At 37.6% G+C, this 144,179-nt stretch overlaps 2 protein-coding genes across 8 annotated transcripts in view; one reads left to right on the top strand and one right to left on the bottom strand.

Moving 5' to 3' along the window:
• The window catches only part of AGL (amylo-alpha-1, 6-glucosidase, 4-alpha-glucanotransferase), a 66,641-nt gene extending 41,372 nt beyond the window's left edge, over window positions 1-25,269 (bottom strand). Inside the window, exons 1-12 of one of the 4 annotated variants that reach the window (XM_044003655.1) lie at window positions 25,194-25,269; window positions 24,174-24,308; window positions 17,418-17,628; window positions 16,066-16,232; window positions 15,492-15,695; window positions 7,585-7,766; window positions 7,289-7,400; window positions 6,947-7,073; window positions 5,941-6,043; window positions 5,748-5,845; window positions 2,150-2,289; window positions 713-900 (exon numbers count right to left, since the gene is read on the bottom strand). In XM_044003655.1, the coding sequence (XP_043859590.1) occupies window positions 713-900; window positions 2,150-2,289; window positions 5,748-5,845; window positions 5,941-6,043; window positions 6,947-7,073; window positions 7,289-7,400; window positions 7,585-7,766; window positions 15,492-15,695; window positions 16,066-16,232; window positions 17,418-17,628; window positions 24,174-24,255 (1,614 nt within the window). In that variant the 5' untranslated portion in view covers window positions 24,256-24,308; window positions 25,194-25,269. The other 3 variants (XM_044003654.1, XM_044003657.1, XM_044003656.1) reach the window with 3 other exon arrangements.
• Window positions 25,270-35,885: 10,616 nt separating this feature from the next.
• LOC122755345 (ferric-chelate reductase 1-like) lies at window positions 35,886-143,931 on the top strand. 4 transcript variants are annotated; one of them, XM_044003659.1, is made up of 18 exons: window positions 35,886-35,922; window positions 49,904-50,048; window positions 52,168-52,415; window positions 104,434-104,629; window positions 107,374-107,510; window positions 109,366-109,460; window positions 110,815-110,962; window positions 114,645-114,827; window positions 119,858-119,956; window positions 122,023-122,167; window positions 126,345-126,458; window positions 129,882-129,997; window positions 132,479-132,565; window positions 135,723-135,820; window positions 136,864-136,922; window positions 138,839-138,982; window positions 143,480-143,541; window positions 143,622-143,931. In XM_044003659.1, the coding sequence occupies exons 4-18, from the start codon at window positions 104,434-104,436 to the stop codon at window positions 143,712-143,714; spliced, it is 1,776 nt and encodes a 591-aa protein (XP_043859594.1). In that variant the 5' UTR covers window positions 35,886-35,922; window positions 49,904-50,048; window positions 52,168-52,415; the 3' UTR covers window positions 143,715-143,931. The 4 variants fall into 4 exon arrangements, with proteins under 4 accessions (XP_043859594.1, XP_043859595.1, XP_043859597.1 ...); XM_044003660.1 differs by lacking the exon at window positions 35,886-35,922 and having other exon boundaries at window positions 49,859-50,048; window positions 52,168-52,251; XM_044003662.1 differs by lacking the exons at window positions 35,886-35,922; window positions 49,904-50,048; window positions 52,168-52,415 and adding an exon at window positions 75,210-75,239.
• Window positions 143,932-144,179: the final 248 nt, after the last annotated feature.

Genomic DNA, 144,179 nt, shown 5'->3' with positions numbered 1-144,179 from the left:
TGTAGTATGACATTAGGAAATTAGTAGTGTAAAGATGAATGGCCTTTATTTTTTTGTGTGGTGGCTATATTGACAAAATAAAAGGACCTTCAATTCTGTTTAAGCCTTTTATTTGTAATCTCAATTATAGTGTTTGCATATGTGTGTGTAAATACATGAAAACATTAAACTATATTTCAACATGTATATGTATTTGTATGTATATATATGTATATATATATACAGGATCCCATCAACATGGATATTTTCTTAATCAGTACGGATTGTGACTTTCTCATGTCTCTTCAATCACTATTCAAACAACAAAATAACTTTTATGGGTATTAAATCAGAAATTTCCCATTGGGAAAATCAGGTGGGGAATATATATGGCAATGTAGAATATGCTACACAGCTTTATAGTGTTAAGAAAATACTAAAAGCAACCTAGAAATAATCAACTAAAGCTCAAACATAAACTGTTAGTATTCCGCAAATTATCAACAAACTATATTGCTTAAGGATCTATTTCCCCACTATATAGAAGTCAAATCGAAAATATTAGTTTGTAAATATTTCATGAAGTAATAATGCTATCACAAAATTAATTAATAAACTAAGGTAGACAAACTATACAATCATTAAAAGTCATCATACTCTTTTTTGCTTTAAGTATTTTCCTTTAGCTTTCCTGAATTTATTTTGATAATAGCTATGTTTTAGTTTTCTGTACCTCAGCTACATGAAGAGGTGTTGAGTGGCAGTTATCAAGGCGTACTCCCTGGAAATAAGTGGCAGTTATTTCAGTATATTTTTTCATGTGAGCCCAAAGGTATGGACAGTCTTCTGGTTTATTTCCATAGCGTAATTTAACACTGTCACCCCAGCAAATGAGCTCTCTCCTCAGATAAACTTCTGAACCTGTAAAGAAGAGAACTTGCTTTCAATAGTGCAAAAATGCAAATCAATCAACAATCATTTATTTGATACTTACTAAGGGTTGGGCACTACGTTAAATATTGGTGATTGGGGAGGGGGGGAAACAAAGCAGGTCCCTGTCCTTAAGGACTTCATATTCTAATGAGGGAGACATTGTAAAATCACAGGTACATAAATAAGATACATACAACAATACAAGGTAATTCTTAGAGGAGAAGGCACAATGGAGACAGGCAGAGATCTCCTGAAAAAGATGGTGTTTAAACTGAGTCTTGAGGGAAGCCACAGATTCCAAGAGGCAGAGGTGGGGAAGGAGAACAGTTAGGGCAGAAAGATAACCAACAGAAAGTCATGGAGAGAAAAGATGGGGTATTGTATTTTAGAGACATTAAGAATGCCAGTTTGGCTGGCCTGTAAGGTATGTGGTAGGCAGTAATATGAAATAAAACTGGAAAGAGAATAACAAAGCCAGGTTGTGAAAAGTTTTAATGCCAGAGTTTATATTTGAACCTAGGAAGTAGTATAGAAGGACTGGAATTAATTGAAAGTACTGGGTAGGAGGGAGGGGGGATTATGTGTGTGTGATCTGGTTGGACTTGTTCTTTCACTTTGGCAGTCCTGGAGAGATTGACTAAAATGAGTAAAGACTCGAGGCATTAAGACTAAATAGGAGACTATTTCAATAGTACACAGGAGAGGTGATGAGGGGCACAACTAGGGTGGTGGCTAAACGTATAGCACCTTTTCTTTGAATGGTAAAAACATTTCATTGTCTAATAACTGAATAGTAGTGGAAAGAATTAGAGTTCCGATTAACAGATAGGAGAGACAACAAAAAGAACAAAATGACACAGGTAAGTAACAGGCACTGATTCAAAACTGGGAGCAACTGAATATGCATGAGCATGGTATATTTATGCTACTATATATACCATTTATCCTACTCTAACCCCTAAATATACATATAAGTTGAAGTTGTCAGAAATATAATATGGGTCAAATCTTATCTGGTTTCTAAGTTCTCCAGAGCTTATCATCATGCTCTAAACACAGGAAATTCTTAACACATATTTAATGTTGTCTTTATGAGGTTGGTAGGTAAATAAACAGCAGACTACCATGTAAGAAATGTAAAGTAATATAGTCAAAATCTTGAGTTTAATAGGAGATCCATTTTGGGGTTGCAATAATTGTTCTTGGTTCAAACCATACATCTATAAAAAAGATATACCTGGTTCAGCAAAGTTTCGAAGAGGATCATCTCCCATTACCCATCCATTATGTGCCATGAAGAAACAACTTTTATTTGGGTCATTAATAAATGTTTCTTCTTCGGCAAGTGTCATTTCTCCATATGGGAAAGTAAAGTATCTATGAAGATATAATTCAATATTAAGGCAGTGCAAAATGATCAATATGAAAATTAAACTTTTCAGCACTCAGAATGAAAACAATTAGTTTTCATATCAGTTACAAGAATTTCAATATAAACCACAGAGGAACTGTTTCGACATGTAGCACTTTGGAGTTGAGGGTAAAAAAGACTAGGAATAACTTTTCTTTTTTTGTTCTGGATTTGTGTTTTCATCAGCATAAGGAATTCTTAAACTGTGGACAATATCGAAATAGTAAATCTGAGACCTAGAGACTTGGAGAGTTGCCTGGGGCACAAAAAAGTGAAATGATTCCCCCACTGTCACAAGTTATTTTGTGTCTGAGGCAAAACTTGAATGTAAGGCTTCCTTAATGGAGGGGGGGGGCGGTAATGTGGGACAAAATGCATATAGATAAGCATTTACAAAATAAATATTAGGCAATTTTGTGAGAAGGCTCTAGAAGCTGAGGAAGAATCAGGAAAGGATACATGGAGAAGATGGCACTTGAGCTAAGCTTTGAGGATAACTAAGGATTCTATGGCAGCTAGGTAGCACAGTGAATGGAGTGCTGGAGTCAGTAAAACCTGAGTTTGAATTCTGCTTCAGACACTTACTAGGTATGTGATCCTGGGCAAGTCACTTAACCCTGTTTGCCTCAGTTTCCTCATATGTAAAATGAGCTAGAAAAAGAAATGGCAAACCATTCCATTGACTGCCAAGAAAATTCCACGAAGAGTGGGACATGACTGAAACAACTAAACAACAACCAAGAGATTATAAGAGGCAGAGATGAGGAGGGAGTGCACTACAGGCATGGAAGATACATATGAGAAGCAGCAAGATGACTAGTAGAGTTGGACTGTAAGGTACATCAAGGAGAATAATGTGTAAGGGTGGAAAAGTAGATTAGAACTAGGTTGTGAAGGGCTGACTTTAAGAGCTCAAAAAATGTAGTTTACATTTGCTCTTAGAGATAACAAGAGAGCCACTGAAGTTTAATGAGAATATGAATGACATGGCCAGTCTCATGCTTTAGGAATATGACCAACAACTATATCAAGGATAGATTGGAATGGGGAAAGAACTGAGACAGGGATACCAACCAGGAGACTATTTAATAATTCAGGTGAGAGAATAAGGCCATGAACTAAGGTGGTGGCAACAGTGTGAGCAGATTTGAGAGATGCTGTGGAGGTAGCATTGACAAGAATTGGCAAGTAACTGAATAAGAATGAGGAAAAGTGAAGAGTTGAAGGAAGTTGTGAGATTACAAAAATATGGGCGACTAGAAGCACATAGTAGCTATTTAACCAATGCTTATTAGATTATTAGGAAATAGAAAGAAACATGTTTCAGGCCTGAAGAACCATGAAACTTTCCATAACAGTTTTTTGTATTTAGGTAATGAGGAAGCTATGTTAATGGCTTTAACCTTAGTCCCCCAGATCAATTAAGTCTAAAGAATAGTTTCACTATTTTTTGAAGGAATGTATGGAATAGATGTTGCTTCTATGACATGAGTATTAGACCAGTAGATCAAAGAAGTGATATGGACATGATATATTTCTGTTTCAGTAAGAAATCTGACAGTTTCTCATGATATTCTTATGGATAAGAGGAAAAGACACAGACTACATGTTTGGATGGCACTGATAAGTTGATCGCTTGAAGGCAAGCCTGTAGTAGTTTATTCCTAGAGCTATTTTTGTACTATTTTCTTCAATATTTTTAATCCATGACTTAAATGAAGCTATTGATAGCATGTTTATCAAATTTGTCAATGGAAAAAGCTGGGAAGGATAACTAATGCAATGATGGAATTGGGGTCCAAAAAGATGAGCTGGTACAACTGGCTGAAGCCAACTAATTCTCTCCTAAGTAACTTATGCTTTGGGGTGATTGAGTTCTATTGTTTCTTGTTCTTTCCTGTCTAATCTGTTCCACTGATCTACTTCTCTATTTTTTAACAACCAATCCCAAATGGTTTTGATAACTACTGCTTTACAATACAGTTAGAAATCTGGAATTGCTATTCTCCATTCCTAACTTGTTTCCTTATTTCCTTTGATATTCTAGATCTTTTATTTCTCCAAATTAATTTCATCATTTTATTGAGTCCTGTAAAGTATCCCTATGATACTTTGATAGGTATAGCATTAAAATTGTGGATTAACTTTGATAGTACTGTCATTTTTAATATGGCCCAACCTAGCTATGAGTACTCAATATTCCTCCAGCAATTTAAGTTAGTCTTTATTTCTTTAACTTTGTAACTATATCAATACAAATCGTTTGTCTGCTTTGGTAGACTAATCCCCAGATACTTTATGTATTTTGTAATTATTTGGAAGAATTTATATAATTATAGTAACAATTTTGAAAGACTTTGAAAAATTCTGATCAATGCAATATGACCAACCAAGTCTCCAGACATCTCCTGACAAAGATGTAATGGATATAAGACACAGAAAGAGACATACTGGACACTGCCACTGTGTGGGTTCATTTTACTTGACTGTGCTCATTTTCAACAAGGGTTTTTCCTTTTCCTTTTCCTTTTTCTGTTTTTGAAGAGGGGAAGGACAGCAATAGCAATGCCGGAAAGGGTTACCAAAACTTTTTTAAAATGCACAGAAAACAGAAAAAAATTCAGAATGAGGGAGCACAGACAAGAAGGACAGTTTTGAAAGTAATGAGTAGAATTTATTTACTTTAAAAATTATGAAATGGGAATTCGTTGCTTCATAAAGCATCTTCTTTTTGTGTTCTTATGTGTATGGAATTTTTTTTGTGTGTGTTTAAGTTCAGAATAATAAGGGCAGCTGGGTGGTACAGTGGATAAAGCACCGGCCCTGGATTCAGGAGGACTTGAGTTCAAATCCAGCCTCAGACACTTGACACTTAGTAGCTGTGTAACCCTGGGCAAGTCACTTAACCCTCATTGCCCCACCAAAAAACCCCCCAAAAACAGAATAATGAAAAAAGAAAGATTGTAAATGACCTCTACAAACATCTAAAGTTCCTAATTTTTTATACCACTTTCACCATCACTAAGAGGCTAGCATAAGTTTCATGTGTGTGCATGCATGCACATATATTCACACACCCATAAAAACACACAAAACTGCATAGTAATAAAACCTGATGAATAGGAAAATGTAATTTTTAGCACTAACAACAATAGTTTCAGGATTATTCACTATTGGTAAGTATTAAAAATAATTCAGTAGTTTTAAAAAACCACAATATAAATAGTACTCATGAACTTGTTTCAACCAAGGAAGTATATAATGTAAAGTATCAAAATTGACAAACAGGCCAATATTAAATGTTTTCTAAATTACTTCCAGTTCAATTATTAAAGTTTACACTTCAATATTTAAATACGTTTGAAAAATAAATAGGAATATAACATTTTTAAGTGCAATTCAAAGAGACAAAAAAATGGAATACCTGGTAACTAAAGGATGTTTTCTAGTAACAGGACCTAGTTTAGGACCATTGCCAGCCAGTCGTTCATAAATCACATTTCCCAAAATACAATTAACTGCCTGAAAGTCATTAAAGTGTATGTTAATTCAGGAAAGAAAAGAAGCAGTAAAAACATTCAAAGAAAGAAACAAAGCAGCAGTATAATAAATGAAACCTGTTCTTGATGGTAGTTCATTTGACGAAGCTTCTCTGCATTTAATTCCTCAATTCTTTTACGGAACCAATTGCAGCACTCATCAATTGCAGCTGGTCCACTGCTAAATGAGATGCAAAAATATAATAATTATTACTTAATTAGTTTATGAAATAACTATATGATGAAACAATACTTCTTGTATGAATAATATATAGGTATAACCTGTGTCTCCTTTAGATTTGCATAACAGATCCTTGATGACTCACAGATAGCATATAGATGAGGTGCCATCCCTGAGAAGAGGGATGGACTCAAGGACCCTTAGGCATACAGCCTCAGAGAATGACAAACTGACACTGACAGCATGCTTTTGAGGGGAACACATACATGACAAGTTTCTCCTGGCAAAATGATGATTTAGCTAAATGGATAGGGATTACATTTTAATTAGGAGGCTTAGATAAAACCTACTTTACTTGTCAGTTAACTTTTAGAATACTCTGAATTCTTGTGCACATTTTAAGCTTAATGATTTCCCTTGTAATAATCAAACCCTTACTAAAGAGTTTAACTAAATATTTGACTATAAAGTTTAAGTCTAAAAAGACAAGGTGCAATGAAGTGCCCAGAGTTATAGGAAATTCAAGGTGGAAGCAAAAACATAGGTAAAATGAGGATATGAAAGGCAATCAAAGTAGGGTGTTTAGCAAAGCACTAGGACCCCAGAATGGGTTTAACTAGGAGATGAATCCCCCCAGAGGTATGACATCAATAAAATCCCATGAAATTGATTACCCAACTAATTTAAAAATCTGAAAATTCAAAACTATTACTAAGATAGGGGGCGGCTAGGTGGCGCAGTAGATACAGCACTGGCCCTGGAGTCAGGAGGACCTGAGTTCAAATCTGGCCTCAGACACTTGACACTAGCTGTGTGACCAAGGGCAAGTCACTTAACCCCAATTGCCTCACCTAAAAACTATTACTAAGATAGTTATTTCACAGGAAAAATAGAGCTACATACTTATGTGGTATGAAAGTAGCTAAAGCAATGTTCATATCAATAGTACAACCAAGTCGTTTGTATTCTGGATCCTGAATAATCTTAAGAAGCTGCTTTGGGTCAGATTTTGTTACTGTTTTCCTGTATTCTGAAAGAACAAGACAATAACATATTTAAAAGGTTAAAATCCACAACTACATAAATAATACATATATTATTTCTGTCAAAGTCTTCATTTCACAATTCTCAGTTGCAAAATACAAATCTAGGTTTTCAAATCTCTCTGAAATTATATGGATTGAAAGTCTTATAGAGAGGTATAGTTATGAAATTTCTTTAAGTTTATGACTATATATCTTTTACCTTGGGTAAGAAGGGTTCTAAATTGTTGCACTGCTTTGTTAACATCCACTTGAAAAAATTCCCATAATTGGATCTTTGGATAAATATCCTCCCAAACGATTTTTCGAATACACTAAAAAAGTACAAAGAAAAAGACTTTAGAAATCTTTTTGGGGGGCATTAAAGAAGAAAAAAAAAGCAAACATGCATCATATGCAGTACCAATTCCAAACTACTTTATAACAAATAATTTACTTTGTTCTGTCATAAATTGTGTTACTATGTTTTCAGTTAGATGTATCTTTAGACATACTAACATTCATTTGCTGGTCATTTTCTATCAAAGCAGGTAGTCCTTTTTCTTTGTATTTTCCTTCTGAAATATCACATGTTAAGTGCCAAAGTGCCCGGTCCAGGACCCAGGCTGGCTTCAGGTGTGGAGAATTCACTAGATTATATGCACATTCTGGATGCTCCTGGATCCATTTACTGTTGGTAGCTTATTAGAAAAGGGAAACAAAAAAGAGAGAAGCCTATAACAAAATTAGCTTTTATCAGTTTCTACCCATTATCTTTTAGAGTTGTATGAACCAGGGCTTCTTAAACTTTTCCCACTCATGACCCCTTTTTGCCCGAGAAATTTTTATGCAGCCCTGGTTATATAGGTATGTAAATCAAACATTTACTGCCATTTTTTGCCACCCCCACATTCAGTTATGTGACCCCATAAGGGCTGGAGACCCACAGTTTAAGAAGCTAGGGTATAGACTACTACTGTTTGGCAGCTAGATGACACAATGGATAGAGCTCAGGACCAGCAGTCAGGAAGCCCTGAGTTAAAATTCGAACTCACACATTTATTAGCTGTGTGACTTTTAGCAAGTCATTTAACCCTGTTTGCCTCCGTTTCCTTATCTGTAAAATGAGCTGGAGAAGGAAATCGTTAATCACTTCAGTATCTTTGCCAAGAAAACCCCAAATGGTGTCATGAAAAGCTGGACATGACCGAACAACAACAAACTACGATTATCCTTATGTATGTTGGGGGCAGCTAGGTGATGCAGTGGATAAAGCACAGGCCCTGGATTCAGGAGGACCTGAGTTCAAATCTGGCCTCAGACACTTGACATTTACTAGCTGTGTGACCCTGGGCAAGTCACTTAACCCTCATTGCCCCGCAAAAAATAAAATAAAATATTACATGTTGAATTTTCTATAGGTAACCCAAAGCAGAAAACCTAATATCTAAGCAGGTATTGCCCATTAAATCATCTACTATTTTATACAAGCCTGCCTAAATGATCCTCATGGTAAACAGGTTTTTGTAACAATAATCTAATTTGCATATTTAATGCAATAGCACATAATTTCACTACCTAATAGTAAAAAGGTGTTTGTTTTTTTTTTTTTAGTAAGAAGGGCAACAATGAAACTGGTGAAGTGCTAGTTAAAAGAAATAAGACCAAAGAAGAATAAGAATGAAAACAATATTTCATGAACCATTCATCATGATAAAATACTAACTTTAAAGTGAGCAAAGAAACATTTTCAACACATCTCATTACTACAATGATTTTTATATAAAATCATATTGTATATCCTAAAACATAACCAAATATGGTTAAAAGCAAAGTAATTTTTTGACACTCAACAATGTTATAAAGTGATGACATACTATATTGCCACAATCAATCTTAATTGGTTTCCCTACTTCCAATCTCTCTTTTCTTCAAGTAACCCATCACATGGCTTCCAAAACAACTTTGTTAAGGCATAAGTCTGACCAAGGAACTCTTCCACTAAAAATCCTTCAGTAATTTTCTCCCCAAATCTGGTTCTAATGCAACTTTCTAACCTTCTATCACATTATTTCCCTTCATGGCCCATAGCCATTTTCCAACTAAACTAGAATATGGTTTCCTCAAATCTATATTCCATCTCTTTGGTCCATGAATACACCGAAGCCATTTCCCAAATTTAGATTACACTATCTCCAGGCAAAATCAAACCTTCATTGTCGTAAGGGACCTCAAAGGTTATCAAGTCAAACCTGTTTCAGAGAAAGTATCCCCTGGGGCCACAACACACACAAAGAGTGTATTCAAGCAGCCCTTGAATGAAGATACTAAGTGAAAGGGAATCCACTAGCTCCTAAAGCAGCCCAATCCATTTAGGAAAAGCTCTAATTGTTAAGAAGACATTCCTTTTTACCAAGTCTAAATCTTCCTTTGAATTTGAATCCAATTTGAAGTCTAGCAGACAGTTTGCAGACTGTTTTCTCCTTCTCTTTAGAAAAATCAGAAAATTTACCCTTCTCCAGTTCTGTGGTACCTATTTCTCTATGATCTTTCAAAGATCATGGCAATGACTTAATCACTTCTGCCAATTCTTTAAGCAAAACAAGCTTAATCACTCTTCCCGAGATAAGTCTTCAAACATTCTCAGAATTAAAAATGACTAGTTCTGGGGCAGCTAGGTGTTGCAGTGGATAAAGCACTGGTCCTGGAGTCAGGAGGACCTGAGTTCAAATCTGGCCTCAAGTTCAAATACTTGACACTTACTAGCTGTGTGACCTTGGGCAATTGCCTCATTCCCCCTCCCCCCCCCCCAAGAAAAAAGACTAGTTCCTATTCTCAACTTCACATGACATAACCCTTAAAGATCTTTCACCCTTATCAACCAATGGATGCTCTCCACTTTATAAATGTCCTTTCTAAAACATGGCATCCATAAATGAACGAGCTACCCCAGATATAACTAAAGTACAGTGGGACAATCACTTCCTTAGCCAGGGACACTGCCTTCTTCAGTGAATCCCAAGATCATATTAACTTTTTGGCTGCCATGCTACCTAGCCAAGTGTCTCCAATAATGCATGTGAGTTGATTTTCCCCCCTCAAATGCAAAAGATCACATTTACCTCATTAAAATATAACTTATTAGATTTAACCTAATAGTCTAGGCAAAATTTTTTTTGGATCCTTACTATATAAACCAATGTGTAGGCTACCCCTTCCAGTTTTACATTAAGCTGCCAATTATACCTTTATTGAAATTATTGACAAAACTATTAATCAATACAAGGCCAAGCGAAGATCCCCAAGACACTAAAATGGAGATAATCTCCCCAGTAAATAGCAAACTATTTTTTTTTTCAGGGCAATGGGGGTTAAGTGACTTGCCCAGCATCACAGAGCTAGTAAATGTCAAGGGTCTGAGGCTGGATTTGAACTCAGGTTCTCCTGACTCCAGGGCTGGTGCTTTATCCACTGTGCCACCTAGCTGCCCCAATAGCAAACTATTAATGACTCCTTAGGCTTGTCTATAATCAGTTCTGAATTTATTGAAACTGTACTGTCATTTAGCCCATATCCCTTTATTCCTCTGACAAGAATATCATTAGAGATTCTTTCAAACGCTTTGATAAAATCTAGGTAAACTACATGTTAATTATTCTCAGTCTAGCAGTCTGGTAACAATTCCATTTCATCCAAGCAGCATTAAGCACCTACTACAGGCAGGGAACTATGGTAAGTATTGGGGATACAAAGACAAAAATAGTTCTTTTTAGTTTACATTGTCAAAAAAGGAAAACAAGGTTGGTCTAACAACTTTTTCTTGATGAAGTCAGAGCTTTGTGATTCCCCCTTTCCTTCTGTTTCCCTTCATTAACCACATTTTTGCTATACTCTAGAATTCTGCTAGAAATTGAAGTCAAGGGGCAGCTAGGTGGTGCAATGGATAAAGTACCAACCCTGGATTCAGGAGGACCTGAGTTCAAATCCAGCCTCAGACACTTAACACTTACTAGCTGTGTGACCCTAGGCAAGTCACTTAACCCCAAATGCCACACACACACACACACACACACACACACACACACACGAAAAGAAAAGAAAAGAAAAAGAAATTGAAGTCAAGCTCACTAGCTGATAGTTTGCATACTATGTTTTCTCCTTCTTTTTGGAAAATCAGAAAATTTACCCTTCTCCAGTTCTGTGGTCCCTATTCTCTTCTCTATGATCTTTCAAAGATCATGGCAATGACCTAATCTCTTCCACCAATTCTTTTATTTGATTTTTTAAAACTATTTTTTCAAGAATTTTAGTTGTACTTGTTGCTTACGCTGTTTCCTTTGTGGTTTTGATGTGGAAGTTTTGGATTCAATCTCTTGTTCTGGGTTTATTTCTTGAGCGTCCCTGTCTCCATATTAGCCCTTTATGGTGGGAGTCTTTTTAAACTGGCTCATTTTTCCAACCTAGTCTCTGGCTTCAGACTTTTCATATTATAAGCAAGTTCTATGCACTTTCTGGAAGGGAAGTCTGAGGATGTCGTTTTGCTGCTTTCTTGGTAGTATTGAGTATTGGGTTATTTTAGGATGTAAGCGACAGTTCATGCTGGGGACTTGGAAGCTTTAAATGTTTATAAAGTATTTTGATCCAAGGCAAAGTCTCCTAGATGCCACTTTGGTATAAGCTCTGTAAACTCCTGACTCAGATTTAGTTGTGAGCAACAGTACATTCTTACTGGACTCTGACAATATCAGTTAGCTGGGACGCTCTACTGGTTCAGTGATAGCAAACTTCCCTTTGGTTATTCTCCTGTAGGTTTTAGACTGGGCTAGAGGCTGGAACTGAGACCCCGTTCTGCTTTTGTGGTCCAGGCACACCAATGCTGCTTGCTTTTAAACTTGCTCTTTTTCTCTGTACACTGCCTAGGGCTTACAATCTCAATCTCTTGGTTCTGAAACACCAACGTGGGTGCTGTCCCCTCAAACCACCCTGAAACTGTGACATGAAACTGGGTAATAAGTGACAAAATTGCTAGGCACCCATTCCCACATCCTGCATGTGATGCTCCATTGCTATAGATCAGAACCTCCTTTTGCTTGATGTTTAACTTCTATCTGCACTAGTACCCTACACAGTCACAGCCTTGGCCAGACTCAATCTTTAGTGTCCAAAAACCTCTTTATGCCAGCCTGGGCTGGAAAAATGACTCATTGTGACTCTCCCACCCTGGATTTCTCCATCAGGATTTGGTCTGGTACATTTTTTGGGAGGTGGGGCAATGAGGGTTAAGTGACTTGCCCAGGGTCACAGAGCTAGTAAGTGTCAAGTGTCTGATGCCAGATTTGAACTCAGGTCCTCCTGAATGCAGGGCCTGTGCTTTATCCACTGCGACACTGTTCTGGTACATTTTTAAAGATCTGTTTGGAGCTGGGGGAGGGGAGTTCGCTTCACTTCTGGCTACTGCATCATCTTGGCTCAGGCCTCTGCCCATTCTTTTAGTAACATACTAAAACTTATGGGAGGCAGCCAAAGCAGTTCCTAGGGGAAATTTTATATCTCTAAATGCTTACATGAATAAAAAAGAGAAAGGGGACATCAATGAATTTGGGCATGCAACTAAAAAAGGTAGAAAAAGAGCAAAATAAAAATCCCCAATTAAATACTAAATTAGAAATCCTGAAAATCAAAGGAGAAATTAATAAAATTGAATGTAAGAAAACTATAGAATTAATCAATAAAACTAAGAGGTGGTTTTATGAAAAAATCAACAAAACAGATAAACCTTTGGTTAATTTGTTGTTGTTGTTTTTTTGGTGGGGCAATGGAGGCTAAGTGAGTTGCCCAGGGTCACACAGCTAGTAAGTGTCAAGTGTCTGAGGTTGGATTTGAACTCAGGTCCTCCTGAATCCAGGGCAGGTGCTTTATCCACTGCACCACCTAGCTGCCCCTGGTTAATTTGATTTTTTTTTTTTTTTTAGTGAGGCAATTGGGGTTAAGTGACTTGCCTAGGGTCACACAGCTAGTAAGTGTTAAGTGTCTGAGGCCGGATTTGAACTCAGGTACTCCTGACTCCAGGACCGGTGCTCTATCCACTGTGCCATCTAGCTGCCCCCTTAATTTGATTTTAAAAAAGAAAGAAGAAAACCAAATTACCAGTATCAAAAATGAAAGGGGTGAATTCGTCACCAATGAAATGGAAATTAAAGCAATAATTAGGAGTTATTTTGCCCAACTGTATGCCAATAAATTTGACAATCTAAATGAAATGGATAAATATTTACAAAAATACCAATTGTCCAGGTTAACTGAAGAGGAAATAAAATCCTTAAGTAAGTCCATTTTAGAAAAAGAAATTGAACAAGCCATCAATAACCTCCCTAAGAAAAAATCTCCAGGGCCAGATGGGTTTATAAGTGAATTCTACCAAACATTTAAAGAACAATTAATTCCAATACTACACAAATTATTTGGAAAAATAGGTGAAGGAGTTCTACCAAATTCCTTTTATGACACAAATATGGTGTTGATACCTAAACCAGGCAGAGCCAAAACAGAGAAAGAAAATTACAGACCAATTTCCCTAATGAATATCGATGTAAAAATCTTAATAAAATATTAGCAAGGATATTACAGAAATTCATCACCAGCATAATACACTATGACCAGGTGGGATTTCTACCAGGAATGCAAGGCTGGTTCAATGTTATGAAAACTATTAACATAATGAACCACAACAATAACAAAACTAACCAAAATAATGATTTTCTCAATAGATGCAGAGAAAGTGTTTGACAAAATATAACTCATTCCTATTAAAAACACTAGAGAGCATAGGAATAGGTGGAGCTTTCCATAAAATAATAAGTAGTATGTACCTAAAACCATCAGCAAACATTATATGTAATGAGAATAAGTTAGAGGCATTCCCAATAAGATCAGGGATGAAACTGTGACTGTGAAAGGAAAGAGACCGAAGGGCTTGAGGCTAAAAACTCAAGTCAAGCTACCAGGAAACTCAACCAAAACCCAAGAATTCCTCCAGGATGAAGGGCCCAGTGTTAGCCACTGTATCCTGGACCAAGTAGGGCCTGCTTATATCAGCCAAGAATATGAGAAGAAGCAGAGTATATATATATATATATATATATATATATATATATATATATATATATATATATATATATATATATATATATATATATATATATATATATATATATATATATATATATATATATATATATATATATATATATATATATATATATATATATATATATATCCCAAACACAAGAACCCAATTTCAGATATGAGGCAAATATATCAAATAAAAATTTTAAAGCAGTATGGACTGAGTGTAACCCAAGAGAAAAGGTCAAAAGAAGAAAAAAATAACACCAAAAGTTCAAGTAAAGGTTCAGAAGAAAAAAATGACCTAGCCACAAGGTCTATAAGAGTAGCTGGAAGAAATGAAGTATGAGATATAAGGAAAGAAAGAGTAAAAATCTGTGAAGGGGTAGGGGAAAGGGAATAGATGAAAGGCAGTGGAAAAGAAATAGAGTGATTAAATAACAGATCACTAGTATTAATTACACTCCTCTTTCACCTTCTTCTTTGTAAAGAAGGGAGTATAGGGTAATGAGAGGAAAAAATAAGAGAACAGGAGAGAGGAAAATACACAATTAGTCATACTCATGAATGGGAATGGGAACTCACTCATAAAATGGAAGAAGATAGAATAAATTAAAGGCAGACTCCAATATGTTGTTTAAATAAAATACATTTGAAATAAAAATTTACACAGTTAAAATAAGGAGCAAAAGCAAAATCTACTATGTTTTGAGTGAACAAAAAGCAGAAGTAGCAATCATGACCTCAGGCAAGGTGTCAGCAAAAATTGGCACAACTTAAAGAGATAAACAAGGAAATTATATTATACTTAAAGATAGTGAAATCACATAGCAAAAATCACCTTGGTTTATAGGTGAGCAAACATTTTCTGGGAGGTCAAATGACTGCACCTCCATGTCAAATATCTTAATTTGTAGACAAAATTGATATTCTTTGCTTTAAGTAATGCACATTCATTTATGTAAAGATCAAAATAATACTTTTTTATGACAAATGAAAACTAACCATGCTGAAAAGTACCATGTTTCATACTGAAACAATGTACCAATGTGTCCTTACTATTATTACCTCTTCCAGCTTCAACAAAGTTCTTTAAATAGTTTCATTACTTTATCATATTTTGTATAGACTGCAATCACCACCAGTAGTGTCATCTTTGAAGATGAAAGGCAATATATTGGATAACTGATAACTATTCTGGAAAAAAGCATTCTCTCAAGAGCTATGTTCTCTCACAATAATAAAATTAATGTTTAAAGTTTTTGTAAAAATTAAAAAAGCCAATTTAATGAAGTTCATACCAGTATGGTTATAGACAACATCAGTAATACAAAGAATGTTCCATTCCCTTTTCATTTTTTCTACTAGTTGTCCAACATCGCTCCAGGTATACTGCTTATTAGGTGTAGAAAAGTCAGGATTAAGTTCCAACTGATCAGCCAATGAATAACACGATCTAGAGAGCCCCAAAGTCTGAAGTGGGGTAAAATGAATCATGTTGTAACCTGCAAAATATTTTTTTAAATTTTAAGAAAAAAATGTAAGAAGCTGATAATAAAAATGAAAACTTACATGTCTAAACTATATACTATAGAAATTACAAAGTACATACATGAATGTATTTTATTTATAAAATCTTATTTTAAAAATGAGAACTAAAATATTTATCCAATAGGATCTCATTTATCAGGTGGATGCTAATTTTTTTATGTTTTAAAGTAAATTCTTAGGAACTGACAATGACATACTTTAATTACTTGTTACCATTTGATATTTATGGCATGAGGCCTGAACAAGTATCCAAAACTATGAAATTTATAGGAGATAACAATAATGTGTGGTTTTAATGACATTTTAAGAAAATTTTACTATTACCTGATTCTTTTGCAACTCTGAGTCTGCTTTCCCATTCATCAAAAGGTCCTAAACACTTGGCTAGAAATGTCTGGAGAGTAACACAGTCCAAGTGTAATACTTGATTATGACTTCCAATGTGCAGAACAGGGTCCACAACTATATAACCTCCACCACTCTTCTCATTTCTTGAAATGAAAAGAAAAAGACTTAATGAGAATATAATTGACATTATTATTATTTTTATAAAGGATTTACACTTTTTTTGTAAAAGCCTACATTTATAGTTTATAATTGTAAGTATATCAAAAAATGAACTGTTTTTTATTTCCTAATCTCTGCAACTATTATAGCTTATGATATTTAACTGTTTCTTTTTAAAAAAATTTACTGACATCAGAATTTAAGTTTTAGTAACAGAGGAAAAACTATTGTTCTCACTTTTTACTGGGTCAGGCCTTACAATTTTAGAAGCACTTAATTAAAAACTATTGTGAATAACAGTTTTTGTGGTATAATTGGCTTAATAGTGATGAGTAAGAGTTCTTTTAAAAATACATGACTGAGGGCAGCTAGGTGGCACAGTGGATAGAGCACCGACCCTGGAGTCAGGAGTACCTGAGTTCAAATCCGGCCTCAGACACTTAACACTTACTAGTTGTGTGACCCTGGGCAAGTCACTTAACCCCAATTGCCTCACTAAAAAAAAAAAATACATGATTGAAAAAACTATGTAATACTATTAAAGGTATAAATTTCCTCATGGATATGCACACAGATATGTTCTATTAAATGAAGTTCAGAAGGCCTATGAAATGTTTACAAAGTTTCATTAATCAGAATTTATAGCTGAATAAAAAAATTAAAACTATATTGTAGCAATGCTAAAAAGATGTTATTAGAACAACTTTCCAAATATCTATTTCCACATAATATTTTTTTGATCAATGTACATTATCAAGTGGTAGTACTTTAATTATCTTGTATAACTTTTCTTTTTTTGGGGGGGGGGCAGGGCAATGGGGGTTGAGTGACTTGCCCAGGGTCACACAGCTAGTAAATCTCAAGTGTCTGAGGCCGGATTTGAATTCAGGTCTTCCTGAATCCAGGGCCGTTGCTTTATCCACTGCGCCACCTAGCTGCCCCTTGTATAACATTTAATAAACATTTGTTGAACAAATGGCTATGTAATATTTTATGCTATGCAGAAAGTACTCTATTGCTTATTAGAAATTAGATGATATGACCTTTATCAGATGGCTGGGTAGTATAAGAAAAAAATTTCATTGCCATTATCCAGACTTTATTTTTTGGCAACTTAAGGGCACAAAATTTTAAATCCACATTTTCCATATATAGAAATCTTTACTTACTCCTGATTGAAATAATATTGAAATGATCCAGCTTTTTCAAGATTAAGTTTACAGTATTTGTCAGAATCATCTTCCCTTTCTGTTGGATTTTCCCAAGCAAGGGGTCGGAATTTTTGTCGACTAAATTCTTCTCCAGGAGGTGGATAATTTGTATAGACAGTAACTGTCTTCCCTTGTAAAGTTGGACCTAATCGGAACTGTAGTTCAAAACCTGAAAAAGTTAGTTGTTAATAAAGGCATTGTAATTTTTAGCAATCATATAAAATTTGTGTATTTAAATGAGCATGCAAATAATTTTAATTAATACAATTATTTCTGTCAGGCTTAGGTCCATAATGCATAGGTTTTTTTGTTTTGTATTGTTTTTTTTAAAACAAGGTTTAGAGTAGGGAAATGCCTAATCTAAATCCAGACTTACAGAAAACCTCAGAATTTATTATGGATTGTCCAAATGAATTTATACACTTCTGGAATTGTTCATTGAAATAGATAATTTTATTTTACATATAGAGATATACCTAATGTGAGCAGGTCACTGGACTTTAGCAATATCACTCAATATGATGGAAATATGCATAATTTTCCAAAGAAGAAAAATCTGACCACATATGGTTAATAATCAACTAGTTAGAAATCTAAGGGCCACATCACATATTTTACTTTTTATAATATATCCAAAGATTTGAGTTTAAAGACCAGCACAGGTCTGTACTTATCTTAGGTAATCTTGGAAAAGTAATTTAACTTCTCTGGACCTATGTCCTCATTATATAAAATAAAGTGGTAAGATAAAATGACCTCTATGGTCCTTTCCCAGCTCTAAATCTATGATCTGTTAACTTCCAAAGGAATAAATTCATGTAAGATGATAAAGGATAAAAGGTGATATAATTTACTGGAATAATTTTTTTAATTGAAAAATAATTTTTTTACAACCATGTAAAGTGACAAGGAGAATTATAAAACTTTCCTATCAATACAAGAATTATTTTCTCACTGGAGAAAATGGTGTTATTTTGAACAAATACAAGTATCAGAGTTCAGTTGCCTAAGCATATTTAAATAACCTGTCCCCTATTTAGTTTATACAAATAATGCTTCCAGGATCATCCATGAATTCAAAGAAGTTATAGTACAAAGGTTAATAGCCATTCAAATAGTTTATCATTGAAAACCACTATATCTAGTTGCACGTGCTTTATATATAGTAAATGAAACTATTAAACAGTAAATGAGTTTACCTACATCAACTTTCACAGTTAAGTCATTTTGCTAAAATTAGCTGAGGTCACAGTAGTACATAATACTATCTTATTCTTCATCATTATACTAGGAATATTTTTTCTCAAATTAGTTATGTTTTCTCCCAGGCAACAAAAAATAAGATATTTCAAAGCTATCATTTCCCAAACTTATTCAAATGTTCTCTTCTTAAAACTACATTGGTTTAAGCTCTGAAAAAGTGAACCTTTAATGTTTCATAAGAGTAATAGTAAACATAATTCTAGACAGATGTTTAAGATAGGTGAAAGAACTTCAAGTGTTAATAATCACATATTTAATATTCTATTTTCTATCAACAGGAATTTTCTAAATCAAAGTACCATGAAATCTGATTTTTAACCAGGTTTGACATGTGATAATTTTCTTTTCCTTTCACTACTAAATAGTATGTCATAGAATCACAGAATTTGAGAGATCTAATTACTAACATAGTCCAATCTATATACAAAAGGAATTTCCACTATAACAAATTCTACAAATGGTCTTCTTAACCTCTATCTTTTCTTTTCTTTTTTTTTTGGTGAGGCAATTGGGGTTAAGTGACTTGCCCAGGGTCACACAGCTAGTACATGTTAAGTGTCTGAGGTCAGATTTGAACTCAGGTCCTCCTGAATCCAGGGTTGGTGCTTTATCCACTGGCACCACCTAGCTGCCCCTTAACCTCTATCTTAAGAGCTCTAAAAATGAGAAATCAAGGCAGCTTATTCATTTTTGGACAACTCGATGTTTTAGGAATGTTTCCTTATATCAATCCTAAATTGATGTTAGGTCTGTCTATTGCTCCTGATTCTGCCTTTTGGGGACAGTCAAGTCTGAGCTCTCCTTTACATGGCAACTCTTCAAATATTTGAAGACAGCTATCACATCTCTCCTGAATTTTCTCTGCTCCATGTTAAACATACCCAATATTTTCAACTCTTTATCATACAGTATGGATTTAAGCTCTTTCATTCTGGCTGCCCTCCTCTAGACCCTTCCTAGCTTACTAATGTCCTTCTTTAAACTGTGGAGCTCAGAACTGAATACAAATTTCCAGATGACTGTGAGTACTATCAAGTATACCAGCACTCTCCCAGTCACACAGGCTGGTAACCTTAGTGCCACATTCTTGACACCTCACTCTTGTTCAACTCCTTTATCCAATCAGTTGCTCTCTTGTTGCGACCTCTGTAACATCTCTCAAATATGCCCCCTTCTCTCCTCAGACACTGCTACCCCTTTGGTGCAGGTCCTTATCACCTCATGTCTGGATTACTGCAATAATCTGCTTCAAGTCTCTCCCCATTCAGAAGGCAAAAGGATCTTCCTAAAGTGGAGATCTTTCCATTCTTACCCACGCCTTTCTACTTCCTATCAATCAACTCCAGTGGCTCCCTATTCCCTCTAGGAGCAAATATAAAATTCTCTGCTTGCCTTTCAGAGCCCTTCATAACCTGCCTCCTTCATACCTTTCCAGTCTTCTTATAACTTAGTCTCCCTCAACATACTCTGACTCAGTGACACTAGCCTCCATGCTATTCCTGGAACAAAACACTCCATCTCCTAACTGAACTTACTGCCCCCATGCCTGAAAAGCTCTCCCTCTTTACCTTTACTTCCTGGCTTCCTTAGAAATCCAATCTGAGCTAAAATCCTATTTCTGCAAAAACAAAAACAAAAGCAAAAACAAAACAAAATCCTTTCCCAATGCCCCTTGATGCTAGTACCTTTCTATTTCTATTTCGTTTGCATGTTCTCTCCCTCATTACACTTTTTTCTTTTTTTGCAAGGCAATCAGGGTTAAGTGACTTTCCCAGGGTCATACAGCTATTAAGTCCCTTATTACATTTCAAGTTCTTTAAGGGTAGGGATTGTTTTTTTTTCCCCTTTCTTTGTATGCTTAGTGTTAAGAATAGTCCTTGACACAGAATAGGTGCTTAATAAATGCTCGTTGGCTGTACTGTACATAGAGAGTAGTAACATGGAAGAGTACTAGAAAGTAGAGATGAATTACACTATAAGCAACTTTAAACAGCAGAGGAATTTACATTTGATCCTAAAAGTAAGAGTCACTAGAGTTTAAAGAGGGGAATGCAAATCTTGTGTTTTTGGAAAATTCCTTTGACAGCTGGAGAATCAACTGGAATAGGGAGAAATTTGAGGCAGGGAGACCAATTAGGTGATCAAGGTGAGAGATGATGAAGGCCTGAACTAGGGTGGGGACTGTGAATGAAGAGAAGTTTATGAGAGACATTTTACAGAGAGAAATCACAACACCTGAAAACTAACTGGATATATTAAGTGAGAGAAGAATCCAGAAAGACACCAAAGATAAGAATCTAGTTGACTTGTGAGCACAGTGATACACTTACAAATAATAGGGAAGTTTAAAAGAAGGGAAGATTTTGGGGAAAAGATAATTAGCTCTGTTTGGCTATACTGACTTTGAAATGCCAATGAAATCAATCAATCTACTTATCTACCTATCTATCCATCAATCAATCAATCTGTCTTCTATCTATCTATCTATCTATCTATCTATCTATCTATCTATCTATCTATCTATCTATCTATCTATCTATCTAGTTCAAAATGTGCCATAGGTAGTTAATGATATAGAACTGGAGCTCAGGACTGAAAGTAGAACCATTAAAAAATATCTACTCTGAGTCTGGCCATTCAACCACTTTTGAATTATTTATGTAATTGCATTATTTAGTCCATATCTTTCTGTCTCTGTCACAGTTATAGCAGGAGATAGTTTATAAAAACATTAGCTAAAATTTAGGTAAATTATATTTGTTACATGCATTTCTTTTATCCATTAGTTCAGCAATTCTTTTTAAAAAGGAACTCAGGTCCTCCTGAATCCAGGGCCTGTGCTTTATCCACTGAGCCCCATTCACAAAGGTTTTGTGAGGATCTAGTGAGATGATGTCTGTAAAGTGCTTTGTAAGCCTTAATTGAACAAAATAAATACTATGTAGAATGTAATAGCTAAAAAAAGGTCCTAGAGGTCAGCTCTTTTTTATCTTTGAGAAATCTAACAACTAGCGAGATTGTATCCCAAGTCACATAGCTAGTCAGTAACAAAGTTGAGACTAGAATCCTCCTGAATCCAGGGCCTGAGTTCAAATCCAACCTCAGACATTTGACACTTACTAGCTGTGTGACCCTGGGCAAGTCACTTAACCCTCATTGCCCTGCAACCCCCCCCCAAAAAAACTCCCCCAAAACCCCAAACCAAAAAAACCTTTGTGAAATGGGTGTTATCTTCATTTGGTAACCGAGGAAACAGAAACCCAGAAAGGCTAAGTAGGTTGTCCATGGTCACACAGCTAAGAACTGTCAGAAGAGGAATATGAATCCAGCTTCTTTCTTTTCCAGCACTTTCTACTATGCCATAATTATATTAAACACTATTATTCATGTGACACTACATGGAGCAGCCTAGCACAAAGTAAAATTGTTGTTGTTTGTTCTTCACTCTCAAAGAGGACCATGACACTGGGATGATGTCATGACTTGCAGTGAACTGGATTTAAGTGAGGGAGGGCTGTGTAAGGTGATCAACCTCATTCTCTCCTCCAGAGCCATCTGGGTACAGTGTGAATATATACATCAGGACGACTAGAGATGGCAATGGATGGTTTTTTTGGGGGGGAGAGGGGCAATGGGGGTTAAGTTACTTGCCCAGGGTCACACAGTTAGTAAGTGTCAAGTATCTGAGGCCAGATTTGAACTCAGGTAATCCTGAATCCAGGGCCAGTGCTTTATCCACTGCGCCACCTAGCTGCCCTGGCCCTGGATGTTTTTAAGGCAATTGTGACTTGCCCAGAGTCACACAGCTAATAAGTGTCTGAGGTAAGATTTAAACTCAGGTCCTCCCAACCTCAGTGCCAGTGCTTTATCCACTGTACCACCTAGATGTCTGTACAAAGTAAAACAGACCCAAAGGAATGTGGAAAGTCACACAGCTAGTAAGGGGCAAAGATAGTCATTACTTGAACCCTGGTCCCTGTGACATCAAAGCAAGTGCCTTTTCTAATGAATTATACCGCCAGGTCTCATAGGGGTTATTAAGTATAGCTCACATTTATATGGTGCTTTAAGGTTAGCGAGGTGCTTTGTGTTTATTCTTTTTTTTTTTTGGTGAGGCAATTGGGGTTAAGTGACTTGCCCAAGGTCACATAGCTAGTAAGTGTTAGTTGTCTGAGGCCTCAGACAAAATAACTAAAATATAAACTGATATATAAATGTATAAGAGGTACAAAGTAATGAGTGTGGTCCTAGGAAGGAAATAATTTATGACTACAGGAAATAAGGGAAGACTTGGAGAAAGAGATAGCATTGGAGTTGGATCTTAGAAACCAGGAAAGGCAGGAACAAGAGAAGAGAAGGGCTTACAGAAGGGACCAGAGAACAGCAGAGGACAGGTAGAAGAAACACCAAATAGATCAGTTTGGCTATAGCATAAGGTCTAGAGAAGGAAATTATATGAGATAATGCTGGAAAGTAGAATAGTACCAAATTGCAGGGGGTTCTTAAATTCTTCTGCCAAACTAAAGCAGTTGGACTAGGTAATTATGCGCTGCTGAAGGGCTTTAAGCAAAAAAAAAAAAAAAGAAAAGAAAAAGAAAAGTCCACTTAAAAATGGCCACTGGGTGTTCACATATTCAATAACATTGATTTAACAGCTTAAGTCCTTTCAAACAATTTCAAAAAATATCCCTAACTCATAACTAGTTGGTGCATTACTGAAGAGACATGGATTTATTTTTCTTAATCTAAATGTAAATTTTAGAAGTTAAACTGGCAAAGAGTATCAAAGGATTGTAAAACTTTAGAAAAACCCATTATTTTGAAAATATTTTAAATGATCTTAAGTCCAGATAATAAAAGAATGAATCTATATAGTTATTCATAGAGAAATATAATTTGACTTTTAAAAATCATACTTCAAGCATTACTTTCAATATGATTTGAAAAGGAATTTCATTTAACTAAAAGAGTAACTATATTTAGAGATTACATTTTTTTTTTTTGCAAGGCTATGAGGGTTAAGTGACTTGCCCAGGTCACACAGCTAGTAAATGCCAAGTGTCTGAGGGCGAATTTGAACTCGGGTCTTCCTGAATCCAGGGCTGGTGTTTTATCCATTGCACCACCTAGCTGCCCCAGAGTAACTATATTTAACTTTATCCTTAACTAGCTTTCAGAGGCTTTCAAGGGCCTTATGAGTTTGATCTCTTCTTTTACTATTATCAATTTTAGGGATAAAAGTGAGGAACTGGAAGAAAAATTAAAATAATAATTTTACTAGTAATTTTAGAACATTCAGCAGCAATCATTTATCACAAAGAAAGCCATGCAGTGACGTAGTCTTTCCTTTCTCTGATAAACTCAGGATAACTATTTTAGAAGTCTATTCTTTTTCATTCATAACTATAAAATTAAGATAACAGAAAGTTAAGCAAATAATTTCCTACCCACCTTGCTCAAGCCTGAAGAGAGTCTTTTCTAGTTTTTCCATGTCGTTTAAAAGTAAAATGCGAACTTGCTTACTGTGACCCATTTTGGCTCCCGAAGGATTTGAAGAGAATTACTTCAGAAATGAATAAATTGTCCCTGCAAAACAAATAAGAAATTAAAACAGGGAGGAAAAAGAAAATACTTCTGCTACCTTAATCTCTGCAGAGTTGACTTACATGTTCTCAAAAACCCTAGCAGACACACAGAGGTTAAAGGGAACAATTCCTGCAAACAGGACCCGCGGATCCTGGTAAAAACTATAGTCCGAGGGGATGAGCAATAAACCGTCCACGGATTTTTATTAATGTCGACTTCAGAATTTGCACGGAAACGCAATCTGCTTCAGAGGAGACCCGGGCTGGGGGACAAATAATCCGGTCGCCTCTGAATGACACCTGTGCCCGCGGCTCTCTATCAGTCTACCCAGAGATGCCAGGTGGGAGATGGCCCCTCTGACTCCAAATTCGGGCAGGAGGCCGCCAAAGGGGAGGGGCGTGGGGGCAGGGGAAACAGCTGCAGCCCCCGGAATGCTTTCCATAGATAGAGAATGTACAGAGAAAGAGAGATATAGATAGAAAGGCATTATATCCCCGAGAGGTCAGCACTTACGGGGAGCCAGGGGTACGTGCAGCTACCGGCACACCGTGGTTTGGAAGCAGGGGTAGGCGGGGCCTCGCCGGCTGGGGTGGGGGGCGGATCCGGAGGACCGCGAGAGGGGGGAGGGGTGCAGAGGACACCGAAGGAGGCCGGCAAGGGCACAAGAAGAGCTGGCCAGGCCCGCCCGGGGCGCTGAGGAAAGAGGCGGCGGCAGCGCCGGCTGAGACAGCTCCTCTCCCTCCCCGACCCCCAGTCCAAGCCCGCTTGGTCCAGGGCCCCTGACCGGCGCGCTGACACACGCACGCACAACACTCCGATACTGACACACACACGCACACCGACACCGACACCGACACCGACACTGACACACGCACGCACACACACCGGGGGAACAGGCGGCCGCCGTCGCTGGCAGAGACAGAGGGGAGGGGGGGCGGGCGCTGAGGCTGGGGCCACCCTCTTCAAGCCGAACGATCTCTTGTCTTACGGTCGATATCCGGGAGGGACTAGATAGACCCATTCGCTGGGGCTGCAGAGTCTCGCGAGAGTGGGGCACTTTGCCTCTCCCCTTCTGGTCTCTGTCTTGCTGAGGCACTAGCCGGGTCCAAGGTTGGGCCGGACCATACTAGGCCGGGGTGAGGGGGAGGTTGGAGAACATACTAGCCACTGTCCGCGAGAAAAAACAAACAAGGAACCGCCTGAGGGAGAAGAGTCTTCGACTTCTTGTGACGCCCCTCTCCTTGTCTTTGGGAAATTAAAGTCCTGAGGCGGTGGGATTAATAAACCCACCGTACAGCCTTTAGAGCTTCGTTTCCATCTCTCCACCCCTCACTTTGAGGCCAAGCTAAGTCTTCTGACCCACTCCGAAAAGGCTGAGGATGTGAATAAAAAAGGCTTGCTGAGAGCTACCTGCCTGAGGGCTGCTCCTGCGGGTCTTTAATTTTTATTATTATTTCTGCCAAGGCTAGTTAAATGAGAGGCTGGGTAGGTTGTGGAGTTAAAAATATCTGCAACCTGACACTAGTTGTGGGACTTGGTTTTAGGGAGACTGACCCAAACCCTCCTATGGTACCTGATGACACTAGCTAGGAGCAACTAGATGGTGCAGTGGTTCGAGTACTGTACCTGTATGTCAGGAAGACCTGGGTTTAGATTTGATCCGAGAAACAATTATCTGTGTGGCCCTGCGCAAATCATTTAATTTTTTTGTCTCAATTTCCTTATCTATAAATAGGGGTAACAATAATACCTACCTCTCAGGAATTGTTGTAGGAATCAAATTAGATATTTGTAAAGGGCTTGATTCTGTGTCTGGCACATAGTAGTCCCTATATAAATGTAACCGATGAAGAGAAAGAAGATTTATAGATGAGGAAACTGGAACAAACATGGTTAATTGACTTGCCCAGGGTCACACTGCTAGTAAGTGTCTGAATGGGATTTGAACTCAGCTCCTTCTGACTCCAGGGCTGGCACCTTGTCTACTTGGCTACCTACCTTGCCTGACATAGTAAATGCTTAATAAATACTTGTTGATTGATTACTAGCTATTTGATCACTGGGCAAATCACCTCTCTGAGCCTGTTTACTCATCTGGGGATAACATCTGAAGTATAGGTACCTCACAGAGGGTTTGTTGGGAGGCACAAAGGAGATAATATATGTAAAATGCTTTGCAAGTGCTAATATAAAGTATCATATATGGTTCTTATTCTTCCTATCATGTAATTTTCCCCATTGTGCCTGATGCTCTTAAACCTTTTTTTGTGTCTTGGGCCTCTTTGGCAGTTTAAGTCTATGGACCCCTTCTCAGAATAATATTTTTTAAATGCATAAAATAAAATACACCAGATTACAAAGGAATTAAATTTTATTCAAATAGAGTAATCAAAAAAAATTTTTTTTTAATTTTCCAGATGACCTGAAATCTTTCCACCAACCTCAGTTAAGATTCCCTTCAGTAGAAGACAGGCCATGATAAAAGGTCTGTGTTTTCTGAAACTAATACCATTTTTTTTTTCCCAATTGAAGTTGGAACATAGGGCATGGAATTCTCCTAGGTGTTGGGGAAAGGGAGACATCTTTCAGGACATAAATGTCAACATGGGAAAACCACTAACAATTTATGCCCGCTGATAGAGAAGGTCCTAAATTTACTTAGTATCACTGTACTTCCTAGGGGAGGAATAATCTGATTTTTAAAAATGCATACAAAATTTTTCTTAAAAGTTTGCAAAGCTGGGGGTGGCTAGGTGGCAACAGTGGATAAAGCACCGGCCCTGGATTCAGGAGTACCTGAGTTCAAATGTGGCCTCAGACACTTGACACTTACTACCTGTGTGACCCTGGGCAAGGCACTTAACCCCCATTGCCCTGCAAAACAAAACAAAACAAAAAGTTTGCAAAGCTTGTCTGTTGGGAATAGACTTGAACTACATGTGAGGAAACTTTTTAGTCCTAATGATAATGTTATCTCACAGCTTTTTCCATCATTCCTCAATTGATGGACAATCCCTTGATTCTCAATTCTTAGTCTCCACCAAGAGTTGCTATAAATATTTTTTGTACAATTTTTCCCCCTTTTCTCTTTTTCATGATTACTATTGTTAACTGCTTCCCTTCCATCCTATTCCCTTCCCCATGATATTTATTCTATTATCTCTCTTCTTTCATCCTATCACTCTTCAAAAGGGATTTGCTTCTGTCTGTCCCCTGCCCCATTCTGCCCTACCTTCTTTTGCCCCCTCTCTCTTTATCCCCTTCCCCTCCTATTTTCCTGCAGGGTTAGAGAGATTACTCCACCCAATTGAGTGTGTACATTATTCCCTCCTTGAGCCAATTCTAATGAGATTGATGTCTTTGAGCCAATTTTGATGAGTATTAGGCTCTTTTACTGCCCAGATTAAATAGATTACTCCACCCAGTTGGGTGTGTCTGTTAGTCCCTCCTTGAGGCACCTCCGATGAGTTTAAGATCTTTGAGCCTTTTCTGATGAGTGTAAAATTCATTTACTGCCCTGCTCCTCTCCCATCTCTTCCCCCACTCCATAAGCCTTTTCCTGTTACTTTTATGTAGGATTTCACTTCTGCCCTTCCCCTTCCCGCAATGAATTCCCTTCACCCCTCAATTTAACCCTAAAGATGTTATCATCTAGCTAAGTCACACAGTGGACAAATCATCACCCCTGGATCCAGGGGGACCCCAGCCAAAACCCGGCCTCAGACACAAGACAGTCGCCCACTGTATGACCCCAGGTATGTCCCCCAGCTCCAATTTTTCTTTTATGGTTCTCTAGGGTCTTGTATTTGAAAGTCAAATTTCCCATTCAGTTCATGTCTTTTCATCACAAATATCTGAAAGTCTTCTTTTTTATTAAAGTCCCATGTTTTCCGCTGAAAGATAATGCTGAGTTTTGCTGGGTAGGTGATTCTTGGTTGTAATCCCATTTCCTTTGCCCTTTGGAATATCATATTCCATGCCCTCCGGTCCTTTAATGTAGAAGCTGCTAGATCTTGTGCTATCCTAACTGGGGCTCCACAGTACTTGAATTCTTTCTTTTTGGCAGCTTGCAATATTTTTGGCTATAATATTCCTAGGAGTTTTCTTTTTGGGATATCTTTCTGGAGGTGATCTTTCAATTTCTATTTTAGCTTCTTCTTCTAGAATTTCAGGGCAATTTTCCCTGAGAATATCTTGGAAGATGGTGTCTAAGCTCTTTCCTTGATCATGGTTTTTAGGTAGACCAATAATTTTCAAATTATCTCTCCTGGACCTATTTTCCAGGTCGGCAGTTTTTCCCAGAAGATATTTCACATTGCCCTCTATTTTTTTATTCATTTGGATTTTCTATATTGTGTCTTGGTTTCTCATAAAGTTACTGGCTTCCATTTGTTCAATCTTAATTCTTAGGCAATTATTTTCATCAGAGAGCTTTTGTACCTCCTTTTCCATTTGACTTTTCAAGCTGTTGACTTTTTTCTCATATCTTTCCTGCATCACCCTCATTTCTCTTTCCATTTTTTCCTCTACCTCTCTAACTTTGTCTTCAAAGTCCTTTCTGAGTACCTCTGTGGCCTGAGACCAATTCATATTTTTCTTGGAAGCTTTAGATATAGGGGCCTTGATGTTGACATCTTCCTCTGAGGGTGCCCCTTGGTCTTCCTTGTTACTGAAGAAACTTTCTATGGTCCTCACCTTTTTCTGTCAGCTCATCTTGCCTTTCTTTTACTAGACTTTTAGCTCCTCAAAGTGGGGCACTGTTTCCAGGCTGCAGTATCCCAAGCTTAAGAAGTCCCAGGTGGTATGATTTAAGGAGAATCAGGTTCTTCACTTGCCTGGCCTGTTCCCTGGTTCCAACTTGCTAATCAACCAGCTTTGTGTGTTGTGGTTGTTAGCTTAGAGGATCCTGTGCCCCTCCCCCACTTGGGCCACTGCTACTCCTGGTTCTCAGCAGGGGTGTAAAATCCAAGTTTTGCCTTAGCTCCAGCATAGACCCCTGTAGTCTCCCCCCTGCCCAGGGCTCAGCCCTCTCACCAGACTGTCAGCTTAGTTCCAGACAACACTGGCGCTTCAGCTGATTCAGAGGCTCTGGGGGGGGGGGGTCTGCTTTTCTGGTGAGGCCTTCCTTGGACTAGATCTGTGTCAGGGTGACTGTGGGGTTGGGCTCCACTCCTGTCTCAGCACAGCAGCTCCCTCCTTCTGACCTTCCAAGCCATTCTTGGTTAGAAGATGATTTCAGCACATTCTTCTGTGAGTTTTGCTGCTCTGGGCATTTTCCTATGACCTTATTTGGATGTTTTTTGGAGCAATTGTGTCATGAGTTCGGGAGCTCACTGCCTTTCCTCCGCCATCTTGGCTCCGCCCCGGAAGTCACATAACTTGTTTATAGCTAGTTTGTGTGATATTTCTCTTATTCGATGGTAACCTCTTTTTATCCCCAGTGCTTAACAAAGTGCATGATATACAATAGATGGTTAATTAATGATTATTGACTGATAAAGAAAGATCTAAAGTGACTTGCAAGGCCACATGGTTAAGAAAAGTGCAGATTTAGAACCCCAGTCTCCTGACTCCTAATCCAATGTTCTTTCCATTATACCTTGGTTCTGGCAGGGAGAATCACAGAAGTGCCAGGTTGGAAGGGATCTCAGAAGTCAATAAAACCAACGCCTAGACCAGTGGTTATTAAACTTTTAAACTTTTATCTTTTGGGGCAGCTAGGTGGCGCAGTGGATAGAGCACCAGCCCTGGAGTCAGGAGGACTTGAGTTCAAATGTGGCCTCAGACACTTAACACTTATTAGCTGTGTGACCCTGGGCAAGTCACTTAACCCCAATTGTCTCACTAAAAAAACCACAAAAAAACAACTTTTATCTTTTTATCAAACTCAGGATCCCTTTACACTCATAATAATTATTGAAAACTTCAAGAGCTTTTGTTTATGTGGCTTATGTCTATTGATATTTACCATGTTAGAAATTTAAAGTGATAAAATCTCAAAATTTTTGTTGATTAATTTATTTAAAACAAGCAATAGCATTCATTCATTCCATAATTCATTTAAAGTAACAATAACTATGTGTTAATATGTTGTTAACAGATAACATTTGTGACATGTATTAATATCACATTAACATGTTAATAAATATGTTATAAATAAATACATGTTAATATAAGATTCTTAGGAGAAATAACATTTTCCAAAACAAAAACTTAGTGAGAACAATGGCATTGTTTCTACTTATTTTTGCAACTCTCTTTAATATCTGGCTTCATGGAAGATAGCTGGATTCTCATAGCTGCTTCTGCATCCAATCTATTGAGATATGTTGGTTCAGTTGAAGTACATGAAGAAAATCCAGCTTCACACAGGTATGCAATCGGAAAAGGGAGTAGAGTAAGACAAAAAATTGTCTTAGTATCAATATGAAAATAGTTTTGATCTCTTGGACCCTGTGAAAGGCTCTTTGGGGTCCCCAGGAATGCTTAGGCAACACTTTGAAAGCTGTTGCTCTACATAAAACATGAATCTTGTTTATATCTCCAACAGTGGTCATTCAGCCTCTGCTTAAAGACCTTACGTTACCTAAATTTCACTTTTCTCCAAAGCAGCCCATCCTATTTTTATATATCTTGAATTGTTACTTTTTTCTTATGTTGCCCTCACAATTTCTTCCCCCCAAACTCACATGTGTCTAGTGTTCAAAGGTTTGCAAAACACTTTCCTCACAACTCTGTGAAGCAGGGTTCCATTTCAGTTGAATACCCACTTTACCATATTGGCTCTTAACATAGGAAGAGTACAAGCCTTAATTTTTTTTTTTAAGTGAGGCAATTGGGGTTAAGTGACTTGCCCAAGGTCACACAGCTAGTAAGTGTTAAGTGTCTGAGGCCGAATTTGAACTCAGGTACTCCTGGCTCCAGGGCTGGTTCTCTATCCACTGCGCCCCTCAGGCCTTAATTTCTAATGTGATATACTCAATGTAAGTTGTAGATCTGGAAGGTTACCTAGAATCATAGATCAAGAGGGAATTGGAAGGGACTTCAGAGGACATCCAGGCCACCCGCAGTCATTTTACTGATGAGGAAACTTTAAGGCTTGGGGAGTGAAAGTATTTTGGCCTAGACTTCTTGAGCAATAAGCATCAAAGGTAAGACATGAAACCCAAATCCTCTGGTTCCGGATCCATGCTCTTTCCTTTCTACCAGCTGATCCTAGATAGCATGTTCAAGTAGGGTACAGATTGGTTTGGTATACTTTTTTTTTTTTTGCGGGGCAATGGGGGTTAAGTGACTTGCCCAGGGTCACACAGCTAGTAAGTGTTAAGTGTCTGAGGCCAGATTTGAACTCAGGTACTCCTGAATCCAGGGCCGGTGCTTTATCCACGGCACCACCTAGCTGCCCCCGGTTTGGTATACTTTTGCTTTTCTTTCTGTGTATACTCTAACTTCCATATAGCTCTTCTTCTGTTCTTATACCTATAATGTTGATATTTTAAAGCTCACATACATTGCGTGCATTATAAAAAGTGGTGTTTGGTTTTAACCAGTCCTATGATTTCTTTGGTGTAGGAAACTCCCACTGAGGAAATTCTGGCTCAGAGTGCTACCCTTTGGCTTCCCAAAGCGTACTACACAAACTTCCTTCCTACTGAAGCTCTCTTTTGTTATTGCATGTTACTAAAATCGCCCTCCTCAACTACCCTTGACCCATTAAAACTGTGATCCTTTCAGTACCCCAATGCCAATAATCTCAGCCAGATATTAGGAGGAAAACAGACCAGATGATGCACGATGTTGCAGTGAAAAGTACATTCAAACCTGTAGTCAAAGGAGGAGGGTCACTGCCCCAGTAATGCTGCCTACTGATTGTGTGACTTTTGCAAGAACTGAATAGAAAAAAGTAGGTGAAAGGGCTTTGTCAATAGTAGGGAGTACAGATCTAAGGCCATTCAACCAATTCACTGGAAGTACTGAATAGCCCAGTTTCCTAAGATCAGAGGGCCATTTCCACTTTCAAGGAGGAATTGTAACCCAGAGTAGTCAGTCCCTTAATTTGGGGGATTTGAGGCAGCAAGAAAAGTCAAGTAAAGTGGGAATTTCAAGGGAGGAGGATTTTTCTAAAGGGAAAGGAAAGTAGTCAGAAAAGTGCTTAACAGATTTCTTAAATTGAACCACCCTAGGGACTACCAATTTCCTTTTGCTCCAAAAACCCAAAATGGAACAAAAAAACTCCCAGCCCTGATCAGATCAGGTGTTTCCATATAAAATACTAGGACTGCCTCCACAGTCATGCACAAAACTTGTAATCACAGTAACAACTGCGAACCTCTTATAATGTAAGGTGAAGCCTTAGAATGGAAGATACAATTATATGGGACTGCAGTGGAGCTATGTGCACCTCTCAGAGGATTGGACTGTGGCATGATCCCAGTGACTGTGTGACTAAACAACCAGAGGGTGGGGTGGGGGTGGGTGGGAAGATGGATCTCATGTCACTCTTCTGGAGAAAGTCAATTATGGGGCTTGTCTCTCACACATCTATGTCCCCCTTCATTGTCAATGAACACTATTTCAATCTGCCCCCTCTCCATGTCTGGCATTGGCTTAGAAGGTCAATTATAATCAAATGACCCAAGAATACTATAATTATGCAGGAAAGATGTCTTTTTCATCCCCCACCTCATCTCATAGCTTCTAAATTCTTTTTATTTAAATTTTTTTAAAGTAATAAATATTTTTATTTATAGTTTTCAGTTCCAATTTTTATCCCTCCTTCTTTCCCTCCCCTACTCCCTCCCTGAGGCGGTTAGCAATCAGATATGGGTTATACATGTGCAATTATGTAAAATATTACCATATTAGTAATTTTGTACCAAAAAAACTTGAATAAAAGAACAAAATTGAAGAAAGTGAAAAATAGCATGCTTCAGTCTGTGTTCCATCAATATTAGTTCTTTCTTTGGAGGTGGATAGTATGTTTCATCAATTCCCCTTTGGATTGTCTTGGATGATTGTATTATTGAGAATAGTTAAGTCATTCACAGTTCTTCACCAAATATTATTGCTCTCTCTGTGCACAGCATTCTCTTGGTTCTGCTCATTTCACTATACATCAGTTCATACAAGTCATTCCAGGCCTTTCTGAAATGATCCTGCTTGTCATTTCTTATGGCACAACAATATTCCATTACTATCATATACCACAGCTTGTTGAGCCATTCCCCAATTGATGGGTATTCCTTTGAAATTTCTCATAGCTTCTGAAAGAACAAGTTCTGAGATCCATAATGTGCAACAGTGATTAAGAACTCTTCCCAACCCTTCATTTTTTGTTTTGTTCTATTTCTGGGACAGAGTGAGTAACCTAGCATGATGAGTAAAGTTATCTATTGATATCAATCTGCAGCTAGTGATTGTGTGAATAGAGAGAAGGGGATAGATACAAGAGATGTTATGGAGATAGGAAAGATTATATTTGGCATTTGATTGAATAAGTGGAATAAGGGAAAGTTAAGAATCTTGGATGACACCAAAGTTTTGAACCTGGTTTGATGGGAAGAATGGTGGTACCTTAGACAGTAATAAAGAAGTTCCGAAGAGGGATGCATTTTGGGGGAAAGATAATGTAATAAGATCTGCAATACAGATTGAAACTCATGCTCTCATGATTCCTCTGTGACTCTTTCCTCTGTGTCTTCAAACCCTGAGTCTAGGTCTTGTTCTTTTCCACTGGTTATTTCTTATCAGACCTTCTGACTCCAGACTCTGGATGGACCTTCAGAGTGCTCTACTTACAAAAAGATCTCTTTTGGGGCAGCTAGGTGGCTCAGTGGATAGAGCACTGGCCCTGGAGTCAGGAGTACCTGAGTTCAAATCTGGCCTCAGACACTTAACACTTACTAGCTGTGTGACCCTGGGCAAGTCACTTAACCCCAATTGCCTCACTAAAAAAAAAAAAAAAGATCTCTTTCATTTGATCTGCCAATTGTGGTAAAAAATATGAAAGTTTTTTTAACAGTCAGTTAGGATAACTGAAAGACTCCAGTTTTTGAAGGACCACCCTTTTGGGGAGGAGACCAACAGCATGAGCTACACACGCCAGTCCGCCTGCTGCGCATGTCAGACTGCCTGCTATGCACTCGACTTCTGGGGTGTGAGCTTAAAAGGCAAGGAGAGACCGGAAGTGGGGGCTTTTTCCTGCTCTGCTGGTCTCCTGACTGCGCTGCACAGACGGTCTCTCTCTCTCCAAAGGTGGCCTTCGGTTTTGGTGAGTTTTTATAAAGAATATAGACTAAGCTTAGACTTAAGACGATTTGTATTGTGTTTCTACTTTCCTATCCTTCTAATCGACATCACCTTGTGACTACCATAACAATAAAAGGTCTATCTAGAAAACCAAAAGCTTCTTCCATTTACTAGTCTGGGAGATAAATTAAGGGAAAGGTTAAGTAGGGTAGATTTATGATCTAATATCCAATTTTAAATCTCACACAATATCCTTCAAGCTGTTTTCACTGGTTATCAGCAGCTCTATGATGTTGGCTCAGGTGCTTAACTTTTCTTTAGTTCAGATTTTTTCTCCAAGATGTATCTATAAATGGAAGGGACTGAAAAATTATTGTAAATTTAAAAAAATTTCAGTGAACTGGCTATCAGTTTCAGTTATTCTGTTTTAGATAACAGTGAACATATCTGTATTTAATCCTTAATGTCAAGTATGTCTTCGTGGAGCTATTCCCTTCTGGGAAAAAAACCCATGGAAGAAGGAGAGAGGAGGATATGACTAGTTACCTTGGGTTTATATTAAACTATACAATTGATGACCAAGGATGACATAGACCTCTTAATTGACTGAGGTTTTGTTTTTTCTTTAAAACTCTAACAGTTAAATTAGCATTTTGGGTCAGGTTTAATTTGGACCAGTCTGGTAGTTTAGGTTCAAAATTAGAATTCAGTGAGACATTTATGGTCCTTAAAATTTCAACAAAGACAGGGCAACTAGGTTGCAGCCCTGGATTCAGGAGGACCTGAGTTCAAATCTGACCTCAGACACTTAACACTTACTAGCTGTTTGACCCTGGGCAAGTCACTTAACCCCCATTGCCCCACAAAAAAAAATGTTAAAAAAATTTAAACAAAGATAAGTATTAACAAAGATACTAAATAATAAAAAGGATTGATAAAGATACAACATTGATTCTGGTAGATGAGGTTCCCTTCTACTACTGCATCTGTCTTGGCAGCAATACCTAGTCAGAAAGGTATGTTGTTTTGTAGCAGTAATTTTGTCAAGGAGCACTGAGTCAACATGCAGAGTGCCCCAGGCCTGGCTAGAAACCCAGGTTACACAAAGAATGAATGAATGGGATTATTTACCAATTATATAATCACAACTCTAAACCATGTTTCCCACCATTATCCCCTATGCTGCTGCTTAGGAACTTTGGAATTTGCCTTAGAAATCTCCCTGGGCTCCAATAGGTGACCTTTCCCTTTATCTCCCCTGGAATTCCATCTCATTTCCACGTGATCAGTTCCAAACCTTGCCACTCATATAACCTGCCTCCTAATTTCCAGTTCCCCTTTAAATTTTGTCTTTCTCCATTAGAAGGTAAGATCCTTGTGGGCAGACTGTCTTGCTTTATTTTTTCATATTCCCAGCAATCTGCATTGCCTGGTACATAATAAATATTTTAAAAATGCTTTCTCCCTGTCTTTGTTTCTCTTCTTTGAGAGGAGAGACCTCTCCCTTACATGTATAATAGAATTATAGATTATGTGTGTGTATATATATGTTTACACATATGTATATATACACACATTTATGTGGTAATAGATTTCAACTAATTTAGTTGAACCAGGATGGTCTAATTCTAGACTGGGAATCAGAAAAAGTTAAGTTTCAATTCTAGTTTGGTTATTAACCACATTATAGATTCTAACAGCACAGCAATATTTAATTCAACTCGTGTACCAAAATTTGTTTAACTGTTCACCCAATCAATTGACTTCCACTTTGCTTTCAGTTCTTTGCTACTACAGAAAGTGCTGCTATAAATATTTTGTTGTACATGAAGCCCTTTTTGCTATTGACCTCCTTGGAGTATTATTCAGGGTTATACTGGAGCCAGTGCATTGGTAAATTTGTGAACGTTTATAGCTTAGAAGAAAAGCAAATGCAATAAAGCTGGGCTTGATTTATCACTTTGTTTATTGTTTAGATTTAAGAAAATGATAAGAGGAAATGTTAGGAATATAGATAAAATATATAATATATGTTGAGCATATTTTTTATTCAAAAGCCTGTTGTTAAACACGGGCACACCTATATGCCAATCAGTAAAATCTCTGGGTTAGAATATACAGACATTTTAGTCACTTACTTCAAGTAATTACAAATTGCTTTCCAGAATTGTCATGCCAAGTCAAAGCTATAACAACATTACTGTGCCTGGCTTTCCTCAACAACACTTATATTTAATAATTACATTTTGGGGTAATCCTTGCCAATTTAGTGGGTGTGAGATAAACATCTAATATTGCTTTATTTTAAAATATCTTTTATTCTTAGTGATCTGGAGTGTTTTTTTATGTGGTCATTAATAGTTTGCCATTCTTTTTTTGAGGACAATTCCGATCCTTTGACTACATATCTATTGGGGAATGGCTTTTGATCTTTTATACTTCTATTAGTTGTCTTGTATGTTGGATATCAGATCCATATCAAATATTAGATACAGATATTTTAGAGGGATAGTAGGACTTTGATAGAAATTAGGGGCAGAGGGAGAATAGAGAATATTGCAGATTGACAAAATGGGTCTTAATAGAATTCAATTAAGCAATTATTTAGTGCCTGCTATGTTACAGACATTGTGAGGAGCTTGTAATACAAAGATTAAAAAAAATTAGGGCGGCTAGGTGGTGCAGTGGATAAAGCACTGGTCCTGGATTCAGGAGTACCTGAGTTCAAATCTGGCCTCAGACACTTAACACTTACTAGCTGTGTGACCCTGGGCAAGTCACTTAACCTCAATTGTCTCACCAAAAAAAATAAAAATAAAAATAAAAAAAATTAGTCTGTGTCCTCCAGGGCTTAGTTTCATCATCGAAAAAATAGAGATAATATAGTACTTATGTCACAAGGTTGTTCTGAGGTCTAAATAAGATTATGCATGTAAAACACTATACCAATATCAGTTATGGTTTACTTGTTTTATGCCTATTTCTTATTTTTAACCTAGTGTGATATAGGGTTTAACTAAGGATGTGAAAATGCTATGAAATTTAAACTGTGCCTTGTAAACACAAGGTACTATTTTTTGAATAGCTCTGTTAGAAGCATGGAGTTCTAGAACTGAAAGGCACAGCTGTCTGACTGTGACATCTAACATAAGTGCTGGCTGAGAGAATTATTTCAGTTATGTGGTCAGTGGCTGTGCCAGGCAGGCTCTAAGAGATACTCTTTTTTCAGATATTGCTGACATGATTAACACAGGGCTGTGAACAGCAACACTGAACCATAGGATCAGATTTGAAAGGTTAGAAAGGGCCTCAGAGGTCAAGTCCAACCCCAACCTAAAGCATGAATCCCATCTATGACATCCCCACAAAAGGTCAACCAACCTCTGCCTGAAGACCTCCAGTGACATGAAACTCACTACCTTCCAGTGTAGCCAATTATATTTTTGAACAACTCAAATAGAATTTTTTTCTGTTATATTGAGCTGGATTCTGATTCCCAGTAATTTCAACCCACTGCTTCTAGTTCTGCTCTCAGGATCAGAGCAGAACAAATCCAATCCCTTTTCTCTATGTCAGCCCTTTAAATACTTCAAGATAGCTTTTCATGCTCTTCCTTTGCTCCATATTCATTTAACCTAGTCTTTAATAGCTTAAAATGACACTAAGACTTTTGGTACACCCTGTATGCTTAGATCCTATTTCATGGATTCACTTTCTTTTATCATCCTGGCCCCCCTCCTCTAGACATGAGCCGTCTTATCCATGGCTTTTCTAAAATGTGCTGTCCAGAACTGAATACCATATCCCAGATGTGGCCTCACCAGTTCAAGTGTGTAGCAGATCTGTACCCTTACTTATTCTGGATGCTGAATTTCCGTGGGTGCAGCCAGAGATTACACTAGTGTTTCTGGCTGTTGGAACATCATATTTCTAACTCACCCTGAACTTGCAGTACATTATAAACCCTAGATTGTTTTTTCACATAAACTGCTTTTTTGTTTCTCTCTTTTTTTTTTTTGGCCACTCTCCATCCTGTACTTATATAGTTGATTTTTTTGAACTTGAATGAAGAATATTAACATCTATTAAATTTCATCCTTTTAGCTTTAGACCATAGTTCTAGGCTGTCAAAATACTTTTTTTTGGATCATGATTCTGCCATTTAATATAAGCATGCCTCTGTGTCTTCATTCAAATCATTTATGAGCACATTGAAGTCTGAGCATTTACTGCCTTTCCTCTGCCATCTTGGCTCTGCCCTGAGGTCAGATTTGAACTCAGGTCCTCCTGACTCCAGGGCTAGTGCTCTACCCACTGTATCACCTACCTGCCACTTAACACATTAACTACAATTAGATTGAGGACATTCCTGTGGCATCTCACTAGAGATACCTTAACACCATCATGTTGGGTCTGTCGGTTAATCTTCACTCTTTTGGTCTTGTTGATAAACTGGTTCTCAACCTACCTTATTCTATTGGTATAAAATTAGCATCTTGTTCATGAGGCTAATATTAAGAGTTTTAAAAATACTTTGCTACAGTCTGTAATACCATGTTTATCATATTTCTTTGATCTACCATTATATAAGCCTTGTCAAAAAAAAAGAGATTAGGTTAGTTTGGCATGACTTACTCTTTTTTTTTAATTTTTTTTTTTTAGTGAGGCAATTGGGGTTAAATGACTTGCCCAGGGTCACACAGCTAGTAAGTGTTAAGTGCTGAGGCCAGGTTTGAACTCAGGTACTCCTGACTCCAGGGCTGGTGCTCTATCCATGATTTTAATGTAGCTGTCTTGTGTTAGCCAGTGATCATCTGTATACTCATATTTAGGGAAGTGGTGACACAAAGGTGGAGTATTTAAAAAGGAAGAACTCTGATATTGGGGAAAAGTAAGGATTGATGAGAGTAGGAAATGGGGAATGGTGATTGAGTGAGAGCCAGTCTGCTCTTCCTACTCATACTGTTTACTTTTGGAGGGATTCTAATAGCTAAGAGATTTCCCTGTAAAGAAACCCAACCAACTTTGTTCTAATACTGAAAGGCCTGGATTTGCTCTCAAGTGAAGGAGAAAATCAGTGTAGAGTTGGAGGGAGATGAAAACTGAGATAAAGGAAAGGGAAGCAAAATCAAGTCCTAATGGTTCCTTGCTTGTAGCAAGTGTGTCTATCTATCAATCAACAAACATTTATTAAGTACTTACTGTAGGCCAAGCACTATACTAATTGCTGCAAATAAAAAGAAAAAAATCAAAATAATTCCTCAAGGAGCTTACATTCTCATAGAGGAGACAAAGAAACCTTAAGCACACAACAGATTTTTGAATTCATTAAAACAGACTGAACAGTTACGTAATTCGTGAATGAAAAATTATTTTTTCAACTCCTAGTGAACTGAGAAATAATTTTGTTGTTGTTGTTTTTTGTAAATTTTTTACAGATTTTTGTAAATTTTTTGCTCTTATGTTTCTTGCAATAGTTGGTGTAGGACTAAGTGGAGATAGCAATCTGGGATATGTGTTTTGGATTAGGATTTTATCTGAACATGCTTGTGTTTATTTTGCTACTGATTAAATATGTTTCTAAAGTTAAGCCATTGACAGAGATAATTTGGGAAACAATGTGAAGAATTTAAATAGGAGTTTCTGGTGAATGGGACAAATTAAACTAAGTGACTTGATTGGAGTACACAAGTACTACTCCCAAACTCTTTTAAGAACTAGTTACTCCTCAGGTAAGAGAGTAGCTTAAAGGTGGGCAGTCTTCTGTTCTGAGGTCTTGACAGAGAAGTCTGGTTGGTCAATATCCATAGCATGTACCCACTTTTTCCCTTTCAAAATTCTTTCATACTTCCCCTTTAATTTTAACTTCTAATATTATACTCAATGGCATATGGTTATTAACCCTTTAAAACTGCAACCTATACATGCCTCCAGTCTTGTGAAACCTCTCTCCTCTCCATGATTCTTCAAAGACCACAGACAGCAGCAGTTCAGCAATCACATTTACAAGTTCTTTAAATACTTAGGGTATTGTTGGTTTGGGCCAGATGACTTGAATTTACTACACTTGTTATCTTTTCCCCTTAAACAAACCCCCTCCAATTATCCCATTTCAGTCAACAACCACCACTCCCTAGGTTTGGGGTTTTTTTTTGGTGAGGCAGTTGGGTGGGGTTAAGTGACTTGCCCAGGGTCACACAGCTAGTATAAGTGTCAAGTGTCTGAGTCCGGATTTGAACTCAGGTCCTCCTGAATCCAGGGCTGGTGCTCTATCCACTGTGCCACCTAGTTGCCCCATCCCCAGGTTTTTTAAAAGTAAGGTTTTTTAGTTGTCAAGCATTTCTTTTATTTCTGTTTCCCACATCTGCACCCACAAAAAAAAAAAGAAAAGAAAAAAGAAAAATGAAAGCCTTGTAAAAATAAATGTAGCTAAAATAAATCACCACATTGGTCATGTATAAAATATGTATTTCATTCTGCGTTTTAGTCCATCACCTTTTTATCAGGAGGCAGGTAGCATTCTTTATCATCAGTCCATTGGAATCATGGTTGATCAATTCATTGATCAGAGTTCTGGTCTTTCAAAATTGTTTATTTTTAGTGTTGTTGTTATAGTATAAAGTATTGTCAGGGGTAGCTAGGTGGTGCAGTGGATAAAGCACTAGCCCTGGATGCAAAACTGGCTTCAGACATTTGACACTAGCTGTGTGACTCTGGGCAAGTCACTTAACCCTCATTGCCCCTCCAAAAAAAAAAAAAAGAAAAGAAAAGAAAAGAAAAAAGAAATAAATTATTCTCCTGGTTGTACTCACTTCACTCTGAATCAATTCATGCAAATCTTCCCAGGGTATTGTGAAACCATTTCTTCATTTTTTATAGTATTTTATTCATTCACACACTTTAATTTGTTCAGCCATTCCCTAATTGATGGATATCCCCTTAGTTTCCAGTATTTTCCTACTACAAAAAGAACTATTATAAATTTTTTTGTACATACAGCACTTTTTCCTCTTTCTTTAATATCCTTTGCATTCCTCAGGTTTTCAACCCAGAAGTCATCTTTGACCCTTCACTCTCTTTCTCTCTCTATAGTCAGTGAATTGCCAAGTTTTCTTGAGTGTAACTCCTCAACATCTCTTTTTTCTGCCTTCTTTTCTTTTCTAATACCACAACCACCCTAGTTAAGTCCCTCATTACCTCTTGCCTGGGCTTTTGTAGCTTTTGTAATAGCCTTTTGATTGGTTTCCCAGTGCCCTGGCACTGCTATCTCTAATTCATCCTCCACAAAGCTTACAAATTAATATTGCCAAAGAGCAGGTCTAATCATACCATTCCCTGTTCAAGAAGCTTCACTGGCTTCTCATCATCTCTAGGACAAAATAAAAATTCTTCTGTTTGGCATTTAAAGTTCTTCACAATCTGACTTCAGCCTATCTTTTCAACCTAATTATATATTATTCCCCCTTATGCATTCCATGCTCTAGCCTAAAGCTTCTTAAACTAAGGGTTGCGACCCCATGTGGGGTTGTATAACTGAGTGTGGGAGTCATGAAAAATTTGACAGTAAATGTTAGATTTGTATACCTATTTTATATACTTATATACCTGGGTTGGCATAAAAATTTATTGGTTCAGGGCAGCTAGGTGGCGCAGTGGATAAAGCATTGGCCCTGGATTCAGGAGGACCTGAGTTCAAATCTGGCCTCAGAAACTTGACACTTACTAGCTGTGTGACCCTGGGCAAGTCACTTAATCCTCGTTGCCTTGCAAAAAAACCCCCAAACCAAAACCCAAACCCCCTTCCCCCCCCAAAAAAAATTATTGGTTCAAAAGGAGTCGTGAGTGGAAAAAGTTTAAGAAGCTGTGTTCTAGATAAATTAGACGTACTTTCTGCTCCCTATATGTGAAATTCCATTTCTTGCCTCCACGTCTTTGTAAACCAAACCCCATGCCTGGAATAAATCAACTAATAGGTATTTAGCAAGTACTATGCTATGTGCCAGGTATTATGTGGCCCTGAAGATTACAAGACAATAGTAAAGCAGTCCCTACCCTCAAAGAGTGTACTTTCTAATACAGAAGATAACATGGGCATGCATATACATATATACACACATACATATATAAATATATGCATGTATATAATAACATACAAGGTTACCTGGGAAGGAGAGGGGAAGGCATTATCAGCATGAGGGAACCAGGAAAGGCTTCATGCAGAAGGTGGTTCTTGAACTGAATCTTAAAGGATTAGAGTTAGTTTTTGCTATTATCTGACACATGCATTCCTAAAAATCACCATGCTGTGCAAAAATCACACAATAAAACCCACAAAGCTTATGGGGGAAATGGCGGCCATCAGTTCTTTTATTTTCATGGCGCCATTTCTGATGGTCTGCAATGTGTATTGCTTTATGCCTTGGGAGATGTCACATGTTCTCTCCTTTTAAAATGCTTTGTGATTTCAAGCTTCTCCTCAGTACTTAAAGCTTTCTTTTTATATATTGCTTGACATTTTTTAATCAGGATGTTGTGATGTTGAATGAATGTGTGTGCTCTCTCTCTCTCCACACACACACACACACACACACACCTATTTCCAAGAATGTAAAAGAATAGTAAAACACAACCTTTTAGGATAACACCTGTAGTGAACTGAGGGAGCTGATAGATGTTTGAGGAGCGTGAATTTGTGTGTTTTGTGAATTCCTAAATGGCTTGGCTCAGCTGGGTATGATATTCTGTGTTCATCTAGTGTCTCTCACGGATGAAATTGTGCATTAGCAAACGTGAAATTTGTACTGTGCTCTAATTGTTTCCTAAATGTGTTGGGACAAATTCATTTTCAAAAGAAGCATTATAGCAGAAATGTCTGTATTCATGAAGAGGAATTGAGATGAGAACATTCGCAACATTGTAACCAGTAAGTTAAGAAGAATTACAGATGAGGAAACTAGGGCAAACAGGGTTAAATGACTTGCCCAGAGTCAGGCAGCTAGTAAGTGCCTGAGGCCAAATTTGATGTCAGGAAGATAAGCCTTCCAGACTCCAGGCCCAGCTGTCTATATACTGTGCCACTTAGCTGCCTATGTATTTATATCACACTTACTATGTACAGGCACTGGGCTAAACTTTATAAATATTATTCCATTTTATCCTTATAACAACTGAGAATTTTAAATAAAAATTGAAGTCAGATCTTTATGATTCCAGGTCCAGAGCTCGATCCACTTTGCCACCTAGCTGCCACTGGAAATTAATGAGTACCATGATCACACTTGCACTTTAGGAACATACTTGACAGCCATGTGGAGGATGGATTGGAGAGAGGAGAGACTTGAGGCAGGAAAACCAAGTTGGAGACTATTGTAACGGTCCAGGTTAGAGGTGATGCATTTCTGAATCAGGGTGGTGGCTGTGTAGGTGTAGAAGTCGAGAGATGGAGGTATATGCAAGAGATATTGTGGAGAGAGAAAGGATGAGGGTTGGCGGCTGATTGGATTCCATTGGCTATGGAATGGACTTCCTCTTCTCAAGCTCTTGGAATATCCAGCTCCCTTCAAGGCTCAGCTTGTGCTGTCTCCTTTAGGAGTACCATCCTTTTTCCTCCAGTTGTTAGTGACCCTCTCTTCACTTTTAATTTATTATATTTAGTATTTATTTCTCTATGAGCTTATTGTATATTCCCGGTAAAAAGTGATCTCCTTGAGGGCCTGAACCATCTGACTTTTTTATATGTATCCCTAGCTATGTGCCAAATAAATATAATGTTATAATATGTACTGATACAATATAACATTATATAATATTGCATTATACAGTATCACATGATATAATGTAAATTCTGGTTTATGATTGAGAACAATCACTATCTTTTTTTTGTGGGGGGCAATTAGGATTAAGTAACTTTCCCAGGGCCATACAGCTACTAAGTGTCAAGTGTCTGAGGTCACATTTGAACTCAGGTCCTCCTGAATCCAGGGCTGCTGCTTTATCCACTTCACCACCTAGCTGCCCCCAAGAACAATCACTATCTTAACATTTCTTCACTTATCTTGAGTTTTAATTCCCTGTTAACCCTTTTTGTCTGGATTCTTCTCATTCTAAAGATTATTTTCCTGGTTAGAGAAAGCAACAGTAAAACAAGATAAATAATTATAACTCCTTTCAATTGTCTATTATTATCTCTCCTTCTACACTAAAGAAAGAGCCAATCCTTCTTTGGTGTGGGTGGTGAAAAGAACACAGGGTTTGAAATCAGAGCTCCTGAGTTTTTAAACGTTGGTTTAGCTATTTTGACACCTCTGAGATCTTAGGGAAATCACCTAACCCCTCTGAGCCTCAGTTTCTTCATTGTAAAATGAAGGAATGCTAATTTTGGAACCAGGGAACCATGGTTCAAACCCCAGCCTTGCTCCCTTTTGTGTTGTCATTTAACCTTTCTGGGCCTCAGTTTCCTCATCTGTTAGAGCAGGGGGCTGGCTTAGGTAGCTTCCAAAATGACTTCTAGCTCTAAATTTCTCCTCCTTTAACTACATGATTCCTAAGTTCACTTAAAGGTTCAAGGTTCCAAAGCTCTTTTCATTGTCTTTAGTTCATACTTGGCTTTAATCATCCTGACAATGTTTTGAAAGAAGTTTGCCATTTTCTTGTATTTCTCAATTATCTGCCCTTGCTTCCTCCTCAAATACTTACTCTTGCTTCCATCTCCTATATACAGCCTTTTAAAAACATGAATTTGCTAATGAGTTTCCTGTGTAGTCACATTGTTCTCAACAGACATATCCCCTGCCTTCATCATTGGATTCATTTGTAACTTTCATCAGTTAATCACTCCACAGATATTTATTAAACTCTTCCTATGTGCCAGGAACTGTTCTAAATGCTGGTTTTACAAAGATAAGATGAAACAGTGCTTATATTTGAATGTGGGATATGATTTGTATGAGTATGTGTGTGTACACACATACATATATACACAAATATATGCACACACACACACACACACACACACACATATATATATGGAGAGAGAGCATACAAAATGACTACAAGGTAGTTTTTTCACTTTCTTAAGTCTATTTTTTTATAATAATAATTTTTATTTAAAGTTTTATGTTCCAAATTCGATCCCTTTTTCTTTCCCTCCCCTCCCCCTTCTCTGAGGCAGTAAGTAATCCGATATAGGTTATACATGCACACTTATGTAAAACTATACCATATTAGTCCTTTTGTATAAGAAAGCTCAAATAAAAGAATAAATGAAAGAAATAAAGTGAAAAATAGCATGCTTAAGTCTGTGTTCAATCAATATCAGTTCTTTTTTTGGAGGTGGATAGTATGCTTCATCATTAACCCTTTGGGATTGTCTTGGATCATTGTATCACTGAAAATATTTGTCATTCCTATTTTTGAATAACAAACATTTTTATTTAAAGTTTTGAGTTCCAAATTCTATCCCCTTTACCTTTCCTCCTCTCCCCTTTCCTGAGGCAGTAAGTAATCAGATATAGGTTATACATGCATGATTATGTAAAACATTACCATATTAGTCCTTTTGTCTATGAAAGCTTGAAAAAAAGCGAAAAATAGCATGTTTCAGTCTGTTCAGTCAATATCAGTTCTTTCTTGGATCATTGTATTGCTGAGAAGAGTTAAGTTATTCACAATTCTTCATCAAATAGTACTGCTGTCACTGTTCACATAGTTCTTTTGATTCTGTTCACTTTACTATACATCAGTCCATACAGGTCCTGCTTATTTCTTTTTCTCTTTTTTCTGTGTATTTTTTGCAGGGCGATGAGGGTTAAGTGACTTGCCCAGGTTCACACAGCTAGTAAGTTTCAAGTGTCTGAGACTGGATTTGAACTCAGGTCCTCCTGAATCCAGGGCTGGTGCTCTATCCACTGTGCCACCTAGCTGCCCCCGGGTCTGCTTATCTATCTATCTATCTATATCTATCTATCTATCTATCTATCTATCTATCTATCTATCTATCTATCTATCTATCTATCTATCTATCTATCATCTATCTATCTATTGTGGGGCAATGAGGGTTAAGTGACTTGCCCAGGGTCACACAGCTAGTAAGTGTCAAATGTCTCAGGCTCCTGCTTATTTCTTGGGTTTTTTTTTTTTGTTTGTTTGTTTTGTGAGACAATTGGGGTTAAGTGACTTGCCCAGAGTCACACAGCTAGTAAGTGTTAAGTGTCTGAGACTGTATTTAAACTCAGGTCCTCCTGTATCCAGGGCCGGTGCTCTATCCACTGTGCCACCTAGCTGCCCCTCCTGCTTATTTCTTATAGCACAACAATATTCCATTACAATCACGTACCACAGCTTGTTTAGCCATTCTTCAATTGATGGGCATTCCTTTGATTTCCAATTCTTAGCTACAACAACAAAAAAAAACCTGTTATAAATATTTTTTGTACAAATAGGTCTTTTTCTCCTTTTTGGGATGTCTTTGGGATATAAACCTAGTAATAGTATTGCTGGATCAAAGGGTATTACATGATAGTTTTGAGAGGGAATACCACAGTAGTCTGATAAAGAAAGGCTTCATGTAGAAGGCACCCACTTTTTATTCTTGAAAGTTTATCCTTATTCTTGAAAGCTACTTTCTTTTGAGAGTCTGAGGTTATAAGATCCTAACTAATCTATATCTGAACTCTTTGAATTTAGTGTTTCTGAAGTCTAGTGTGTAAATCAAGCCATACCTAGCATGCTGCTTCTTATTTATCATTAACTGCTGGGTGGCCAATGGACTAGTTTTTCATAGATTATGAAACATACATATATAATTTATGTATGTACACATGCATACATATATGTATATATGAAAATAATATAGTCTGGAAGTATTTATTATGGTATGAGAATGTCCATACTTATGTTTTTGGCATGGACTAATAATTTACTTGGGAAAGTCCTTATTATTGTTTGTTTAAAAGCAGTGCTAGTCTCAATTTTGGGGAAGTGTTTTGTTTTGTCTTCAGTTAGAAGCTGTTGCATAAACAACTGGTTATACAAAGGTAAGTTGCACAAACCTATCATTTTGATATTCTTTCTTGCATCACCAACTGTTCCTTCTCCCTAACTCCAAAGGGACTAAACTAGATCAAAAGTTTATTTGTTATAAAATATAACTAAGTAAAAAAATGTGTCTATTTTGTAATTGTTGCAAAAGTACTTTGTGGTGATGACACTCTGGAAGTATAGTAAATTATCATTTGTGCTGTGGTAAATAATTTAGGACCTGGCAACAAGAAAGGATTGAACTCTTTTCTTGAATACAGTATGGTTTTGTTTATTGCATTCTATTTACAGAGCACTTTACATTCATTAATTATTTAATCTCCACGATATCCAGACGAATAAAGTGAGTTATTCTCATGTATAGAAGAAACTTGGTAGAAGATCACATGGTCAGACTAACAAAAAACCCCCCAACAAAACAGGATTAGAAGGCAAATGTGCTCAGTCAAATCTTTATTTTTAAGTATCACATTTTGTACATACCATCACATAATGTATTGTATAAAATATTCATAATGGAAAATTGTTATTATTTTGGAGCCAACTGTGGAGACTCAACTTTTATTTTTTAAATGACCAGACCAGTTGCTATATAGCATAGAATCATAGACTCTTCTATCAAGAGAACCCTCCTGGGGAAAGGTCAATGGTGTTGCTACAAAGGTCAAATCTATTTTCATTGCCTAAGGCTTAAAAAAGCTCGTCTCAATTTACAATGATTATGCCAAGCTTTTTTCTTGCTTACATAGTAGGAAAGAGGTTGGATTTCAAGTATATCATGTAATACGGTAGTTAATTAGTAGAGCTAGGAGTAATATTACTTTAAATCAAGTAGCATTATTGAAAATTTTGCTCTATGATTGTAGATGTTTTAGTCTGATGGTCAAGCCAATTCATGCTTGGGTTCAAACCATGAAAAATTAATCCATAAGAGAGATACTTAACCTTTGTGAAGTGAATCAAGGTTTATTGCCACAGAAGTGCAGGAACAGGTGTCAACCAGAAGCCAAATCAGCAATGAGTACAGCTCTCTGCAGTCCCAGAGGTTCTTAACTTTTTTAGTGTCATGGACCCCTTTGGCTATCTCAGACTATTGCTTTTAAATATATAAAATAAGATGCATAGGATTATAAAGGATGTCAATTATATTGAAATAAAGATGAAAATTTTTTCCTATACAAGTTCACGTGCCTCTAAAATCTACTCATGGCCCCCTTTAGGGTCCATGGACCCCAGGTTAAGAATGCCTGCATTAAACTAATAATGGACTTAATAATGATATGTCTATAACCTATATCAGACTGCTTTCTGACTTGGGGAGGAGAGAGGGAAGGGAGGGTGGAAGAAAAATTTGGAACTAAAAATCCTATGAAAACAAATGTTGAAAACTATCCTTGTATGTAACTGGAAAATAATAAAATACTGAAAAAAAAATAATGATACGTCACCTCAGTCCCCAAACCCTGGTTATTGGAGACATAGCCAGCCCTTTCAATATACAACAAGGAATGAATAAGGCCCCTTTTAGGGGAGACATTTTATACCCCTTTGGGCTTAGGCAGCAGAGCATTGACATAGGAAGATCTTTTCACTGAGGCTCATTCCTATGGTACAGAGGAGTATTGTCAAGCCTGTAACCCTGACCTTGGGGTTTTATCATGGTTTCAAGATGAAATTTTCCCTTAAAAACAGAAGGTAGAGGGGCAGCTAGGTGGTGCAGTGGATAGAGCACCAGCCCTGGAGTCAGGAGTACCTGAGTTCAAATTTGGCCTCAGACACTTAACACTTACTAGCTGTGTGACCCTGGGCAAGTCATTTAACCCCCATTGACCTGCCAAAAAGAAAAATAGAAAAAAACCCCAAAAGGTAGGAACTGGAGTGAAGCTGCTCTGGTGGGAAAACCAGGAACAAACAACCAATTCCTCTTGTTACCCTTGGGAAGTGGGTAGATTCTTTCTATTGGTGGAATCTGATCCCAAAGACAGATGCGCTTTAGGACTCAGTATGTCTCTACCCCAGAGTTTCAGGGGAAGTCTCTTTAACAAATATTTGGTATGATTCATGTCTAGAGTCTTTCCTAAAAGTGAGTAACAGGTTCCCTTCTAGAAAAGTTACTCAGAGTACAAAATGATCAGGTATAGGGCAGCTATTTATTTCTACCAGCAAAAAAGAAGTGCTTAAGATACAAAACACTTATAAATATAACACATTATTGAAACATAAACTATAACCCATAACTTTTATTATACTTTCCCAGAAGACTTATTGAGATATTTCATATTCACATTGGATCCATTATGTCTGAGCAGCAACTCAAGGTCCATATACCTGGTCATCTAATTATCCGTGGCCCACTCTCCTGGCTGCAGTCATCTTCCATGAGAGAACAGTAGCTACTGGGAGCACCTTCTGCTGAACAACTAGCATTTGATTAAGTTTTTAAAGACCTTTCAGGTTAGTGTAATAAACATCAAGGCTGAAAATATCCTCCCAGAATTACTGTTAATGGAAAGTTTATTTTTTTCACTGATGATTGGTCTGTGACATTTATTCAATAACTTCAGTGACCATAGACATAGGCATTTGGGTCAGGAGTAGAGGGTGGGAATGATGACAGATTGGTTTTTATAATTGGTTTAAAGATGATATATACTCCCAGACCTTGGAAAATAGCACTTATTTTAGGATGGGTGTTCTGTTTAGCTTGGATACTTATAAATATCTGAGAATGACCTTGACAGAAGCCACTGACATCTTAAAGTTTCAGGTAAGGAGGGAACATTTTTCAGAAGTTAGAAGAAAAGGAATAAAACCTATTGAACTTTTGATAATCAATTTCATGAGGCTATAAACAGCTCTGCTTAAAAAAAAAATCCATTAGCAACAGCAAAACAAAAAGATTGTTATGAACCAACAGTCTCCAAACGTTTTAGTTGTAAACCTGTTTGAGATTTCTCCTCTACTTTCAAAGTATTCAGTTTCTATACTTGGTTTTAAGGTGTGTTGTAGATGAAAAAAAATCTCAAAAAGCTATTGGGGTCCAAATGAAAGAATTATATCCATGGCTGCACTTACTAAATCATCATACTCCTTTTTCAGTCCCATCCAACAGTTATAAAAGTTTTTTAAATTGAAATTCATCTAGGGGGCAGCTAGGTGGCACAGTGGATAAAGCACCAACTCTGGTTTCAGGAGGACCTAAGTTCAAATTTGGCCCCAGACACTTGACACTTACTAGCTGTGTGACCCTGGGCAAGTCACTTAACCCTCATTGCCCCCCCCACTACCCCCCAAAAAAAGAAAAGAAAAGAAATTCAGCTAATAAACACCCACCTTCTCTGATATTAGCCAGTTGTTTTTGTAAACTAATCAGATGGTGTTGCATATTTATATTTTCAATGCATGGGTTAAAAATCCATTAAACCTTTAATTTTGGAGATTTTTAAACAGGTTAAAAAATCAATTTCCAAGTTATTGAAGTATACGGATAGGAGAATTTATATAGGTGACACATAAATTTTTGCAACAAGAACTTAATTTTTAAATCTTGCTAATCATGATGACTTCATATTATTAATTTATATCTCAAAGTATAATATAGAATTAGGGCAAGCTTCATCATTAAGGCTAGTGGACATAGATCAATATTTCAAATAATCTTCTGGATAATATTTAGTTGTTTTGGGCTACTTCCTGTCTGATATGATTGTATTGTTTAGGTTTTTACTTCATAATGTGGCTGACTGGGAGTTAATACCAGAAGGAGCAATGTCAGCCCTTCTGTTTACTTTTTGTTCATTTGTACTCCCATTATTAATATTATCTTTAATCTGTAGTCTCTTGATGGGAATTCCTAAACCAATGTTCCATTTTGTTAAGAGTTTATTTAGGGGGGAGCTAGGCAGCGCAGTGGATAAAGCACTGGCCCTGGATTCAGGAGGACCTGAGTTCAAATCCTGCCTCAGACACTTGATACTTACTAGCTGTGTGACTCTGAGCACGTCACTTAACCCTCATTGCCCTGCAAAAAAAAAAAAAAGTTCATTTAGTTAAAAGAGGTAGTTTGGCATAGCTTGTACATGCATGTATGCATGTGGGTTTGAGCAAACACACACACATGCATATGCATATCAGTCCAATGAGTGCCCAGTCCTTAGAGAGCATGTACAAGTTCAAGTTTAGAAAGACAGATTGGCCTACTGCTAATCTGTGTGAAAATTTGATGGTTCTCCTTCTGGAAATTTATGATAGAGGGGCCCTTTTCTTACCTGACTCAAAGCATGTTCAAGTATTCTCAACGTTTCCTGTTGCCTTATCTCATGGTGACAAAAACCCCTTTAATTGGCTGCTGAACCAGAACTGACTGTGCATGCAAAGGTTCTAAATGATAAACTCTATCTCTCCCTGGTGGCTTTTCAGTGAGGGAGGATGATGAAATACTGTGGCCCTCTAGGTCAAGGTAGTGACATCAGAAGTATCAGGCACTGCTGTGGTGGTCTAATCTCCTCACTTGGGGTCACCATGTGGCTTTGCCGCTTCTTATATTCCTGTTGTGTTTCTTGTTTGATTTTAGGTGATTAAGCAGCAGTGATGAAACAGACCAGATTATGACCTTGTGAGCTTCAAAAAGTCAGAAGAACCATCACCAATCCTTTCAGTAAGTGAAGGTGGTTGCAGCAATTAATGAGTCCCAAGAGAAGCTGCTTTTGAGTAGCAACCTGTTTGATCCAGCACAACAGTGAATTCACCTGGCGGCTGACATCTTGTTTGTGCAAAGGAGAAACTTGCCCATTGCCTGTGCCACACTCAGAAGTGAATTTGGTAGGGAGAATGTTTTGTAGCAACCACTTTAATTCTGAGTCTATTTTCCTCAATAGGGTAATGAAGAAGGAAGAGTATGCCCTGGTTTGGCAGGGGGTGGGAGGTATGTTGTACTTTGGTCCTTGCTACGTTTTCCTCTGTAAATATTCCTTTGTAAAATCTAATTGATGTTAAAATTGGTCTTAATGTTGGGGAAGTATACCAGAGGGGAGCTTGTGAATGTTCACATTAGAAAACTCCAGGGGTACTCCTAGAACCCTGAAGGGATTGGTAGCTAGCCATGGGACTCCCCCTCATACATGCCCTGTTACATCCAAATAATCCTAATTGCTTTTCACTATACAGCCCATTTCTTGCTTCTGTACCTGCATAAACCATCCCTCATAACTGAAATGTTCTCCCTCCTTACCTCAATGTGTCACATTACCTAGTTTTCTTCAAGGTTTAGCTCACCTTCCACCTCCCACATAAGGTCTTTGTTAATCCTACTAGTTTATAGTGCTCACCAAATTATATTTGCTTTGTATATACTTTGTAATTATCTCCCTATATATATGTTGAGTATCCAGTAGAAAGTAAGTTCCTTGAGGGCAGGAACTCTTGAATTTTGTCTTTGTATCCCCAGTGCCTAGCACACAGTAAGCACTTAATTTAAATATTTGTTGAGTTGAATTGAATAGAAGTTTTATGATTTTCCTGTTTCATGAGTTGCTGTGGTCTGAGCCTTTTTGTACTTGGCTAGGCTGGTCTTCAGATATCGAACACATGATTTGCCTGTGGTCCTGTGCTTGACTCCTTTTTAACTGGATTGAACCTGCTGGAAACTGCATTCTGATGGCATATAGCTTTATAGGACCCAGAGTTATTTTTATGCCATAATGACTGGATAGTCTGTGGAGATTTCCACTGGATTTGTAAAAATAAAAGCCACAACAAAACTCTTGATTATCATTACATTTGTTATATCTTGCAGCCACTTTTAGATAAATGTTGAATGTTCAGCTCCTTGCTAGTTTAATATTTCCCTTTATCTTTCTCCCTGTACTCTTTGTTTGGCATTGAAAGTCTTTCCAGGAAACACATTGCAGGACTGGCTCTGTACCAAAGCCACCTAGACCACTTGCTTTTTCATCCCTGGCTCTCTCTCCTCTCTCTATTTTAGCTAAAGGTGGTATATTCATTGAGCTTGGTTAGACTTTAAATCAATTAAAAGAAAAACCTTTGGTTGCCTTTTCAGCCTCCCTGTTTTCTACTCTTCTTTTCTTTTTTTATATTTTAGAGAAGAGAAAGTAAGAGAGTAAAGGCTATGTAGACTACGTTGTTGCTAAGAAATCAGGACATTTCCCTGGGTCATTTTTTGACTTTTACACAAGGATCACATATGAAGTATTTTTGTAAGGTACAGTATACTTGAATCTTTTCAACAGATGAAGCATCAACTGCTTTTGACTGTTATGCAACATCTAACCATCCTTACTTTACACTTTGCTTACTTACACATCCTGTTTCTTCTTTTTCTTGAAGAACCACAAAGAACACAAGAGGATGAAGAAACACATTTAGATAAGGGTGACGTATGGTTCTGAAAATGAAGAAACTGCACTCAGTGGTTAGCTGAAATGTAACATTCCTTAATGCTGTGCAGGGCACTATACTGGGTGCTGTTCTGCTGCTGAACTTCATGATACTGGTTGTCACTTAACTATTTCTGGGTCGCTGTTTTCCCCTCTGTAAAATGATAAGGCTGAACTAGATGCCTCTTAAAGTTTCCTCCAGCTCTTAAAGTCAATAACTCTGTTATTACTTTTATAGCACAATAAAATAATAATAGCTAACAGATATAGCATCTATTGTGTGCCAAATTTGTGCTTTACAAATATTATCTCCTTTGACCCTCACAACAATCCTGGAAGATCTGTGCTATTAGGATCTCTATTTTACAGATGAGGAAACGGAGGTAAACAGAGAAAGATTAAGTGACTTGCCCAGAGTCATACGGCTAGTCAGTGTCTGAAGCCAAATCTGAACTGAAATCTTCCTGACTCAGCACACCATCCACTGTACCACCTGGCTGCCTAATATGACTATATAAGGCTTTCTTCTTGATTTCAAGAACTATACACTGAGTAAATGAATGAATAATCACTGTCTTTACAGGGCGATAGAAACACAGAATTTCAGAGGAGGAAGGAACTTTTATGGAACTAGCTCCACCTCTAACCCAAAAGGAAGCCCCTTCACAGTGCATCTGAAAAATTGACAGGCAGCCTTTGTGTGAAGACATTGAAATATGGGGAAAGTCCTTACCTCCTGGGTCAGCTCGTTCCTTTTTTGGATAGTCCTAATTGTCTAGAACTTTTATTCTTTGAATTGAAGTCTAAATTGTCCTCTTTGCAGCCCCTACCCATTGCTCCTAGCTTTGCCTTCTGGATTCAAGCAGAAAAAGGCATTCTTCTTTCCCATGATAGCTCTTCGAACACTAAAGCACAATGATCACATATGGATGCATTTTGCCAGCTCTGGAAATCATACCTCCTTATCCCCTAAGATTACGAGAAGTGGGTGAAGTGTATTATGAACCTGGTAGGATTAATACCCTGATGTACCAGTAATAGCTCTTGGGTTAATTTAATGTTCTTTGGCCTTTCTCTGCCAACAAATTAAGGGAAAATCATTGCAATACTTGTATACGCTTATAGATATTTCCTTTCTCATTTTTATTGTACAAGTACAGAAGTTTTCACCTATGAGTTTATGGAAATAATCAGCTATTAGAATTCCCCATCATCTACTGCCATCATGTGGCCATCTAATTTTGTTGATTAAACAAAGAATAATTAACATTTGAAAGTCTTCTGCCTTTCTGATTGTTTCCAGTGTGAGCCTGACCCTAGGCAAAATTCTTAGTCTCCCTTCTGAGTCACTTATGTCTTAAGGTACCTCATTGAAGTGTTCCACCAGACACCTGATCTCCCTGACAGTTCCTTATATTCCAAAGGTTTCTGACTTTTGACTTTGCTGTAGCAAAGGGGATCAGAAGAAACGCCTGATTTGCTGTACTTGAACATTTCCATGGAGGTAGTCATTTGGTCTGGTCCATTGATGAAACACATGCTCTGTCTCCTTGCTAAAGAACATATACTGACAGTAGTAGCTTTTGGTTGGCTCATTATTTTTTATAACTAGGGGGTTAGAACTAAAGATGATTGTCAACCAAGCCAGGAAGGGCTGCCAACTCAGAAGGCTATAAGAGCTATAGAAGGGCTCTGCCTCTTTCTTTCTTTCTTTCTTTCTTTCTTTCTTTCTTTCTTTCTTTCTTTCTTTCTTTCTTTCTTTCTTTCTTTCTTTCTTTCTTTCTTTCTTTCTTTCTTTCTTTCTTTCTTTCTTCCTTCCTTCCTTCCTTCCTTCCTTCCTTCCTTCCTTCCTTCCTTCCTTCCTTCCTTCCTTCCTTCCTTCCTTTCTTTCTTTCTTTCTTTCTTTCTTCCTTCCTTTCTTTCTTTCTTTCTTTCTTCCTTTCTTTCTTTCTTTCTTTCTTCCTTCCTTCCTTCCTTCTTTTCTTTTCTTTCCTTTTCTTTTCTTTTCTTTTCCTTTCCTTTCCTTTCTTTTCTTTTCTTTTCTTTTCTTTTCTTTTCTTTTCTTTTCTTTTCTTTTCTTTTCCTTTCCTTTCCTTTCCTTTCCTTTCCTTTCCTTTCCTTTCCTTTCCTTTCCTTTCCTTTCCTTTCCTTTCCTTTCCTTTCCTTTCCTTTCCTTTCCTTTCCTTTCCTTTCCTTTCCTTTCCTTTCCTTTCCTTTCCTTTCCTTTCCTTTCCTTTCCTTTCCTTTCCTTTCCTTTCTTTTCTTTTCTTTTCTTTTTTAGAGTGAGGCAATTGGGGTTAAGTGACTTGCCCAGGGTCACACAGCTAGTAAGTGTGTTAAGTATCTGAGGCTGGATTTGAACTCAGGTACTCCTGACTCCAAGGCCAGTGCTCTATCCACTGTGCCATCTAGCTGCCCCCCTCTTTCTTTTTAAAATTATTTTATTTTTTTAAGTCATAAAAGTATTTTACTATTTTCCAGTTACATGTAAAGATAGTTTTTAGCATTTATTTTCATAAGATTTTTAGTTTCATATTTTTTTCTTACCTCCTTTCCTTCTTCCCTCCCCAAGACAGAAAGCAATCTGATATAGGTTATATATGTACAATCACATTAAACATGTTCTGCATTAGTCATATTGTGAAAGAAGAATCAGAGCAAAAGGGAAAAACCTCCAAAAAAAGTAGAAACTGTGGTTCAATCTGCATTCAGAATCCACAGTTCTTTTTTTTGGATGTGGAAACATTTTCCATCATGATTCCTTAGGAATTGTCGTGGATCATTGCACTGCTGAGAAGAGTTAAGTCTATCACAGTTGATCATCACTCAATGTTGCTGTTACTGTGTACAGTGTTCTCTTGGTTCTAGTATCTTTGCCAAGAAAACCTTGAATGGAGTCACAAAGAGAAGGACATGACTGAAAAATGACTGAACAACAATTGTTGGGAAGTTTTCCCTAATATCAGGCCTAAATTTGCTTCTTTGAAACATACTTATTGCTTCTGATTCTGTCCTTTATATTTATCTATGTTAGATTTAATGTTTTATGATTCAGTCTGTTCTTTAACCTGTCAAGATAATTTTGGATCCTGGTTCTGCCATCCAGTGGGTTAGCTATTTCATCTAGCCTTGTGTCATCTGTAAATCTGATAAGCATACAATCTGTGATTTTATTCAAGTCTAATTCTTCTTCACTGAGGAGCACTTCAAATACTTGAAGAAATATGTTATGTTCCTCCTGAACTTTCTCCAGGACAAACTACCCTAGTTCCTTCAATTCACAGCCTCAAGACCTCACAAACCATGAATTCAAGGCTTTTTACCATACTGAGTGCCCATCTTTGGAATCTCTCCAGACTCTCAATGTCCTGTTTAAATTCTGGGGCCAGGAAATGAACATAATACTCTACATATGGTCTGAGATATGATGGGACTATCATCTCCTTATTCCTGGAAACCATGTTTTGCTTAAAGCCCTCCAAGATTGCATTAACCCTGTTTAATTTCCATATCACACTGCAGGCTCCTATTTCACTCCACTGAAACCCCTAGACCTCTTTCAGACAATTATGTCACTGTACCTCCCCAACTGTTGTAGGAGCAATATCCTAACCCCTCCCCCTTCAGCAAATTAAACTAGTTTTTTCCTTAAAAGGTATTGAGAGTTGGTTGGCTCAGGGAACTAAAAGGGGACACCGTTGATGTCACTTCGTTATCACCTAAGTACAAAGCATCCATGAAGAGCTGTGATGCTTGGCTGGTGGATCACACTGGTAACTTAGGGAACTTTGCTCAGTTGAATATACCTGAGGTATCTTCATATAATAAGTATAACATTTTGTATCAGTATTGAACCTAAACTACCGAGGGATTGGACTGAGTCAGGCTTAGTTCAGAGCACTGTCTTGTACTTGTGAAGTTAATTTTTTGAACCCAAGTGTGAATCTTAATATTTATTTCTAATATTATTAGATTTAGTCAGTGCTCTAACCTGTCAAGATCATTTTGGATCCTGATTCAATAATTAAGTGTGTTAGCTATCCTTCCCATGTTTTTGTCATCTACAAGTTTTATGAGCATGCCATCTATGACTTTGTCCAAATCTTTGACAAAAATTGTAAAGATCACAAGACCAAGCACAGATCTCTAGGATATTGTATTGGAGATATCCTGTCAGGTTGATATCAAACTATTAAGAACCACTCGTTCGAGTTCAGACATTCGGTTAATTCCTAATCTTTCTAATTGTATTACTATTTAGTTCACATCTTCCCAGTTTTTCCACAAAACTAATATGGGATATTTGATCGGATGCTTTGCTAAAATTCAGCAAAACCATATCTACATTTCCCTGATCTATCAGTTCAGTTAACCTGTCAAGAAAAGGAAATGAGGTTAGTGTGGCATGATCTATCCTTAACAAATGCATGCTTGATTTTTGAATTCAACATTTTCCTTTCTAGATGTTTATTAACAATCTCTAACCATCTATTCTTGAATTTTCCCATGAATCAAAATTGCACATATTGACCTATAGTTTGTACAGTTCTCTCTTTTTTTTGAAAATCAGACCAATATTTGCTCTTTTCATTTGACCTGTTGTGCCTCTCTCAGTTTTCATACTTGTTCAGTGATTCAGTGATCACATATGCCAGTTCTTTCAGTAGCTAATATGTAGTTCATCTAAGCCATGTGACTTGAATACACCTAGAGTAAATAGAAGTATTCTAATTATCTCATTAGTTATCTTTAACATCAACTCTCTGTTAGCCATTTTGGTTCATCATTTCCAGTGCAAAGATCATTTTCCTTAGCAGAGAAGAGATAAACAAAATAAAAATTGAGCATCTTTGTCTTCTCTATGTTTCCAGTTACCATTTTCCAATTTATTCCCAAGCAGTGTTTCTCATCTTTTCTTTCTTTTCTTTCTCTTTCTTTCTTTTTTTTTTTTGTGGGGCAGTGAGGGTTAAGTGACTTGCCCAGGGTCACACAGCTAGTGTCAAGAGTTTGAGGCTGGATTTGAACTCAAGTCCTCCTGAATCCAGGACCGGTGCTTTATTGACTGCACCACTTAGCTGCCCCCTCATCTTTTCTTTCCCTGGAAATTGCTAAAAAATACAGTTCCTTTTAAAATTAGCCTTAGCTTTTCTAATCAACCTTAGTTAATTATAAGCTTTAGCACTCCTGACATACTTTTTCAGGACCATGCCACACTCTTGTATTCATCCCATCTGTCTTTGCTTCTACCTTCTTTAATATTGTTAAAAATCTAAATCGAGTTACTTGTGAATCTATTCTGGTCCCTTCAGACAACTCCATTTTCTCTCCTTATTAGAATTGTTTCCCTTTGTGTCTTGAGAATTTTATTCTTGGGAATTTCCTATCCCTCCTGGAATAACTTCCCCTGTGAATTTTAATGTAATGTTATCTACCTATCCTTATCCTGAACACTCTGAAATCTGATTTCTCCAAATCTATGGTGAATGTCAGAACATATTTACCTTTTTTTCCTTCTTTATCACTATCTTTAGGAGGGAATGGTCACTTTTCTCCAAGGTTCTTATAATTTCCATCCAGTTAGTCAGATTTTTCCAGTTAATAGCTATTAATTAATTTATTTAGCTATTAATAATATTTAACATGTTAGTGAGGATCAGCTTCAGTGTAGAATTTGCCCTTGTTAGTTACTGCACCCTTTATAATTTTTTTATATTTTAAATTTTGCAAATGCAGCAAATACAAGCATTTCTGCATGCAAAGAGGAACAGAAAAAAGAACTGCACATGACAACATGAATCCCTACAATGTATATCTTGATCCTCTTTTTTTTCCTCAAAAGAATGCAAGCATTTCATTGCGTTAGCTCCAAAACTTTCCTGATTAGTCTATGTTTCCCTCTGACACTCCTGTTTTCTTCTGTGTATTTCAAATGCTTCATTGGAATGCTTATCCTTCTATTATGAAATGGGAAGTGTTTTTTATGATTAGTTCTTTGGAGTTCTGGTTGGTCACTGCATTGATCAGAGTTCATAAGTCTTTCAAATGTGTTTTTCTTCACAATATTATATATATAACTATAGAAATCATTCTTATCACTTCACCTGATAGTTTCTGCATTTCTACTATATCCTTTCTTGAATGAAAAGTAGCTACTTCTTTCTTAGAATATCTTGTGCCCTCTTCTCCAGAAAGAACCTCAAATCTATTTTTTTAGTTCTAAGTGTATAGCTTTTTGTTTTTTTTAGGGCAATGAGGGTTAAGTGACTTGCCCAGGCTCACACAGCTGGTAAGTGTCGAGTGTCTGAGGCTGGATTTGAACTCAGGTCTTCTTGAATCCAGGGCTGGTGCTTTATCCACTGCCCCAGTGTATAGCTCTTTTAAAATATTCTTCCATTGCGTGATTCTCCTCTGCTCTCCTATATTATAAGAGTAAAATTTATGTACCCTAAATCTCATTTCCCCCCATTAACTGGCAAAGTTTTAATTTCTGCCATGGTGAAGTGATTGCCATTCTTGTTCCAAGTAGAGATTGTCCTTCCTCCTAAAAGAAAAAATGAAAGAATTCAAGAAATTAAAACTTTGCCAGTTAATGATAAGACTATGCAAAACTATTCTTGCTCTCTATACTGACTGAGAATTTTCAGCTTAAATAAACAATCTATGTAAGTTTACATCTCACCCAAATAGCCCCTTAAGTTGGAGTCAACTATTGCCTTCCCCCATCCACCTTAGTTTTTTTTACTCTCAAAAGGCACTCCACTATAACACCATCTCTATATTCTGACATAAACTTGTTTCACCATTTTCCCCAGCCATAAACCTCTTTCAATTTGCTTTACCCTTTAGTTTGTTCCTATTACCTTTTCTTAATTATCTTGTCTTGCCGACTACTTTTTCCTTTTCCTTTAGTCCTTCTTGAGTCTTTCTCTTCAGATCCCTTCTTAATTCTCTGAAATTCTATTCCTCATTCAATCTTCTCTCCTATTAGGTAGGAGACTCTGGCCATATGTATTGTTTTTCTTTATATTCTCTTCAATTTCCCCAAATTTCTTCTCCCTAATTCAATCTTTCAACTTATTCACAATAATAAATTTCTCTAAATCACCTACAAGATTTTCTTCTCTTGAATCAGCTCCACTATATTTTTATTCTCCCTCTTTCTCCCCTGCAACTCTCACAGAACCCAGTATGTTGTCAATGGTTCATCTCTAACTCTTGTTATATGAATAGTCTGTCTCCTTTACACAACTTCTCCTGCATAATTCCATATATGCAATGTGTTGCAAGCTGCTTTTACCCACCATAACCTCTTTATTCTTCTTTGAGTGACTCCCAACTTCAGTTTCTTAGAAACGGTGTTGTGCCATCCTTCCCAGCCCTACAACATCACCAGAAAAGAAAGGTATTAAATTGGCTGAGTCTTTGTTGCAGGAAGAAATAGTATCATTAAAAGAATGGTGCAGTTTCTTAAAGGCAATCTAATCTAATTTTTCTTGTTTAATTTTGGGCCCAGCTCATTGTCCATTTTCTGTGTCCATCCAAGGAATAAACACTGATTGATGAACATTGTGAGTTGGATATTATAGTCTAGAAGACAGGCATTGTCATCCACTTGGTTTTTCCTGTGCAGGTATTAAGTCTGAACTCCTTTGAATGATTAGGTTTCTTATTTACAAATCTCTACAACATTAGGGGGATTGGTGCAATCATACAATGCTATCTGCAAATAGGATTATCAGGGAAGACCTCATCATATAGAAGGAATTTCTCTTTGACTTGGACTCCACATTAGATTTCCTCTATTAAGATGGTAAATACTTTTGGAAGAGCATATATTCTACCCTCCGCCACCCCAACTATTTCATGCCTTGTTTAATATTAAGAATCAGGATCATCAAGAAGTTATCTCTATTATTATGCCTTTCAAGATATTTTGTATGTTCTGACATTTTTATTGTAAATACCTTCTTGGTAGTATTTTGCTCTGCTTTTTTGTAGCAAATAAATAATAAGCCCAGTGAGTTCTTGTATCCCTTTTACCTTTCAGACAATTGTGTCTATGTTGTAATTTATTTTGGAATATTTTTCGCAAAAGTATGCTTATTTCCTTCTCATACTTTCATCAAGGATACAATTAATATTTGTATATATTATTCTCATTTAACATTTATATAGATGAGAAAGTAGGTTATAGGTTGGTAATTATTCAATCAATCACACTGTGCTAGGTGCTGCTAATAAAGAGACAAAAAAGAAACGGTCCCTGGCCTCAAGGAACTTACATTCCATCAGGATATTATTATTTCCTCAGTTGTTTTGTTTTGTTAATATTAATGTCTGAGTTTATTTCCCCCATGACTTTTGTACCATCTACTCATTATGATCCCCTGTTCCTTCCAAACTGTATTGCCACCAGCAAAGACCTCTTTGTCTATATTTGATCTAGTTCAAATGCTTTTCTTATCTTTGTTTTCTTCTGTGCCACTTCTACTTCCTCAAATGAAACTTCTGGAAGTGTTATAGTGCAAATGTGATGGCTTACTTTTCTTGATGGTAAAAAAGTTTGGTTAATTAAAAATATTTACAGATCTGTTCCGTGTTTTCGGTCGACTTATCTCTCTTCTAGTTTTATCTTTAAATGATTGTGGGAAGATTTTGCTTAGTTGAGTCTTTTATCAAGCTTTCATTAAATTTGCTTGTCTCCCCATTGCTTCCAGCTGCTTTATAAAGAATATTGCTTGTAATCTTGCACTGTCCCTTCTCAGTAAGATTTTATGAATAATGTAGATGGTGTTGTTGATAGAATGCTACATTTGGAGTCAGGAAGAACTGAGTTCAAATTCTGACTCAGACATTTACAAGTTGTCTGACTGTGGGGAAGTCACTTAACTTCTGTTTGCCTCATTTACCTCATCTATTAAATGAGGACAATAATAAAACCTATCTTCCAAGGTTCTTGTGAGGATCAAATGAGATAACATACTGTAAAGCACTTTGAACTCTTTAAGTGCTATATACACGCTAGTCATTTTTGCTATTAATAATCATTAACTTGCTGACTGGGGTTGACCCTAGCTGTCATATCTCTCCACCTGGCAAGGACATTAAGTATTTGCTATCTAAAGTATTTTTCACAAAACTTTATGTATTAATATTATTTGAACCTAGCTTGATGTGGCTAGAAATTGGCTGACCTTAGAGACAGCTTCCAGGAAGGCCAGATGGCTGCAGGGAATGCTTGGATCCTACCCAGGTCTCTGCTGTTGTCATTCAGTTGTGTCCAGTTCTTTCTGACCCTGTAGATCATACTGTTCATGGAGTTTTCTTGGCAAAGATACTGGATTCTTTTCCAGTGGGTTAAGTGACTTGGCCAGGGTCACACAGCTAGTAAGTGACTCAAGTCAAATTTGAACTCAGGTCTTCCTGACTCCAGGCCGAGTGCTCTATCCACTTAGCCATCTAGCTGCCATCCAGATCTTGGGTCCCCCTAATGCTTGGGGTTTTTTGCAGGGGGCAGGAGGGGGCTTCCCAAATTTGAATGTTTATGCCTCCTGATATACATTTCAATGGATTTTGCCTGGGAACTTCCTTCTCTACAAAATCGCTTAACTGTCATGTAGAGTGTATACTGGTACTCTCCTTTGAAACCCCATGTAATACAAACCTTGCAGAAACTGAGGAGGGGAGGCTTCTTTTGGATTTCCTCCTTACTAAATGGCCAAATAAAATTATTTCTAAAACTATTCCAGATTTTGGGGTTTGTTCTCATGACCAACAATGATTTCTAGGTCCAATGACTCATCTCTGTGGGGAGTAGTTTCATCTTGATAAAAAGCATCTTAAAAATGCAGGAATCAATTCTTTTGAGAATGAGCTTGGATTTAGAAATCTCTTGCAATTCTTAAAACCCCATGTCCTGTGCTCATTCCCCTTGGCTCAGGGCCTCTCTCATGTGCATGGTCCCCTTGAAAGAAAAGGCAAGCTCCCATTGTTATTGTCTGATTACCACAGAATCACAGAATTTGAGTTAGAAGGGAGGGATGGTAAAGAAAATCTAAGGGAATAAATATATGAATCACCAGATGGGCTCCCCAGCTAATCCTGACCTGCAGTATACTTTATGTGGTTCTAGCACAGGCAGCTGGAATCTGCTCCACTCACACAATACAAATCCACAAGCCCTTTCTCCTGCTACTGAGAGCCAGTTCTTATCATGGAGAGCAATGAAGGCAGTAAAGGCTGTCTTATTGTGGAGAGTTTAGAGGAAGCTGTAGAGGGGAGGGTGGGGCTGGCCATAAACAGTTGACAATAAATGCACATGCCAAGGCAGAATAGCGAAGGAAATAAACTGTACCCACTCTTCACTGAACTCATAATCCTGCTATTTATCTCAAGCTTTTCTGCCTTCAGCCAAAGCCCGGCTAGGCTAAGCTCTGCTTTGGTGGACGAAGTGTTTCACCTCAACCAAATGATTGGACCAGAGTATGTCTGGCACCATTTGGATGTTTGGGGGCTCATTGAGGCAATGCTGTTCTTTTCCACATAATGACCACAGAATCACAGGTCAGCTGTGGAGTCTTATTTTCAGTACTGTTGAAGCAAAAGCGTTGCATCCCAATTCACCCAGGCACTGTGTGACTGATTTGATTCATGGAGTCCCCATCCCTTGGACTGCATTTATTTGCTGGTCAGACTTGAAAAGCACATGAATATCACAGGAATTCCTCGAGGAAAATATATATTAGGGACTCCTATGTCCTATTTTTTCTATTGGAGCCATTGAATTGCAAAAGAAAAAAAACAACAATCCAGTAAGCACGATTAGCAAGCCCTTGTGGTCACATGGATAGCAAGCTGGCCTTTGAAGGCTAGAGTTCCAGGGCTGACTCTGAGTGTACTGGATGTGTCACTTAACCTCTCAGTACCACTAACAACTCCCAAAGATTTCAGAAAAGGTGTCCACCTGCATTGGGAGAGGGAGTTTCTCCCTGTGTACCCCCAAAACCATCATAATGCAGAAGTGCTACATTTGCTTCATTCTGTTGTGTTAAATGGTTAATTCCACCAAATTAGACCTGTGGGGGTGGGGTTGGGTGAGGTTTATAGCCTTGTTTCGATAGTGGTGGTGAATGAATAGAAAGTTAGATTTCAGACAATCTGGAGACAGTTTGAATGTATAATCATGGCCTTTGGACTGTATAATGCCACTGGGGCTTTCTAGCAATTCATGAACTTATTCTTTCAGGTCCTTTGGGATATATGGGGAGAACAATTTGTGCCACAGATAATGATGATAATGATAACAATTCTAATGATAGTTAACATTTATATAGTGTTTACTATGTGCCAGACTCTGTGCTAACCACTTTACAATAATTATCTCATTTGATCCTCACAACAACCCTGGGGAACCCCATTTTATGGACAAACAGCAGTTAAGTGACTTGTCCAGGGTCATACAACTAGTAAGTGACTGAGGCTGGATTTTTTTTTTTTTTTTTTTGCAGGGCAATGAGGGTTAAGTGACTTGCCCAGGGTTACACAGCTAGGAAGTGTCAAGTGTCTGAGGTCAGATTTGAACTCAGGTCCTCCTGAATCCAGGGCTGATGCTTTATCCACTGCGCCACCTAGCTGTCCCCCTAACTGACTAACGATGTATTTTGATTTACTAACAGGACCTTGGACATAATGACTTGAAAAAAAAAATCCACCCCAAACCCAGTTCTCTAATTTGTATCAGGACAAGAATAACAATAGTAAAGGTTGACATAGAATGCTTTAATTCTTTGCAAAATCTCATTTGAGTCTCACAACAAATCTCGGGCTTCTGGTTAAATACTGTTATCAGCCCCATTTTACAGACGAGAAAACAGGCTCAAGAGGTTAAGGGACTTGATCAGGGTTTGTGAGATTTAAAATTGGATACAAGAACACAGCTAGTAAGTGTCAGAGGCAGAATCTGAATCTATATCTTTATGATTCCAAGTTTTATCCTCACTTGGGAAGATGTGAATTCAAATTCTGTCCCTGTTGTATTGCCTGTATAACCAAACCATCTGTTTGGGCAACAACAGCTGGAATTCATGGAATATGGGCTAAGCTACTGAAGAAGGCAAAAGGAGCCATGGAAGGGAGTTGTAGTGGTTTTTTTGTTTGTTTGTTTGTTGTTGTTGGTTTTTTTTGGTGATGCAATTGGGGTTAAGTGACTTGCCCAGGGTCACACAGCTAGTTTTAAGTGTCTGAGGCCACATTTGAACTCAGGTTCTCCTGAATCTAGGGCCGGTGCTCTATCCACTGCACCACCTAACTGCCCCCAGGAGTTGTAGTGTTTTAAAGAGAAGCCTCTGTAATCCCGAAGTCCTTTTAGAAATCTGGAGGCTTCGTGGACTGCTGCTGGTATTTTATCTCATTTTTTCAGGTTTGACTGTACCCCTTACACATCCATTCAGATACTCACCATCTTTGTCGTGATCCCAGAATTTAAAAACTGCCTTTTAAGAACTGAAACAGTGCTTTACCTCTTCCCTAGCATAGGAAATATTTAGTATATTTAGACTTTTCAGCGTCAGAGTGGAATAATGGATGGCTAGAACATTAGACTTGAAGTCAGCAAGACCTGGGTTCAAATCCCATTGCATTTATAAGGATTTGGAGATAGAATCAAATCTTGGCTCTGCCACTTATGACTTTAGGCATATGGCTATATGACAGCAGTAACAACCAACATTTAAATAATACATGGCAAAGTACTTTGCATACATAATTTTATTAATACTCAAAAAACAAAACATAACTCTGTGATGTGTTATTAACTTCCTTTTATAGATGAGGAAACTGAGGCTCCTTATTACCTTCAGGATCAAATATAAAATTCTGCTGTGGCTTTCCTATCTTTCCAGGCTTCTTAATCTTTCTTGGCATCCATATAATCTATGATCCAGGGAAACTGGCCTCCTTGTTCTTCACAAAAGACACTCCATCTCCTGACTTCATTTTCACTGGCTGTCCCCCCATGACTGAAATGATCTTTCTCTCTCTCTCTGTGGGACAATGAGGGTTAAGTGACTTGCCCAGGGTCACACAGCTAGTCAGTGTCTGAGGTTGGATTTGAACTCAGGTCGTCCTGAATCCAGGGCTAGTGCTTTATCCACTGCACCACTTAGCTGCCCCTCTGAAATGATCTCTGTATTTGGCTATATTTCCTGGCCTCTTTGGCTAATGTCCAGACTCAGTTAAAACCCCACCTTCTGTAAGAAGCCTTTCCCAGTGAGCCATAATGCTACCATCTTCCTTTTGAGATTACCTTCTATATATCTTGGATCAACATAGTTGTTTGCATATTTTTTCCCTCATTACACTATGAGTTCATTGAGAATCTTTGTTTTCTCTTAGAACTTTGTACAGTGCCTGACACACATTAAGCCCTTAATAAATGCATGCTGACTTGGCTTGATTTGACTTGCTTAAGGTCACACCACTAGTAGTGTCTCAGACAGAATTTGAACCCACATCTTCCTGCCTCCATCTTTCTCCCCCAGAGTTGTAGTTTTGTTTTTGAAAAGTCACCTAGCCTAGAATTGAAGTTTAGGGCTAAACAGATGGAACTAGAATTTCCTTTCTCCCCTTGGGTTTTTCTGCTCTTCTTTTTGTGTATGCTAATTGGTTTAATGACAGCTTTACTGCAGAGACTTGCATGTGGTATAAACTTAATTGCTAATGAAGAGCATGCACAGCTGACTGCAATTATCCTACTATGGACTTTGTGTTGAAGCATAAGGTGCCAGATTACATTAGTAGTTAGTAGGAAGACATGGTGTCAGTTCTACTCTAACTTTCCTTGGTAGCTGGTGGCACAATGGATAGAGAGCTGAGCCTGGAGTCAGGAAGATCTGAGTTCATATGTGGTCTCAGACACGTGTGTCTGAGTGTCTCAGACACTGTGTGACCCTGGGCAAGTCGCTTAACCTGTTTGCTTCAGTTTACCCAACTGTAAAATGGAGATAATAATAGTATCAAACCCACAGGTTTGTTGTGAGGATCAAATGAGATAATATTTGTAAAAATGCAGCTAGCACATTGTCTGGTTTCTTTCTTTCTTTTTTTTTTTTTGGTGGGGCAATGAGGGTTAAGTGACTTGCCCAGGGTCACACAGCTAGTGAGTGTTAAGTGTCTGAGGCCGGATTTGAACTCAGGTCCTCCTGAATTCAGGGCTGGTGCTTTATCCACTGTGCCACCTAGCTGCCCCAGTCTGGCACATCGTAAGTAAGCACTTTATAAATGCTTATTCCTTTCTCCTTCCTTCATGCTATCTCTGGCACATTGTGGCAAGGCATAAAAATTCTGAGATGAAATAAAATCACACTGTCCAGGGGGTAATTTCATCTCCAGAAGAAGGAGAGTAAGGTAACATGGGTTAGTAGAAAGCACATTTGTTGTGGTCTTGAGTTGGGCACCTCTCTGGGCCTTCCTTGGTTTTCTCATCTGTAACATGAAAGGATTGAACTTTTTGACATCTAAATTCTCATCTATGTCTATGAAACTAAAGAAAAGTAAAATCAACATTATGTAGATTGTATTGTATCTGATTATTCTTTTATTTGGGGTTATTTATCCATATGAACCATTGGCCATTAATCCCCCGGGTCCTAATGAAAATGTATCTTTATCAGGTGTGTCTTAGTGCTAGTGTTGACATAAACTGATTTCAATGACATTCCTGTAAAAGGTACTAGAATGGTGTTTCAAAGTGCCCGGGGCACTTGGAGAGGCTGTGCCTTTGATCACTAACTGTGCAGAGAGAGGATAATTATGCTCCTAGACACAGTGAACTTGAAGACTTGTTACTACATTGTCCTCTCCTCAAGTCTCACATTGCTTAGTTGAACTTTTACACAGAAATGTTTACTTCAAGAGATTTAATCACAAATATACAAATTTACTGCATCCAACTTGTGGGAGGCATAATCCCCCACCCCTTTTGGCACTCCCTCTGTCTGGGGAGGGGAAGAGGATTAGGTTCGCAGTTTAGCTCAGTCCATATAGAGCAGAATCCCATTTCCAAATCCAAAACTCCCCTTGAACTCAAGCCCTAGTAGCCCCAGTTCTCAGGGTTCTAATGCCAGGCTGACTGGCTATGCCATACTGTACATAATCTTGGCTCCAAGGTCACCATGGCTTGAACTCCAGTCCTATGAGTATCACCTTAGCCACCTGAAACTGAGCACAAACAACACAGAACAGAAACAAACACACACTTGCATTCCTTGGAAAATGGAGAACAGGTTTAATTCATGGTGTCCACCAGCAACAGAGAAAGAGTTGGTGGAAAAAGTGTTGCCAAGAAAATGGTGGAGGGCCAGCTAGGTGGCACAGTGGATAAAGCACCGGCCCTGGATTTAGGAGGACCTGAGTTCAAATCTGTCCTCAGACACTTGACACTTACTAGCTGTGTGACCCTGGGCAAGTCACTTAACCCTCATTGCCCCACAAACAAAACAAAACAAAACAAAAATATACAAACAACCAAAAAAATGGTGTAAAAGAGTGAATAGCTCAGTCTCCTCAGTTTTAAAGATGCAGGCAGCTAATCAAAGGAGGCTGTCCCTATCCACATGGTAGGAAATGCAAACTAGGCATGCTCAAAAAGACCCTTCAAAGACATCTCTCTGTTAGAATAGGCATACCAGAGAAACCTGGGCTCCATTTTTTTAGAACCCTAGAGGATTAGTCCAGCCTCATGTAACACCAATAGTTTTCCTTTCCTCTGTTTTTCATTTAGAAAGTCTAGAGTCATTCAGAGTAGGAAAAGACCTGACAGAAAATATCTGGTCTAACCACCTGAAGTAGGAATCTCCTCTACAATATCCCCAACGAATGGTATTCTAGACTTTGTTAAAACACCCCCAATGACAGGGAACTCACTACTTAATAAGTCATCTGATTCTATATTCAGAGTGCTCAACATTAGGAAGTTTTTCCTTATGTTGAGTCATAAACTGCTTTCCTAAAGCTATTACTTATAACCCTAGTTTCCTATATTGGTGAAGTAACTTCAAGCATAGCTCAGACCGCACATCCTACACAAGGACTTTCTTGTCTTCTGTTAGCCCTCTTCATCTAGAAGTTACCTTGTATTACTTCGTGTATGCTTATCTGTACACATATTATATCTCTCCCTTTTGCCTTTCCCTCCCCCTCCACCATGTCAACTTCTCAAAGGCAGGTATTTAGATTTTATCTTTGTATCCTCAGGGATTTGCTCATAATAGTAGCTTAATAAATGTTTATTGAATTGCTAAAAGTAGAAAAAGTCTAATTCGTCATAAGCAGTTGTATAGAGAATCCTTGATTTGGCGTCACAGAGACCAACACTTAAATCCTGCCTCTAATGCTGGCTATGTGTTCATGGGCAAGTCATTCATCACCGCCACCTTTCCCCCCCATTAAGTTTCCTTTTCTGTAAAATGGGGATATTAATATGTATAGAACCTGTCTAATAAATTGGATGTGAGGCTCAAATAAAATGTGTGTAAAATGCTTTTGCAAACCTTAAACTTTACTTATTAACATTCCAAATGATGACCCTTCAAATAATTGAAGAAGGGGATCCGATTTCCTGTCTTCTCTTTTCCCAGCTAAACATCCCTCGTCCCTCCAACTGATTCTCACCTGTTATGGTTTCAAGTCCCCCCACTATCCTTCTTACCCTTCTCCAGATCTGTTCTAGCTTGAAATTTTCTTCTTCCTGTGAGAACCAGAGCTAACCAAGGCAGAATACAGCTCCTTACTATTGAATGAATGGACAGTTCACAAGATTGGAGGGTCTTAGTAGGAGTTAGTACAACTAAATTAGTTTATTTATTTATTTTTTTTGTGGGGTCATGAGGGTTAAGTAACTTACCCAGGGTCACACAGCTAGTAAGTGTCAAGTGTCTGAGGCCTGATTTGAAGTCAGGTCCTCCTGAATCCAGGGCTGGTGCTTTATCCACTTTGCCACCCTGCTGCCCCAGTAGGATTCAATTCAAAAAGTGCCTACCACATACCAGGCACAAAGACAATAACAAAACATCTAACCTTTTTTTTTTTTTTTTGCAGGGCAATGGGGGTTAAGTGACTTGCCCAGGGTCACACAGCTAGTATGTGTCAAGTATCTGAGGCCGGATTTGAACTCAGGTCTTCCTGAATCAAGGGCCAGTGCTTTATCCATTGTGCCACCTAGCTGCCCAAAACATCTAACCTTAAGGAACTCATTCTGGATTAGAAAGTTGTTAAACCACCTAAACTAGGATTTTGTGTGTTTTTCCCTTTTGGTATGGATCCACACCTCTGATGCTATGGAAGGGGGGAACTCTTCTTTACCAATGTAAAATGGCAGATTTCTTTGTAACAGAGTCTTAGAGCAAAGGCTCTTAACCATTCTTGTGTCATGGACCCCCTGGGAAGTCTGGTGAAGTCTATGGACCTCTTCTCAGAATCATGTTTTTAAATGTATAAAATATGTAGGATTACAAAGGAAACAAATACATTGAAACACAGTTATCAAAATATTCTTTTAGAAACTATGTTTATTAGTCTCAGGTTAAGAACCCCTACTTCAGAGAATTGACTGGGAGCACTTAGAGGGTGAACAATTGATCCATGGTAACCCAGTTGGTATGGGGTCAAGAGAAGGACTTTAATCCAAATTTTCCTGACTCTAGCACTTAACATATATATTCTAGGTGCTTCATAAATGTTGATTGATCCAAGGTATGCCCTCTATTTATCACACCAGTTTGCTTCATTGCTAGTAAACTTACTCATTTGAATCTTTTTCTTTTTAAATCACAGGCTCATAGATCTTTTTTTTTTTTTTTTTTTTTTTTGGTGAGGCAATTGGGGTTAAGTGACTTGCCCAGGGTCACACAGCTAGTAAGTGTTAAATGTCTGAGGCCGGATTTGAACTCAGGTACTCCTGACTCCAGGGCTGGTGCTCTATCCACTGTGCCATCTAACTGCCCCAGGCTCATAGATCTTTAACTAGAAGGAAACTCAGAGATCATCTAGTCTACCCCCTCCATTTTATAGGTGAGGAAACTGAAACCTAGAGAAGTTAATTGATTCATCTAAGTGATAGAGGGAAGAAGAATCCAAGGTGGGATCTGAACCTGTTTCCTCTGACTTCAGTATTAGTGTTCTTTCTGTCTCCACATCAGGGTCTCTCTTTCCCAACTGACACGTTTTCATGGGCAATTATAAGGGTATGTCATATGCTCATGAATCTCTGATGCTATCTATGAGTAGATGATTTCTCAAAGTCCTTTCTAGCGCCGCTGCACACCATATCTAGGGCCCCTGTGTCTCCCGAAGTGGTCACATTATTCAAATTCACATTGCCTATTTCTATTGGGTTGGAACCAATGTTCATCTTTTACATCATTATAACTTAAAATAGTGCCAATTAAAATATGTGACTACTTCCCTAGGATTCATTATTTGCACGAATCAGGACCTCTCTGCGATATACAGTAAATATAGACTCTTATAGCAGGATGGCCTTATAGGTCATCTCCTCATAGACTAATAGATTTAGAGCTGGAAGGCACCATAGATGTCATCTTGTTCAAGCTTATTTTACAAAAGAGGAAATAAATTCAGGGAGATAAAGTGTTTTTTTTTTTTGTTTGTTTTTTGTTTCCAGGTTAGCATGAGTAGCTCCCTGCTAGGAGCAGTGATTCAAGGCCAAAGCCTCTGATTCAAAGTCTAGTGTCCTTTCCTTCCTAGTTCACTTCCATATATTACAGGTGAGAAAATGGAGGCTTACACAGAGTCTAAACAACAGGCCCGAGGTCACACAGCTAGTGAGTGGCAGAGCTTCCTACCTTCTAGATGAAAATTTCTGTAAAAAATGATAAATGATTCAATGACCCTATTCTAGAGGTAGTTTGGCTTAGTGGATAGGTCCTTACTCAAACATTCACTAGGTGTGTGACCCTGGGCAAGTCACAAACCTCTCTCAGCCTCAGTTTCCTCATCTGTAAAATGGGAATACTAATAGTATTTACCTCGAAGAGTTGTGGTGAAGATCAAATGAGATAATATATGTAAACTACTTTGCAGACTTAGAGTGCTATAAAAAGTTAGTCACTAGTACAACAACTACTACTACAACTACTTTTATTAGTAGTACTACTACTACCTTTTCTTTTTTTGACGGGGCAATGAGGGTTAAGTGACTTGGCCAGGGTCACATGGCTAGTAAGTATCAAGAATCTGAGGCTGAATTTGAACTCAGGTCCTTCTGAATCTAGGGCTGGTGCTTTGTCCACTGCACCACCTAGCTGCCCCACTACCACTACTTTTATTATTATTAGTAGTAGTAATTGTAGATAACCTAGGTCCAACTGGCCACTAAATTTTCAACTTTGGTATGCAGAGTGCTATAGGATTTTTTTTTTTTGCAGGGCAATGAGGGTTAAGTGACTTGCCCAGGGTCACACAGCTAGTAAGTGGCAAGTGTCTGAGGCCACATTTGAACTCAGGTCCTCCTGAATCCAGGGCCGGTGCTTTATCCACTGAACCACCTAGCTGCCCCCACTATAGGATTTTAATGAGAAAAACTTCAGGAAAGGACCTAGTTTTTGTAACTAGATACAGCTGAGATATTTTGCCCTCTGAAAATTCAGTTTGAGAAAGACTTAGTTAAAAAAAACAACCCACCACAGAGCAGCCCTTGGGAATGGGGGAAACAAGGGTTTGTTTCCAGGCTAAAGTCTCTCTATAATATGTCACAGAAAGGAACTTTTATTTTTACGAACAGCCCTTAAAGAAGAGTTAAAGGGTAACATCAGAACTGTGCTTCTTTATATTCCTCTTTCATTCATAGAACCCTCTTTCCCAGTAATTAAGGTGTGGTCTGGGAACTAGATGGTAAAGTAGATAGAGTGTCAGGCCTGGAGTAAGAAAGAACTGAGTTCAAATTTGGCCTCTGGCTCTTACTGGCTGTGTGATCCTGGGCAAGTCACCTACCCCTGTTTGCCTCAGTTTCCTCATCTGTAAAATGATACGGAGAAGGAAATGGCAAACCACTGCAGTATCTTTGCCAAGAAAACCTCACATGAGGTCACAAAGAGTCAGACATGACTGAACAACAACAAAACAGAATTATTTACTTTTATATGATAGTCATTGCAGCTCTCCGAAGACCAAAGGTCAAGGTTTGCATTTCATAGTCTGCACAAGTGATCAATTAGTAGGTTGAGGTGGGCTATTGAAAACACTTCTTTGAGAATCATTGTTTTTCTTTTAGAGTTTATTCAATTTGCAAAGGCATCCTATCCACAAATATAGACTTACAAATAAAATAAACTTAGAATCCTTTTTTTTGTGCTGAAATGGTACTTGGTATATTTAGTTTCTATTTTGTGGTCCACTTTTCTCCTTACCAACAATTATTTTTCAAGGTGAATGTTGACTCAATTTCCATCCATCCATTTGTCTGTCCTTATTTTTAACTACCTGAAATGTGACTGTGTTATCTTATCTGTACAATTGAAAAGCTCAATGACTATTGTTTAGATAGGGTCACACTTTGAAAAAACTGGTTCTTATGTTGGTTCTTATGTACTTTTTTATTGTCTAGGTAGAGAAACAGTCTGGGTAATGGCCAAAATGCTCAACTTAGAGTCAAGAAAACCTGGGTTCATCTAACACCTTTGTCACTTACTAGCTACTTAACTCCACAGACCCCACTTTCCTCATCTCTAAAATGGAGCTGATACTATCAGTATTATCCACCTCACAGAATCATTGTGAAGCTCAAATGAAATAAGTTGTGAAAAACATTTAACCAGTGCATCTAACCATATGCATGAACAATTATTATGATTATGTATTACCAAATTGCTTTGCAGGTGAAAAAATTATTACTTTAAAAAATAAGTGTATTTATTACTTTTACATAAAAATATATAATCGTATTAATTTACATAACAATATGTAATATTATATATTATTTCTTTTAAGTAAGCATATTAAAAAGAAATACTTCTTTTAAAAAGCAGAATTTATTGCAAAAGTGTTCTTTGCCTAATATTTCCAGCAACGTGTTTTTAAGACTAGAACATGCCTTGCTAGTTAAGCTTTGCAGCTTAGCCTGGGAATGTTCCCAGTTGATTACTGAATCAAGTTAGCTCCACCCAACAGCTGTAATGTGATACAAGTTGTAAGGAAACCAGGAAGCTAGTTAGGGTGCACTGTCAGTCTTCTCAAGGTAAGTGTGTCTTTGAGTGGTCTCTCTGAAAAAAATCGTGCCGGGGAAAGCATTGACAGTATTATAGAAAAGTCTAGTTAGTATGAAGTCCACAAGGAAGAATCCAGAAAGTGAACGTTTGACTGGAGAGTAGAAGATTGACAGGAGATAGGGAACAAATGCTTTCTTTTTTGGAATGGTTGTCTTATGCTTGTATTGTGGTAATGTATGCTCTAAAGGGAAGGGAATTAATGAGCCGTCCCATGACGTTGAGTAATGTGCATTAATAAGGAGAAAAGTGTGGCAATAAAGAGAAGAGTGTTTTCTCAGTCTAATAATGAAAAGCTCTAATTTTGTTTGTGCAAAAATTTCTGGGTTTAATTATTATAATTTTGAAAGTACTGGGAATACAGCTTTAATTACAAAATTGGATGGTTGATTCAGGATTTAATTGGCTTTTTAAATACCAAGAGGCTTTTAGCCAGAAGTTTTAGTTGCAAACCTTGTAATCTGCCTTTTAAAATAAAAATTCAAGAATCTGTGCTTGCTCCTGTGCTGTTTAACATTTCATCAGTGACTTGGATAAAGACATAAATGTCGTGCTTGTCAAATTTATTTGCTTCTGAGGTTGCAGAGAAGTTGTAGCCTCTCAAAAATTTTACCCTACTGCCTTTATTTCTTCTTTTGTAATTTATTGTCTCAGATTTTCAGTCTGTTGAAAGGGTGAATTTTCAGTTTGCAAATCTGTAGCTTGTCTTTGAAGAACTCAACTTCATTACTTGATGGTCTTTCTCAAACTTGGTTTTGTCTTTGGATAGTGCCAGAGATGTGTGGCTTAAAGTGGATTGGTTTCAGATCTGGGGTTCATTTTCAAAATAAAAAAGAACCCCCAATTTAAATTTTGATTGGTTTTGCATGAATCAGGGAAAAGCACACTAATTTGACTAGTAGTGGAAAGATGAAGTTATGTGGTTTATGCCCCTTTAATAGGATGCATCTTTTCTATCTGACATTATCAATTCAATTAAAAAAAAAACCTCTCTCTCTCTCTCTCTCTCTCTCTCTCTCTCTCTCTCTTTCTCTCTCTCTCTCTCTCTCCCCCTCTCTCTTTTGCGTGGGGCAATGGGGGTTAAGTGACTTGCCCAGGATCACACAGCTAGTAAGTGTCAAGTGTCTGAGACCGGATTTGAACTCCTGAATCCAGGGCCGGTGCTTTATCCACTGCACCCCCTAGCTGCTCCCCAAACCTCTCTTTTTCATTACCAACTATGAGGCACTGGAGATATAAGGACAAAATCAGTCTTTGCTGCCATGTTTATATTGCATCACAAAGAACTTTCCTTATAACAATACTGTCAAGTGGTATGTTTTATGCTTTTTATTAGTAACATTAAGAATAACCGACATTTATATAGTGCTTTAAGATTTGCAAAGCAGTTTGCTACATAAACTATTTTGTCCTCACAACTCTGTCATGTAAGTCCACAAATATCATTATTCCTGTTTTCTAGAGGAAACCCAGATTCAGAGAAAGGTAGAGCGACTTGCTCATGGTCCTACAGCTATTACATGTCAGAGCTGGCATAAAATCTCAGGTTTCTTAGAGTACTTTAAAAAAAAATAAACATTTTTATTTATAGCTTTGTGTTCCAAATTTTATCCCTCCTTCCTTCTCTCCCCTGTCCCTTTACTGAGGCAGTAAGCAATCAGATATGGGTTATACATGTTCAATTATATAAAACATTACCATATTAGTAATTTTGTGTAAGACAACTTGAATAAAAGAAAAAATGAAAGAAAGTGAAAAATAGAATGCTTCAGTCTGTGTTCAATCAATATCAGTTCTTTCTTTGGACATGGGTAGTATGTTTCATCAATAGTCCTTTGGAATCGTCTTGGATCATTGTGTTGTTGAGAATAGTTGTCATTTACTGTTCTTCATGAAACAATATTGCTGTCATTGTGCACAATGTTCTCTTGGTTCTACTTACTTCACTATAGATCAGTTCATACAAGTCTTTCCAGGCCTTTCTGAAATCATCCTGCTTGTCATTTCTTATAACACCATAATAGTCCATCACCATCACATGCCACAACTTGTTTAGCCATTCTCCAATTGATGGAAATTCCTTTGATTTCCAATTCTTAGCCACCACAAAAAGATCTGCTATAAATATTTTTGTACAAATAGGTCTTTTTCTCTTTTTGGGGATGTCTTTGGGATATAAACCTAGCAGTGGTATTGCTGGATCAAAGAGTATGAACAGTTCTGTAGCCCTTTGGACATAGTTCCAAATTGCTCTCCAGAATGATTGGATCTCCACCAAAGTAGATTAGCATCTCAGCTTTCCCATATCCCCTTCTTGGAGTACTTTGGAAAGTGTTACATGAATATGAGTCATCCTTAATGCTTTTTGAGTTCAGTGCTTAACCCACTCTACCAAGCACTTGTTCTTTCTGGTAAATGCTAGGTAGATAGCTTAAGATTCTTTTAAGCCCAAAGAGGTGTTAAATTGTCTGTATACTTTGACCTAGCAATACCACTACTAGGTCTATTTCCAAAGATGATTAGGGAAAAAGGAAAAGAACCCATATGTTCTAAAACGTTCATAGCATCTCTCTTTGTGGTAGTGAAAAATTGGATATTGCAGGGATGCCCATCAATTGGGGAAATGGCTGAACAAGTTGTAGTATATGATCATGAAGGAATATCACTGTGCTATAAGAAATGATGAGATCATTGATTTTAGAAAAACTTGAATAGATTTGCCCAAAACAATGAAGAGCAAAATGAGAAGAACCAAGAGAAACATATAGCAGGGCTTCTTAAACTTTTTCCACTTGTGACTCCTTTTCACCCAAGAAATTTTTATGCAACTGTGGGTATGTAGGTATATAAAATAGGTTTACATAACCTTTTACTGTTGCCAGATTTTTCAAGACCCTCCCCCCCAATTCGGTTATGCGACCCTATATGAGTATGTAGTAACAGCAATATCGTTTTAAGAACAACATTGAGTAAGTTATTTTGTTTATTATAAGTACCCAAATTAACCACAAAGGACCTATGAAGGAAGACCCTATCTGCATCCAGAGAAAGAACTGATAAATAGAAGTATGTATAGAAGAATTATATATATGTGTTTTTGTGTATATGTATATATACATACAAATTTGTGTTTAAAGGTAGCAATCTGTATGGTGAGGTGGATAATGAGGGAAAGGAAGAAAAAAAAGGAAAAACAGAGAAATTTACATGATAATTTTATTATATATTTAAAAGGAATAGGAAGTTGTACATAATAGATTTGTAGTTTCATGCGCAATAGTCTTTTAAAATTCTACCATGCTATGGAAATGCTTGTTTTATTTCATAAATTAAAAATAAAGTAAATAAATTAAAAAAAAATTTGTTCCAGCACAAAGATTTTTGGCACGTTCACAATTAGCAACCTAATAAACCGCTAATTTTGTAAACTGCACAAATTATTCAGATGTGTGATCATATCTCTTATATGGGTAGCAGATTTGATGAAATTCTGTTTAAAAAATTAAAGTTTATGCTATGTACTTTGTTGTAGTCAGATCAGTATTCTCATTGCTTCACAAACAAGCCATATTCCCTTTTCCCCTCTGTCCTTCAAATTTCTTCCACCCTCTTTTCTGCCTATCCCAACTCATATTTTAAGGCCCAGTTCAAGTCCCAGATGCTACATGAAATCTTCTCTGGTTGAACCCTTATTGATCTCTCTTCTCTTAATATCTATATCACTTTGTATTTATTTTTACAAGGTAGTGCTTAATTATATTCTGTCTTGTATCATTCCTATTTCATATTTTATCCCCAAGAAGGCTATTTGCTTCTTGTGCCCATTGATGGCTTATACTTTTGTAACTCTAACACTATCTAACAGTGTGTTAAAAGTGTAGCAGGAGATCACAACAACTCAAGACATATTAGCAGATTGGCTGATTGATGGAAGATAAACTGGGTCAGATACCCTTTAAGATGATAGACTAACCAACAAAGCAGTTATTTCCTTTAAAAATACTGAAACCATAAATTGTTGAGGCAGCAAGTTGAGCAGAAACAATTTTATTAGGAATTTTGAGTCTTTCTGTCTCCCTCTCTCCCTCCCTCTCTTCCTCCTCCTTCCTTTCCTTTCCCTCTTTCCCTTCCTTCCTTCCTATATATCATGTATTACCCCTTGAAGGATTCATAATTTAGTTAGGTATTATATTTAAGAGTTGCCAACATTTTAAAAGTACCTTAGTCTCTTTGGTTAGTTATAGATTCTTTTTAAAATTAAATTTTTTTTTTTTTTTGTGGAGGGCAATGGGGGTTAAGTGACTTGCCCAGGGCCACACAGCTAGTAAGTGTCAAGTGTCTGAGGTTGGATTTGAACTCAGGTCCTCCTGAATCCAGGGCTGGTGCTTTATCCACTGCACCACCTAGCTGCCTGTTAGTTATAGATTCTTAATCTATCTATCATTCTTATGTAATTGGGAATCTGATCTCTGTCCCTATTATTTTTTAAGACATTTGGCTGACTTAGGAAAATAGCTTGTTGAAGATCATGGAACACTGGGGAGCTGAGGTTAGAAAACAGATATGTAGACTTCTTGTAGTGGAGAGAACATTTGTGATTAACCAGTAAGGTGCTAGATTTGGAGTCAAGAAGACTCAAGTTTAGATACTTGACACTTACTAGCTATGTGACCCTGGGCAAGTCACTTAACCCTCATTGCCTCCTCCCCCCCCCCAAAAAAAAAGACCCAAGTTTGAATCTTGCCTCAGACATTTACTAGCTGTGTGCTGCTAAGTGAATCATTCACTTCTCTGGGCCTCTTCTTCCACATCTGTAAACTGTGAATAATAATAACACCTGATTCTCAGGGTTTTATTAGAATAAAATGAAATAATATAAGTAAAACATTTTGTAAATCTTTTAAGTACTATATAAATGTTAGTTTTCATCGTCATCATCAATATTATTAATTTGAAGCCAAGGGACCTGGGTGCAAATCCTGACTCTGACATTAACTAGTATCCCTTTTGGTCAAGTCATTTAAACTCTCTCATCCTCAATACTTCCATTTGTAAAATGGAGAGAATAATACTTGCATTTTCTATATCAAAGGGATGTTTTGAGGAGAGTGTGTTATAAAATTTAACTTCATATATTAATGACTCTTTTCAGATTCCTTGGTCTGTATCCTGTCTACTAGATCATTATTCCTTTTCTTTTATCTCTCAGCAGCTTCTACTAAAACTAAAACTTAAAGCAAACTCTTCCTTTTTTGTATTCCCTATGCTATCTCTATGTCATTGGTTCATTCCCTGTAACTGTGTCAGTGGGTCTCCACTGGAATATTTCAGGAACCTATGCTTGGCTCTGCACTGCAGTTTAAAAACATAAGTAGCACAAAGCTGGATGACAGGATCCAAAAGGACCTTGAAAAGTTGAAGCTTTGGGCTGAATCTAATAAAATGAAATTCATTAGCAATAAACATAAAGACTTAGACTTGGGTACAAAATAGTCAACTTTACAAGTATAAGATGTTGTTGTTGTTGTTCAGTCATGTCTGATTCTTTGTGACCCAGTGGATTATACTGTCTGTGGGGTATTCTTCACAAAGATACTGGAATGGTTTGCCATTTCTTTCTCAAGTGGATTAAGGCAAACAGAGGTTAAGTGAGTTGCCAAGGGTCACACAGCTAATAAGTATCTGAGGCCAGATTCAAACTCAGGTCTTTCTGATTCTAGGCCCAGCGCTCTATCCACTGACCCACTTAGCTATGTCAAGCATAAGACAGGGGAACAACTGAGGGAGCTATTGTCAGATAGCAGTTGTTCTGAAAAAGATCTGGGAGTTTTAATGGATTGTAAGGTCAATATGAGTTAACTGTGTGATGTGGCAACCCCTCAAAAAAAGGTTAATGCAATGTTAGGCTGCAGTTAGAGAGGCATAGTTTTTAGGAATGGGGAAGTGATAATTCCACCATATTCCACCCTCATCAAATCTCATTTAGATTATCATCATCCCTTTGGGGCATCATCGTTCAAGAAGATGAGGAATGTCCACAGGAGGGCAACCCGAATGGTGGAGGACCTTCAGTCTGTATCATGTGAGGACAAGTTGAAGGAACCTGGTTTGTTTAGCCTGGAGAAAACTCAGGGCTGATATAATAGTTATCTTCAAATATTTGAAGGGCTATGGTAGGGAACTATTTTATTATATTGTTCAGAAAACCTTACTTATTAATATTGTTTGAACCTGTGGCTAAAAGTTGGGTGATCTTAGGTATGCTCTCAGGGAAGCTGTATTACTCTAGGGAATGCTTGGATCCCATTCAGGTCTTGGATCCATCCAATGCTTGTGTTTTGGGTCCCCAAAATTTGAATGTTTATGATTACTGACATAATGTTTATGATTACTGGATCTTGTTGGGAACTGCCCTTTCTTCACAATAGTTTATTTGCTGGTGCTCATCTCTGAAACCCTATATGATATAAATTTTGTTTTGTTTTCGTTTTGGGTTTTTGTTTTTTGGTGAGGCAATTGGGGTTAAGTGACTTGCCCAGGGTCACACAGCTAGTAAGTGTCAAGTATCTAAGGTCGGATTTGAACTCAGGTCCTCCTGAATCCAGGGCCGGTGCTCTATCCACTGCACCACCTAGCTGCCCCTTATATAATATAAATCTTGCAGAGACTAAGGAGGGGAGCCTTCTTCTGGATTTCCTCTGTCAAATGACAAAATAAATTTCTTTCTAAAATTATTCCAGACTTTGGGGTTCATTCTCACAACTAACACTGTCATGGGGAAAAGGGATTAGACTTGTCCTGTTTGGCCCTAGAAAGCAGAGCCAGGATTGTAGTATATGTTTCAAAAAAGCAAATTTAAACTTGGTCAGGGAAACCTTAACAATTAGAGTCTGTCCAGTATTAGAATGGGTTGCCTAGAGAGGTGGTGGATTTCTCCATCCTGGGAGGTCTTCAAGCAGAAGCTGAATGATGGTTTGTTGGGTATGTTATAGTAGGGATCCCATTTGTGTATAGACTAGATGATCACTGACGTCCCTTCTAAATCTCAAATTCTGTGAGTCTGTGATTTTCATTGTTAGTATTTCATCTGAAAATGTTGTAACTTTATTACTGAATATGTTAAAAATAAGAAAAAAACTTTCTCTAGTGGTTCATAATATCAAAATGGAGTTTAAAACACTGACAAATATTTGCTTGTTAATATTATTAGCCTTTTCTCTCCTTTTTCAAATCAGTCTATTGACCCCACCCATCAATCCCTTTGTAGAGCACTAGTTTGAATTAAACATTTTCATTTTTTTTTATAATATTGAGAATCTAGTTTAATTAAATTTTTTTTTTTTTTTTTTGGTGAGGCAATTGGGGTTAAGTGACTTGCCCAGGCTCACACAGCTAGTAAGTGTCAAGTGTCTGAGGCCGGATTTGAACTCAGGTCCTCCTGACTCCAGGGCCAGTGCTCTATCCACTGCGCCACCTAGCTGCCCCCGAGAATCTAGTTTTAAAGGGACACTGGAAATATTGATCTGCTTTTCACTTGTTGATGACACTGTTTTTTACTTTAGCTTAACTTCAAAACAAATGTTTATTTTAGAACACATAGGCATGACACAAACATTGTTTCTAGATGTATCATCTCTGATTAGGATTCTTTGGGGCTTCACGAATCGAATAAAGTGAAATTTTTTTTATGTAACTGGGCAAGAATTTGAATAAAGGAAGAAGGAAAATAAATAAAGAGGATTTATACATATAAGAAAAGTTTCCTGAGGAAAAATTAGCTGAGCTGTGATCTGTGAAAAATAGGAAAAAAAGGCAACAGCATGAAGTGTGTGATTACCAAAAAGAGAAAGAAAGGAGGTAGCAGGGAAGAGATACTATGTTAGTCAACTACCCGAGCCAGCCAGCATTGCTCTGCTTAGAACATTTTCCATTTTCTTGAACCATGGTGTCCCAAAGTGATGACAATATTCTAGATGAGATTTGATGAGGGCAGAGTACAGTGGGACTATCACTTCTCTATATTGATATATAATACTAAGTATCTATCTAAATATCTAACATGTTATTATTATTATTATTATTAAACCTTTGCTGAAGAAATACAGAAAATAGATATTCAAAATATATAAATTACATTCTTAAGTTTCAAGTTCCCATCTTAATATATTTGGATATACTTTAAAATACTGATCATTACATTAACACAAGAGAAGCAGTGTGGTACAGTGGACAGAGAATTGGTCTCCAAGCTAAGAAGACACAGGTTCTAGTCATGTCTCTGGTACATATTGGCTCTGGTACCTCAGGCTAGTCTCAGCCTCTCAGTGTTCTAGGTAACTCTCTAAAACTAAGTTGGCAGAGCATATTCTGACCTATATTGGTTGAGGGCATTTCCTATTTAGGAGTTCACCATCCCAATGACATCAAAGGTTTATTCCCTATCCCTATTAACACAAAATATTGCTTTCTTGATTCATGTTCACTTCTATCTAATATTGCTGCTATTAAAAAAGCAGTAAAGATTTTTTGAATTTTTACTCTTCTATTAATAGATAACCTTTATTTTGTCAAAAGACACAATAGGCAAAACTATGAATAGAAGGTATGGCATTTAGAAACTAATAACTGTATTGCTTAGAGAATTCTCTACTGAGTGCCACTGATGGAAATTAAACTATTTAACAGAAGTTACAAATAAGTGAGTCTGATTTGTTTTTTTAATGACATAAAATTTTATTTTACCTTGATCAATCCATTATGTAGAACCCTCTACTCATGAGATGCAAAGTTAAAAGAGCAAAACAGTGGGATTTTGAATGAATAGGAATCTTGCCATTTGACCAAGAATCAAGTAATGACCACTTATTAAATGGTAACAAAGATTAGTTTGAGGAAAAAAGAGAACTTCTACTTATTCTCTTATTGTAAAGTATTGTACTTAAATTGAAAAAAAAACACTCTAGAATTTCTCTTTTGTGTAAGTTATTTTAATTCAGATGATTTCTTTGAAAAGTCATCAGAAATCAATTAGGCAGCTAAATGGTGTAGTATGTATAGTGTTGAGCCTAGGGTCAGGAAGATCTGCGTTCAAATCCAGCCTCAAACACTCTGTGACCTTGGACAAGTCACTTACTCTGCCTCAATTTCCTCAACTGTAAGGTAGGGATGATAATAGCCTTACAGAGTTGTTATGAGGACCTAATGAGATATTTGCAAAATACTTAGCTTGGCACATTGTAGATGGTTAATAAATACTTCTTCCTTTCCCTTTTCTTTTCAAATGCTGTTTGTTGCTATAAACAATAATGATGATAGCTTGCATTTGTATAGTACAAAACACTTCATGATAATCTTATAAAAGGGTAGACTGAACAGTAACTTGAAAGTATTTTTTTAATGTGAGTATATTCTGTGTCATTCTGAGAGCCCACTAATAAATCAACAAAGAATTATTAAGCACCAGCTATTTGCTAGGCACCATGCTAAGTGCTGGGTGATACAGAGACAAAAACCCAAAAGTCCCTGTTCTCAAGGATTGTACTAAATAAGCACAAGGCAAATACAGGATAGTAGGCCCTAGCAAATAGTGGGATCAGAATAGGCTTTTTGTGGAAGGTGGTGATTGGAGCTGCATCATAAAAAGAGAGTGTTCTATGAGGGAGAAATGAGAAAGAACATTCCAGACAAGGGGCGGGGGGGGGGGGGATGCCCATTGCAAAGTATGGAGATATGAGATGGATTGCCCTATGTGAGGAATGATAAAAACAAGGCCAGTTTATGTTTTACGTGATTGCACATGTATAACCTATATCAGATTGCTTACCATCTCATGAAGGGATTAGGGGAAGGAGGGAGGGATAGAATTTGAAACTTTAAACTTAAAAAACAACAATGATATTAAAATTGTGTTAACATATAATTGGGGAAAAGATAAAACATTATTAGAAATAAATGAAAAGGACCGTTTGATTGTATTATAGAATATGCAAAGAAGAGTAATAAACAGTGAGTCTGGAAAGATAGGTTGGGGTAAGATGGTGAGGAACTTTAAAAGCCATTTATATCTGATCCTAGAGGTAATAGGGAGCCTCAGGAATTTATTGAGTAGTGGAGTGACACAGTCAGTCTGTGCTTGAGGAATATCAACTTGACAGCTGTGTAGAGGACAGACTAGAAGAGGGAGAGACATGAGACAGGGAAACTCATTAGAAGGTCATTGGAAAAAAAAAAGAAGGCCATTGGAATAATCTAGATGAGAAATGATGGGGGTTTGAATTAAAATGCAGGCTGTGTGAGTAGAGAAGTTTTGGATGCCAGAAATGTGGAGGTAGAAAGAGCAAAGATTGGGCAATGGATTGGATATATGGAGTGAATGAGGATGAAGAATTGAGATTAACACTGGGATTACAACTGGAAACACTAGAAAATGGTAATAAAAGACAGAAATAGTGAAGTTTGGGGGAAAGGTAATGAATCCTGTTTTGGACATGTTGATTTTGAGATGTCTAGGACACCCATTGTGAATTGTCTAATAATCGATTGGTTAAATGGGACTGAAACTCAGGGGAGATTCTGGGGCTAGATATATACATATGGGAATCATTTATATAAAAATGATTAATCTGTCTGGAGGAGGGAGAACATTCTAGACATGGGGGCAACTAGAGAAAATGCCCTGAGCCAGAGATGGAGTATCTTATTGTTGGAACAGCCAGGAGGCCAGTGTTATTAGATCAAAGGTTACCTGCTGGAGCACAAGGTACACGGTGGTCCAAAAGTGATGATGTATAATAACTTTTTGAAAATTATTTTTCTTTATTTTTCACTATTTATGAGAGTTGATTTTTCACACATTTCCTATATACACTGTATATGATACTATGGTATTATAAATTAAAAACAAAAAATTAAGGAGTTATTAAGTATCGAAACTCCTTTGTGATTTTTGGCCCAACTTGTTTAAGAAAACTGGAAAAGAAGTGGGGGGCCTAGGTTATAAAGGGTTTTGAATGCTAAAAAGTGTATTTTTTATTTGCTCCTAGAGGCAATAAGAAGCCACTAGAGTCTATTGAGTAGATGAGTGACATAATCAGATTTTAGGAGAATAACTTTAGTTGCTGAAAGGAGGAAAAATTGGAGTGGGAGAGACCTGAGGCAGCAGACCCACTAGAAGCCTATTGCAGTAATCAAGAGGGGGACTGCACTAGAGTGGTGGAAGTGTCAGAGGCAAGAAGGGGGAGTATTTGAGGGATGTAGCAAAGGTGAAATTTTGCAGATTGAATATTGGCAGGAGGTGGGGCAGTGTTTCTGTGTGTGTTACAGTGAGGAATCTAGGATAACCCTTACATTGTGAGCCTGAGGGACTGGGAGGAGGAAGGGAGGATTTAGGGGAAAGATGAGTTCTGTTTTGGGCATGTTGAGTTTATTCAAATGTCTCCTGGACATGCAGTTTAAGATGTTTGAAAGGCAGTTGGAGACTCGAGATTGGAGGTCAGTAGAGTTTGGGGCAGCATAGATAGTTTGGAGGATACAGATAGTAATTAAATCCATGGGACCTGATGATATCACCAGGTGAAATAGTATAGAGGAAGAAAAGATCACCCAGGACACTCACTATTAGAGGACATAATCTGGAGGAGGATCCAGTAAAGGAGACAGAGATGAAACAGTGAGATATAAGGAAGAGAACCATGAGAGAGTGGTATCCTAAAAGTCTAGAGAGAAGAGAGTATCAAGAAGGAGAATTATCAATTGTGTCAAAGGCTGCAAATAGATCAAGGAGAATGAAGATTGAGAAAAGGCCATTGGAACTGGAAACTAAGAGATCATTAGTAACTTTGGAGAAATCAGTTTTGGTGGGTTAAGAAGAGAGTAAGAGGAGAGAGAATGGAGGCACCTATTGTAGATGGCCTTGCTGAGGAATTTAGTTACAAAGGACATAAGAAAAGTAGGATGATAGTAGGGATGGAAAAGGGTTTTTGCAGGATAGGAGATATATGGACATGCTTTTAGGCAGTATGAAATGAGACAGCAGAGAAGGAGAGATTGAAAATAAGTGAAAGTGGGGCAGCTAGGTGGCGCAGTGGATAAAACACTGGCCCTGGATTCAGGAGGACCTGTCTCAGACACTTGACACTTACTAGCTGTGTGACCCTGGGCAAGTCACTTAACCCTCATTGCCCCACAAAAAAAAAAGAAAAGAAAAGAAAAGAAAAGAAAAGAAGTGAAAGGGGAGGGCTGAAGAGGCAATCTGTTGGAGGAGACAGGATGGAATGGAATCTCTTAGGTAGAGGGGGTTAGCTCTGGTAAGGAGTAAGGCTACTTCATCATGTGAAACAGGGATGAAGGAGGAAAAAGTGACAGAAGGTGCCTAAGTGATATTCAGTGGGGAAAAAGGGAGTTCATGGCAAATGACCTCAACTTTTTCTGTAAAATATGAGGCAAAGATATAAAATTTACAGTAACTTTCTTAGCATAATCCAAATTTCTTTCCAGAATGGCTGGAACAATTTAAAACTCTACCAAGAATGTGTGAGTTTACCCGCCAGGATGACATTGATGGAAAGATGAGGTGCCACCACTGGGATCCTTGATGCTATGGCTAGGGGAATGAGGGGTGCTCCTGAAGCTGACCATTTCTTTCCTACCAAAGTTTTAGGAGCATACTTTTTCCCTCACTGTGGATCATTTAGAACCTTTGTTTAGATACTAGCGACATTATTTTGATTTAAGTTTCCAGGGTGGTAACCAGTAGCCTATGCTCTATATAGCAATAAAAGTTCTCCTTGACCACCTTATTATGTAAGTATGCGGAGTCAATTTCTTCAAGCATGTTTACCTGCAATATGGCCATTCTACATAGTTTTAAGACTTAATTACTATAACAAAGATACAAGACTTTTGATACAGCACTAAGATAAAAGGTGTTCAGGTACTTGGTTTCACAGCCACAACATTTTTATGCATATTAGATTTTGAACTCCTTTCATGTAATACTATTTCCCACGGTATTTGTTTCAGGAATGTTACTGCTTGCTTAATGAAATTGACTCACACAAAATAAGGTAAAATCCTAGGACAAATTTAAGCTCACAGAGAATGCTATTGGAATCCCGGGTGTTCTGCGATCTAAATTCCTATTCAAATTAAATAAGTCTTTTAAAGTAGCTCTTGGTTTGGGCAAGGCTGCAGAGTCCAGTAGCTTGAATTTTTGCCTATTAAGAAAAAAAGCTAAATTCTTTTTTCATTTTGTTACAATTTAAGAATAAAAAAAATCACCACAAATTAGAATGAATTTGAGGTGTTTTGTTGCATATTTTGGACTTCTTTGGTCACTTGCCAGGATTGTTTCCTATCCTCTATTTTTTCTTTCCCTATAGGTGTCCTGGCCATACCACTTGTGATGTTCCTAGGATGCCAGTGGCACAGTGTATAGAGCACTGGGCTGGGAGTGAAAAAGAACTGAGTTCAAATCCAGCTTTAGACACTAACACTGATCTTGGCCAAGTCACCTAACTGCTGCTTGCCTCAGTTTCTTCATCTGTAAAATGGGGATAGCATATACCTCTCAGGGTTGTTGTGAAGATCAAATGAGATAATAATTATAAAGTGCTTAGCATAGTGCCTGGCATATAATAAACACTATATAAAATGTTAGCTACTGCTATGATGATGGTGATGATGTTTAAAGAGGCTTCTTTAGTACATTAACCTAGAAGTTATTTCAGAGATATGGTAGGATTTTATTAATGGTAATAGATTTGCAGAAAACAAACAAGTCTCTTCCCCGGATACTGTTTAAGGTACTTAAGAATGCATAACTGGGGCAGCTAGGTGGTGAAGGGGATAGAGCACTGGCCCTGGATTCAGGAGGACCTGAGTTCAAATCTAAGTCCAGACACTTGACACTTACTAGCTGTGTGACCCTGGGCAAGTCACTTAACCCCAATTGCCTCACCAAAAAAAAATACATAAATAAATAAAAATAAAATAAAATTTAAAAAAAGAGTGCATAACTGACATTGACTTTTTTGTTACAATTTAAACATAAAAAATCATCACAAATTAGGAAGAATTCGAGGTGTTTTGTTGTGTATTTTGGACTTCTCTGGGATTAGTGCAGTCTTATTGATAGTTATGGGAAACTCATCACATTTAAAAAAAAATTGTTTTACCTACTTCATGGGCTTGACCTGTTTACCAATGAGACTAAAAGAAAAAAAAGTTCTTAACTGTCCATAAATTTGTTACTGCATATAAGCAGAGCAATTATCTGCAAAATTCTTAGGTACACCAAATGGAAAAGCTGGGTCATTTCTAGAATTGTAGCTAGAGTACCATCTTTTTCCTGGGCTGCCTCTGACAACGTTTTGAACCAAAGGGTGATCATTTACTATCTTGTAGGATATTTCTGTATGAGCAATTGTTATTGATTTAGTTTTCATTCCCCCTCAAGATCAAGTTTTGTTTTTTTCTTAATGGCATGGCCAGACTTCTGGTTAATTCCTATTCATGGAACCTCAAAGTAGGAAGGAGCATCAGAGGTCATTTAGTCCATCCTGACCCTGACTGAGACTCTCATTACAAAAATATCCTTGAGAAGTGGCCCTTCAGCCTTGGCCTGAAGACTCTAAAGAAAGGGGAACATACTACTCTCTGTGCCTCTTTTACCTTGAACTCATGAAGTGATTTTTCAGAACCCACATGTAAGACTTTACACTACTTGCATTGATTCTTCTTACTTGACTCTCCCACACATAAGTACTTTCTTTCATTTTTTTTTTTTTTTGGTGAGGCAATTGGGGTTAAGTGACTTGCCCAGGGTCACACAGTTAGTAAGTATAAAGTGTCTGAGGCTGGATTTGAACTCAGGTCCTCCTAATTCCAGGGCTGGTGCTCTATTCACTGCGCCACCTAGCTACCCCTAATAATCTGTTCTTGTTGTTTTGTTTTGTTTTGTTTTGCAGGGCAATGAGGGTTAAGTGACTTTCCCAAGGTCACACAGCTAGTAAGTGTCAAGTGTCTGAGGACAAATTTGAACTCAGGTCCTCCTGAATCCAGGGCTGGTGCTTTTCCACTGCGCCACCTAACTGCCCCCACATAAGTACTTTAGATTTAAAATTTATTCTCTTACCATGTGTTTCTCTTTACCAGGAGTATTCTTTTTACCATGAGTTTCACATCATCATCAAAGCACAGTGTGATCTGCGACTGATCTCACCTTGCTTCTTACTACTCTCTGTAGTCTTAGTAGAATACATGAAACTAACCTCCTTGCTTGGTGACAGTTCTAGTATTGATATATTTTGAGTGCAAAGAAACATTTCTTGTTTTGACTTTGTATAAAGTAGAAAATGTCTTAAACATAAAGATTTTAAGCATCTAACTTTGTGGCAGGGAAGACAGCAAAGCACCTAGGATCTTACAGCAAAGTCTGCTACCAACACAAATGACAATATCCAGTTAGGACTCATCAGAGTTAGAACAAGGAAAGGAGACTTGTCTCCCACCTGTGCCTCCAGAGGAGGCTATATTTTGATAACTTCACTAGAGAGTTTGTGGGGGTGACTGGGTACCCTTTAGGTCTTAACAGACTGCCATCTTAGCCAGAAATCCCTCTCATTTGATCCTCACAATAACTGTGAGTGGGGAGTTATTATAATCTCCATTTTACAGATGAAGCAACTGAAGCTGAGGTTAAATGACTTGCCTTGTTTCTCTCTATTTCTGTCACATTCTGTCTGTCTTTTTCTCTGTCACACACACAGAGAAAGTAAGTATCCAAAGTGGAGACACACTCAATCTTCTTGACCACATCAGGAAACGATTCATTACACTTCTAGAGCAGCTGGGTGGTGCTGTGAATAGAGCATTGGGCCTGGAGTTCAAATCTGGCTTCAGACACTAACTGTGTGACCTTGGGAAAGTTGCTTAACCTTGTTTGCCTCAGTTACCTCATCTGTAAAATGAGCTGTAGAAGGAATTGGCAAACCACTCCAGTATCTTTGCCAAGAAGTCAGAAATGACTGAAAGAAGGGTGGAAAGAAAACATGCTGGATTGTTGCATCAGGGTATGATTTTCTTAGTTTCTGTTTTGCTTCTTATGAATCTTTTGGGAATTCCTATGATTATTTAGAATAGAGAATTTTAGATCACTGTGTTTTTGTTATACCTCTTTGCATTGCTTACATATAAAGTTATGCTTACATAATAGCCCAAAGGCAGGGATCTTAGGATCATAGATTTATTTTTCAGGATGAACCCCATTCACTTTCCCCTTCTTGGAGAAGGATATTGATTATCTCTAGGTTAGTTCCTGTAAGACCAGTCTACATACAGATCGTGTCATTTAACTATTTTGCATGCAATAAAATTCCTGGTACATAGCAAGAACTTAGTAAATGTTTGTTGAATTGCCTTGAATCATACATGCCCCATGTTATGTTCTCTGTGGGTCAAGGGGACATACACATGCAGTTGTTCCAGGAGGGATGATGACAGTGGATGATACAGCTTCCAAAGAATCCATAGCCTATTTAGTGTGGGACAGTAGGGTTTTAACAAGAAATTGCATTCGAGTGGAGACACAAGTTTCCATATAACCAGTACAATACATGACCAATTAAATTTGAAATTAATCTCTTTGAACTTGTGTGCAGTTTTTTTTCAGTTTTTCCAGTTTCCTTGTTTCCAAGATCTTTATGTTTTCCTAGTGAATGACAGGCTATTGGTATCTTAGTCACGTCCCTTTTTAGACCTATAATCTCTAATATTACTATCTGCTTTTCCTGCTTTCCTGGACCTCCTTTGAATCATAGCTAGAAGTGACTTCAAAAATCATCTAGGGGCAGCTAGGTGGCGCAGTGGATAGAGCACCGGCCCTGGAGTCAGGAGTACCTGAGTTCAAATCCGGCCTCAGACACTTAACACTTACTAGCTGTGTGACCCTGGGCAAGTCACTTAACCCCAATTGCCTCACTTTAAAAAAAAATCATCTAGAATGATTCCCTTATTTTACAGATGAGAAAAACAATGCCAACAAGGTTGTGATATACCAAAGTCACATAGTTACCAAATGGTAGTCACTCATTTAAGCAGTCATTTATTAAATACCTACCATACCCACACCACACCATACCAAATTATTTAAACATAACAACCATGTTTCCTTTTAGGCTTTTCTTTTTCAGGTTAAACATCTCCAGTTCCTTCAACTGATATGCCATGATTTTGAATTATCTCACCATTTGGATGAGCTTGCTCTGGATACACTCAAATTTGTCAAAGTTTCTCCTAAAATGTATGACTGAGAACTGATAGAATGGAACCCTATTGTTCCAGACTTAAGCTGCATTACTGGAATTATAAAGATAGAATTAACTTTTTTTTGGCATCCACATCACATTATTGATTTATCTTCTTTATCTTCATTGATCATAGAACTAGGAGATACTTGTTCTTATCACCAAATTGCTGGATAAGGAAAACGTTTCTCTCTTTGACCTCCCAGAGATTTCTCCACACTGTACTCCGGCCTTTGTACATATTTGGCAAGTACTCATTATACTCTCCTAGGGAATTTAGTGGTTCTGATCTTTGGAGGTTTCTCTTGCTTTTGACCCATTTTTCCTTTCCTGGTTTGTATTCCTGAGACCAATTAAGATGATTAGGCTTTTTCTTCTTAGTAAACTTGGTTTCTTTATTCCATTTCCCTGTACTTATCTGGACTCCTCTAGAAGCCATGTGACCTTGGACCCCTTGGTTTAGGACATCATGATCCCTCATGGATATAGTGCTGAACTTGGAGCCAGAAAGGTCTTTGTTCAATCTCATCTCTTATTTACTATGTGACACCAAGCAAAACACTTTAACTCAAATCATCTGATGTCTCTGTACTAGTTTTCTCATCTATAAAATGAGGGAGTTTGACTCAGTGGCTTCCTACATTTTCTTCCAGTTCTAAATCTATGATCTTATGATCCTTGTGTCCAAGAATTATTGTTGCATTATTATTAATTATTGCATAGTAGGTAAAGTACTGAACATGAATTCAATAATACTTGGCATATGCTTTTTTAGGTTATACATTACAATCATATTAAACATATTTCCACATTAGTCATATTGTAAGAGAAGAATCCAAATAAAAGGAAAAAACTGCAAGAAAGAATAAACAACAACAAAAAAGCATCAACAAAAGTGAAAATAATATGTTTTAATCTGCATTCAGACTCCGTAGTTCAATTTCTGAATGTGGACAACATTTTCCATCATGAGTCTTTTGTCATTGTCTTGGATCATTGTAATTGCTGAGAACAGTTAAGTCAATCACAGTTGGTCGTCACACAGTGTCATTGATACTGTGTACAGTGTTGCTTAGTTAGGGAGATGACATCTCCTCTTGTCTCATTTTGTCCTTGTGACACCCATACAGGGTGTCATAGAAATTAGAGCTTGGCTGTGAAGGTTGGATTCATGTACATAGAAAGAATGGTGGACGTGGGCCAAGTCACAGAGGTGGAAATGAATGTTGTGTGTGCCTATGTTGAGATGAGACTTAGAGAAATGCTGATTATCTGACTAGAGAAAAGCACTTTGTTAATAATAACTAACGTTTATGTAGCACTTTAAGACTTAAAATACAAAATGTTTCTCAAAACAGTCTTACAAAGTAGGTAGTGTATCATTGTCCCCATTTTACAGATAATGAAACCAAGGTTCAGAAAGTTTTATGCATGATTTTCTCTAGGAAATCTCAGAGTTGGGACATGAATCCATTATGATTCCATATTCTGTGCTCTTACTCCTGTGTCAGGCTACAGTTGGTTGGGTTGTTAGTGATAAGATTTGGATAGCTTCGGTGAGATAAGATTACAGAGGGATTTGAAGGCTAGATTGAAGAGTATGGACTTGTTCTGTTAGTCATATGTGGAGCCACAGGTGGTTTTGGGGTCAGTGGGAATGTGTTGTGGATGTTTTAGGAAGATAAACTAGTGGTAGCCTTGTGAATTGGTTCAGGGAGGGAGAGACTGGAATCAGGCAGATTATCAGATTGAGGTGGTTGGAGGTAGAGAGACTCAAGAAATGATATTTCAGATACTTAGTGTTTGGATGTAAGGTTTGAATGAAAGACTCATCTATTAAGTTATAGATGGTTTGTTAAAAGTATTTGATTATCAACTTGAGGAGCACTGCAGAAATGGTGAAGAATTATAAATTATTAAGCAGGGATTTTCCCATGGAATTTCCATATACACCACTGCCTTTCTTTTGTTTTCAGAAGCTGGCTAACACAAGCCCTGTTGTTCAGGTGAGAAAAATTGTGAGAACCATACCTATTCTTATACATTCTTGTGGGGGACTCCATATCTGCTTTTACACATCTAACGTATATCTTTTAAGAAGTACGTCTTGTTAAATGTTGGAGAAGCTGTGGGAAAATTGGAACACTAATTCATTGTTGGTGGAGCTGTGAACTGATCCAACCATTCTGGAGAGCAATTTGGAATTATGCCCAAAGGGCGATAAAGCTGTGCATACCCTTTGACCCAGCAATTCCACTTTTGGGTCTTTTTCCCAAAGAAATCATGGAAAGGGACCCACATGTACAAAAATATTTATAGCTGCTCTTTACGTGGTAGCAAGGAATTGGAAGTTGAGGGGGTGCCCATTAATTGGGGAATGGCTGGACAAGTTGTGGTATATGAATACAATGCAATACTATTGTGCTGTAAGAAATGATGAGCAGGAGGAGTTCAGAGAAACCTGGAGGGTCTTGTGTGAGCTGATGATGAGTGAGATGAGCAGAACCAGAAGAACATTGTACACAATATCATCAGCATTGAGTGTTGACCTAATGTGATGGACTATATTTTTCTCACCAATGCAATGGTACAGAAGAGTTCCAGGGAACTCATGATAGACGAGGATCTCCAAATCCAAGAAAAAAAACAAACTGTGGAGTATGGATGCTGATTGAACCATACTATTTCTTTTGTTTTGGGTGCTGTTGTTTTTTTTTCTGTTTTGAGGTTTTGCATGACTGCTCTGATTTTTTCTCTTGTAACAGGATTAATGCAGAAATAGGATTAATGTTATGTGTATATATATGTGTGTGTATATATATCTATATGTATATAGATATATAGATATAACCTATATCAGATTACCTGCTGTCTAGGGGAGGGGGGAGGGAGGGGAGGGAGGGAGAAAAATCTGAAATTGTAAAGCTTGTATATAAACAAAAGTTGAGAACTATCTTTACATGTAACGGAAAAAATAAAATACCTTATATGTAATTAAAAAAAAAAAAGTACATCTTGTTTTCCTGTTGGCTTCAGGATATGCTTTATGTCAGGGCCATGACCAGGAATTCCAACATCTTGGGCAAATTCAGTTGAGTTGGAACTTACAGATACAGAGTTGGAAGGGAACATAGAGGCCAGCTATCTTAACTGAGGAAACTGAGGCCCATGGAGTTTGTGATTTTTCCAAGGTCGCATGGTTAGTAAGTAGAAGTGAGAGGATTTGAACCTAAGGCTCTAACTTCAGAGCCCACGTGGGCGATGATTGTGGGTGGAAGATAAGAGAAACTGCTTTCTTCTGGTCTCTCCAAATCGCTGTGATTTAGAAATGCCAACTGTGTCAGGGGGAAGGGAGAAACTCTTCTTTTCCTTGCTACAACTACCCCCATCCCTTATCTTTATCCACCTCAGCTCTGTCTCTCCAGAGTCCTTTTGCTGCTCTGCCAGAACTTCTGTTTTGACCCCTGGAACTCTTGTTCTATGGCTAATAGACTTCCCTTTGACCTAGACTACTTCTGCTCCTTCCATCTTCTCAAACTCGTAAAAGACTGGTTCAACTTCAGCCTTCTGGAGGAGGACGGTGTATCCCTTACCACCCTCTTCAGTATTATGTGCCTCTGCGTGTGTCCCTTATGTCCTTTAACACACTATGTCAGAAGAAGGAGCTCTCAGTGCTGTTTCCAAACTCTTCCTGCCATCATTACTCAGCAATGTCTGATCCTTGGAGGTTCACTCCATTCGTTCAGATCCTGGTGGCTATTATCTAGGGCCTCCTAGGTCTTCTTTTTTATGGAGTTCATACAATTAGTCACAATGTTCTCTACCCACTCTGACTCCTGCACTCCTACTTGAGAACTTCAGTTGACATATTGATGTCCCTTCACCTAGCCTCATCAGCTCCTGAAATATGGTTCCTAAAGTGTCTTCTCTAGAGTTATAGTCTGTGGACTACATTAGGAAGAAATCAATATTCTTTTAGATGTAGGCACCTGAGGCAAAAACCCTGGTTGCCTTGGCCTACTTTCTACTCTGGTTTATATGCATATTTTTAATTTTATCTTGGTTCACTGTGTAACTTGAAACTTTAATACATCAGGCAACTCCCCCCTTTTTTAAAAAAAATACTATAAGTTATAGATAGGTTGTGATTTGTGTCAGGGAGGAAGTTCCCAACCAAGTATTCATATGATAATAAATTTATTATGATTCATGTGATAACAATAATGCCTACCATTTATAAAGAGCTTTAAAGGCTGTTCATTATTTCTTTTGATCCTCACAACAGCTCTATAAGGTAGGTGCTCATCCTTATTTTAAAGGGGAGGAAAGAGAAGCTAGGAGGTTGACTTGGGGGTTTGGGCTGGGGGGCACACAGCTAGTTCACTAGCAGAAGTAGGACTTGATTCTAGGTGTCTCCTGATGCTGTCTAATGCTTTTTCCATAGACACCATGTAGACCATCTCTTCTTTGTAGCTGGGAGTGCATCCTTTCTTTTTTGTACTACAGTTGAGATGCCTTTTGCTGTGGGCATTCTATAAGTAATTGCTACTTAGAATACGATTTCTGATACTGAAAAAAGAGGAACATTTCTAATCAAATAAAGGTTAACACAAAGTGTACTTTCCAGTGCGAATGTCACGTTTTCTCAGTTTTGTGGGTCTTTTAGATAACCTTGTCTTATCTTTTCCACTTTTCTTATAGGAGATTTTCTAAGAACCACAAGTTTCCGATTCAACTTTCTGTTATCTGACTGAATTGCTGTGCAAAGTGAGCTCCATTTACCCCATGTTGGAATAGGCAGGAATTTTCAGCGGGATTTATTGCCCCATTGCAGATGAGGCAACTTATTGCCTTTGATACACAATGCAAAGAGATAAACATAGGATCTTGAACTCAACACATTTAAAATTGAACTTCTTATATCCCCTCATACCTTTCCACTTTCTGAGATCCCTATTCCTCTACCCATTTCTATGTTGTTGCTTGGTAGTTTGGGGCAGGAGGGGTGGGGAAGATCAAGGTGTGTGGCATGGCATGATGGAGAGTTCCCAAGACATCCAAGCAGAGAATGCTGATAAGATGTGAGTACCTGGCAGATTCAATCTTCCAGGACAATAATATCTCTATGATGAGTTTCCTGGGGAAGGAAGACATGATGGAAAGTTAGATTTAGTAGGTTAGGTTTTCATATGTGGAAATTTATTTTGATTTGGGGACCCTACCTTTAGGCTGAGATTAGAAAGCCTTAGGCACTCAGGGTCTCTCCCCTTCCTCCTCAGCTTCAGCTGAGCGAAAAAGCCCTGTGGGCTATCCAAGATGCCAGGTCAGACAGATGGGGGGAAAAAAAGCCCCCAGCTCCCTCCGACCTGAGCGGAGCTATTTGAAGGATTCCGGATAGCCTGTGCTGAGGCATGAGGCTCCAGAGCACCGCCCCCCCCCCCAGCTGCAGCTCTGGCTGGAGGATTAGCTTGGTCTGTGGGGGGCGAAGGAAGCCCCGAGATTTGAGTGGAGAGAAGAAAAGGTATATATAGACCTGGGAGTGAGACGGGGGAGGGGAGACGAGACGGACTAGATAGAGGGACTAGAGGGGTGTGACTAGAGGGGAGCGCAGATAAGGACGGAGCAGAAGACAGACTGACCAAGAGGCAGCGGAGAGCACAGAAGCAGGTCAGCACAGGGTACAGGTTGGAAAAAGTGAAGATTAAGAGGAGTTAGAAGAAAATAGCTGACCAGGGAAAGTGTATCGTGCCCTGAGGCGGAGGCAGCTAAGGCCCTTATTGTATTCAAGAAGTTCAGCAGGTGGGAAAGAGACAGCAGGAAAGCAGTCAGGTTGTACATTTTATTTTCCTGTATTCTTAATTTCAAATAGTATCTCATAAATTCTGCTTGGATTATTTAGTTGAGGCTTCTTAATCCTGTGCTTATCAATTTGGGAGTGGAGCAGTGTGGTGGAACTTTATAAACGGCCCATATTAAATTAACGAAGTCAGATAGCCAAATAGTCAACAGTCCCCAGATTAGTCACCTATAGTTTAGTCCCCCCAAAATTAGCCCTAGTCATCAAAAATATTTCTACATTTAATGGTGACCACGAAGGGACTTATGGACCAATTATAATTTCTCTAAACTTATCATTTTCATATAGTTATAATTTTTCATAAGTACAGTTATATATAATTTTCCAGGTTAGTTATAGTTATGAATAATAATTTTTTTACAATATTTAATGGCGAGCCAGCCAAGAGTTTCTAACCTACTAGCCTGGTAAATCTTTAAATAATAATAATAATAATAATAATAATAATAATAATAATAATAATAATTAAAAGGGTCACTAGGAAATTTTTTTTATTAAAAGAAAGAAAAATTTTTTCCCACCCAACTGCTTCCTATTTAATTTTTTGAAAGCCTCTAGAAGAGAAAAGTCTTAGCATCTATACTGAACCATGATTGAATATTTGTTTCACCTCTTACCTTTTTTCATTGGGTTGTTCTGGGACCGCATAATGTCTGTTTTACCCATTGAACCCATGGTTAATATTACTGGGGACATTTTGACCAATTTTGAGACTTATTTTGGTAAAGTAATAATAGCTCTAGCAATTGTAATTTTTTTCTCTCCATTACTAATATCATAGCATGGTATTTTCTTATACAACTCTGGAGAGAGAGAAAGAATTGTACCCATAGTGAGCCATGTATTAAGAGGGATGCCAGAGCTCCCTCTACTAAAAATGACCTGAAGTTAGAAAAAAATGTTGACCAGTCTTTAAAAGCAGGTCAGCAGAAGCCTCAAGATGCTGCAAAGCATGCTTACAGAAGCATCCTAGCACCTGCACTTTCAGGTCAAACATTTAAGAGTCAATATAAAAACCCTAAGGTGTGTCAATATTGTGAGAAGCAAGGACACTTGTTGAGAGAGTGTAGAACCAGAAAATATGAATTGAGACAGGTAATGTGTGAAAGCCTTAATGACTTTTTTAGGGGGAATAGGAATAATCAGAGGAATTTTTACCAGAGAGGAAACAATCAAGGCAATTACAGGCCTTATCAACAAAATCAGAATAACTTTAGAAGACCCTATCAGGAAGGTATAGAAGGACAGAATCAGGGTAATTATAGGCCTTATTATAAACAAAAATAAATACAGATCTTAACAGGGAGATACAGACAAGCAGAGTCAAAACAGTTACAGGCCTTTTCAGAAAGTTATTAAGGAACAAAATGAGAACAGTCACAGACCCTTTCAAAAGGGTAAAGATCAGGGAAATATAGAGAAATGATGGTGCACAGGGGAGGAATGGACAAAAGTAAATACTGAAAATTTTATTTTTCTAGACTTTAAACATATTAATCCTTATATTCCATTCCATTCTCCTCCCCAGAGTAACAAACCTCATGTGATCCTTAAGGTTGAGGACACATATTATTGCTTATTAAAAGCCCAAAGAGTGGCAAAATTAACTGAAAAGCAGCTAAGGGACATTCTAGGAGCAGCTGGGTATCACAGGCAATGGATACCCTGTTTTGGTAAAATTGCTAAGCCACTTGTGGCTCTAACAAAAAATTCTTTCCAAGTATCTTTACAGCTGGATTCCCAGTTATCTTTCAGCTGTGGCAGAATTGAAGCAGGCACCCTGGCCTGCTGGTGTTGCTGTTCCTGTTCCTGCTTGGACCCAGTTCGGTCCTCATCATTTCATTCCACCTGCACCATTTGTAGGAGAAGGACTTCTTCACAAAGCATATGGCCCTAACTTCTAAAAAGGGTTATTAAACCTCTAACTTCAAAAAAGGGTTATTGAACCCTATTATTTGGTTCATAAGACAATAAATGGATATTGAGTCTTGCTAATGTTCAAGTTTTTTTTCTTTTTTTTTTTTTTTGCGGGGCAATGGAGGTTAAGTGACTTGCCCAGGGTCACACAGCTAGTAAGTGTTAAGTGTCTGAGGCTGGATTTGAACTCAGGTACTCCTGAATCCAGGGCCAGCGCTTTAACCACTGCGCCATCTAGCTGCCCCCAAGTTTTTTTTTTTTTTTTATAAATTGCTTATCACTTCAAGTATGCTGATATTTAAGATTTTTTTTGATGAATTGTTTATCAATTTAAGTATCTATTATTGTCATAGTACTAGGTAGAAAATTCATGAACAAGATGATGTGGTTTATTTGCTTGATGAAGATTTTGTAATAATGTTTAATATTAATATGTCATTGTGACTATGTATATAGGTTTTATTATCCTTAGTGAAAGAGTAGTAATTTGGTTGTATTGGTCATTATACCACTTTCCCAATTGACTCTGGATATGGTTTGGAATTATTGTATATATTGCAAGTGTGTATTTAGTTATGCAGCGTAACACGCATTTTTACCATCATATTTTCTTTGGTGAAATTAATGAGATTTTTAAATTATGGAAACTTACCATTTCAGAGACTAATTACTCTTACATTGAGCTTTATGGAGATGACTCCACTCCATGATGCAGGCCTTGGAGAAAATATATGTACAAACAGGAGGAGAGACAAGTACACCTAAGATGCCCTGAGGAGGCTGAGAGAACAGCCATTCAGTGAAACCTGGAGGCAGGATTCCCTTAGTCCAAATACATTTAGTAAGTTCATAGTTTGCTGATAATAGCAGCTATATAGGGCACATCTCTCACTCCAAAAATAGTCTGGTGTCATGGAAGCACCAGCCCATGAACCTGGTTTAACTTCGTTTGTTTTTTTTTTCTCATTCAGTCTGGTGGCATGGTTAGAATCCATCCACCTGAGGCCTAGCACAATTATTGGATGTCTGTGCACCACATGATGTGGTATGGTAACCTTTCCATAACATTTTCAAGTGTCATCACAGACACATTACTAAATTTGGCCTTGATCCAGACATATAATGGTAAAAAGTGTTATTCATGTACTGTCTCAATTTTCTATTGCTTATGGGTATAAACAGCCTCCCAAAGGGGGGACTCCAATATGTTGTATATGTATAAAGTTCAGATTGGTTTTGTACATTTTAAAGAACTTTCACTATTTATTGAACAATTTTGGACAATGCTGTACTAAAGACTAGTGAAAGCTCAGGCAGCAGTTCCAGAGACAACCAGAATCCTGACCAGAGTCCAGTTCGCCTGATGACATCACAACACCTCTTTTGAAGACAAGATTTAAAAGGACTTTAAATGGACACTTTCGTTTTTTTTTTTCCTACATACACCATCTGTAATGTATATTTTCTGCAGAGGTCTTCCCTCTGTGGATATTGTCAAAGCACAAGTCCGTGAGGAATTGCCCCTCTGGACAATTTTCTTTTCCTGTGTTGCTATTGACATTGTGTTCTAGCATAGGTTATGGTACTTTGTTTTGGTGCTTCATCAAGGAAACACTACGTGTTTCTTTTTTTCTTTCTTTCTTTCTTTTTTTTTTTTGCGGGGCAATGGGGGTTAAGTGACTTGCCCAGGGTCACACAGCTAGTAAGTGTCAAGTGTCTGAGGCCGGATTTGAACTCGGGTACTCCTGAATCCAGGGCCAGTGCTTTATCCACTGTGCCACCTAGCCGCCCCTACGTGTTTCTTTTCGAAGCAAAGGAGGGACTGTGGAAATTTATTTTGATTTGGGGACCCTACCTTTAGGCTGAGATTAGAAAGCCTTAGGCCCTCAGGGTCTCTCCCCTTCCTCCTCAGCTTCAGCTGAGCGAAAAAGCCCCATGGGCTATACAAGACCCCAGGTCAGACAGCTGGGGGGGAAAAAAGCCCCCAGCTCCCTCCGACCTGAGCGGAGCTATTTGAAGGATCCCGGAGGGCCTGTGCTGAGGCATGAGGCTCCAGAGCACCCCCCCCCCCCACAGCTGCAGCTCTGGCTGGAGGATTAGCTTGGTCTGTGGGGGGCGAAGGAAGCCCCGAGATTTGAGTGGAGAGAAGAAAAGGTATATATAGACCTGGGAGTGAGACAGGGGAGGGGAGACGGACTAAAGAAGGGCTGAGGACAGACTAGGAGAGAGGCTGACTAAGGACAAGGACAGAGGAGAGTTTGGTTTGGAAAAGGAGAGATGGGGCTGACAAGGTTACAGGCCTTAATACAAACCAGGGAAAGTGTATCGTGCCCTGAGGCCGGAGGCGGCTAAGGTCCTTATTGTATTCAAGAAGTTCAAGGCTCAGCAGGTAGGAAAGAGACTGCAGGAAAGCAGTCAGGTTGTACTTTATTTCCCTGTATTCCTAATTTGAAATAGTATCTCATAAATAAACTCTGCTTTGATTATTTAGTTAAGAGCCTTCTTAATCTTTAGTATCAGTTTGGGAGCAGTGTGGTGGAACTTTATAAACGGCCCATATTAAATTAAACGCAGTCAGATAGCCAAATAGTCAAAAGTCCCCAGATTAGCCCTCCAAATTAGACTAGTCAATTTAAAAATATTTTACAGATAGGAATGGCATAATTTCATGTTTCATAATAGTCTTTAAGACATCTTTGTGTTTGCACTGGTCATGCCTCATGCCTGGAACACATTCCTTCCTCCCCTCTTGGCTTCAAGTCTTGGCTCAAGTGTGACCCTTCTTTCTAAATGAAATCCTTTCTAATTCCTCCCCGTTAGTGCTGTCCTCTAAAAATTATCTCGTACTCCCTTTAATATATACCCAGGTAGGTATTTGTTACCTTTCCTATGGGATGTAGGTTCTTCAAAGGTAGGGGCTATTTTATTAATGTTTTTGTATTCCTGTTGCCTATCACAGTGCCTGCCACGTGGTGGCCACTTAGTAAAAGTTTGTAAATTGATTAGCTGATTGCTTGTAAATCCAGCAGTAGCTTCAGGCTTTGTGGGAACTGGGGAGAAGAGTGACCCTTCTGCCTCTCCTAAATAGAGAACAGCTGGCATGTTTTGATTCTTTTTTTTAAGGTAACTCCCTAGAGAGCAGAGCCATTCTAGCTTCCCTTTAGCTACCCTTAATGATATCTTAAATAACAGGATCCTAAAGACCAGATTTAAAAAGTTAAGGATTTTATTTCATTGAAATATATAGTTCTATAATCTATTCTAAACTACTGCTTAATGTAAAGAATTCAATCCATTAAGTACCTACTATGTACGAGGTATGGTGTTAGGGATACAAAAAGTTTACAATCTACTAGGCAGGGTGGGTGGGAAGTAATATCTCTATCTATCTATCTATAGATATATAGTTATAGTTTTTTTTCACCGGGGCAATGAGGGTTAAAGTGACTTGCTCAGAGTCACACAACTAGTGTCAAATGTCTGAGGCAGGATTTGAACTCAGGTCCTCCTGAATCCAGGGCTGGTGCTTTATCCAACTGTGCCACCTAGCTGCCCCTGGAAGTAATATATTTTTAAACAGATAAATGTGATACCATTTGAGTAGGGAGAAAAATAGCTAACAACTGTGGGACTAGGAGGAGACACCTGAACTGAGGCTCTAGTGAAGCTTAAGAGTTATTTTAACGAGGATGAAAGAAGTTAGTTTACCTGATGCATTTTTGGTTATTAAGCAAATGGCCAGACCTCAAAATGAATTAACCTCTTTGGGAGTATGGAAGGTGTTTAGAAAGTTTGGCTGTTTTAACAAGTGGCCATCCCTTAAAGAGATTGCACTAAAGTTTACTTGAAATAAATCTTTCTTATTTTAAGTTCCTCAAATTCATTGGGGAAGGGGGAAGGGAAATGAGTTGGAAATATACTTTGATGGCAAATTCTAATTAGATACAAAAAGGTGAGAACATGGTAAGTAGGGAGTAAAAACATTTAAATGTCTTAAAGACTGTTTTGCAATATTGAACTGTTTATTCCTATCAAAACCTAACCTACTAGATCTGAAAATGCAATTTCTTTTTCTGTTTCCTATTTAAGATGGTGGTTCCTGAATTTACTCTTGGTATTGGGGTTCTTCTACAGCTGATTAGTCCTGTGGCTAATTATGCAAATGGAAAAGTAACAGCGGCCTGTGGCACAATGGTACCTGGCCATGGCTATACTCCACAGTCAGATCCTGTTCATAAAATCACACTGAATCAGACCACATTCCTTCCAGGAGATACTATCACAGGTACTGTGCTGGTATACTCTGTATTTTTATTTGCTGCATCTTGTTCTTTCATGAATCCTTTATTTTTAATCAGGGATGGGCATTTCCACATATACATTTATGTTCTCCAAATCTTGTAACTCCTCTAGACATTTATGTTGTTTTCAATAATGTGACCCCTAATGTAGTACACTATATGTGTGTATGCCTATGTATCCATATCTGTGTTTGTCTTACTCTTTCCCCCATCCATCTACTTCTCTATTTACTTATTTTCTCCTACTATTATGACCTTGATAGCTAAACCAAGGATAGTAAAAGCAGAGAGAAAACTGTAGACCAATATATTTAGTGAATGTTGATTTCAAAATAAAATATCAGCAATATACCACAAAATACTACAAAAATTACACACTCTGACCATATTGGACTTATATTTAACATTGGTTCTATATTGTATGATATTGGAATATTTATTGGAGGTTGGAATTTAGGGTTGGTTTGATATTAGAAAAACCATACGCTTAAAATACCATGTTAATAACAAAAAACAACAAAAAATAAATACAGTTATATCAATAGATGCAGCAAAAGCTTACCTTACCCATTCCTGTTAAAATATTAGAAAGAATAGGAATAAATTGATCTTTTCTTAACATGATAACATGATAAATAATATATATTTAAAACCAAAGCAATAATGTCCATTATTACTATTTCACAGAGGTAAAAATGTTAACTTTTTATAATGATAAGAAAATAAAAAGAAATCAAGGGAATAATCACGGGCAAAGAGGAAACAAAATTATTACTCTTCATAGATATGAAGGCTTACTTAGAGAACCCTAGAGAATCAACTAAAAATAACAACTTTAATTGAAATAATTAATAACCTTAGTAGAACTGAAGATATAAAATAAACTCATATAAATCATTAGTATTTCTGTGTATTATTAAAAAATCCATCAGGAACACAAAGAAAGAGAGATTCCATTTAAAAAAAACTACAGAATATATAAAACACAGGCACACAGAAACAATGGATACAACCACAAAACACTCTTTACACAAAAATGGTCAAGAGCTAAATAATTGATATTAGTTATTTCTGGGTAGACCAACCCAATATAACAAAAGTAACAACACTACCTAAATTAATTTATTTATTCAGTGTCATTCCAATCAAACTACCGAAGGGTTACTTTATAGAGGTAGAAAAATTAATCACACAATTAATCCAGATGAACAAAATGTCAAAAATCTCAAGGGAAATTGTGAAAAAAATAGGAAGAAAAGGAGTCCTAGCAGTACCAAATTTCAAAGCATATTATAAAACAGGGGCAGCTAGATGGCGCAATGGTTAAAGCAGTGGCCCTGGATTCAGGAGTACCTGAGTTCAAATCTGACCTCAGACACTTGACACTTACTAGCTGTGTGACCCTGGGCAAGTCACTTAACCCCCATTGCCTGCAAAAACAAAAAAACAAAATAAAGTATATTACAAAACAATATACATCAAAACAGTTGACTATACAAAAACAAACAGCAGCCTAGTGTTTGATAACACCCGAATCCCAGCTATTGGATTAAGAACTCACTATTCAGTGAAAGCTGATAAGAAAATTTAAAAGCAGTCTAGTAAAAACTAGGTATGGCCAACATTTCACACTGTTTTCCAAGATAAATTCCAAATGAATACATGACTTAGATATAAAGGGTGACATCATAAACAAATTAGAGGAGCAAGAAAGAGATTATGGATAAGGGTGAATTCATGATCAAATGAGGGATAATGAGAATTACAGAAAGTAAAATGCACAATTTTGATTTTTAAATTGAAAAAGTTTTTGCAGATGAAAATTCAGGTTAGCTAAAATAAGAAGAGAAGTAGGTAAATGGGGAAAAATATTTGTAGCAAGTTTATCTGATAAAGGTCTCATTTCTAAGATATACAGAAAATGGATTCAAATGTATAAGAATAAAAGCCATTCTGTAGTTGATGAATTGTCAAAGGATATAAACAGGTAATTTTCTGAGAGAAATTCAAGCTAATAGCCATGTGAAAAATGCTTTAAATCTCCAATAATTAGAAAAATGTAAATGAAAAGAACTCTGAGGTTCTACCTTACATCCATCAGATGGGCAAAGTTCACACAAAAAGGAAAATGACAAATACTTAGAGGGGTTGTGGGAAAACAGGTACAGTAAGGCACTGTTGGTAGAACTGCGAATTGGTCCAGCCATTATGGAAAACAATGTGGAACGATGTATGCCCCTGATGTTTTTAAACTACATGTACTTTTTGTCTCAATGGTACTATTCCTGGATCTACTCTCTAAAGAGATTGACCCCAAAACTATTCTAGCAAAGGGAGCTTGAATACTTGTTGAGTATGTTGTGGGGTCAGGAGGGATTCTTTTTTCAGGTTTGAGTTGGACTAGATAACCACTGAGTTTCCTTCCAGATTGGAGATTTTGTGAAAATTCAGAAATCGACTATTGTTGGGACTGTATAAAAATGCTTCTTCTAAAACTGTTATTTTCAAAGTTCATATGATCATAGATTTAGAGTGAGAAGAGACCGCAGACATTTAGTCCAACCCTCTCATTTTATAGATGAGGAAATAGAGGCCCAGAAATATTGTGACCCAAGGTCACATAGGTTGTAAATAGACAGTGAGTCCTCTGAACCCAAATCTAATAGTTTTTCCTCTGTCCTGTGTGTCTTCTAATTAATCTTCACTTTGTTGTCCACCTGTCACTTAGTTACCTTGTCTGGGCCACGATTTAAAGGATTCCTTATAGAAGCCCGAAATGCTAAGGATTTGAACAGCAGTCCCCTTGGCTCCTTCACTCTGATTGATGAGGAGGTGTCCCAGCTCCTGACTTGTGATCATAAAGAGGTAGGAGTGGGTATCAGAAATAGTTATTCGTTAGTTGCCTTTGTCCTCCCTATTTGGGTTTCTAGATGGTGGCTGTTGCAAGAGAAGATGTGTCCTGAAGCCTATGTATGTTTGTGTCATTTTATAAGATGATTAGTCTTTTCTGATTTGTAATATCATGCTATCCATCTTGGAATCAGACCATTTTCACAGTTTTATCTGTACTCTAAATATACACATACTCATCCAAGATCCTAACATAATTCAACGATAGCTTGGAGGAATATGGTACTAATTCTATTAGGATTTAGTTTCAAATTTTGTTGAAGTATCATGGTCTAGTGGGTAGAGTGCTAGACTTGGAGTTAGGGAGATCTGGAATGAAATCCTACTTCCATTATTTGCTAGTTGTGTGACCTTGGACAAGTCACTTAAATTCTTTAGCCCTCAGTTTCCATATCTGTGAATTGAGGGTTAGGACTAGATGTCCTCTATGCTCTCTTCTAGCTCTGAGTCTGTTATTCTCTTATCCTATTAAAAATTGGTCTTCCTGTATGTGAAGCAAGGAGAAGGATTAGTTTTTCCTTCAATGGTCCAGGTGATCATGTGCCATGCTAATGGTGTCAGTTGAGGTTCGATGTGCCTTTATTTATTTTGTAGAAGAATTTGAAGACTTCTCTGTTAAGTATTCATTCAACCAGCATTTATTAAAAACCTAAGAGCCAGACATTATGACAAACACTGGGCATGTAGACATTAAAAAAATGAAATAGTCTTTGCTCTCAAGATATTTATCTTTTACTTGTGGGAAACTACTTATATATAGTTAAATTTAAAAATACATATATGTAAGTATATATATATATACATATATATATATATGTGTGTGTGTGTGTGTGTGTAAGTATATATATATATATATGTGTGTGTCTGTCTAACTCCCTCCACCTCCCAATATACACAAACAAAATAAATGCAAAATTTTTTCGGGGTGAGGGGGAGGAAGGGAAGAGAGCATGAACACTGAAGAAATCAGGAAAGAATCTTAGAATCATAGATTTAGGACTAGAAGGAACCTTGGAAATCTTCTAGTCCAACCCCCTCATGTTACAAATTAGAAAACTGAGTGTCAGGGAAGTTAATTGCTTTGCCCAAAGTCACACAAGTAGTAAGCATTAGAAGTGGTATTTGAACCAGGTCTTCTGTCTCCAGAGACAGTGCGCTTTTCACAATATCATGCTGCCTCCCAAGGAGGTGTTACTGTATTTTCAAAGAGTGCGATTGTATTTTTCAGCAATTCTTATAACATTTTAATATTGAAAGACACAAGTTAAAGCAAGAATAAAGTCCAGCTATTTAAGTTTGTAGTCACATTCAGGACTGGAACTCAGACATATAGACCTGACCAAATCTTTCCCTGCTCAGGTCCCTCCTCCCCATTTTTCACTAATCATCACAAATGTAGAAAATCTTTTTTTCCCCACTTATTATTTTTTAAATTGAGACATTTTCCCATCTCTAGCCCTTGCCAACATTTGCTCTTTACAGTTTTCTAAATTGAAAAATTTTTTATTTTCTAATTACATATAAAAACAATTTTTAACATTAATTTTTAAGAAAATATTTTTGAATCATGATAAAACAAGAAGATTTATGTAGTCTTGCATCTTGTGGGTCCTACTTTCCCTAATTCTCATACTTCTGTAGCTAATAGTATGTTCTCAAAGTGTTATGAATCTACTTTCAAGCATTCAACAACTGTTTCCTAAGTGTTGAGCCCCTCGTTCTGAATTTGGACTCATGAGAATGTGTTGTGTCTTGGTACAACATGTAACATAGTCCTTCTGAATGATTGAATCACTGTCTTATTTTCTAGGGTTCAGCTGTCAGTCATACAAGTTCATCAAATAAGCTCCAAATACAAGTCTACTGGAATGCACCAAGCGATGCTAATTACTCTGTACAATTTCTGTAAGTAAAAGCATTGTTGACTCTTGATGAGGTTTTTCATGTGTACTCCTTAAAGGACTTTAATATTGATAGCAGAATTCCTTCCTTCTTTCCTTCCTCCCTCCCTCCCTTCCTCCATTCCTTCCTTCTTTCCTTCCTCCATTCCTTCCTTCTTTCCTTCCTCTTTCCTTCCTCCTTCCTTCCTCTCTCCCTCCCTTCTTCTCTTCCGCTCTTCCTCCCTTCCCTCCTTCTTCCCTTCCCTCCTTTCCTTCCTTTCTTTCTCCCTTCCCTCCTTCTTCCCTTCCTCCTTCCTTCTCTCCCTTTCTTCCTTCCTCCCTTCCTTTCTCTTTTTCTTCTTTTCCATCCTCTAATCTCCTCCCTCCCACAATTGGAAAAAAAAAAAAGAAAGCACTTGTAGAAATATACATTGTCAAGCAAAATAAATGATATTAGTCATGTCCAAAAATATGTCTTATTCTTCATCTTGAGCCCATCAACTCTCTGTCAAGAAGTGAGCCTTCATCATCAGTCCTCGAGAATCATAGTTTTTTATTTTATTGATCAGGGTCCTCAAGTTTTTCAAAGTTGTTTTTCTTTGTAATGTTGTCATTACATAAATTGTTCTCATTCTGCTCACTTTACTGAATTAGTTAATAGAAATCCCCAGATTTCTTTGAAAACATCCATTTAGTAATTTCTTATGGCACATTAATATTCCAACACACAGAATCATATAATTTGTATAAAATTAATCACTTGTGGCCTCCCCTTTCCTTATCCTTTTGTAAGAGTCAATACACAGCCAAAAAGCTATGAACTGATTCTCAGCCCCCTCCCATCCTGCAACTCTTAATATATAACAGCACTCAACTGTGTATTTTGGGAATGTGTGAAAGGGCATGTGACTCAAGGCAGGACTGGCAGCTACTTTCAGGTAACCAATCTCCTCCTTGTATGTGTTCGTAGTGCATATTCCCCGGAAGAATGCTATACTTAGTATAAAGTAATAGCTCAAACCTCAGGCTCCCAGTGATTGGGACAATTCCCATTGGATTTTGGCCCTAAATAGCAAAAGTTTAAGCAATGCTCCAGGCTACCCTTAGTATTGTGTAAGAAATAGAAGGTTAGGAGAAGAAAGATTGCAAGGAAGAAATAAAAAGAAGAGGGAAGGAAGAGTCATTCATCTGTTGGGGAGAGACAGTGCTAGGGAGCTCTAAGATTTGTGTTTCATCATCCCCAGTGGTATTAGTAACTACATACCATGTGTGCCTGCCTATGCCTGGTCTATTCTGATAGGTGCTTCTTAAAATTGTTATTTGATCACTAAGGCATAACTGGTCTTTAGTATGTTCTGACTATGAATATGATATTTCAGAGCCACTGTTGTTGAGAAGTACAAAATCTACTGGGTAAAGATTCTCAGCCCTATTCTTTCTCCATCAAATGTCCATCCTTTTACAATGTCCCAAACTACAACAGTGTCTTCACCAACATCAAGTCCTATCATCAATCTAAAAAAATCGGTAAGTAGCATCATTCAAAAAAGCTTTTGAATGCCTTTTGTTTTTTTAATCATTGTTATTTTAGACTATTCCCCTTGTATCCTTCTCATCCCCCAGAACTGATTCCTTCTTTATAACAAAGAGAAAAGGTAGAGCAAATAACCTATAGTGATATCATCTGAGAATATGTATGATGATCAGCTCTCATAGACTCCCTCCACACTCGAGGAAGAAGGGAGGTATGTTTTATCCTGTGTCCTCTGGGACCATTATTGTTTTTTTAGTTATCCAGAGTTAGCCTTCTTTAGATCATTTTTTTCTTTTACACTGTTATAGTCATTATGTGTACTATTCTTCTGGTCTTCCATATTCATTTTGTGTTAGTGTATAAGAGGAGTATTCCATACACCTACTTCAGGAATTAGAGATCCTGGACTTCTCTATTGAATCAATCAGAGGAGGGAGAACTCAAGAATGAAGACAGAAAAGATCAGTGAGTGACACAGGGGTAGCCCGTTAAGGTTTTCCTAACTAGGTTCTCTGAATAATTGTGATTATATTCCTAACTTTTCATTTAATATAAACTCCATAAAGCAGTAGAAGTAGAAACCACATATACCTGAGGGGATGGTATATTGCCTCTAGGCTAAAAAATATGCCAATTTTTGTAACAGGGTGTGACAAATTAAATCTCCTGAGACAAAGGGGAAATTGAGGAAAGACTGGTGACCACTATTACTAACCTGTGTTACACATGCACAAAATCTTAAGTTTCTCTGAATTCTTCATAGTTGTCATTTCCTATCGCACAGTATTCTATTAACTTATATACCACTGTTTATTCAGCTTTTACACAATCAGTGGGCACCCACATTATTTTAATTCATGGCATTTTGGGGGGTAACATATTTTAGTATATATTGAACCATTGTTTCTGTCTTTGACCTCAGTAAATTATATTCTCTGGGACATCCAATGTAAAAAAACAACCCACAAAAACCTGGTAGTTGTGTTTATGTAGTTGACCAGTGTGAAGAAAGGGAGGGAATAATGAGTTAAAAATAGTGGTTTATGGGGCAGTTAGGTGGCGCAGTAGATAAAGCACTAGACCTGGATTCAAGAGGACCTGAGTTCAAATTTGTCCTCAGACACTTGACATTTACTAGCTTTGTGACCCTGGGCAAATGACTTAACGCTCATTACCCTGCAAGAAAAAAAAAGAAAAAGAAATACTGGTTTATGGTAGTCTTTTTTAAATTTAAGGATAATTTGAAAAGATTTAAAGAAAAAAATCAAACAATGTTAGGGCTTACAAAATAAAGTACAGAAAATTCCAGGTACTCTGAAAAGTATATTGACACCAATCAGATTCTGAATGTTTATTTTTGCTCAAGAAAATTATTGATGTACTTGTCACTGTAGTTAGAAATGAAGCTGATCAAACAGCCAAGTTCTTTCAGTGCTTGGGGACAGTTTATTTGGACTAGATGATGTGAATTCATTAAGGTATTAATTTATGACCATAGCCTTACTTATCTTGGATATCAACTCCCTGTTAGCCATATTTTTTCTGTTATTTTCAGTGCAAAGATATTTTTTCTTGGTAGAAAAATACAGAAGTAAATTAAAAAACAAGTACCTCATTGGATCTACCAATCTGATGTCACTTTTTATCATCTGATCTGTTTCAAGCAATGATCCTATCATTCTACACCCATATAAGCTCTGAGTATCCTCCTATGGTCATAGACTAGTTAGGTCCCCAGAGCATGGCTATATCTTCCCCTTGTAATGATTGGAATGACGCCACCTGCTGGACACTTACTGTAGAAGAGTTCCTCCCATGAAGGAAGGTCTTTGAGGGCAAGACCAGGAGTCTTTTCTTTGGCCTCAGGAAGTGAGGCGGGCTAGTGGGAGGAGGAAGGAAGACTGGCGCTCGCTCTCACTCTCTTTCCTTTGGACTCTGGTGGAGAGCGGAGCTAGAAATGTGCTCTCCCTTTAATAGATAGGAATCTAGGTCTTTCTCTCTCTTTACCAAATTCTTATTCTCCTTAATAAATGCTTAAAAGTCTAACTCTTGCTAAAGCTTATAATTTATTGGCGACCACTCATTAGATATTTTAGACAGTTTAGCTAGAATTTTAGCCCTTAACACCCTTCAGTGTTCTAGGGGTACCCTTGAGAGGTCAGGGATAATTCTTTAACATAGTTACCTTGGGTCCTCCCAGTGTGGTTCCCCGCTAGATTATGAGTTGAAAATCATTTGGTGAGTTAGTGGGTTTTGTTTTTTGTTTTTTTAGTGAGGCAATTGGGGTTAAGTGACTTGCCCAGGGTCACACAGCTAGTAAGTGTCAAGTGTCTGAGGCTGGATTTGAACTCAGGTACTCCTGAATCCAGGGCTGGTGCTTTATACACTGAGCCACCTAGCTACCCCCCATAATTTACTCTTTTTTTTTTTTTTGGTGAGGCAATTGGGGTTAAGTGACTTGCCCAGGGTCACACAGCTAATAAGTGTTAAGTGTCTGAGGCCAGATTTGAACTCTGGTCCTCCTGAATCCAGGGCTGGTGCTCTATCCGATGAGCCACCTAGCTGCCCCCATAATTTACTCTTTTTTTTTTTTTTAAGTGAGGCAATTGAGGTTAAGTGACTTGCCCAGGGTCACACAGCTAGTAAGTATTAAGTGTCTGAGGCCGGATTTGAACTCAGGTCCTCCTGACTCCAGGGCCGGTTCTCTATCCACTGCGCCACCTAGCTGCCCCCATAATTTACTCTTAATGAATAAACTCTATTTGCAGCTGACCTGGGGTTAGGCTAGATATGAGTCTAGTTATAGAATCTAAATGTGTTGTCTGAAAACCAGCCTAGCTAAATTCAGAGGAGCTCAGCCCCACATCACTTGCAAGAGAATGATTAAAAAGTGATTTTTGGCCACAGTACCTCTTGGTAGCACCAGGTACTCAATGATACAGAGGTTTGGATCTGTGGTGGTGGTGGGACTACCCTTACTAACAAAATTTTAGACCCTCATAGTGTTTAAGTATGACTGATCTGGTATCTTTTTTTTTAAATATATTAACAAAGTCATTGACAACAGACCCTGTCAGACTTAGGTTGTACATTTAAGGGATTCTGATGAGATATTTTTTCTTTATAACCATTCTGTCCCATACATCAATTAAAAATAGGTGCATTTTGCAGCATTTTTGTATTGCATTTGAATTCCATGATTATAGATCTTACAAGTTATAGATGTTCACTGGAGTTTTTTTCTTAGTTTATCCCTGCAAAACAATGAACCTTAATAAGGTAAAGACAAAAAAAAAATGGTCTAAAACATGCCTTCAGACTTGCACAAAGGAGTTATCAGAATTTATTAGAGACTCCTTCTGAGTAGTACTAAACAGACATTTTGTGGATTGAAGGGCACTTTATAACACTGACATAATTGCAGGCCAATTTCAGTCATGATTTCAAAGGATTTCATTAAAATTAATTGTGGGTTAAAAGTTCACAACCTGACTATAATGTTGATTATTCCTCATTTAGCTTAGTCGATCTAGAAGCATCTTTGTTCTCTTATTTGGTGGTTCTTTGTTAGGAAGATTCATTCTTCTGAAAACTGTCATTTCAGTGGAGGGTCTGTTATACCATTGTCAATGACCTGCTTTTCTGATCATTAAAATTTTTTTTCTGCTTGTCTAGTTCAGCGCATTGGATTGTGGGGGAAAAAAGTTCTGTATCAGGAATCCTGTGAACTGTGATCCAGAGAATGAACACCACTGTTTCTTTCTCTCCTTTGAGAGAGAGAACCATTCAGTGCTGATTGAAATGAGTGGACCTAATGAAGGCTACTTATCCTTTGCATTGTCTCATGATCAATGGATGGTAAGTATAGCTCTTCATGCAGTTATAAAGTGGAATGTGATGAATAGTTTCTAATTAGCAGTTGACCAGATTATTTTATAATCTCAGAACTAAAACATGTCACTGAAAAGGAGGAAAGGAGTCCCTAAAGTAGAGCAGATTCTAAGTGAACTATTTTGTTATTGATATGTTAGACAACCAGAATGGTACAGTTCATGATAATGCCATATGAAGATGATTGAAGGAAATGGGAGAGAAGAGAAAATTCAGTGGGGGGACATGATAGTTGTTTTCAAGTGCTTAAAGGGCTATTTCATGGAAGAGAGGGATTGGTTGTGTTCTGCTTGGCCCCAGAAGACAAAATGAAAAGCAATGAGAAGAAATGGAAAAGGGCAAATATAGTATTTATATAAGAAAATACTTCCTAACATTTGGACCTATCCCAAAGGGAAATGGGATACTGTGGGAGGCAGTGGGTCCTCTTTTCACTAGAGGTTTTCACGGAAACTACTAATGAACATTCTTCGTCAGCTACAAGTTGGATTAGATAGCTGTTAAAGTCCTTTTGAACTCAGTTTATGATTCTGTGAGTATTTCATTTTGGTAACAGTTAGGAACCTGCACAAATATGGAAACAGTGGGATGCATGTAGGAAACTCCTGAATACTTTCATGGTATCATAAAATTGGAAAGAACTTTAGAGTTAATCTATCCCATTCTCCAATCCCTCCTAGAAATGCCATTTACCCTCCTCTCTAAAATGACCTAGAATAGTCACCAATCTTCTGCTTGGATGCTTTTAGTGATGGGGAAGCTCAGTACTGTATAAATACTACCTATTCCATTTTTACCCAGCTCTAATTGTTAAAAAGTTCTTTATGAGCTGAAATCTACCTATATGTTCCAATTATTTATCTTCTTTACAACCTCACAATTAATTTAAGCATTAATCTTATTAATCTAATCTAACAAACTAGAAGTCCTGAGTTATAGTCCTATCTCTTCTACTTACTAGCTGTGTGATCTTGGGCAATTCACTTTACCTCATTAGGGGGTCAGTTCTCATTTGTAAATGTAGGTGGTCTATAAGAGCCCCTTCAGTTTTAGAATTAAATGATTCTATGAGCACAATTTTCCAAATATCATCTGGCAGTGTCTGTTTTGTATACTTTTCTTTCAATAATATATCTAAGGTTGCATTAATTTTCATTATGGCCAGATTTCATTTTTTTTTTTTGGTCAAATACAGAATTTGCACCAGAAAGAGTCAGTCACTTTCCCGAGGTTCCATGGCTGGTAGTTAATAATTGAGCGAGGACTAGAATGAAAATCTCATTATTCCTACTCCAGTTGAGTTCTTTTTCTTTCTTTTCAAACAGTTTAAAATATTCTGAACTTAAAAATGAAATAAAACTGACATTTCCATATATAAAACAAGGCAGAAATGAGAATTGTATCCAAAACTACAGATATTTTTTGCACTTGTTTGCAAACATTATGATAAAGTCCTTAAAATAATTTTGTTTCTCAAGGAAGTTAAAGAAGGCTCTGTGGTTTGCCCCTCCCCCCATTTTCTTTTTTTCTTTTGTGAGGCAATTGGGGTTAAGTGACTTGCCCAGGATCACACAGCTAGTGTCAAATGTCTGAGGCCGGATTTGAAATCAGGTCCTCCTGAATCCAGGGCCAATACTTTATCCACTGTGCCACTTAGCTGCCCCCCCACCTCCATTTTCTTTTAATCTAGAGAATTGAACAAAGTCTGAATTAATACAGTCTGAATTGATATTTGAAGAGCTTCTCTGATGAAGGGAGTTTCGTTTTTGTCCAATAGTGTCAAACTCAAATAGAAATAGAAATTCAAATAGAAATGGGGGCCGTTTCTACAAATGGCATATGCATACATGCATATCCCTGCAGCCTGCCTGTTGACTTAGAAAACTCCACACATTTATGTATTTCCTTTTTATTAATTAATTTATGTTGTTACATTTTTCCCAATTACATTTTAATCTGGTTTGGACCACACTCAAGAGTTTTATGGGCCTTATGTAGCCATGTATTAGACACCTCTGACTTAATATATGTTGTTCCAGATGGCATAACTAGGGACTGGTTGGCCCGTTTGTTTGTCCCTCAGTGGATTGTAAACTCCTTGAGGGCAGGGACAGTTTTGTTTCTATCTTTGTATCCTTAGTGTCTTGACTAGCTCCTGGCACATAAAAGATGCTCGTTAAATGCTGGTTGAACTGAGGTGGAAATAAATAGATACATAGATAAATACATAATCTGTACAAATGAGAGACAAACTATTTTGGGGATAGATGAGAGCATTGATAAATGGAGAGCACCATGAAAGGCATCCTATAGTACATGGTGCTTGATCTGATTCTGCCCAGATTTGTGTCTTCCTTGGATTTGAAAAAAATGCCATTTCTATCTTCATCTAAATCATTGATAAAACAATTGAACAGTAAAAAGCCAAAGCCAAAGACTTCTAGTACATTGCTAGAAATTTCTTACCTCTTTGAGGAAGTTATGTTAATTATCTGTTTTGGGGGATCTTAACTGTTTTTAGCCAATTTGAGCTTAGCTTCTTTCTGTTGAACTTTTAATTTGCATTGTGGTAATCATAGTATTTATTATTATTATTTTGTCTTTTCTTATTTTACTGTGCTTCATTTCATAAAGATCTTCATATATCCTCTAGATTCCTCATATTAATAACTTTATGCTGTATAATAATATTCAATTTTTTTTGGCAGGGCAGTGAGGATTAAGTGACTTGCCAAGGGTCACACAGCTAGTAAGTGTCAAATGTCTGAGGCTAGGGGAAGCTAGGTGGCGCAGTGGATAGAGCACTGGCCCTGGAGTCAGGAGTACCTGAGTTCAAATCCGGCCTCAGACATTTGACACTTACTAGCTGTGTGATCCTGAGCAAGTCACTTAACCCCAATTGCCTCACTAAAAAAAAAAAAAGTCTGAGGCTGGATTTGAACTCAGATCCTCCTGAATCTAGGGCCAGTACTTTATCCACCTCAACACCTAGATTCCCCCCCTCAATTATATTTTCATACTCCATTTTTCACTTATCTCCCAGTTGATGGGGCATCAATTTGGTTTCTAGTTCTTTGCTATTATAAGAAGTTTTTAGAGGTTATGTGAATCAACAAAAATGTCTCGATCTCTAGCTTGTTGGTAACTTCTCTTCACAGTCTTTCTTTTTTTGGGGGCGTGGGGAGGGTTAAGTGACTTGCCCATGGTCATACAGCTAGTAAGTGTCAAGTGACTGAGGCTAGATTTGAACCCAGGTCTTCCTGAATCCAGGGCCAATGCTCTATCCACTGAGCCACGCAGCTGCCCTTCTTCACAGTCTTTCAGTGATAACTCTCAGTAGCTCAGAAATCAATTTGCCAATTCTTTAGGTATCCTAGGATATAGCTCATTTAAGCCTTTTTGAATTCATCAGTGATAGCTAGATGTTACCATTAAGGAAGTCTTCCTACCTCCTTACTTATCTTGGGCAACGACTCCCTATTGGACATTTTTATTTTGTCCCCTCGAGTCTGAAGATCATTGTTCTTCGTAGAGAAAATAGAAGAATTGAACCATTGTCAGGTGTCCTCATCAGGTATCATTATCTCCCCTGAGCAATGGTCTTATCCCTTTCCTGAGACACTACTATTCCTTGACATTCTCGGCTCGTTCCGAGTTTAGAACTTGGCATTTACATGGCAAGCAGTTAGGTGATGTGGTGGGTAGAGTGCTGGTCCTGAAGTCAGTTTGACTGATCTTCCTGAGTTCAAGTCTGGTCTCAGACACTTACTATCTGTGTGACCCTAGGCAAGTCACTTAACCCTGTCTGCCTCATTTTCCTCATTGGTAAAATGAGCCAGAGAAGGAAATGGCAAACCACTCCAGTATCTTTGCTAAGAAAACCCCAAATAGGATCACAAAGAGTCGGACACAATTGAAGAACAACTACAACAAAATTTGCCTTGTCATCCCATGTTTTTTTCTTTACCCTGTTAACCTCCTCTTGTTTCTCTTGTATTAGCTGGTGTGTTTCATCTGTGTGTGTGTGTGTGTGTGTGTGCGTGTGCGTGTGTGCGCGTGCGCGTGCGCGTGCGTATCAGATTATTTAGATAGCTCCCTCTTTCCCTTCCCAGCTTAACTGTTTTTTTTTTCTTCATGTATACAGAATTTCATTCTTGAGAGCTTCCCTTCCCTTCTCTTATCAACCCATGAGTTGATGCCTCTTGGGGAATTTTAGGCCATGGGATCCTATCTACCCTTTTTCGGAATCCTTTGAAGTCTGTTGTCCTGACATCTAGGGTTTATGTCAGACTATTCCCAGATTTCTCCTCCTCCCTTAAATTTCTAAATTAAAGGAGTACCTTTCTTACAATGTTCCCTTTACTTCTACACCTATTTATGGAACAAAGTCCCAGTATATTTAGATAATTTAAGAAGCAAACTAATTTAAAGCAGTCTATCAAGGGAGCTTTAGAGTAAATGAAAGTCTAAAACCTATAGACATTATCTAAAAACTAGACTTATCACCAGTAAGGAATTTGAAGACTGTGGTTTATACTCTCAGGGTCACTTTAGAAAAAGGGGACAATGAAGGAGAAAAAGACAGATTATATTTAATCATTGCCCTACTGACTCATTAAGCAGTCTGATACAAAATACTCTATTGTCTGTGCACCAGAGTTCAAGAATCATCACTTTAATGTATAGTAGTTAATGATTCTGCTGTAATTTGCATGTTCCTCCCATATCATAACAAAGCCCACTCTGAGAACATAAAAAACTCACAAATATCTCTGCATCTGCCACTTCTTTTTTCTTTTTTTGCTACTTCTAATCCTTTAGATCATAAGCATCATTTAATTGGGAAGATGGTAGAGTTCTCAACACCCTTTAATGTAAATAGCCTATTTATTTTTCCACCAAATATCAAGGTGCATTCTAAAATTTGTTAGTTTTTTTTTAGGAAAATGTAATTTTCGATATCCTTTAAACTTTTTGCATTTTAAAATGTCTTCTAGGGTGATGATGATGGATACTTGTGTATTCATGAAGATGACAATGTGCACATACATCCTTCTTATGTGACTGGACGAAGTCATCCTGTGTTAGATTCTTCGGTATGATCTAAAATTTTTGGGAAAATATCCTCCATGCTTTTAACTCTGTTGGTCATTTGGCTATATTTGCATTATTGGATACCAGTCTCAAATCAGAATAGTTGAGAAGCAGAGCCCCTTTTAGAATGGAGCTCTGGTCCTCATTCTCTCATCACATGATTCGAAAAGTCCATTCAGACTTCCAGTTTCTTCTACCATTCAAGAGATTTTTCTTTTGTAAGGAAACAAGTCCATTACTTGATCATAGGATCTCTGTCTGGCTATTCATTTTCCAGACACATTATTTATTTATTAAAAAGTTCCGGGGCAGCTAGATGGTGCAGTGGTAAAGCACCGGCCCTGGATTCAGGAGTACCTGGGTTCAAATCCGACCTCAGATACTTGACATTTACTAGCTGTGTGACCCTGGGCAAGTCACTTAACCCTCATTGCCCTGCAAAAAACAAACAAAACAAAACAAAAAGTTCCACCTAGGTGCCTCCTGTAATGTGGAGCTGACTCTCGGTTATCAAAAGCCATGCAATTGGAATGTAAGCTCTGGCAGAACCTACTAAACGTTGAAAAATTTTGAATTTTGTCTCCTTGAGAGACTCTGTCTTCTGTCTAAAGATGAGCATAGATAAGTAGGAAGAAGCTTATTATCAGTAGGTTTATGGGCCACTAGGGTGATCAATTCTTTGATAATGGAGACTCATGAAAGATGTAGAGATTGCATATTCTTTTTACTATTCCATGACTGAATATGTGGTACTCATAATTTTTATGTTATAAAACTGGCAATTTGCTTCACATTTCTGAAATAAAAATATTTGAAAGAAATGCTTGCATTTGCCTCAGTTATCTGCTGATCTTTGTACTTGGCCTTTGCTGTTTTTTTTTTTCTTTTATAGTCTTGTATTTGATAAAATATTTAATTGACAAGAAGATTTTCTTCTCTCTAACTGATAGGAATGGCCTTTGAAAAGAGGTCTTCTGGTGAGCAGAAGAGTTTTTGGTCAGTGAAAGTAAGCTTGGAAAGGAAAGAAATAGTTACATTATAATAGGAGCAATAATTATAATCATGAAAAAGTAGATTTAGACTTCATAAGAGGAAAAGCTCCCAAATAATGATAGCTGTAAAACTATGGGATGGGCTGCTTAGATATTATTATTTATATTCATAATATTATTATATATAATTATCTACAGGGTACAGAGTAACTGGTATTGTTCCTCACTACAGGACTTCAAGCAAAGAATGGATGTCTACTTGTCCAGTATGTTTCGGAGAGTTTTCTTGTCAGCTACAGGATGGCTGGCTATATGGCCTATGTGACCCCTTCCACCTGTAATTCTGTAATATGGTAGAGAATGGGGAAAAGCTCCAGATAAATTATCTTATCTCCCAGAACCATCAGTACCAAAGATTGCCAGCCAATTGATTAATAAGCATTTATTAAGCACCTACTATATGCATGCAAAGACAAAAATGAAACCGTTCTTGATATCAAAGAACTTATATTCTTTTTGAGGAAATAACATATACATACCTAAGAATATACAAAATATATACAAAATACATTTAACTTGAATGATATTTTTCATAGTCATGACCGGTAGATATTCCTAATGAACTAGACCCAGTTATCAGGTAGGTTTTTGCATATCAGAGAACTTGTTTAGCAAGTTATTTTTTGGGTGTACTGGATTGGATACTGATGGCCTGCAGGAATTAATGAAGCTTTCAGAGACTGAAGTAGTGTGCTCATTAGGTCCTGGGAGAATCTGGTACAAGGTAAAATAATAACATGCTTGCCAAATGGGAGGGCAGATTTATCACTAGGAGAAAAATATCCTTTGCAATCTTCTGTGAGGAAGTGGAAACACAATGACTGAACACAAACCAAACCCACAAACTTACTGAAAGGAAATTCAACAAACCATGCCATTTGGACCAAATGACCTTTAAGGCACCATCTCATTCTGGAATTCTGTGCCGATTATTAATTATTATTGTGCCTTTATTTTTGGCAATCATTTGAAAATGCTGAGAGACCATTATCTATGCTGTGTGTGTTTTCTTGTAGGCTACCCTTGAAGCTATGGCATGGAGGCTGGCTGATGGAGTTATTCAGTGTTCTTTTAGAAGAAATATTAGTCTTCCTGGATCGAAAAGATTTGATCTGGACCAGAAGTATTACATATTTCTAGCAAATGGAGCCACCAATAATGGTAGTCATTTTCACATAAAGCATTTATAAGAATAAATATACTTTATCTTTAGTGGGCATACCTACAGATGAATTGTTCACATGAATAATTGAGTTTTTTGGGCTCTGTGAACTTGTTTATTTAATATATTGATAACTCTATTTTGATATGAGTTTCCTTTGTAATCCTCTGTATTTTATAACATTACTCTGAGGAAGGATTCATAGACTTCACCAGACTCCTAAAGGGATCTCTGACACAAAAGAGATTAAGAACTGGAGTAGAAGGTATGTTCCTTCAAATAGAATGTAACTTCTTTGAGGGTAGGGACTATTTTTCATTTTATCTTTGTATCCTTAGAACTTAGCACCTTATACAAACTAGATAATCAATAAATATTTTTTAAAAATTGAATTGAGAAATTATAGGAAGCTTTAATGTAGTATATGGTGACTAACAGAGATAATTAGGTATATAATTATTTGAATATTTTTACCTGCAGGGGTTAAGTATATTAAGAAATACCCATTCATCATGCAAATTAGCATTTAAAAAACTATACAGTGAAGTTACTTAATAGTTATCTAAAATAAACATTGGAGACACTGTATTGTTTTATTAGACAAATGAGCCAGGGAGCTTTGTTTTGTTTTATTCTCTCTCCACAATCTTGATTTTTTTTTTTTAAATGGAAGAATCCATCTGTAACACAAAGAATAACAAATGCAAGATAAAGTTTTATGATGAAGTTTCATGAATTAAAATATAAATAAGATAAAAGACTCCCAAGAGGAAAGAATAAAAGTGTGGGAACTTCTACATAACTCACACCTTTATTACCTTTATTAAGAGAAAGGTAATTTGGAGGTAGGGAGGGCGTATATGGATAGAGAATTGGCCTAATCACTTATTTTTATAAGTACCTGAGTAATTGGCTGGAGAGTCAGACCTAGTTAGAGGAAAAAGTAAAAGACTGTGGGAAATTCACACAACATGTTTTCTGTTTTTAAGAGGACATTTAATTTAAAAAGTTACTAGACTGCGTTGCATAGAATTGTTTCTTCTAATCAGTAGTAACTCCTATTTTGACAAGATTCTGGACTAGAGGATCAGATAGATGCTACTGAAATAGTACACTTGGATTCAAGCAAGGCATTTAAAAAGGCTGCTCATGATTTCCTCAACAATATGGAAAGATGTGAACTATGAGAGGGAACAATTAGGTAGAATAAGAAATTGGTTGAATTCAGCCTGCTGGGATTAATGGGTCAGTGGCAGCCAGAGGGAATGTTTCTGGCAGAGGGCTCTGTCCTTGTGCCTGTTCTGTTCAAAGTTTTAATCAGTAATTGAAAAGAAGGCATAATTGGAATGCTCATCAAATTTGCCAATAACATAAAGCTGGAAGGGATAATTAACATGACAAAACAGGAATTCAAAAAGGTCTAGACCAGGGGCTCTTGACTGGGGCTTTATGGACCTACAAAGGATTCATGGATAGATTTCTTTCTGTTTGTGAACTTGGATGGAAAAAATTTATATCTTCATTTCAGTGTAGTTGATTTCCTTGATATCTATGCATTTTATTTAATACATTTAAAAATGTTATTCTGAAGAGTTCATTGGCTTCATCATATTGTGTCCATGACACAAAAAAGGATTAAAACCCCCTTTATTGGCAAACTGAAATACTACACTCAATTTAATAATCAATATAATCTGATTGCACCATTGCAGTTTCCCCTCTCTGGTTTTAAGTCATGAAAGTGCTATTAATTGAGGATGTAGCTTAAGGTATAGGGATAAATAAGACTACTAGGGGAAAATGATGTAAAAAGAAATCAGTAAAAAATTTAAAACAAGGCAGGAAGTAAAGAATTTAGTTATAGGATAAATGTAAAATCTTATGTTTGGGTTTAAAATATATCCCCGCTCCCCCAATTACATGTTAAAATAGTTTACCATTTTCTAAAGTTTTGAATTCCAAATTCTATCCCTCCCTCCTTCCTCTTTCCCTGAGAGAGATATAGGTCATATATGATCAGATATAGGTTATAAATGTGTAATCATGTAAATCATTTCCATATTAGTAATTTCAGACAAGAAGATTCAAAAGAAACAGAATGAAAAAAAAGGAAAGTGAAAAATAGCATGCTTCAGTCTGTATTCAAACAATATCATTTCTTTCTCTGGAGGCAGATAATATGTTCTTTGGATGGTCTCAGATCATTGTATCGCTAAGAATAGCTAAGTTATTAACAGTTTTTTATCGTACAATATTGCTATTACTGTATATAACATTAACGTATTCAGAGTTCTCTATAACCAAGCCTCCAACCCCATTTTCTTCATTGGAACCTTTTATCCCAGTCAATTGTGTCTCTTTTTTTTTAGGTGAGGCAATCGGGGTTAAGTGACTTGCCCAGGGTCACACAGCCAGTAAGTGTCAAGTGTCTGAGGCCAGAATTGAACTCGGGTCCTCCTGACTACAGGGCCAGTGCTCTATTCACTGCACCACCTAGATGCCCCAATTGTGTCTCTTTAGGGAGGCCTAAATATTCTATGATTACTCCTATTCATTTTTGTACTGGATGCTAATGTATTAAGGTTCTCTGATTTTGTTATTATGAACACTCCATCAATGACTCAGGTTGCAACCCATCTATGCCTCAGGTTTAGAGAATTTCTGTGACCAGCCTAATTGAATGAGCCTCCCTGACTTGGCTCAGCTGGTCCTTCCTAACAGCGTCCCTAAAGACGCGGACAAAATTCTGTACTTAATGGCTCTGTGGTCTCATTGTTGTGGGATTTACCTCCAGTGGTTATGTCTTGACCCATCAGTAACTTTTTATCCTATAGAACCCTTGTCCTCTTCTTTCCTCAAGTTTTCTGCAATATATCCCCATATTGTATTGGGAGCCCACTTCTAGGTCTCTTATTACATTGTCAGTATCTAAACAGTATAATGATAATGTTAATAGGGCAACTATGTGGTGCAGTGGATAGAGCATTGGGTTTGGTATTAGGAAGACTCATTTTCATGAGTTCAAATCTGGTCTCAGGCACTTATAAACCACTTAACCCTGTTTGCCTCAGTTCTTCATCTGTAAAATGATCTGGAGAAGGAAATGTCAAACCACTCCAGTATCATTACCATGAAAAGTCCCAAATGGGGTCATGAAGAGTCTGACACAACTGAAATGTCTGAACAACAACAAGAAGTGGTATACAGGCAGTCTATTTGATATCCCTGGCTTATAATATATGACTGTCCCATTTCCTTTTCCTGTTATAGATCTCTTTGAGATAGTCTGTGCTACTTTTTGCACATTAATTTGTCATCAGTTGTATGATGAGTCTCTTCATTGCCCTTTGTGTGACACTTGTTTATTAATGACTTCTTTTATTGGAAATAAATAATTACTCATGGTTCTTCCTTCTTCCATCTCCTGATGTGGAATGGTCTTTCCCCTCCCCTCCATCTATCTGAGTCCTATTCATATTTCAAGGCTCAATTTTAGGGTTCCTTCCTTATCCAAGAGGTCTTCCCTGATGAATAGTCCAAAATGGTCTCCTCATTCCCAGGGCTTCTATGCAACATTTATTCTTTTTTTTTTTTCAGGGCAATGAGGGTTAAGTGACTTGCCCAGGGTCACACAGCTAGTTAAGTGTCAAGTGTATGAGGCTGGATTTGAACTCAGGGAGTCCTGAATCTAGGGCCGGTGCTTTATCCACTGCGCCACCTAGCTGCCCAACATTTATTCTTTAATACTACTTATTTTAGTACTTGTTTATTTTCATTGTCTCCTAATTATTTATGTTTGTATTTCTTATCTCCCCAACACGATTGAAAGAGCAATGTAAAAACATGATGATAACATTGTTTTGTACTCAAACCTACTGCACAGGGTTGTTGTGAATATCAGATGAGGGAATACACAGTATTTGAAGCATAGTACATACTATAAAAATGCTTATTCCTTTTCCCCACCTTCCCCATCTCATGTTCCTTCCAGTGCCTAGTTGAGCATGATCCATAGATTAGATGCTAAATAAATACTAGTTGGATGAATGAATAGAAAATTAAGTGATAAGACCTCTGTCCATTTGAGAAATTGTACAAGCTACTTGTTTCCAATATTTTATTTAATTCTCCTTTTACAGGAAATAACTGTTCCTTATATATGCTTCTCTTTTTAAGGCCAGATTTATAAGCATTCACAGCAACCTCTGATTACCAGTGAAAAATATAATGTGACAGATCATCCGAAGAATATAGGAGGTTCCCGATCGCCTCTTCTCCTGAAGCTTCATGGCAAGTGTCATTTCATGATCATTTTATGGGAAAAGTTATTTGATGAAGAGTCGGTGTTGACTGTCTTAGGGAGTGGGTGTGGAACTTCATAGTTGCCACAAGTTATGTTTCTCAGTGTTGAAACATGACAGGTAGCACAAGCCATCTTGATGTCACCTAGTATTTGTTTAGAAACAGAGGGAATTCTTGATGCATATCATGACTATTCCTGAGAAAAAAGGAACAACTCTATTATGTTATTTTCTACGTCAATGATTAATTAATTGTTAGTAGGAAAAATGACCTTTTGTTTCCTATAGCTAAGTAGAGGGACTTTGATTTTGAGGATGCTGCCCTGCTCTAGGACAAAATAAAATGCCCGTCTATCAACTTATATGGCCAACCCCATGATAGGTGCTATTCTTAAAAAGTGAAAGGGGGGGACTAGATTCTGAAAAGAAAGGCTAGCATTTGTTCCTAAGTATAACTAGATACTCTTTCCATTTTTTAAAACAGAGTATATGAGTATATTTCCATAGAATGTGTTTTTTTGATAGTTGTGTGAGATTTAAAAAGCATATCTGGGGTGCCAGTGCTTCATGCTGGTATACTGGGAGGAAGAGGGGAAAGGGAGAAAATAAATATTCCCAGGTTATTACTTTAGGCATGATATCATAGTATATAGAGAACTGGTCTCAAAGCCAAAAAGACCTGGCCTCAAGTCTTGGTTGGGACGATGTGCAAGTCACTTAAACCTCGGGGTTCTAGTCAACTCTCTAAGATTGTAAGTTACATAGGAGGTGCCAACCTGAATTGGTAGAAGAAGTTATCTCAACTGGAAGTTCCCCATATCAATGAAATCACAAGTTTAGTACCTAACCCATATTTTAGAAGACAGAAGTCCTTATTTCTTGACTCTGCTTCCATATTCTTCTGCTCTCATTCTTCACAATAACTGTTTCATGCCTTTTACTGTTCTCCATGTCCCTGACCACTTCCACACTGCCTTCTGACAGTAGATGATTTAACCCTCAGGTTCACTGAGAAGATTGGAGACATGCATCTCCCACTTCTTCAACTCTACTCTTCTCCTCCTCAAAATTTCTCATCTTCGTCAGCCACTCTCTGTTCTTTTCCTTCCATGTTAAGGCATGATGGAGACTCATGCCTTGCTGAGGTTAATTCTTCTACCTATGACTTTGTTTTCATTTGCTCCACATCCCTCCAGGAAACATCCCCTCTTTCTTTCACAAAGGTTCGTTAGTTCTTTCCTATCTGCCTTAAAACCTCCTCAGATATCTCATGTCTGTAAATAAATCAACAGGTGAAAACCCACTTTCTTCCCATCCAGTGACCCTCCCATTACATTTTTTACTGCCAAAAAATCTTGGAATAGCTTTTTTTGCACTTACTACCTTCACTTCTTTACTCCCTATTCTGTGTTCAATTTAATCCTTGCAGTTTGACTTCTGGTCCTGCCATTCTATCGAAACTGCTCTTCCAATAGTCACCAGTCATCTTTTAATTTCCAGATCCAGAGACTTTTTTTCCCTATTCAGTTTCCATTGTTGTTAACCTTTCTGTGGCACTTTTTCCTGATGCTCTTTCTGTCCTTGGCTACTGAAAAATCACACTCCCTTGGCTTTCCTTTGACCTTGTCTGCTATACCTTCTCTTTCTCCTTTGTTGACTCTTCTTCTTGAGAAAGTGAATTCATTCTTGAAGTTTTTATCACTGGTTCTCTCTCTCATTCTCTCCCCCCCATCACTGTGTATCCTCTCTTCCTTGGCAATCTCATTTGCTATAATGGCTTCAGCTAGCTATTCCCAGGTTTGTCTTTTTGACTTGGCTATTTCTGTCAGTGACAATGTTTAGTCACCCATCTTAAAATTATGATGATATCTCATAGTCTTTCCTTTTTATCACCTTTGATATTTAATTAGGTACCAAGTTCTATTGATCCTATCTTTTCAACCTCTCTGCCATCAGTCTTCTCTCCAGCACTTAGCACAGTGCCTGGCACATAATAGGCCCTTAATAAATGATTATTGATTGATTCTATCTCTTTCTACTGCTACAGTTCTGGTATCACCTCTATTACTGACTATTCGAAGCACCTAATATACTTTAATGCCTCTCTGTTCTTTTCTTTCTTCTGAACTATTTTTCATTCAACTGATGCTATTGAACAGGAAAAACTGTTATTTCCTATTTTCCTCTCCATGTCCTCTTTACTACAAATTGTACTATTCACCTTTCTTCCATTTTTTTTTTTTTGGTGAGGCAATGGGGGTTAAGTGACTTGCCCAGGGTCACACAGCTAGTAAGTGTCAAGTGTCTGAGGTCGGATTTGAACTCAGGTCTTCCTGAATCCAGGGCCGGTGCATTATCCACTGCGCCACCTAGCTATCCCTCTTGGGTTGTTTCTTTTCCCCACTGTCTTTCTTGCACGCACTGAACTTACTTCATTGCTTTTGCTTATGCCGTTCTCTACACATGGAATTCTATGTTTGTTACATTCTTTATGCATTTCTGCTCATCTTATAAAACCTAATTCAAATGACACTTTCTCTAGGAAGCATTTTCCGGTCTTTTCCACAAATATGGTGACCCCTTCTCATCTTTAGACCTTGAATGCATTTACCATGTGTTATTCTGATTTATAATTGTTTGAACATGTACCACACACTCCTACCAGACTACAAACTCTGTGAGTGCAGCAGTGCTGATATATTAAAATTAGATATAAAGTTATCTAAACTTCATATCGTTTCCTTCATTCACCACAGTCGTACATAATAATCAATAAATGTCAAATTAAAAATATTGTTTTAATTGACATGTTTTGCTTTTATATCACCTAGATTTTCTGTTTCTCTCCTTCCCCTCTTAGACTCCCTTATAACAAAGTTTTTAAAACAAAAAAAGATGAAATAAAAATTAATCAAAACTGATGAATATACTGAAAAAATTTTATGTTATATACAATGTTCCACACCTGTGCAACACCATTTTTTGAGGGTAGACCTGTTTTTTTAATCATTTCACAACATTATTTACTGAATTTTAATTTATTAGCTTTAATTTTCAAAGTTCATTTACAAAATCACCAACATAAATGTAAAAAATAACTCTATGACTTTTAACTTGCTTTTGTTTTGATCATGGCTCCATTTAAAGATTATCTGAACTCAGAAACAGTGCTTCCTTTCCTTGTTATACTTGTAAGGTGTGGGCTAAATCCAAAATAATTGTTGGAAAAGGTAGTTTGGCTAGGAAAATTCGTGATTTCCTCTCCTCTCCTCAAAGATATTCGAATTGATGTTGGTTGAGAATTTTTCCCTTTTCTTTTATGTGCCCTGGGTCTTTGGTTTAGAAATCAAAGGCCAGTTTAGTGAAAGAATCACTATGGCATATGTTGAACAGTGTGTCTTTTCATTGGCAGGTGCATTCATGTTTGTGGCCTGGATGACAACTGGGAGCATTGGTGTGTTGGTTGCCCGATTCTTCAAACCTGTGTGGCCCAAGGCCTTCCTCTTTGGTGAGGCAGCCTGGTTTCAGGTAGGCAGGAAGAAATACTCTAGTGTGATCTGTGAAATTATTTTAGTGGTAGGGATTTTTTTTTTCTGGGAGCTTCCTCTTTGAGTTTATACTGAGTGAAGATTGGTTGAAAGAATAAGACCTTTACCCTAGAGAAAAGGAGACTAAGTAGGCACACAATAGTGGTCTTCAAATATTTGCAGCTTTGTCACCTGGACGAAGGATCATACTTATTCTACTTGGGCCCAGAGGTCATAACTAGCATCTTGGTTCAGGCAGGGCTGAGACAGTAAAGAGAAAGATTTAAGTTTGATATAAAAAATGACTTCATAACAACTATCTGGAAGTTGAGTGGGTTGGCTTGGGTCGTCTCCCCTCACTGGAGTTTTTTAAGCAATCTTGTTTAGTTGTGGGCTTCAAGGTTATTGGGTTCCCTACCATTTCTGAAATCCCTGATTCAGACCATTATCATTGTTTCTAATATGATTAATTGTTTCTAATAATTCCTGTTCCCTGAGGTATAACAGTATGCTGGGCTCAAATGTGATTGAAATTGGATTGGAAAGATACTAATCATCGAATCCAATGGCCTGTTTCCAGTCCTCACCTTTGACCTATCTCAACATTCGAGTTCAATAAACATTAACTAAAAATTTACTGTATGCAAAGGACTGTGCTAGGTATTGAGGCCACAAAGATTAAGATGTTGTGGTAAGGAGTACAGCAACAACTTTCCCCTCAGAATTTATTCCTCTACCTGACTTCACCATTTGTTTTCATGGTCCTACTATTTATTCTGTCTTCCATTGTTTGGAACCTTGGTGTCAACTTTAACCTTTCTCATGTTTCCTATTTAAGGAATCACCAAGTCCTTCCTATTTCACATCCATAACATTTGTCAAATGAAATATTTGTGAAGCACTTAACAAAGTGCCTGGCACTTAGTGCTTAATAAATGTTATTTCCCTTCTCTCTTATCTAACATAATATCCATTGATTCCTCTCTGCTCCTGTTGTTGCTAACTTATTATAGACCCTAATTTCCACTCCCTTGAGATCCTCCTCCTCCTCCTTCATCTTCTTGTTATTTAGTTGTTTTTCAGTAATGTCCAACTCTTTGTGACCTTATTTTGGGTTTTCTTGTCTAAGATACTGGAGTAGTTTGCCATTTCCTTCTCCAGATTTTTTTAAACAGATGAGCAAACTGAGGCAAACAGGGTTAAATGACTTGCCTAGGGTCACACAGCTAGGAAGTGTCTGAGGCTGGATTTGAACGCAGGAAGAGTTCCTGGGCCTGATTCTCTTCTGCTGCACCATGTAGCTTCCCTAAAGCAAAGCCTCTTAAACTGTGGGTTGCAATCCCATATGGGGGTCATGTAACTGAATGTGGGGGTTACAAAAATTTGGCAGTAAATGTTATTTATATTTATATTTAAATTTATATTTAAATTATATATAAATTTATATTTAATATACCTATAAACCTGGGGTCATGTAAAAATGTCTTGGGTGAAAAGAGCTTGTGAGTGGAAAAAGTTTAAGAAGCCCTGCCCTAAAGTACTACAGTAGCTTCCTAATGGGTCTTCCTGCTTCTTCCCTATCTTCTAGTGTCCTTGAAGACAGCTCTCATGTTCCCCCTTCATCTTTTCTTCTCCATGCTAAGTATTCCCAATTCATTCAAATGATCCTCATATTTTATGGACTCAAGCTCTTTTACCATCCCAGTTGCTATCCTCTTCTAGGTTATTTGTGTCCCTCCTAAAATGTGGTGCACATTATTGCAGATGTACTCTGGTAAGGTGGAATATAAGAGGACTGTCACCTTCCTATTCCTGGAAGGTATATCTCTCTTAAGGCAGCCCCAAATCACATTAGGTAATACTAGATTCCTTTCCACAAATTTTGGTCTTTTATGATTATTTTTGCCCATTAGCCAGCTTTCAGTGGACATTTTTATAGCTCTATAAGTCTATCTTTCCTACCTAATGTAATTTCTCTCTCCTCACTTATAAAACCTTCCTTTTCCAGGCAGGGCTTTCTTTTTACCATCACATACCTTGTTCCTTCCTCATTCATGCTATTTTCCCTTGCCTAGAATGTCCTCATTCTTCCTGCTACCTCTTCAAATCTTAAACTTCCTTTAAGGACCTGTTCAAGGCTTATTTTTTTTTATTAAATACCCTCACTGCAACCTTTATTTTTTTATTTTTTTTTAGTGAGGCAATTGGGGTTAAGTGACTTGCCCAGGGCCACACAGCTAGTAAGTGTTAAGTGTCTGAGGCTGGATTTGAACTCAGGTACTCCTGACTCCAGGGCCTGTGCTCTATCCACTGTACCACCTAGCTGCCCCAACCTTTATATTCTTTGCAGCAGGGTCATTTAAATTTTTGTTGTCAAATGAATTCCCATCCACATGCATAACCCATCCCAGGATCTTCATGGAGCAACATTATCCATTCCCTGGGAAGCTCTTTTCTTACTTCATCATTTTTATCCTCACAGGTACATCGGATTCTCATGCTCTGCACCTCTGGCCTCACCATTGTTGGCTTTGTACTTCCTTTCATATATAGAAAAGGCTGGAGTCAGGTAAGTCAAGTCAACATATTTTTAAAGTAGGTAGAGGTATAAAGTATGCATCCACACAACAGAAATAAATCTCCCTGCAATGTAGGGCACAAACTCTGACATTTGCGATCTGGGTAACTTATGGCAAATCACTTAACGTTTCTGACTCTTTCCTTTTCTGCAACATGAGGACATTAATAATTTCATTACCTAAAACTCTCTGGATTTGTCTAAGAACAAGACTCTGAAAACTTTAAGATGCTATGTAAATGTGAGTTGCTATTATGCTGAAGATGAATATTTTTAATTGAATAATTTAACAATTTGTACTTTTATTAATGAGGATGGTAACCAGAGTGAATGTAGGCAGCATGATGAGGAGATGGCCTAGACTAGTGCCCATGTCACTGAGATCACAACTTCATCAAAAAGGTTTATATAGGGGAAGTCAGAAGGTTTGAAAAGTTTTCGTGTACAGAGACTGGGCAACAGACCTCATCATTGTGAATTAGAGTATGAGACCTGTGGGGCAAGTAGGTATATGTCATTTAGGGTGATGGAGTTCTGAAAAATGATACTCACAATTCCTTGGCTTTTCAAAGATGCTTATGGATTAGGAAGACAAACTATTTCCTCCCTAGCTAGGCTCCAAGAGTTTGTGTTGCAATTTAATTAAAAGGATGTCCTATTAGTAACAGGTCTTACTTAGGGCAATGAATTCTTCCACTGTATCCCTGTTTTAAACAATAAAAGCCAAGGGTTGCATTGTTATACTAGACTGTCACCTCCCCTCCCAGGAATTTGTTGTTTTTAGTGTGGTGATTCATTATACAGAAAAATCTTGTGATTACTCTGGCTTTAAGGACAAGGAAAAAAAATAGTTTATTAGCCTGTTATGCTAAGCAAGATGCATGGTCAATCATGATTTGCAGTTATGAATTCATGTGAAATGTGGCATGGAAGTTTTATTTTACAAAATCATGTCTGCAAAAGTCTCCTTTAACAAGTCTCAGGCATACAGTTAGAGCTTTATCTAGGAATGGATGATTTGTCTTTGGGCACTACATTTAAGGGAAACTGATACCATTTGCAGTCATTCAGCAGTGAGGATATTAGTAGCTAGTTAATGTACTGTGTAGAATAATTAGTGTTTTAGTTTGCTTCTGCTGGAACCCTGCCACTAGTCCCTGGCACAAAACCTTGAGTTGTCTTCTTTCAAGCCATTGGCTTGAGCATTCGTTGTCTTCCCCCCCCCCACATTGTTAGGTACCTGGAATAAGCTTTCTAGTTTGTTTTAATTACTTCACACCAGTTAGCTTTTGCAAAGGGATGTTAATTTTGAAGATATGGCAACCACAAACATTTCCCCTAAGACCCTAGGGATCTACTCTTAGCTTAGTCACTACAAGACATTGGTCCCACCAAATTCTCATCCTGATGAGACCTGACTATAAGATGAGCCTCTGTCTGACCTTCTGGAGGTCTGGGTTAAAACATCATTCCTGAAGGTAACTGATTCCTTTGGGTAACTGATGCTATGTTAGCTGCAAACCCAGACTCTGAAGTATGCTCCTGAGCTTTTGAAACTCACAAGATTGGAGGCTCCAGTTCAAGGGTGTGTGGGTAAATGTTTAACCACCAGGCTCTCTGTTACAAAAAAGCACACTTACACACTTTTAAGCTTAATATGAATTATTAAAACCTCCTAATGTCTAGGCAATGAACAAGACAATAAATCAAGCTCACACTAAAAATTTAACAATAGACCATTATTGTAAACAGCTCAGAGCTGGCTTCAACATACCCTTCTCCATCCCTTCACCTAATCCATAAAGCCAAGAACCTATGCCCTTTTACAGGGTCACATGACCTCAGAAAGGAGAAGGTTCTCAGTCCTTTCCCTTTACAGCAGTGACTCTCACCACATCTTATGAGGGAAGGAATTATCTAGATACCTTGAGAGCACTGATGTAGAGACTAAGGTGAAGACACCTCTAATTCCAGCTATGTAATCAATCAAAAAAGACTCATTCTAACCATATAGAACAGAACAAGTTAAAGAATGTCTATCCAGATTCTCCAAGGCACTCCCATTCTAGGTCATGGCGATTCTACAGGAAGCAGGCTCCTCAACCTTTGAATGAGCAAGCTGGTGGGGTTTGTATACTTACTAGATCCTTGTTATTAATTCGTTAAAATAGGAAGCTACCATATGGATGAAAATTTTCTCTCCTCTCATGCAGTAGCCTCCTCAGCAATAGCTTTGCATTGCTATTCTGGGGGCTCTATGTTCTCTCTCCCCCTCCCCCTATAGTGGTATCTGTCTACCCCTCAACTAACTGGTTCTTCATTCAGCTTTCCCCAAATATGGTTTTTGGTCTTAGCACCTGGCACAAAAATTCCTAGTTACAACTCTGCATAGTGTAGTCTGGTTGATTGATAGTGGAGTTGAAAGAATGCTGACTATGGAGTCAGAGGACCTGGGTTTAAGCCCAAGGTCATTACAATTACTAATGGGGAGAAATGAGACTTGAACTCAGGCCTTCTAGCTCTTTTCATTATGACTTGGCCATCTTTCTCTTCAACAAGTTGGCTTCAGAAGAGTCAGTGAGAACAAACTACATGATATAACCAACTCCCAAGTGTTGTTTCTCCATCTCAATGTGCCAGTGTCTGGAACATAGTAAGTGCTTAAAAATGCTATTCATTCATCCATTCTTAGGTCAGAGATGCTCTGTTAATCCTTAGTTTAAGGTTTCAAGTGAAGTCATATGTCAACCTGTTGTAGTCTGTCTGAGATTTTGAGCAGACAAGCCCCAAAGCAATCAAACACAGATGTAACTATATAGCAGGGCAGCTGCTGGGATGAGCTCACTTGTCCTCAAAAAGTTAGATCAGACTCAGAGGTTAATTCTAAGAAAGGAGTTGTAGAGGCGAATACGAGCACATAGACAAGTGAGAAAGACTAGTTTGGTGCCAGTGTGCTCTTTGGGAATTTATTATATAGGAGTTTTTTTTGGGGGGGATTTACAGAAGGAAAATTGGAACATTAGCAAGGGTATTTTTATGTCAAGATGCATATAGATACCCTCTGAATGACCCATGGATTTTTTTTCCTATTGGATTTTAATTTCAAGGGGATTTAGAGCCAATGTATTCATGATGGTTCTTTATTTAGGAAGCAGGTTATCATCCATACCTTGGCTGTGTAGTGATGACCTTAGCAGTTCTTCAGCCACTTCTAGCAGTTTTCAGGCCTCCATCGCATGATCCACGGTATGATGTTTCCATTTACTTTTTTTCTGAATGTAAAGGTCACTAGCTAGCAAAGTACTTTTCAAAATAATTCTTTAAAATGACATTAAACAAATATTAATATAACCAAAGAAACTTGCATGGTAACTATTTATATGAAAATCAGTTGATTCCAATACAGAAATGGTTATTCATCTACTCCTCAGTTCTCTTCTATTTTACTTCTTACATGACATCATTTATGGGCATTCCATTCTTCTGCTTTTCATTTTTTTCACTGTGCATTATTTCATAAATGTCTTTCCAGACTTCATTGTATTCGAAGCAGCTAGGTGACAGTGGATAGAGTAATGAATAGGGAATCAGAACGATAAGCATTCAGATCCTGCCTCAACTAATAATCAGTAAACATTTTTAAAGTACCTGTTATGTGATAGGCACTGTGCCAAGTGTTGGGGATACAAATAGAGGCAAAAGATAGTCCCTGCCCTCAAGGAGCTTACAACCGAATAGGGGTTACTGCATACCTCAGACACTTAGTAGCTATATGACCCTTCTACGAGACTCATTTTCCTCCTCGGTAAAATGATTAGTTTGGACTTGATGACCATTAAGGTCCCTTTCAATTCTAAATCTCTGATCCTATGATACATCATTATATTGCATTACATTAAGTAGTACGATTTATTTAACTATTCCCTTAACATTGAACTCTGAGGTTGCTTCCATTTTTTTTTGTAATAAAAAATAAGGCTATAAAAATCTCTGATACCTTTTGCAATCATTTTAGGAGATGTTCCTAACAATGGAATTATTTGGTAAGTAGCAGACTTCGTTTTTTTTTTTTTTAAAGTGACGGGTGACCTTGCAATTTACAAAATTCAGCAACAAATTTAATCTTTTTTTAAACTAGAGCTTTTAGATATTGAATAGGTTTAGATATTGAAAAGATTTTAGATATTAAATCCTTAGATATGTAGAGAGTTTGCATTGGTTTATTTTTTATGAATTTAATTGCAGTAACATAATTTTTAAGACTGTAGGCTATGTCTTTCTTTTTTTAGGCGGCAGATATTTAACTGGACTCACTGGGGGACTGGCACTGCTGCTAGGATACTAGCTGGTAAATAATTATGATGCCTTTTGTCATTTTTAATTACTACTTGTTTCTATACCAAATTGCAAGTTGGCTTAAGTGATTTGTGGATGCGTTAGTAACTGAAATAAGTGACTGTTAAGGAGAAAGTAACACTGAAATCCAGAAATAACTTGATAAATATGGCTATTAGGTTCTCCTCACCTCCCCCTCCCACCTCAGCAAAAAATGATTCTTTGCACTTGTGAACTACAATAGTACTTACTGAATTCATTAATTTCCACATACTACTTTATATTATATTAATTTATAAACATATTAACTTCTCCTCTGCTTAATCATAAACTCTTTAGGGGTAGGGACCATGTTTTACTCATCTTTGAATCTCCCACAGTACCGTCTGTTCATTTATTAAGCCCCTACTACATGTAGAGTAGCATGCTGATAATTTTTGGGGGAGAAGTTTACCTAAGACATGGTCCTTGCTCTTGTGGAAGTGTCTCATGAAGCCTACGGACCCCTTTGCAGAAGGTTTTTAAATGCATAAAATAAAACACATAGGATTACAAAGGAAGCTAGTTAAAATAGTTATCAAAATATTTTTTTAAAAATTATACATTCCCCCCTGAAATCCATCTATAGGCCTCTTAGTCCAACCTACTCTAATCTCTCCTTACTTTCCCCATATTCTTTGCAGTGTAGCAATATATTTTAGACCAGGGCTTTCTTCAGGACAGTTGTATTAAAAACATTTCATTTCAAAGTTTTACATTGTTAACTTTCAATAGAACAACTGCCACTACACTCTATTTGTAGTTCTCAGTGGGTAGAGGAATTTGTCCTGCAATGCTTTCTCCAATCTAGTCTAAAGATGAGGATGTCAGGGAGGAGGGAGAGGGAGGAAGGATTAATGATAGCTTTCTTCAAGAATTTGCAGAGTTGTCACATGGAAGAGGAATTAGACTTCTACTTTTTGATTCTAGAGAGAACTAGGACCTGGAAGTTGCAAAGATGGGAATTTAGTCTAAACATGAGGAAAAACTTCCCAACAAGTAGAACTATCTGAAAATCCATTTTTTTTTTAATGTTTAGGGACATTACAGGTTCCTCCCAGCAGAAAGTTTTTAAGCAGAGAACCAATGACCACTTGTTAGACATGTTGTACTAAGGACTCATTCATCTATTTATTCATTCATTTGTTCATTCTTTCATTCATTTATTCTTTTATTTATTTATTGCATATGGGTTGGACTAATTCTTTCTAATTCTGTGATTCCCTGCCCTAAGCTCAGGGACTCGTACTATAATAACTTTCTCAGTCTTACACCGGAAAAACCTGAAGAGTCTGGGGGCAGGTAGGTGGTGCAGTGGATAGAGCACCGGTCCTGGAGTCAGGAGTACCTGAGTTCAAATCCGGCCTTGGACACTTAACACTTACTAGCTGTGTGACCCTGGGCAAGTCACTTAACCCCAATTGCCTCACTAAAAAAAAAAAAAATCTGAAGAATCTAAGGAAATGAATAGCTGCCTTTCATGAAAAGGTGGGGAACCTGTATTTTATGGAAAAATATAACTATCCCTCACAATTGTGTATAGATTGGGCAGGGCCATGTCATAGGTATGTACCTATTTATGGTCCATGAGTTTAAATACTGATCCAATTTTCTGATACATATTGACTGTGAGACCTCAGCAAGACACTTAACTTTCCAGTGTTCTAGGAAGTTCTCTAGGGCCATAAGTTACAGAAAAGGTATTTCTTTTGGTAAAGGCAGTTTCCTATACCATTGAGATTTTAGGACTAGTTTCCATCACTGTATACTCCATTAGTTTGTTTAATTTGTTACAACTTTTTCCCCACTAAATAGTGAACAAAATAATTGATACTTAAAAACCCTACCTTTCATTTTAATATTGTCAAATTATTTTTGTTTTCTACTTAGTGGCAGCAATGTTCCTGGGAATGGACTTACCAGGACTCAATCTTCCATCGCCGGGGAAAACTTATGCAATGATTGGATTTGTAGCTTGGCATGTTGGTACTGAGATTATTCTTGAGATACATGCCTACCGGCTCACACGCAAAGGTAAAATGATAGTTAAGCCACTTGAAAATATATTGTTTTTTTGTAGTTTGTGGAGACTTTTTTTGCAAGAAATATTGGGTTAGAAATCCATTGACATCCTTGATGGTACAAACCTTAGTATTGTTGAATGGTTCCCCATTTCCTCAATCCTTTAAGGAAAGTCATACCTTTCTAACTAGTGATAGCATTTGTTAGAATTTTAGCTAACTGTATTTGAGAATAGGATTATTTAAATTAGAGTTAGTGAATAAAACAATGGAAAGATAACATTGTATAGTGAACTGAGTGCTAAAACTTGGAGTGAGGAAGATCAGGATTTAACACTTGCTTTTGACACTTACTTTGTGAGTAAGCGGTAGTCACTTGGTCTCTTTGAGCCTTAGATAACTCTAAAAGACTATGCTATAGATGGGTTGTTGTCTCCTTTGGTGGAAGGAGCTTCCATGCTACAGAAATCACAGGCCCTTGATGTATTGATGTATGTAGTGATGAAATATGAACAAGCTCTTAGGAATAGGGAACAGTGTCTACTTTTGTGTTTTCTTACTGTAACTGAGCTCTGAGTATAAAAGGGGGAAATGTTAGAAGTTTTTGAAATTGGAATGGGAGAATTGATACAATCCATTGGATAGACAAAGGGGTTGGATAAACTTGGTGACATGCTTTTTAGTCATCTGGCACATATTGTGGTCCCTTCCAAACCGTAAGATTCAATAATTCTATGAAGACCTTTTCTCTTTGAGGTTCTGTGTCATGTTGAGATGCAAAAACATCTGCAGTAATTTCCCATGAAGCTTCAAGCTGTCTGCTGCATTTAACATCCAGTAGTGTTGAATGGTGGGCATCCCTACTTCTTATCATCATCACCATCATGACCACCATGCTCTCTCTCCCTTATGCTAAATCCTGGTCTCTGTACTTTTGTGAAATATTTTTGTCTTTTCTGTCTTTTCTTTTTCTATCACTTCCCCACCTCTAGAATGCAATGCTGTCATGACCTCTCTAGCCAGAATTGCCCATTCTGATTTGTCAGCCATATTTTCCTTACTTATAGAAAGGACTACAGGAAACTTTATTTCCCTCTTCCTATAGAAATACAACTGTATTGTGTCCCATTCCCTCAGGACCTTGTTCTCCATCTGGTGACTACTAGTTAGTTGTCAAATGCAAGTTAAAGTAAGAGAGGATCTTGGGTAAATCATTTACAACCCTAAACTTCAGTTTTCTCATTTGTAAAATGAAAGATTAGATGACATCTAAAGTCCCTTCTACTCTCTCTATATTATGATTTTATCCTATGAATGCCAACCTAACTTTCCCAGGTAAATATAATTTCACTTTAGTAAATTGTATGATACAATTCATCATCCTAAAGGAGTAAACCTAATTCTGGGAATCTAAGGTGAGAGGGACTTATTTGGGGGCCAATAGGTCTTTCATTGTCCCTGCAGTGATATTAAATAATCCATGCTCTACCTAACATATATTGGACTAGTCATGCCAGCCATCAAAAATGGCCTCCAAGTAGGTTTGATGCCAGGTAGCACCAGGAAATCCATAGCTACTTCAAGGGGAGGAGAGATCGACAGAGACTGGGTAACATTCTGGGGTTAGGCTGTGTCCTAGTCTAGAGACTTCCACTTAGGGGATGTATTGTGATATCTTGCCTTGGCCTGATCATGATTTCAGTTACCATGATAATGTCTAGGGACTCTTGAAAATTGTGCTGTGATTTTCGTTGTATATATGCTGGCTACATTGAATAGTATTGGTGACATTTAGGTACTGGATACTGAATGCTATGTGTTTTTGACCATTGAAAGGACAAGAGTAAATTGTCACAATAGCTTCACATAAAGCCTTTTTAAAACGCTTCCTCAACCATTCACAGTTTTTGTAGTGTTTAATGCCCTTTGCATCAGTATATAGCACAACCCCTCTGTGTGTTAGTAGATTACTTTTTTTTTTAAGTGAGGCAATTGGGGTTAAGTGACTTGCCCAGGGTCACACAGCTAGTAAGTGTTAAGTGTCTGAGGCTGGATTTGAACTCAGGTCCTCCTGACTCCAGGGCCGTTGCTCTTTCCACTGCGCCATCTAGCTGCCCCATAGTAGATTACTTTTTGAGTTGCCAAGGCTGAAAATCATCATCATGGCCAGTTTTCTGATGAAGAAGCTCTTTGAATTTGAATGGTTTGTTCAATTTCCTTTTCTGAGCTTGACTTATTTAAATTCTCTAATTTTTGTTCTGTTAATTTGGGTATTTTGTATTTCTATTAACATTTATCCATTTCATTTATTAGTTTTATTGGCATATAACTAGGCAAAAGTGTTTCTAATAATTTCTTTTATGGTCAAATCTATGCTCTGGGAAGATCAAGCTTGTCAGTTGTATAGAGGATGGATTGAAGTCGGGGAGAGACCAGAGAGAATGAATTTAGCTTAGGCTGGGCTTTGGACCACAGGCTTCTAGTTCATTGTCAAGTCTCTACTTCTGACCTTACAAGATTTGTGGGACCTGCCAGAGCTTGTGTTTTGCCACTGAAAGAGTATAATAGCAAAGCTTTTAATAAGACATTGAAGGAAGATTTTAATGGGAGCTGTTTCAGATATACCCATGTGATTTGGAATTGCTAATGTTTTCTTGGGAACTTCAGAGAAATGAGTAAAAGATCCATTTATTAAGCATTTGCTAAGTTCCAGGTACTATGTTAAACAGTGGGGATACAAATACAAGTGATCAAAATAGTCTCTACCATCAAGAAACTTACATCCTACTGGGGGAAGACAACACATCAAGAGGAAGTGAAAAAAGGGGTTGAGTAGAAGGCTGCTCCACTTAATAGCATAGGTTTAAAGCTAGTGACTTGGAACCGGGTAGGATAAAGTGAAAGCTCTGTTTGCCTCCGTTTCCTCATATGCAAAACAGGGATAGCAATAGCATCCTCCGAGGCTGTTGTGAGGTTAAAATGAGATATTTTAAAATCTCTCTGTAAACGATAAAGCACTATATAAATGCTAGCTATTATTATTGTTGTTGTTAATATTTGTTATTGGAGCCCAGGGATAAAGTCCCAATTAAGCTGTTTTAGACTTTTGATTTTGAGATGCTTACAGGGCATCCAGTTTGAGATGTCCAAAAGGCGATGGGAGACTAGAGCTCAGGAGAGAGAAATATGGGAATTCTGTGCATTAAGAAAATAACTGAACCTATGGGAGCTGATGAATTCATTAAATGAGAGAGGATAGGGACAGCTAGGTGACACAGTGGATAAAGCACTGGCCCTGGATTCAGGAGGACCCAAGTTCAAATCCGGCTTCAGACACTTGACACTTACTAGCTGAGTGACCCTGGGCAAGTCACTTAACCTTCATTGCCCTGCAAAAACAAACAAGCAAACAAAATAAATAAATGAGAGAGGATAGAGGGCATAGAGAAATGGCTCCAGGAGAGAGCCCAAGATTAGTTGGCATGACATGGATGAAGAAGCAATAAAAGTGATTCTGAAAGTATTCAGACAGGTAGGGAAAAAACCAAAAGAGAGCAGTGTAACAAAACTCTAGAGAGTATCCAGTAGGAGAAAGGTAATCAATAATACCAAATCCTGCAAAAAGGTCACAAGGGATTGAGATGGAGAAAAGGCCATTAGATTTTGCAATTAAGAGATCACTGGTAACTTTGAAGAGAGTTTTTCTGTTGAGTGATGAAACTGGGAGATAGAAAACAGAAAGATTAGAAGATACTGGGAGATGAGGAAATAGAAGCATGTGTGTACATTGTGATAGCAACAGGAGTTAAGCCAAGAAAGGAAGAGGAATGTGGGATGGTAACAAGTGGGAATGGTAAGATCAAGTGATGATTATTTTTTGTTTTTTGTGTGTGAGGCAATTGGGGTTAAGTGACATGCCCAGGGTTACACAGCTAGTAAGTGTTAAGTGTCTGAGGCTGGATTTGAACTCAGGTCCTCCTGCCTGCAGAGCTGGTTGCTCTATCCACTGCACCACCTAGCTGCTCCCTCAAGTGATGATTTTTAAGAATGAAGTAGACCTGGGTATTTTTGTAGGTAGCACCTGATGATTCTATATTCTGTGAATCCCCAGGAGACTTACTTAATGGCAAACAAGAGTAGGAGCTCTATGACTTGGGGAATTAGAGCCTGGTTGGGGGCAGTGGGTAATGCCAGGTGTACCTCATTCTAGAGAAGTCCCTGTGGTGGTATCTTGCCCTTACCTTGAGAATGAAACACAATGCCTGGGGTGGTTGTAGAGGGAGTGATAGAAGCCAAGAGGTGTTTTGTCCAGACAAGTATAGTTATAAGACAGGAAATCTAGATAGTTCCTGGACAAGACTGGGGGACAGCAGGGTAATGGAAGTCAAGAGGTGGGAAAAGATGAATGCTCATCAATCAGAAGCTCAAGATCTCAGAGGTGGAAGGGTAAGGAAAAGTAGAAAAGACAATGTTGTTAAATCTCTTGCTAAGATCTTATTGTTTTTGGCAGTTGAAATATTGGAAGATGATAGAATTCAGATTCTTCAGTCATTTACAACTGCTGAGGCAGAGGTGAGTCCTTTTATTCTTCATATAAAATCATCTTGGAAAGTGGTGTCTTCTTTGCTCAAATACCTCCATTTCTCTTTCAGGGCCATGCTTTTAAAAAGTTGCTGTTTGTCATCTATATTTGCGGAAATGTAGCTTTTCTCTTCATATTCTTATCTGCAATTGGCCGGCAGTGATCTAACTTCCAACTGAGTGAACAAAGGCAAACAGAACCTTGAACTTGAATGACGAAGAGATAATGAAACTTGAAGCCTGTATTAACTCTTTTCAATGGTTTCCTAAAATTTTAGCTTGGAAAATGAGTGTCATGTATATGAAGGGATTCTGAACTAGGATCACTGAAAATAAACTTTCAGCAAGGGTTGTCTTCATAATAAACTTATGTCAAGTCCCTTATGTGCAGTTCTTCAACTTCAAGGAAGGTTCCTTAAGGAACTGGTCCTCAAATTTTCTTCTATGAGGTAAGTATAGTAAAAAACAAAACAAAGCAAAGAACTTTTAATACCCACGCTATCCTAAACAAAACCCAAATACGACTCATTTCTAACTATTTGAGGAAAAGGATTTCTATTGAAGAAGATAAGTTCCTAATGACAAATAGGCTACAGTTTTTTTTTAAAAGAAATCCATGATTTTTCATT

The sequence above is a fragment of the Dromiciops gliroides genome, chromosome 4 (genome assembly GCF_019393635.1).
Source record: "Dromiciops gliroides isolate mDroGli1 chromosome 4, mDroGli1.pri, whole genome shotgun sequence".
Taxonomy (NCBI): domain Eukaryota; kingdom Metazoa; phylum Chordata; class Mammalia; order Microbiotheria; family Microbiotheriidae; genus Dromiciops; species Dromiciops gliroides.
Note: the sequence above shows the minus strand (reverse complement) of the source record. Positions and strands in the feature narration are given on the sequence as shown.

What these genes read in the sequence shown, in the direction of transcription:
- LOC122755345 (XM_044003659.1), top strand. Translation starts at nt 104,434, where the DNA reads ATGGTGGTTCCTGAATTTACTCTTGGTATTGGGGTTCTTCTACAGCTG. An exon ending in TGACTTGTGATCATAAAGAG is followed by an intron (nt 107,511 to 109,365) that starts GTAGGAGTGGGT and finishes CTTATTTTCTAG; the next exon opens with GGTTCAGCTGTCAGTCATAC. An exon ending in ATAGAAAAGGCTGGAGTCAG is followed by an intron (nt 132,566 to 135,722) that starts GTAAGTCAAGTC and finishes TTCTTTATTTAG; the next exon opens with GAAGCAGGTTATCATCCATA.